The sequence below is a fragment of the Xyrauchen texanus genome, chromosome 8 (genome assembly GCF_025860055.1).
Source record: "Xyrauchen texanus isolate HMW12.3.18 chromosome 8, RBS_HiC_50CHRs, whole genome shotgun sequence".
NCBI classification, from domain to species: Eukaryota; Metazoa; Chordata; class Actinopteri; order Cypriniformes; family Catostomidae; genus Xyrauchen; species Xyrauchen texanus.
In genome coordinates this window covers 36,614,248-36,758,426 of record NC_068283.1, presented here as the reverse complement: position 1 = coordinate 36,758,426, position 144,179 = coordinate 36,614,248, and the positions used below count along the sequence as shown (strand labels likewise).

The window sequence follows — 144,179 nt, the reverse complement described above, 5'->3', positions numbered from 1 at the left end:
AAGAATGCTTGTGAAATGAGTAATGTGAGATATGATATCTTAATACATTCTTAGTCTACTACATCAGGATACATTTAGCATGCAGTTTACTATAAAATTGTTAATGTTAATTATTATGTAAACAGAAAATACAGATACATCTTTCTCCATTAAACCTTAACTTTGTAAATCAGGAAATATTTCGGCCATTATTTTAACCTGCATTATCACGCAGTGTGACTGTGAATTGATCACACTGATTTATTTCAGGTGAATGCACCTGCATGCTCTGCCACTGTGCACACAAATGACGACTGGAAGACTGATGGATGAATGGACAGTTTAGCTTTAACACACTTTCACGACGTTTGCATGAATGTAATTGTTATATAGGAAAACTCCAATGGACACGGGTATGATGACATGCAGCACGCAAGGGAAACATCTAACACATTTGTTTCACATTCAAAACGTAATACACTCTTCTGTCATGTGTTTAATTCAGTGTTCTACACATTCCCACCCCAGTCAGAGCAGAAGGAATGCATTTTAATGTCTATTTTGTTAAATACAGTACAGCTTTTACTGTGTGTGATGCATAAACACAAGAGCAATGTCACACTTATGCCTTTAAACAAATATAAAATTACCATATGATGAATTCTCAAACCTGAGCTGAAAAACACTCAAATCTGGCTGCTTCAGGACCTCCTCGAAAACCTCCTTATCAACTTCAGTGCCAGACTGCCAGTCTCATTGAAAGCCTGGCCTCGACCTGATTGCAGGTGGGAATGCCGAATTTAACCAAATTTAGATTACATTAGAACAAAATGTCACCTAAATTGTCAGGACACTACTACACATTTTTTTTTACAAGTAAAAGGACCTTAGTCGAGGAAATCAGTAAGTTTCAAATCGGAAACTTTAACATAAGTTTATCTCTGAACTTCACTTTAACCAGCGTTACCAACACACTCTCATGGCGAAATCGTCTAATCGGTCTAAATTTGGCTAATTCGTATGATATTGTGCGACTGCACTCGTTTGAATTCCTTCAACTTTCCCTATAGCTAATGACATAGCTGGACATCGTTTCCATCTAATACGCCACAATTACTTGCTTCTGTCACACACAACAGCTTCCGATCATGTTTACACACTCTACAGATTGGTTGAGTAATAATGAGGTGTTTGCCGGGAATTTGCACGTGATGAAGTCATACTACTTTATGCAAACAATATAGTGCAACAGCATACGAAATAGCCAACTTGTACGAATTTTCATGAGATGGGTTTGATCGTGTGACAGCACTCGTTTGAATATCTACGACTTTCACTACAGCCAATGACGTCGCTGGAAATCGTTTCCAACTACACCACAATTACTTGCTTCTGTCACACAACAGCTTCCTATCATGTTTTCACACAATACTGATTGGTTAAGTTTAGATAGGGGGTTGGGTAAGGGCATAATATGAAATAAGTATGTGCTTAAGGCCTTGTGCCCAGAGCAACAACATTGTGGGAGATACCAAATAGCCAACTCGTAAATTATGTACGACTTTTCATGAGATCGGGTTGATTACGTCAAAATTACTTTTTTTATGTTAGTCAACTTTAGTATGCCACAAATGTTGTCAGTTGAGCTTAACTTGTAAGAAACCCAGAATAGCCCTTTAAAATGATTAATGGCAAAAACATCAGTCTAAAAATGAACAACTGGCCTGGTGAGGATAACACCGTTATAATTTTCAAAATACATTTTCAGGTTGCACATAAGATTATGAGAAGGTCGTGCATTCACAACCTCTTAGCACAATCTTGCAGCACAGTTATGTAAAAGACACATCAAGAGGTTCTTTTTGCCCTTTGTTGAAATATTAAGTTTCAAAAGTTTTTGTTTGTTTTTTATTCTTAGAATTAGCCCACCTTAATCGGACAGAGAATCAGACAGATTAAATATATATATTCTTTAATATATCAATAATTGCTTCAGAGACCCGTCTATTTCTGATGCCTCAAGGTTCAACTACAGTTAACGATGACCTCTAGTTAAACCCCCAACTGTAAGCATTACTTTACGTTTCAATGCAAACCAGGGCCTTTGACCGCGGGGAATGGAGTTTGGATCAAAGGCCTGTTCAGGGGGTACAGGACAAACGCCAAGAACAGCGTGACGGAAATCTCCACCAACTGCAACAGCAGATGGTCAAAAGAGAATCATAGAGCAGTTATTATAGCCTTTGTTTCCTTAATAATTGTTATGTTGTGCCAAACATATATATATATATATACACACACACACAGGGGTGGGGAGTAGCAGAATACATGTAACGGGCTGTACAATAAAAATTATTAGTAACTGTATTCCACTACAGTTACAATTTAATAATTGGTAATTAGTTACATTCAAAAGGTATTTTGATTTCTGAAGAGATTACTTTGCTTTTTATTGTCATTTGTTGCATTTAATATTTAGTCCTTTCAGATGGAAAACATTTATACATATAAATGATGTGATCCAAAGTGCATTTGAACAGTGGTGAAACACTTTCTTATGATGTGTTACATTCATACGAGCAACAGAGAAGTACGTTTGAAGTAAGTTTGGAGCATAAGAATTAGAAATAAACCTTGTGTAAATTATCAGCTTTACGTTAAGCTAAAATGCTATTTCTAGCCATTTTACATGCACATGTTACCAGGCACAATCATATTTTGTATTAAAAGAAATTCATGTTGGATCAAAATTTCTTTTTTCCTAGTAAGACCTTTGATATTAGGGCAAAAATCATATTCCTTATGATAATTTTTTTATTGTTTTCCTGTAAAAATATCTAAAAATCCTTGAAACAAGATCAGTTTGATTTATCTTGTTTTAGAAGCAACACTGCATAAGATATTCAGGTTTTTCAGAGAATGTATTTTTAACATGTGTGTTTTGACAGAGTTTTTATAGCCAAAACAACTGAAAAAATCGACCAGTGCTGAAGAAGTAAAACAAAGTATTTAGAATATGTTACTGACCTTGTGTAATCTAATGGAATACCTTACAAATTACATTTAAGCATGTAATCTGTAGTGGAATACATTTCAAAAGTAACCCTCCAAACCCTGTATTATATAATGTATATATATATATATATATATATATATATATATATATATATATATAATGTTAGCAGACTTAATGAGCATTTGTGTAGGCTATATATTGTGTTGAAATGTATTTTTTTCTTAAAATGAAAATACATTTTTATGGAATAAAAACCTTTATGAACCAGCACGTTATCTGAAGCACCTGAAACTATTTTAATTCTGTGCAACTTTAAAAATTAAAATGTACAATTTTAGATGCAATTAAATAGGATTAGCATCACTTTTTGAACACTTCTGAAATTGCGTTGCAGAAAGCAGTGTGCACTGGGCAATGCTTCCGCCTTATGCATGCTTACATTAACTTGTTGCAATATGTGTTGACTTTCTTAACGCAAAAACAATGGCCTATGGTGAGAGGCGAGAGGGATGTGTTTAAGTAACCGAACCACCCAGGGAGCTGGTGTGCATGAATGCCACTGCAACAAAACACCGTGCCCCTATGAAGGCGACCTAATGCTAACACTATTCCCACAGAATCAACATATATAACACTGCGCAAGTTTACTGATTTAGCCTAATTCGACTGATTTTTATCAGTGACTTTAAAAACCAAATACTTCCCAAACTGTCAATTAACTGGCAATAGCATTTTAGCATTTTACCCACAGTCAGATTTGTAGAGCCAATGCTGTAAAGTGGTTTTTTTCCCCCTTTTGGAAGACGGAATTTGTTGTTGAGTAGGCTAATTAATGCTAATCCAAAGCCCATAGCGCAGTACTCTAAAGATTTATGGTTTGAAAGTGTTTAACAAGTCAATAAGAAATCATTTCACACCAACACTCAATAACTCAAATGCACCGCCCACAAAACTAAAGGAACCCGTTTCTTTTCCGTTTCAGTTCTTGAAAGCATAATTTGCTTTTAAGTTGTTTATAGTTAGTGCAGTTTGCCACCCTTAAGCCAATCTGTGAGGGTGTCTTTTTGTATGTTTAGATATGCCAGAAAGGCACTGAGGTAAAAAGGTCACCGCGAACCACCCCGATTGCTCAACAACATTCCGTCCTGTGCTCCGAGCATCCTAAAAGTCTGTTTGTTGACTGGTCGCTATCTCGCCCTCGTCAAGTGAAGCGAAGTTATTATTATTATTATTATTATTATTATTATTATTATTATTATTACTACTACAACAGTACAGTAGACATATACTACACCAGTTAATACGATGTTGAATAAATTAAATGAAATTAAAAAAATATTTAATATCATTAGATTGGGTCAGTAAAATATCATTTTTATTTGAGGTAGAAATATTCTGATTAAAACATTCAGTCCACGATATAATACAAACAGCAACTAATAAAACTCAGCTCGTCTGCGCATTAAAAATACCAGGCTAAAAGTTCAAATTCTGCAAATGTTTATGTATAAAAAAAAAAAATTAAAAAGATTTTAAAGGCCTACCCTGTAACCGCATAGTGCAAAGAGTCAAAAAACCCTTACTATATAGCTACAATTCAAAATGAAAAAACATTTTCATAAAACACAACACAAAGCACTAATACACATTTTGACAACTCAATATTTAAGGTAATCCCTGTAAAGTCATTTAAGTTCGTGTAGGCATTTGTAAACATGGTGAAAGTGCATTACATTAATCATCATTGTAGAAATACCCTGTATGTGTTGCCGATGGTGCAAGTATGTCCATTATTGTGCTAAAAGTGAAAAACTTTTCTCCTTTTCCTCATGTGATTCTCGAGTTGTTTCAGTTTTCTAAAAAATAATAGACCTCTAACAAATGAACACGAGAGGAGTCTTTCTGGCACATGTGGAAGGCTTAAATTAATCGATTTTAAGATAAATGTCGGATCTGTTGTTCAGTGCCCACTTAGTTATCATAGTCTGTTAGGCCTCCGGGCTTGGAGAAGCACCTGGGGATGTTGAAGTTGAGTGATCAGAGTGGTCCTCGAGCTCTCTAGACGAGGTGGACGAAACAGGAGCGAGTCCCTCCTTCTCTCGCTTCTTCTGTTTCATTCGGCGGTTCTGGAACCATATCTTAATCTGTGTCTCGTTCAGCTCGAGCGTGGCAGCAATTTCGACTCGCCGGGCTCGCGTGAGGTACTTGCTGAAGTGAAACTCTTTCTCGAGCTCTGTTAGCTGTTTGGTTGTGAAATTCGTCCGAATTGTGTTTTGCGGGCCCAGTCCGAACTCGGCCACTTTAGCTATGAGAAGGGGGGGAAAATAGAACAGTTAGAATGCTATTTATCCAACAATTAAACAACAATGAATCGCAGTCCTATTAGCTCATTTCCTAAACACACAGCAACAGCATTTATTAGTGTGCTCGTGCTGACCTTCAAGTCTCTTTATTAGATGCGACATAATTTAAACTGCAGTTGCATTCAAGGGAATTCAACAAGTTTTTCGGTATCGAAAACTTTTGTTAACCTTACCATAATCCCCATGTTTGAGTATTTTGTTAATTTTGGAAGAACTCATAGCGGGGTATGTGCCCCAGCATGATAGGCTACATGCAATTCAATACTCCCCAAAGGTGGTTTTATGACCACTCAATTTGTACAGTGAGTTAAAATAGTGGCCCCAATGAGTTAGAGGCAAACCCGGCTGGGACAGGAGCACAATGGAGGCCAGCAAAAACTAATGTTGCGCGGCCAGAACCGGGGATAAGCCAAAGATAACAATGTTGGGTAATTTCCAAAGGCGAACGAAAGCATGTCTGTTCGATGCATTGAAGCAGGGGGAGACGAGTTGAAACTAAAGTGATCGCGCACAGGCCCGTCAACAATCTCGTCTTGTCTTACCATTCTAAAATTGCCGGGATTGAAAAAGGATAAAGGTTTGCAATTAGCCTATAACGTGTTTTAAAATGAATGAAATACAATTGTATTTATTTTCTCGTTTTACAAAATTCACCTGTTTTAGGGGGGTTCCTTTTGACCTTCATCCAATCGAATGTCTTTCCAGGTGGCGACTGATCCGTGTCCCCTCTCTTGGGAGGCCGTTAAGTCGGCGTAGGTGCCATGTGAGTAGCCTCGCTGGTGGTCCTGGCCTTCGCACCCATGATGTTGATAAGGTGCAGCTGGAACTGCTCCCTGCGCCCCGCAGTACGCGCTAGCCATGGAGCCATAGTGAGGACCAACATTTGGAGTTGAAAAACCTGATGAGTGATAATACATTCCATCCTGCTCGGGGTTAATGAAATACTGCTGTTGTGTGTAGTCCGGGTTGGCACAGGTTTGGGTCCCATAGCCCGTGGTCCCTGTGCCACCGAAGGAGAGGCCAATGGCACTTTGTTGCGTTTGTTGCTGGTGATGCGCGTAGATCCCGCTCTGGTGCTGATGTTGTGAGGTTACTGGCTGGTTGCTCCCCCCTACGTAAAGTCGTCCATCAGCGTTAAAGCTGTCACTTGTGTGTGCGGTGTGGAAAGGGCCCGAGAACGCCTGGTCGAAGTGGTGGTATCCAGCTTTGGGCGAGTAGGCGTTCGTCCCACGGTTACAAATTGTGTACTCCAAAAAAGAGTTCATTCTGGTATTGTCCATGCGCAAGTAATGGCGGAGGGTCAACCTGAGAGATTGGAAGAGCCGCCAGTCCTGCAACCTCGCAAAAGTATTTCATGCGGAAGGGGAGAAATGCTTACCTCCAGAGAATGTGCTCGTGCTTCCCTATAACACATCTTTACCTCAGCTGCTGGTCACGTGAGACGTCACGGCGCCAATGGTGAGGGGACCTCCAGAAGTTTGTCAGCGCACTGCGACCATCCATCACGCGCTTGACATTTGCATGACAAAGCCACTTCAATCAAACCAACCCATCAATCTGATAACAGCTAGAATATGTCAAACCCTGCGTGAAAGACTCTCGGAACGAGACTAAGAGAAATAAAGAAAGAGCGTTTCAGGCGTTTAGCCCTTCATCTCCTCGCATCTCTCATTTACTAACCGCATTTCGTTTCTAATTTCAGTCTGTTTCCGAGTTAAGTGTAGAATGTTTTTTTTTTCTTTTCTTGATAATGTAATGGGTAGAAGTATGTGGTCTCGATTGTTAACAGTAAGCTTTCAGTGTTGCCTATAAGGCTGGCCAAACGCAGTGTTCATTGTGTTTAGGACGGAAATCTGTTTAACACTCGAATTGGAAGTGACGCCATCGGTCCGGGTTGGTTTCGGATCCGTCTAATTGAATCAATGAACTGATCTGTTACAAAAACGAAATTAGGCAGACAGCGAGCCTTCTGTTCTCATGTCCTGCTTTGCTGCCTGAAATGAAACATTTTCCCCCATTGAGACTTCATAGAAACACTCTCACTCTGTGAATTCTCCTACAGGTCAAAGTTTGGTAGATGGTATGTATTTTAACATTGTAAGATTATAAAACACCTCACACATTTTCCAACCTTGGATTATACGTCAAGTAATGAGTTTGTCTGGACATCGGATGGCTTGACAGGCGTTGGTGGACAGCAGGAGAAGAGAAAAGCTAATAATTAATTGGGATGACAATGCTGAACAAGTCTTCCTCTTCATATAAAGCCCACGCTCCAAATAGGGGGCTGAAGAATTTCAAATACATTTGCTCATTAGTACACGGTGGTACAAGGGCAGGAAACAATATAACCCTCACAGTAATGTGTTATCTGTCCACTCACGTGCCAAGTTATTGTCTAGTTGTGCAGCCAAAGATTCGAGCAACATGGAGCAGTTTTGACTATACACTCAAGAGCCTTCAAGGCTTCAAGTCACTTGGTTTTAAATGTATCCATCAGCTTAAGAAATGCAGTGCCAATATCCATCCATCAGTGCACGAGAAAGGCACACAAACCACGAAAACAGCGCAAATATCTTTAATAAATTGGAACATTGAATATCTTTAATTTCCATAAACAACCGATTGACGTCATGCAAGATTCTTCGACTCTTGTCAATGTTATATTTAACGAAACTAAGGAGGAATTTGACAGCCTTTTTTTTCTGCATCTTGCTTGACTACGTCTAATTCAACGATTCCTTAAATGACTGCACAAACCATTTCAAAATTGCAGGCAGATGTGAGCTGCAAAACAAGTTTGGCGGAGGTGTATTTGTGTGAGAGAGGTTTTCAAGCACTTATGACGCTAAGATTTTGAAATAGATTTGAGAGCCACTTTTCAGTTATATGCGATCAAATATTTATGAAGGAGATTTATTGTGGCTTTATTGTTTTAGAGATTATTTATTTAAATAAATAAACTAACCACATATCGTGGTGGTGTACTGTTACATAATAATAATAGCAATAATTGTGCACATGTAAAATGCATGTGCGGCTTGTGGTATTCCTGGTCATTTAAACAGCTGGCCAATGAACAGTTGAGAGGAAAACACTTTTTTTTATCAGTTTATGATTTTACACCAGAAAGGTATTATTTTTAGTTTTTCCATCCTGCTATTATAATTGTATTTGAGAATTTATTTGAGATAGCCTCATGAGGTTGATATCCAGTTGTGATCCGGATTTTGCCCATTGGCACAAATTGCACAGAACAGTTAATTTTGGATACTAACAAATCTGTACAAACAAAACATAATGTATAACGCACAGTGATAAATTAATTAGAATTTGTATAGTTAAAGTTATCCTTAATCTTTAGTTTTATACTTCATATTGAGCTGTAGCATAGCCAGGTTTAGCTTGGTCGAAAGGGAGTCATATCATGTCACGTGATTAAGTAGTTTCTGAACTGGGAAATCCTGTAGTTGGCTACTTCTCTGAATTATGTAACAACCCATTTTGAAAATGTTTTTGGGCTAAAATATTGGTAGGCGAATGCTTTGTATGGTCAAGACATAAAACTTGCAAACTTAAAGGATTTTTGTTCTTTAATTTCTACACTTGGCTGCTAAGCTCCTCTCCTATTTTGCTAGGCAAAACTTAAAATTCAGTTGAATGTAATGGGTCTCACAACACAACTCTGATACTTTGCATACCCAAGTCATTAACTTGCATAATGAATGGCCCTTGAAGCCATTCAAATATAGTTTTCTTTCTTCATTCCACACCTTGTGCTCAACTTTCAGCTCTTGTGCACTGAGCTGCACATGTTAAACCTTAACTCAACAGATGACATCTTGTTACTATTAATTTCCTCTTACACCTCAACCCAGGCCTCCTAATATTGTTCGTTCTGAGAGCCGGTTCATTTACTCCACTCACCACCCTTCTTCTCTGTTGTCATTGAGTAGCTGATGTGCGGTTAGCCAATTGACACACATTGGCATATCAACAAGGCAAATTATGCTTGTAGGTGGACATTGAGGTCAGTGCATTTTACATGTAAAGTGCTTGGGGTATCAGGAAAATCGCTATACATATACAAGTATTTCCTCATCTAACCATCCTTTTAGAGAGGTGAGATTTGTCAAACACACTAGTCACACCCTCGTTTTTATATGCAGCTTAGAGGTTAAATGAGCCGTCTGCTTCGTCTATTAAATTATCCAAATCATTGTATAATAAACAAACTCAGGAAATGTTGATTTCCAGTGGTACAGGCAACTAAATGGGTGATGGAGCAGTGGAAGAAATGGCCTCTGTTTGGCTCTGATTTAAGTGCTCAAATGAGATCTCAACCACAGTTCTATATGTCTCTCATGTCTTTATCAGTTGCTTCTCCTTTGCACTTTTTTATAAATTCAGTGTAAATATGTGTGCACAGTTAATTATCTAGTGCAAGCATATTGATACCTCACCATTCAGTAAATCAAATATTTAGCGAAGTCTTCCAAATTATTAATCTTAATGTAATGTACTCTCCTCTTAGACAAGCTATGCAAAGTATCTGCTAAAATGATTCTGAAATACTGTACTTCACAGGTGTATCCAAAAAGAAAACAAAAAAGGAATTATTATTCTTTGTAAGGCCGCATCTCAACACATAAAGCACATCAGGACAACAGTGAACCATGCCAGATCTGTACAGAGCACAGTGTGTAGGCTGGTGTAATGTTTGTTGATGCGGTTCAGGCTGTCACAATCTGTTGCGTACGAGTGTGGTCACATTCAGTTTATTTCAGGTTGGTGTCAAACAAACATCTCAGCTAAATCAAATTATGCCTTGTCCCTCTGAATGTCTTGTTACTTTATGCTCTTTTTCCCACCATCCCTCTCTCTCTCTCTCTCTCTCTCTCTCACAACATATTCACGACACTTCACACCCAAGTTAGACTTACTGTGCTCTTAAAATAACATCTCACTTGTCTGTAGGAAGCAGATGCAAAGCAAACTTGTATTCCCTTGCTAACAATTTCATCCTCTTTCTCTTGACCCACAGCCTACAAAACACTAACTAACTCACTGAATCGTACATCAAATAATCTACCCAAGCCATCTAAATCAACCAAACCTAAACCATCTGGTCCTGAAACAAAGCTTACTCAACATTGCATATCATAATTCATAATAGACTGGCTGCAATAACCACAATCAGAAGTACAACATGATTCATAGCAATTTTACAAATTATCAAGCTTTAAATTATAATAATCTGTCCATCTTAAACATATATACATATATACATTTTATATATAATATGTAATATTTCTCAATTCATTTCAAGCCTTACACTGTATACTCCTCACAACCACAAGATGAATCCAGACCCCTGACTAATACGTTAACATAAAATTTTAAATTACCTCCATCATCCAGATGATTACTGTGTCCATTTTTACTTGTGCATACACACATATGTAGTATTTCTCTCCATGCAACCACCCCAATCTAAAATTAACCTCCCACTGTCAGATTTCTCACAGTGTGCTCTCTCTTTGTCAACTAAATGCAAATTGGATGTAAACTTTATGGGCAGGTGTTGTCATTTTACGTGGCTGAGTAGATAAGTGGAGGTTGCCCATGCATGACTAATTCTGAAGTGCTTTTGTTAGATATGGACAGACGAATTTTCATAAAGTCACTGGCTAAAGGTTTCATGCCATTTCTCAGGGTCATAGGCTCAGGCATTTAGAATAGCATTTAACATGCATTACCAGGTTTGTGCTAATACGTTTTGCACTATGTGCAAAAATTTGAACATTGAAAAGGGACTGGGGAAGTCAAAAACTGCTTTGGTCAGTTAACTGCTTTGGGCCTGGGTAGCTCAGTGAGTATTGACACCTACTACCACCCCTGAAGTCATGAATTCAAATCCAGGGTGTGCTGAGTGACTCCAGCCAGGTCTCCTAAGCAACCAAATTGGCCCGGTTGCTAGGGAGGTTAGAGTCTCATGGGGTAACCTCCTCTTGGTCGCTATATTGTGGTTCTTGCTCTCGGTGGGGTACGTGGTGAGTTGTGCGTGGATGCCGGTGAGAATAGCGTGGGCCTCCATGATTAGAGCACATTGGGAATTGGGCATTCCAAATTGGGGAGAAAAGATTAGAAAGATTACAAAAAAATGCTTTGGTTTCCAACTTGGCATAATTATGTAAATATTATAATTTAAATTATACAGAGCAAATATTATGGTCCATCCATCCATCCATCTTCAACCGCTTATCCGAAGTCGGGTCGCGGGGGCAGCTGCTCCAGCAGGAGGCCCCAAACTTCCCTATCCCGAGCCACATTAACCAGCTCTGACTGGGGGACCCCGAGGCGTTCCCAGGCCAGTGTGGAGATGTAATCTCTCCACCTAGTCCTGGGTCTTCCCCGAGGCCTCCTCCCAGCTGGACTTGCCTGAAACACCTCCCTAGGGAGGCGGCCAGGGGGCATCCTTACCAGATGCCCAAACCACCTCAACTGACTCCTTTCAACGCAAAGGAGCAGCGGCTCTACTCTGAGCTCCTCACGGATGACTGAGCTCCTCACCCTATCTCTAAGGGAGAAGCCCGCCACCCTTCTGAGGAAGCCCATTTCGGCCGCTTGTACTCGCGACCTAGTTCTTTCGGTCATGACCCAACCTTCATGACCATAGGTGAGGGTAGGAACAAAAATTGACCGGTAGATCGAGAGCTTTGCCTTTCGGCTCAGCTCTCTTTTCGTGACAACGGTGCGATAGAGCGAGTGCACTACCGCCCCCGCTGCCCCGATTCTCCGGCCAACCTCCCACTCCATTGTCCCCTCACTCGTGAACAAGACCCCGAGGTACTTGAACTCCTTCACTTCGGGCAAAACCTCATTCCCTACCTGGAGTACGCACTCCTTCGGTTTCCTGCTGAGAACCATGGCCTCAGATTTAGAGGCGCTAATCCTCATCCCAGCTGCTTCACACTCGACTGCCAAGTGATCCAGTGAGAGCTGAAGGTCACGGACCGATGATGACATGAAGACAACATCATCTGCAAAAAGCAGCGATGAGATCCCCAGCCCACCGAACCGCACACCTTCCCCATCCCGACTACGCCTCGATATCCTGTCCGTGAATATCACAAACAGGATTGGTGACAAAGCGCAGCCATGGCGGAGACCAACCCCCACATGGAATGAACTCGACTTCGTGCCGAGGACACGGACACAGCTCTCGCTTTGGACGTACAGGGATTGGATCGCCCTAAGAAGGGATCCCCCCACCCCGTACTCCCGCAGCACCTCCCACAGTCTCTCCCGGGGTACCCGGTCATACGCCTTCTCCAGATTCACAAAACACATGTAGACCGGATGTGCATATTCCCAGGCCCCCTCCAGGATCCTTGCGAGAGTAAAGATCTGGTCCGTCGTTCCACGGCCAGGACGAAAACCGCATTGTTCCTCTTCAATCCGAGGTTCGACAATCGGCCGAACCCTCCTCTCCAGCACCTTTGAGTAAACTTTACCAGGAAGGCTGAGAAGTGTGATACCCCTGTAGTTGGCACACACTCTCTGATCCCCCTTTTTGAAGAGGGGAACCACCACCCTGTTCTGCCACTCCTTAGGCACTGTCCCAGATATGGCAGCGCACCCGACTCCTGCGGTTCCTCCAATGGGTGGTGGGCCCAAGGGATGTAGAGGGGGGTTACACGTCGGGCTCTGTGACAACCCGGCCACCAGGCGCTCGCCGACGAGCCCTCCATCTGGGCCTGGCTCCAGACGGGGGCCCCGGGCTTCCTCCGGGCAGGGTAACTCCTCCTCTTGCTGTTTTATCCATGAGTCATTGTGAACCATTCTTAGTCTGGCCCCTCACCTGAGACCACTTTGCCTTGGGAGACCCTACCAGGAGCACATGGCTCCAGACAACACAACCCTCAGGATCATAAATGCACACAAACCTCTCCACCACGATAAGGTGCTGGTTCCCGGAGAAACATTATGGTAAGGAAGATTATAGTAGTCTTTTCAACTCTGAACATTAATGGATAGATGGGATATGCACTGTTCCAAGGCATAAGATGTTTTATTGAATGTTTTGATATTCACAAATTGCATGGTTTAATTCTATTTGCATCACAGTCCTGATTTCTTGTCAGCTAAGGTTTGTGCATCAAGCATGGTGTTAGAAGGACTATGATTGGTCACAGTACCTAAAGCTTGAGTTTACCTGTTCAAGCTATTGTCAAACATTATGTAAGTGCTGATGGTACCAATACCATGGACCGTATTCACTGTAGCACCATATCTGATTTTTAAAGGGGATGAAAATGAGTCAGGAAATACTTACAGTCTCTTCAAGAGGTTGTACTGTTGTTTAAACTGTTTAAAATCAGTAGACAACTTACTCCAGAAAGTACATGTTGTGAAAAATAACATGTGATCTAGGATCTTTATGCAGCTTTATACAGTGCATGCCATTGAAGAGACTGCAAGTCTCCCACAGCCTTGTTTTCATTCATCAAATATGGTGCTACTGTGAATAGGGTCTATTATATGATGGTTTGGTATGTATGTCATCCATTTATCATTGATGGCCTTGCATGACTAATACTGTACTTCAAATGAGAACTGACCACCATTGCATTGGGGTCCAACTATGAGCATTAGTTGTTCAGTGTACTTTGTGATTACTAGGTTTGCACACATATACAGTGTCATAAAAATATTTTTTATATAAGTAGATAAGTAAATGTATTAGACATGGAAATCATGCATTATTTTGACATCATTATTTAATTTACTCCAAACCTCATCCAGAAGTTTCAAAAGATCTCAGAAAAACTTTCAAAAAACCACATGCCTTTACTGTGTCAGCTAAGTTATACAAAACTGTACTTAATGAAATAGTTGCATGGTAGGAGTTTCAGGAACAACAACGAAGCTCATCTCAAGTTTGATAAATGCACCTGAATGATCCTCAATAAATTTTGGTAATATTTGATGTACTGATGAGTCCAAATGGTACTTTTTGGATAACAAATTTCCTCCTATATGAGGGAGCAAATTTAGCGTTCCAATGTTTGAGCATCATATTGATAGTAATGCACAGTGGTGGCAGCGTTATTTTTTATTTTTTATTTTACCTTTATTTTACCAGGTGAGCACGTAGAGAACACGTTCTCAATTGAAACGGCGACCTGGCCAAGATAAAGCGAAGGTGCAAGACATACAAATAGTTACACATGAAATTATACAAATTAAACAGTAAATACACAAGAAACAAAATTTTAAGTAAAATACAAGTTATCTGGGCAATAAAATAGACAGTGTCGGTATATAAACAATTAGTGAAATATAATCTATAGTAAAGGCATCAAGTTGTTATCGAGAGAGAAATAAAAAAGGAAAAAAAAGCAACTAGAGCAGAGATAAATTTAATATTAATTTATAATAAAAGGTCAACATGTGCAACGGACCGGCAGAAACTCTGATAGTCGTTTTTTTAAAAGAAGTGAGAGAGATGGTATTGTCAAGTTTCATAGTCTTTTGTAACTCATTCCAGTTGGATGCAGCAGCAAATTGGAAGGAGTTACGGCCGAAAGAAGTATTTGCTTTTGGGGTTACTAAGGAGTGTACCTGCTAGAGCGCAGGTTATGGATAGGTAGAGCAATAACAAGGAGAGAGTTCAAGTACAGAGGGGTTTTGCGTAATATTGTTTTATATATAAAATGGTACCAGTGGGTCAGGTGTCGAGTATGTAAAGAGGGCCAGCCCACTAATGCATATAGGTCGCAATGGTGAGTATTAAAAGGGGCATTGGTGACAAAATGGATGGCACTGTTGTAGACCACATCCAACCTTTTCAAAAGGGAGGTAGAGGCAGATCTATAAATGACATCGCCAAAATCCAATATTGGTAGTAAAGTCATTTTTACCAGTGTATGTTTGGCAGCATAAGTGAAGGAGGCTTTATTTCTGAATAAAAAGCCAATTCTAGATTTAATTCTGGCTTGAAGCTCGTTAATGTGAAACTGAAAAGAAAGTGAATTATCCAACCAGGTGCCTAAGTATTTATAGTTATTCACGTAATCTAGTCTAGATCCATCCAAAGTCAAGATACTAGTCAGGTTGGCGGGTACAGACAGTGTGCGGTTAAACAGCATGCATTTAGTTTTGCTCGAGTTTAGAAGCAACTTAAGTCCCCAAAATGTATTTTGAATGGCATCGAAGCTGTCTTGGAGATTGGTTAGCACAGTGTCCAATGCAGGACCCGATGTGTATAGGATGGTGTCGTCTGCATAGAGGTGGATCTGAGAGTTACCAATAGCAAGAGCAACATCATTGATATACACAGAGAATAGTATTGGTCCTAGAATCAAACCTTGTGGCACACCCATCGAAACCTCAATAGGTCCAGACATCAGACCCTCAGATTTAACATGTTGAACCCTGCCAGAAAAGTAGTTGGTGAACCAATCGAGGCAGTTTTTCGAGAAACCAAGGCTACCAAGTCTGCCAATGAGGATGCGATGATCGACCGAATCAAAAGCCTTGGTCAGGTCAATAAATACGGCTGCACAGTAATGCCTTTTATCAATGGCGGTTGTAATGTCATTTAAGACCTTGAGTGTAGCTGAGGTGCAACCATGACCAGCTCGAAAACCTGATTGCATGGCAGAGAGTGTATTGTGGGATTCAAAATGTTTGATCATCTGCTTGTTGATCTGGCTTTCAAAAACCTTGGAGAGACAGGGCAAAATGGATATAGGTCTATAACTATATAGGATATAGGATTGTAGGGGATGTTTTGCTGCTTTGGGTGCTGGCCACTTTTTATCACTGTTTTAATACCAATTGTTAAGGAGAATGACAGACTATATGTTTGTTAGTTGAAGCTAAATTGAAGTTGGTTGATGCAGTAGGACATTGATCTAAAACATAGAAGCAAGTTCACATCTAAAATAATCAAAATTACAGTTTAGGAGTGGCCTTGTCAAAGTCCTGACCTGAATCCTGAATTTGACAGGACCTTGAAATTATAGGCATTGAGTTCGTTGTTGTCTGATGATCTATTAGGTTTAAGGAGGCATTTATCATGGAGTCAATTTGAATTATTTGTACTCAAAAACTTAAAAAAAATTACAAATTAAAATGTGGCTTAGTTCCCTTTGTGTAATATTAGATTTTGTTTGAAATTTTGCAACAATTTAGTTTTTCGAGTGTAGGCGGTGTGTGGTAGAGAAAATCATTAAGGGGGCAAATATTTTTAGGGCACTTTACACAAATAATATTACAGCTTGTATTAATGCACCATGTACAGCTCTTCACTGAGTGTCATTGGGGTTAACGCTTCTTACAAATGCAGTTGTTGCTTTTTGATTAATTAAATTTTGTATTAAAAACAATTCAAAGTCCTTGTCTCTCATTCAGCATTACTGATTTATGCTGATTTTTATGCTGAGTCACTACAAAATCACATCATATTTGTATAACATGAATAAATTGCCTAGAAAGTCTTATTTATTCTGTGTTATTGGGACTCTTACAGTGACTCACTGAGGCAAAACAGAAATTCATTTTACATGTTGTTGGCAGTTAACATAATAACCAAGTATGCTCTGTAATCACGGTAGGTTAAAGCACTCTGCTCCTGTTCAAAGTGTCACATGACATTCTGTATATTGTTCATTACCTCTTTACCGAATATGTGGGCTGCATGAGCGGAAAGGCATGGAATGTGATAGGTTCTCTGAGTGGATATTACATCACCCACATTTTAAAAGAATGTTTAATGTTTAATGTTTAATTCTACATACTTTTCGAACCCTTTGAAAAGTGTCGAAAGCACAAGCTCCATTTTAAAAAGCTCATTATGGCCATATATAAGAGATTCCTATCAGAATCATTCCTTTATTCATTCATTCATGATAGATAGATAGATAGATAGATAGATAGATAGATAGATAGATAGATAGATAGATAGATAGATAGATAGATAGATAGATAGATAGATAGATAGATAGATAGATAGATAGATAGATAGATAGATAGATAGATAGATAGATAGATAGATAGGGGGACGGACGGACAGTTGGTGGGCTGGTAGGTAGGGAGGTAAGTATGTAAGTATGTATCATGCACTGCACAACTATTTTGGCATGGGCGCTGCATTGGTACATCACATAGTCCTTGGTAGGTAAATTCCTTGTTTGGCTGACTTGAAGCAGTCATCTCATCTACTAGCAATACAAGAGAACATGAAAGCTCCAAAGTATTGTCAACACATTCCTTTGTTGGCACAGTTAAGAGTAAAGATTTGCTGTTGTTATATACTGTACAAGTGTTGGTGAATGTCCCCTCAATCACTGAGCCGATATGGACAGCTGTGAAGGGTCGACCTCAAGCCATTGTACAATATAATTTTGCCTGTTTCTGAGTGTTACAGCTGTTGATGAGGGATCAGCATAACATAGACCCCAGCAACATTATATAATGCCACTCTCCAAATGCTTGTGTCATTTTTTCCACACAAGGACTTTATTCTGTCTCCAAGTTTTCCATTTTATGTACCAAAAAACTTGACTGTAGCTTTGGCCTGATTCATCACATTACAGGTTCTGGAAAACCTCTTTAGGAATTTGCATGTTGTTGCAATAAAATTGATTGAATAGCAAATCTTATGCCTGATAAAAGAGATCGCTTGGATTCTCTGTAAAATAACTACTATATATTCTGGATCATTGGAATACAAATGATTTCAAATGATTTCAAAACCCACAAAAACATTTCTGATTAACAAAATTCCCCTGGATTGTGACAACAAGCATGTGAAGGAAGTTGTGCAAGGCCGTGAACAAACATACAGGGATTCCCGTTACTTTCGGATTGCGTCCATCTGTTGCTGTCTTCGAAAACTTTTTAAAACTATACCCTGCTTTTTAGTGGGTTTTCTTGGTGTTTTGTTAATGTTAACAAACTTATACACACTATTCTTCCTCTACCTAATGACATTAGACTTTAAAGTTATGCTGCCAAGTTTTATCCAAATATTAGCAATTTTACTAAAGGTATTGAGCTGTCACTATGCATCCAGTATTTGTTTAGATATAGTGAGAGATCAGAGTTGGGGTCCATGCAAACCATTGTCTTTTTGGATTCAAATTGATTTGTTGTATTGGCTTGTGTGCTATTCTGCAATCACTTTAGCTTTATCGGTCACTGTCAGCTTAGCTTCATACCTTTCTGTTTAACAATCTGAATATAGTTACATAGCTAATACTATAGGTTAGGTTTTTGACTGTTTTTCTTGAAAGCTTTTATTTCAGTCATTGAAAGTATGAAATTCAGTTTAATATACGTCCTCAAAACTGGTCACAATCCTTTAGGCTGTATGGAAGCTTTATCTAGTTAACCTGTTGATACGCAATTCCACGCACGCGGTGTGATGTCACTCTGCTTACATTTAATATATAATTTACTGTCTATAATTGTAATTAATGTTAACAAAAGATACATCTTTTCAAAGGTCTTAGGGTTCAATATTGATGTCCGATCTCTGTTTCACGATAGCAATGCTCCAGAAACAACAATTTAGTTATTTGTGCCAGGAGTACAAATGAAAACATGCAACATAAAAACGGGACTTCAGACCTTTATTATGAAAACACGATCGCCAGATGAATCCAGTTCGCCACACTTGGGTCAAATGTCCATGACAAGCATTCATTGAAAGACATCCAATATTTTGTCCATAAAAGTGATAAATATGAGAAATATTGATATATTCTCCGTTATTTACATGAGATCACACCTGAAAGATTTACCCTTTGTCATTGTTCTTCAACAAACTCTGCAATCTGAGCAGCATTCATGTTGTAAAACTGTATATTATCTTATATATTAGCGTCTCGTAAACAAAATTAAAATAAAATAAAAAATGTATTCATAATAGCCAAGAAGTGCAGTCAGATTTTGTGTCGTTTTGATAGGTGGAGCCTTAATTTTACTCTGTACGCTTCCAGTGATTTTACAGAGACAAAACCTTGCAGGAACCTCATTATCTGTTAGTCATCTTCAAATTTTAAACGTAACTTCTTTAGACTTGTGGCTTGAGAACATTATATTTATGAGTTGTCTTGGTACTTTTATTATAGTTTTTTCAGATTATAAAAACATGTTCAGCACAAAATATTTCCATTACTATAAACTTCAGCTTCTCTAACTTTAAAAAGCTAACAGCATATATTAATTCAGACACTTGGGAAATAAAGCCCAAAGTGTCTTCTTTCAAAAGATACTACAACTGTGTCCATACTTCAAAGGGTCCCGTAAATACAACCATTCAAGTTCAGGTAAGTCATTTTCAAGGTTTGCGCTCAAAAAGGGGGTGTGTATCAACAGGTTAAACATAAAATTTGCTTCCCTTAAGTTCTAGTCCAGTTTTTCACCATTTGTCAGTTTTTAAACTCATGTTAGAAATAAAACCAAGAGTTAAATGAATTATTAATAATGTGGGTAATTATTATGGACACTAACTCCTCCTTAACAAATAATTATCAAACATTATATAATGCTTAACCCTAAAAAAGGTTTTTATATTCGGGCAGATACAAACATTTGAGAGGCTGAGGAAAGCACCACTGAGCAAGTCCCTGCAAATACTCGTCACGTGATTTTGTATAAAAACTGGCATCAATTCATAATTTATATCTAATGTGACATGGTAGCATGTAGTGAGAAAACTGCTGAGCTTATGGTAATAATGTGTTATTTTTTTACTTAATTAACGTTTAAGTTAACTTATTTTGAGGGACATTCTCTGCTTAAAATATTGTTACTAGGAAATCAACATTATGTTCACATTGAAACTGTCTTAATTAAATGTTTATATTTTTCATAATTTGACACTGAATTTTTGGATCTCAGGAGAAACGTTGCCCTTTTAGGGGTATAAAAGGAGTTTAATGTATGAATGGAAAGTGAACGCAGAATGGTTGACTTTTTTTTACAAAAAATCAGTAGAATTCCTGGTTACTTGTCTTTGGGGGGGCTCCCCCACCCCTCACACCTATAGTGGAAAACCCCTTATACTGTGTTAAGTGACAATGGCTTTATTACAAATTAGGAAAGTTGTGTTTTGTTTGGCTAACATTATATGGCTGTAAATCAGTATGTAGCCTAGGATGTGAGAGTCCTCCTTTTGTTACATATTGACCATTTCTGACCAAGCTATTCTAAATGCACAAAAGGGGCCCAGATGATTCCTTAATCGTGTTTCATCACAGGACACTTGCAATCAGCCCATACTGTTTTCTCCGAAAGCCTGGGGACTCAATTGGTGAGCTTGTGCTGTATTTGTCAAAGGTCCTGGGGTCCCTAGTGATGAGCTCACACTGTACATGCTAAGGGTCTGGGGCCCTAGTGGCCAACTTACACTGTTTTAGCCATGGACCCTGGTGTTCACCTTCCTTTGGCAGTCCTGAGGCTTTGGATGTCCCTGGTAGTTCAAGGCCTTGGGACACTGACCCCACTCAATCTTGATCAGTACCATGGTATAGTGATGGTATATTAATACTATAACACTTTGAAAAATTGTGTGGCACTCAATAGCCATCATCATCATACACCATAGTATTTACAAGGTACTTCAAGTTACTTCAGAAGATATTATGTTTTACCAACATACAGTACATATCCTAAAAACATGGTATTACCATGGTACATGTCCAAACAACATGCAATTACAATGGTGCATGTCCAAAAACATGGAATTACTATGGTAACATGTCCAAAAGTCATGGAATTACTATGGTAACATGTCCAAAAAAAGACAGCAATAACATAATACAATTTCTAAGAAACAAGGTACGATTTGTAAGCATTATAAAAGGCTCTGACACCAAACTAATGTTTTAGAAATAGTTTTGAATGGGTAAAAATTTGGTAGCAAACTAAACATGTACTCTTTTTTTATACCTTAAAGGGGCAGCATATCCTGGGGGATACAAAGAGTAAAATTAATAAATAAAAGCAATATTTTTAGGAAAAACATTAAATTGTGATTTTGGGCCCTAAGGTGTCAGAAAATAGCAATAAATAAATTTGTATAGGTTTCTTTATGGTCTTGCCATTTTTAAGGTTAACGGAATAAAAGTTAAGGTCAATCAACAGCATTTGTGGTATAATTAATTTCAGCACGTCCAAAGCAAAAATTGAGGTTACAGCAAAGCACATAAATGGAAGTGAATGAACATTTGGAGGGTTTTAAGGCTGAAATGTGAATCTCATAATTTTATAAAAGTACTTAAAACTTGTGTATTATTTAAACTGTGAAGTTATTAAATAATAATTTTTACAGCTGGTTTTGAGTTTATGGCGTAATGTTGTAATGGTAACAAACTGGATATAACTTTACACAGAAAAGGTAAGTGATTTTATCAAACTAAAATCATGTTAATATGCATATTGTTTACATCTTGTGGCTATACTTTTAAAACAGTGTGTATTTTAATGTTTTTGTTTTTGATGCTTCTTTTTTTTTTTAAGAAATAAGAAGTCAAATCTAATATTTGTGGCAGTCAACATTATGCCACAAATGCTGTCGATTGAGCTTAACTTGTATTGAACCCAGAATATTCCTTTATCAGCTCAACAGATACAATGCAGTGTACTGTATCTATCTTTGAAATATGTATAAACAGCGGATTGCAGAAAGCCCATTAGTGAAAATGCTTCTGTTTTGCACTCTTGTATGAATTAATGTAAAGAAATTAAACTACATTACAGATGTTATTATCAGCATAACAATCAGCATTAAATGTTGAGAAAATTACCAAAATTTTAGAACTCATTGGTATTTTGTATTTGGTCTGCTTTATCAACATAATCTCATGAGATTTCATCCCAGTACTGTGAGGCCTACCAATTTGTACAACTTAATTTGTACAAAACGAATGACTTATACATCAACCAATCACATACACTTCACGAACACACATTTCATACCTGGAACTGATGCGTCCATCTTACACATCACAGCTTTTAAAATGAATATCATGGTCATGTTTACACCTCGTATGCATCTCGTGCTATTGTGACAAATTCTTCTGAGATTGGGTTTTGCTTTATTGATAGCATACCCTCAGACTTCATTTCATGTCTTAACATTTATTTGTTTAATTTGACAGTTAAGTCGTTTGTACAAAAGGTCAGATTTCTTTGCTTCCATTGAAGCACACAAGATGCTTTTTGAAACAGTCAAACCATGCTGGAATAACATGGATCATCAAGTTTTGAAAAACTTTAGATTGCTTGTGGAGTCCATGCCAGCTGGATTGCTGACATTATCAAATTCTGAAATTCATCAAAATTTTCCTTAAATTGTTATGATTACATTATATGCAAGGAAAATATTTGTATTAAATTATAAAAGATGGCAAAACAGAAAACAGACATTTTCACTTTTTAGTTAACTTCTGCATCCCACTGTGTGAAAATACCATGACATTTCAAACTATCTGAATGTACATTGGCTAATGATCTGTTAAGCATTATATAATGGCATGATGTGTGAATGCTATTATTGGTGTTATTAATAATGTCTTACCTAGCAGAATATATTTTCGGTACTGGAGCAGAGCCAGTGTAAAAAGGAAAAGACAAGCCTCTTGTTGAAAAATTAATTAGAGAAATCATAGAAGTCCTGCCATTTAGTTAAAAATCACCTTTTTGATAGCAACATCACCAGTTAATTTTAACTCTAGAACACATGGGGTGCCTCTTGAGATCTTTATTTGAACTAAAGAGTCTAAATGTATTATATCATTGTTATAAGATTGTATTTCTGATTTTGATGTAGGATTTTTATGCATAATCTTTACAAATAATTTTGGAGATTTCAGACTTGCCCCATTTAAGGAAATAGGAGCTGTACTTTTATGCCAGTACCTTCATTGAAAAAATAGTTGCCCAAGGTCGCAATCAAGATGGCTGCCGAGCAGACTGACTTGCCTTAAAAGGATGTACAGACAAAGTCTTGACTAGATTAATCTGTTGCTCTCAGTTGAAGTTTAATTGAATAATGTTCTTCTAGGATGCCTTCATGTGAGCATATTAACCAATCAGCCAAGTGCAAGTTCAAATTGAAACCTTTTATGGAGTTGATATATCTTGTTTTTCAATTAAATGTGTTAAGGTGGCATGCTGTAAAAGTTCTGTGAATTTACCAGTTTAAGCTAAGATACCCCGGGACTATTACATATCACAGGAGAGGTTCCAACTAGCTTTGTATTTTATCAGATAGTGCTAGACATCAGAGCACCAATTGGGGCATATTGTTACGCTAACATGCTTGGAGTTTATTCTATGATGCCAGTTACCATTATGGTCCATTTTTATAGTGTGATGCTTAATTTTCTTATTACATTGCCAGTAGCTGGATATTTGTCAGCATTTGATGAACAAACAAAGTTTGCTTTACATTACATAAGGAAAACTAAAAAGAGAGACTATAACAAAAATGATATATATATCGAATGCATTGTTTTTGTTCTGCTGATCCTAAAGTCTATTAGGCCTTTCTAAAATAGCATTGATAATGTTTTGTTGTTACCATTGTTATTATTGTTGTTCAACAATAATATACTTTAAAAAATACTTTCCCAACCGCTTAAACTGAGCCTTTGTTGTGGTTTGACTGAAATGGCAAGAGACATTTCCACTTAAATCTTGGCCAGTCCCACCACTGATTTAGGATTAGCATTACCCAGGATGCACCTCTGTAAACATTGGCCCATTTTCTCATGTGAGAAAATCCCTACACCACCACATCTCTTCTTATTTTAGAATTCACTGGCCCAGAGAGGAAGCCTTGCCAATGCTGTTGCTCTCTGCTCTGCAAAATATATAAACAGTTCCCTGATTTTAGTGGAGGGAGACGGAGAGAGAGGCATACTGATAAAAGTGTAAGAGCTGGCAGACCACCAAGCAAAGCTTAGACACAGAGATAAAACTTGACCCAGCAGCCACACCTCAAATGATCAGGCTGATGGGGGAAAAATCACCAGAGGGTTTTTAAGTTATTTGTCCTCCGGGCAAGGGTAGAAGTGGTTTGTCCTGTTTGGAGATATGTTGATATGTACAATCTCTGTATCACCTCTCTCAAATTAATTAAATAAAAGTAGGACAGATAGTTGGAATGAAAGAGTGAGAAGCCCTGCACATGTTGGCACCAGGAAATTAAGAAACCCCCAATCCAGGGCTTAAACAAGAAATGTCTGAACGTTGGAAATCAAATTTGATGACTTGAAATAGACACTGGGATTGAGGGATAGATGCCAGCCACCAGATGGCTAAAATCAGACTCATTTTTTACTAAAAAGAACATGAGACATCTGTCTTTATATTCATGTCTATCCATCCATTTCTCTCCCACCCTTGATACAACAGTAAATCTACGATTATGCCTGAGAGACTGTATAGCATTTAGAAAGCTTCTTTATTTTCTCAATGTCCAGTTAATTTGGAAACTTATTTTCTTATTGTAGAATATCTGGGCTGATGAATTTCTGTGAGGTGTGCATTGACTGAGTGTTTTGCTCTTGTTCACATGGATAAGGTTAAACTTGCAGCTGTCAGAGTAGCATTGCACTTAAGTTGCAAGAGTGAGTGACCAGATCCACCTTGTCAGTAATATGAGCAGAGGACCTGTTTCTCTCACTCTCTCTCTCTCTCTCTCTCTCACACACACACACACACACACACACACACACACATTAAAGAGATGCATTACCACTTTCGTAAATAAAAAATAGATCAAATCATACATACATAAAATCTATATTATTTTAGTTGATTTACTATTATGCAAAAACAAAATGTGCATAATAATAAATTACTTGCATAATACTCATGCTAAGGATCTGGTCCTGCAGACATAATATAAAATCTATATAATAATAATAATAGAATATAGTCTTACTTTAAAAAATATGAATGTGTTAAGATGTTCACAAAAAAATACTTTAGCCGTTTTTTAGTCATAATATTTTAAGTCACAGTTTCTGCTTTATAGGTTTAACAAACCAAAATCGAAATCTTGGTACCCTTGGTACGTGTACTATCCGATGATAATAATATTCAATGACTTAAGGCCCTGACTTAAAATCTTACTGATATTATTATCATCATTATTATTATTATATTATCATTTGTGTTCATTTTGCTATAGTTAAACGATAACAGTCTAGCCATTACGGTATTTCAATTGTTAAGATGATCTTCTCCTGTTTAAGTGTTTGGGGCAGATCCAGCTTTTATACAAAGTGTCCAATATTGATTTTTATGTCTAAAATAAAACAAAGTTCTCTCCCGTGCTTAAATATACTGATATATTGATGTATGAACAACTGACAACGAGCCAGCTCGGAACACCCCGCAATCAGCTGGAGCCCGAACTATCCATAATGGCTGCCGCTTTATTGTTCATATCCTTCATTGTGTTTCCAGCGCCATTTTGCATCAGTGCAACCGCTTGACCCTCTTCCAGCTCATCTCGGCCCTATTTCAACAGTCCCTGCCCGGTTAAACATCCAGTTTTCTTTAGACAGCAAAAATAAATAATATTCGCAATACAGATTTTTACGTCTCATGTCATCAAGGGGGTTGCTTTGTCTATCAAAGCCCATTTGTTTGAAATTTTTCGTTCTTGTTGCATGTCGTTTAATCAGGCTGGTCGATACCCAGTGTTTTAAATATAGATTTAGCATATTTTACTGTAAGTGTGTGATGTATACATTTTTTTCTTGAGACTATGAGATTTTCCCGTTTTTTTCCCTCAAATAACACTAATAAAATCAATGTTTAATTTTACATAATCTGTCAAAGATAATTGTCACACTCTCAGTAATTTTTTTTAAAAAAGACGTAAAAAAACATGTAACGCTGCGAATAATAATAATAATAAAATCATTGCACACTATCTACTCTTATATAGCCTAAAGTTCCTCTGAAATTCATTCAAACTGTGGATTACATAGTTCAAAGAAAATAATAGACATAATAGACAAAGAAAACACATTTTTAAAAGGAAGGTGTCTGTATTAAAATATCAAAATATCATTATTAATGAATGGATGCATTGAAGCTTATTAAATCAATCACTCTCGCTCCACCATAATATGTTTTGGGTTTTTTGATTTTATTATTTCAACTATGAAAATAACGTACAATAAATAAATTTAAAATTTACTATAAAGAATCTCAATAAATAAACTAGTTCTAAAATTATTCAACGGGGGCAACGCCCGTCTTGGGGAATTTCTAAAAGCAAACTATACCTTATGTCTGACACAATTCCTGAGTTTCAAATGATTGAGTTTCACTGTAAAAGTCCGCAACCATTCAGACTAAAATCCAAGAATCAAAAGGCAATAAAATACCTGAAACTTCGACAGGGGCCATCCCGATGTGTATTCAAAAGATTACATCATTGTGTTTTCAAAATAATGGACAATTTGTCTCCGTTTGGGCTTTGTGTCACGCCTATTTGTTTGATAGAAGAAAACCTGCTCTTTCTCTCTCTTATTTTAGGAATGTTGCGGTACATGACATTGTGATCAATTTGACTTCGATTGTTCTTGTATGCGTTTTGATATCATTATTACTGTCGTTCAGAACTGTAAATGTTGCAAATCTATGGTACAAAGGGTGCTCGTAAACAAGTCAAAATCTTCCTCGGAAAAGTCAACGGGACTGTCCAGTGAGCTCTGCAAACTCGGCGATAAAGCGTCCGAAATTTGTAGGCAGGAGTCAGTCGAAAAGAAATTCAAATCGGGTAAAGAGGTGGCATCTTGCGGCTCTGTGAACGAATGCTCCGGCCCAGCTGCACGGCCCTCGCCCATTGTGGTGGGGTTATCTGCAGTAGGCGTTGGATACGGGGGGGAGTGAACCGCTGTGTCAGGAACAGATGTAGGCTCCGGCTGGTTCGCCTGGCCCTCCTCAGGCGTGGGCTGGCTTTTGTCCGCAGTGTTCGTGTAGGAGGCAGTTGTTGGGCACGTATCACTCTCGGAAGCTGCCGTCGAACCAGAGCCAGAACCAGATACATCCAAAGATTGGCTCGAGTAAGGTGAAGCAGCCTCGGTTCCTTCAACGGGCTCAAAACCGCTGGGCTCGCCTTCTTGCCCATCACGGTGGTGCGTAGTTTGCCGTTTGTGCTTCATGCGTCGGTTTTGAAACCACACTTTGACTTGGCGCTCGGTTAGATCCAAAAGTGCTGCTATTTCAACGCGTCGTGGCCGGCAGAGGTATTTGTTAAAGTGAAACTCCTTCTCCAGTTCAAGTAGCTGCGTGTTGGTGTATGCGGTCCTCAGCCTTCGTGAACCACTACCATTATCCAGTCCACCTTGAGTTTCTGCAAGAATCAAAACACACATAAGTCCCATATAAAAGGCGATGTCATCAAACTTCATGTGAGAACTTGTCCAGACGACAATAAAATACCAGTGCACAGCAGCCCTGTTGTTTAGTTTTGCCATAGTCGCATTGACTGCAGTGGTTAGGCATGTCTTGCTGTATATGCATTATTTCAGCAAGGTCCTGTTTTTCTTTTGTTCCATAGCTTTCACAATATATAGGCTACTGGTATCCAAAATGGCTACCTCAAGCCATGAGGTATGGTTATGAATAAATATTGAGTCTCAGCTGACATCAATTGCAGTTAAATCGTTATACCAGATCAAGATCTACTTATCTGAAGGTCAGCAACTTAATCTCTCAGAGTGTGCACAGTTTTGTATACATGCCAAGAAATGATGTGCCTCTCATGTTCTAAAGACATTAAAGACATTATTTTATAGTACGGATTATACACAACATCCATGCACGCTTAATGGTGCTTGAACTTTAGGCATGAGATGAAATTACACAATTATTCCTAAATAGACAAAGCAGATGAGAAGTGAAATACTATAACCCGTGCAAATCAGGCTATACTCGTTGTATATCACTCAAAAACTGGGTGAAGACCATAATTGCGGCAGGACGATTTTAATTGCGTAAAATAATATCGAAGCATGTGAAATAACCTCATAGCCTAATAATGATGTTCCCAATAGCAGTCAATAAGTACAACATGTCATTTCAGTTCTAGCTACATAGATTGACATCCATTCGTGTCATCAGCCATTCAACGGAAAATGTCAAAAAATGAAGAAATGTAGAACAAACATGTTCTCTGCAGTGATAAACGTACCCGTCGGTGAGTCCAGTCTCGCGGTTGTGTAACCGGAGGATGCCTGAGATGGAGAGGCTGCTGCTGCTGCAGGGGCTGCGGGCTTGGGGCACTTCTTCGAGGACTTTTTCTCTTTCATCCATGGAAACTCGTGGGCCAGGGGCGCGCTGCCCGACAGCGGGGCCAGGCCTTGCTGGTGCAGCGTCGTCGGTGCTGTTTGTGTCCGGAGCTGCAGGCCATTGGAGGCTGTTCTCTTTTGGCTCCTTGGTCGCGCCTGGTTGCCTGTGCAGGGACTCAGACTAGGGATGGTGTGCTCGAAAGGAGGTGGAATTGCTGTCGAGTCCTTGATTGATGAAGTTTGAAATGACTCCAGGACAGCGGGGAAAGACGTCAGGCACTCTGCAAGGGAAGGCTGGCTGTTGATGAACCCAATCTCCCTCTCAAATTCAAAATTCATCGCTTCGCCTGGGCAAGAAGGGCGTCCAGCGACACCAACATTCGCAAAAAATAACATCCAAAAGGCTAGATTTTATTTTGCGTCCCTGCTAAGACTGCACATTTGCGGGCTAATATAATTGTGTATATTGGTGATATTACTAGCGTATGGGGACCAGGGTCTACTAAACTGAAGACTATGGGCGAAATTGCAGCCAATTCCTGGTCACATGACTCATCTCAACCAATCAAAATTCGTGGCCTGGTGGCAAAAGAAAGCAATATTTGTCTGAATTCATGAAAAAATACAGCAGGATATTATAATTCAGGTCTTATAGCAGCATGTATGAAATAATAATAAAAAACGCTCCGGGTTTCCATGTGCTCGGACAGTCCCGTTTGTCATGAGAGGTAAAGTGACAATAGACAATACCCATCCAAATGCAGTGATGTAATCCACAGGCCTTGACTGATAAGCACATCCACAATATGGGTTCTTGCATATTTACAATCAACGGTCATTAATCTTAGCATTTTTGACAAGAGTAACAGACAAGAGATGTATCTGTAGAAATATGTATTTTTATAAAGCACATAAATAAGGTTGTACAAGAGTGATGGTGAGATTATCTGACATGCTTGTGCGGTAATGGATGGGAATCTCCTATTTGGCAAATTATGATTTTTTTGTAGAAGTGTTTACCTTGAATGATAATTTTACGCAGCCTCTGAAGGATTGCTGAAACCACCGGATATTAACACGTGAATATTTGCAGTAAAATCCAGGTTTGACAATTATTATATTTGGACAAACGTTTATCTTATTTACAGGCGTTAAAGGGCTTAAGATGTAAGATAAATATTCAGTACAGTAAGAATATAAGTGTGTGTGTGGGGAGGGGGCGGGGGGTATTGGTAATTACAATTATGCTATAAATTTGGTATATGAGGACATTTCTAGTGTCCCCATCATTCAGATCGCTTAAAAAATATTAAACGATGTTTTACTTAATGTAAAATGCAGAAAGTTTTTTGTGAGGGTTAGGTTTAGGGGTAGGGTATATAATCTATATAGTTCGTACAGTATAAAAATCATTATGTCTATGGAGAGTCCTCATAATGATAGCTGCACCAACATATGTGTGTGTGTGTGTGTGGGGGGCATGTTTATGTGGTTTACAAGGACAATTTTTTAGGTTACAAACTGGTAATTACAAGGGTATTATGCTATAAATTTGGTTTATGAGGACTTTTCTAGTGTCCAAATAATTTAAATAGCTTAAAAAACATATTAAATGATGTTTTATTGAAAATGTAAAAATGCAGAAAGGTTTTTTGAGGGTTAGGTTTAGGGGTTGTGTTGGGTTTAGGGGATAGAATATGTAGTTTGTACAGTATAAAAATCATTATGTCTATGGAAAGTCCTCATAATGATAGATAGACCAACGTGTGTGTGTGTGTGTGTGTGTGTGTGTGTGTGTGTGTGTGTGTGTGTGTGTGTGTGTGTGTGTGTGTGTGTGTGTGTAACGCTTAGTTTGTTGAATGTGTGTATACAGCCAATATTTCATCGTGATTTACGATGATTCATTCGCGTTTACGAATAAAAATTCTCACCGATTGCTTTTGTGTTTTTCCACTTAGGCTATAAATGCATTTCTATTGAGGATTCGACAACGCTAGCAACGCTGTAATTTTAGTTGATGCAGTTCTGAACTAAATTTGTTGCGTCAAAGTTGAAAACGAATGGGAATAGGGGGTAGATATTTTTAGAGCAGGAGTGGAGAGGCAGCAATGGTGATCAATCTTTTCGCCGGCAAAGCGCTTGACAGCAGCCATCCTCAAGAATTCGCCTTTTCCTTCAAGATCACAACAAAGAAACCCCCCATTATTCTGCAGATTTGTGGATTTCTTTTTCCTTCAGATTTTGTTCCCCAGCTATGGATACATTGTATTGGCGCGTGGTGTTGAGGATTATGCTTGATAGTGGTTAAAACTATATTGTGTTGCAGCTAGCACGCTGTAATAAACTTCACAACATTAGTTCGGATTTGTAGCACAAAAGCTTCGTTTGCTCTTTTTTTGGCCTATAAGAACAGTGGGCACAACTATGACCATGTGTGGGTGTCTGGGTATTATTAGGGAAATACAAAGCACGCTGTAGGCCGTGGGCACTCCGGGGAAAGGTTCATCTGAAAGGCTCTCCTCTACTACTGAGTTGACTGCGAGAGACACGGACGCAATGATATTTTCTCTTTCTATTTCTTGTTTGGGTTTTATATTTATATTTCGGACAGCGGGCTACTAACATTAACAATTGTCAAGTAATTTCAGCTTTAGTTTTGCAAATAGATATTTTTCACTTGAAAAATAATGATATTCTGGACTTAACAAAGGGATTTGTATTATCCGAGGAAAGCCGTTTAAATATGTATCTCTCATCTCTCTCTCTCTCTCTCTCTCTCTCTCTCTCTCTCTCTCTCTCTCTCTATCTCTCTCTATCTATCTATCTATCTATCTATCATTTCAGGAATGCATGACAAATTGTTACAACATTAGACTACTTGATATCTCATGTTTGTACACAGCATTAGGATGTGATTAGATATTTCAGTGTATTTTGTTAGTAGGCTACTGCAAAAAAGCGAGCTTGCTTGGCCATTTCTGCCCGTGATAACAACACAGGTATTTTTCATGGGCTATTTAGAAACTTCAAGGCAGTATAGATGATATTGGTATGTTTAATTCAATACTGCTTTGTATAATAGGACGTAGGCATATTAGTGCTTAAATAGCATCGAAATAATCACATCGTTTATATGTGTGTGTGTGTATATATATATATATATATATATACACACACACACACAAATATAGCCCACATTTAGCTTCTTTGTTGTTCATAGCTAATACATTCGTTTAGAGTTATCCTGGGCATGCTAATAACCAAATCTGATGTTGAATGAGTAGTAGGCTAAGTAAGCCTACGGGAAGCAAAGCAACACAGTCGATCAAGATTTAAACAAAATACGTATACATTATATGTAAGATTGGAATTATTCTTAATAATCTCTTTTAATCTCATAACCAGTAGCCTAATGCTCAGCAATTCTATTGGACTCGCTCCACGTGACCATAGCGGGCTCAGCCATACCCCACCCCCACCACCTCGGTAAACTCATGAATGTCTAGAGTGGAAATGAATAACATAACATTTTATTAAAGAATTGTTCAACAACCAACTCTTAACAAGGAAATAAAAGTAGTTACAAAGGACAAATGAATTTCTCAAAATGTTTCGCTATAATCGCTAATCCTCGACTATGCAGGAACGGGTTGATTCCGTTCTTGCGCCCCCTGTACAAGTGAAGACATTATTCATACAAGGGTAACATAAACCTACATATCTCTAAAATACAAGAACTAAAATTAATTTGTTACAATGACAAGAACACAACGTCTTTTTATAACAGGTAGATACTAAAAAAGTACATTTTATCGATATAAATACATGGGGATAAATAATACAAAAAAGAAAGTATTTAAACTGGCTATTACAAATAAATATATATTTATGAATGTTCACTTGAACACACTTAGCGAAAGACGCTGATTGAAGGCCTTCCGATTTAAAATAAGATTTACTTTTCTTCCTCACCCATTAAATGTAAACTCTAAGTGCAACAATGGTGCCCAGACGAGAGCGCATAGCTCGGTTTCCCGGACATGCATTTTTGTTCAAATATACCCTGTTTCCACGTTAAGTCAAGACATGAGAAAATATGGGCCTTTCGTATTAGTTTAGACTAATGTAGGCAAACCCAACGATTGGGAAAGATAGAGAACTGGGGAAAGAGTTTGAGGAGCGGGAAGGGGAGGGGCAGTGAGTTGAGAATGAGGGGATGAGCTTGAATTTACTAGAATTCTCAACAATTCATTTCTTTTTACCCTGTGTCAAAAGCCATAACAAATGTATATTTACTTATAAATAATAGGGGTTGGTAGCATAGTTTAAACAGACTTCAACCCTTTAAAGCAGATAAAGAGATGAACATCTTGATCAATGTATCCTGCTAAAGACAAGGCGCAGTTTGCTGTTTTTTTGTTTTTGTTTGTTTGTTTGTTTTTTGGGGGGGAACAAATTAATTGGAAATTGACTGGTGAGTGAGACGTTTATAAAGAAGAGGTATGTGAAATAAGGGTAGTGGACGAAAACAATCCAGTGGTTTTCTTGCATCTGCAGTAACTTTAAATGTAGCCTAAACCGTACCAGCCTCCATAGAACCGGAAGTGTGAGGAATGCTGCAACAATGCTGAAGAAATACAGAAACGTTTACAATGATGTAATGAGGTCATATAGCTAGACAATCTATTCCTTGGCATAAACTAGCCATTTTTATGCACCTTTAATGAAGTTTATCACTTTAAAGGGGTATTTAGACCTATGGATACAAAATTCATGTAAAATCGGTATGTTCACATATGAATGTAAGGACAACGTTGACACAAATTGGTGCTCTAGTCATGGCAAGTAACCACTGGATCATCTTTTTCAACCTCATTGCATCGCCCCATGGGTTAGTCTGTTTTGTTTGTCTTCCTTTAATCTTTTCTTTCTTTTTCAGTTTTTTTAATGTCCAAACCTGCTACAGATGAGTCAACTTGGGTGCTTCTTGGATTCTACCCTGAGAAGGATGGTGCGCAGACAGATCCGTGTATGTTGGATGTGGGTCACACGGTCCATGGTGCTGGTTCGCAGACATCTGTGTGGCTCCATTGTAGTCCATGCTAGCCGACTGATGGTGTGGTAGGTGATTGAGACCATACATAGAAGGCCCAGTGGCAGGCATGGCATCAACATAGCTGCCTCCTACATACACAGGGCTACCCTGCATGTTTGGTGTCCCATAGGTGCCACTGTTACTCTGTAGCACATGTGGGTCATAATCCGGAGCAGTGTTTCCATACTTTTGTTGTGGTGGGCAACCCTTCATTGGGTTCTGATAGGCTGTTGACATGGCATATGCATTTTGATGGGGCTTGTTGAAAGATGGTGGGGATGGAGCATCATAACTGCCCATCGAGTGCATGGAGTTTATGAAACCAGCTGAAGACTGCATCGGGAGGGGGGGACTTCCTGTAGGGGATGGCCCCCCTGAGGAAGAGCCAATGCCTTTTGACTTTTGATCTTTCTTGTACTTCATTCGCCTGTTCTGGAACCAAATCTTGATCTGCCGCTCACTAAGATTGAGTAGATTGGCCATCTCCACACGCCGTGGCCGGCACAGGTATCGGTTGAAGTGAAATTCCTTCTCGAGTTCCACCAGCTGTGCGCTGGTGTAAGCTGTGCGTGCTCTCTTAGAAGCTGCAGAACCCGGAGGGCTTTTCTCACCACCGCTGCTCTCCGCTGGGGTGAGAATAAAATAAAACATAATTACTCCACATGGAAATTGAAAGTATCGTTGCCACTAATAAAGCCGGCCATGAAAAACTTATCCCCCTGATATTGGTTGTCAACACTTCATAACTTTGGCATTTATTAAGAGACGCATGCCCTAACACTGACCCTGTGTATGTAAATCACATTACATCTAAAGCCCAGGGCCAAAATCACACTGCGCACTAGGCAACGGTGTGTTCTCAACATGGTTTGTCTTTACAGAGTGAATAAAGAAGATAGAAGACTCTATGTGCAAATTCAGAGGCATGTAGGATAAATATTTTATTATCTGGACACAATAAGCATATATGAGAGGTGATGTGGCATTCCTCTAATCTAAAATCTACACAATAATCTGTGTGTACTTCATGTCTTATCTTCTGCCTCTTTGATGTTAGAAACATTCAGGATGTATAATCATGAAATTATAACTATTTTTAACTGTACAATCCATTGTAATGGATCCCATTTAAAGTTAATAAGTGTTGGCCAACATTTGTCTCAGTCACGCAGGGCAGCAAGAGAAGAGAAGAGAAGAGAAGAGAAGAGAAGAGAAGAGAAGAGAAGAGAAGAGAAGAGAAGAGAAGAGAAGAGAAGAGAAGAGAAGAGAAGAGAAGATGGTTTGGCAAACACACCGTTAACAGAGCTTGCACTGGGGGAGCTGTTTTTTTGCTTGGTGTTCTGACGTGACTCCTTCATCCAAGGAAAGATTTGCTTGTTGAGGGCTGGGTTTGAGGCTAGAGAAGATGACTTGGATGATGATTTGGCTGTGCCCCCATTGCCACCACCACCACCACTACTGCTACCGCCTGGCTGCTGGGTGGCATTTGAGGCAGCAATGTTTACAGGGTTCTGAGGCGGGGAAACCTGGGGGGGTGGGTGGTGTTCAGGTGGCAGGCTGGGCCGCATGCAGCTGCCGTTAAGCTCTTTCGTCTTGGCATGCTGAGGCTGTGGGGGTGCGCTGGTGCCGAGTGACTGTAGGGAGCATGCAGACCTTTGGTAGTCACCCTCAAGATGCGCTGTGCTCTGGAAGGCTGGTGCCGGAGCATCATAGCCAAAACCGTTTGCCCCCTGGTACGAATAACCTCCAAAAAGTGTTGAGTTGTCGTAGTAGGTCGTTTTCTGCATTTCCAAAAGTCGAGATACCGGCTACCAGGGTCCTGACGACCTTCTGGAAGAACATTGGCACTAGATGTCACGTGACGGTCTCTTTCCAATGGCCTCTTGGAAGCTGACCTGAAAGGTTATAAGAGGCACATAATAATAGGGGCGCGAGGTAAATCCATCTTACTGCACTGAAAGACACCATGACATGAATAGCATGTTCCCACAACACAGCCTGCAGATGCTTTCTCCAACCCCCCACACCCCCTTTCTGTTTTTCTCATTTACACATAATAACAAACAACACATACTGACCAACACTATATTTGATCAAATAATTTTTTTCTTTTGCCTGTTATTATAGTGTTATTAAACGTATATTCAATTTTCCTTTTATTTTATTTTTCTCCAAATCATTGTTCTCTTCATTGGTCATTGATCATACCCCATATGTATGTAAGTAAATGAAATAAATAAATATTTGAAGTTATCTTTACTCCTTTTTTTTTTAAATAAAGATGTTTCAAATCATTGGTTTAGGTTTTAATTCTGTGACAATAGAGCCCCATGCTAAGCTTCTGACATTGTATAGAATAAGTTAATTTGTATTTATTTTTTTACATTGAAAATAATCTATTAAAAAAATAATTGAACAAATGATCTGATGAAATATGCATAGCTAACAAATAGTTACTAAATTGGAAAAAGAAACATGAACAATACAGAGTGTGAAGTTCTGCGGACAGAGGCCATCCAGGGGGCTTTCTCCAGTTACAAACATACGTATTTGGGCAACATTAAAAACCTGAAAAACCGGCACTGTGTTTTGAACTTTTTTTGCTGTCCTCTATGAACGCGGAGAGTATTGTGGTGCCCGGAAGCTTCGGTAGGTATTATTTATAATGGTCGCTAGAGCGAAATGGACAAAATTAGCCCTGGAAAAACCTCAAGACATGAGGCTGGGGTTGCTGAGAGGACCGGGCAAAAACGATCACTCAAACATTACAAGCACCTGGCATTTATTCCCACTCGCCTGAGTAGTAAATTGTATTAAAAAGAGGGGGAGATGTTTTAGGAGGGCTAAAATGGCTTTTGCTACTGCTATAATTTGAAAAGATACTTGCAAGTTCAGTTCACAGTGGGAGAAAATATTTTTTTCAGAATGATTTTATACCCTTCCTCCAGTCGCTACAAATTTTGTATTTCAACTGTGAAATTTCTATGAATTATGTGTATAGTTTTACTCAGTATAATTACACATAAATTATACATACATGCTCTAAAATTGCATGATCAACCATAATAGTGTTTACTGCCGTATATTTCGTTGGGAGTACATGACAAATGCAGGCGAATGCATACAATGAAAGCCAGATTTCCATTGTTGTGAATTGCGTCTTATGCCATTGTGCATTCTGCCTCAGTTAAGAAAATAAAAAATAAACAAAATACATAATTTATCTAATTGATAAAGTAAAACAAAAACAAAAAAAGCATAATTTTGTTCACAGTATCAGAAAACAATTAAGTGTTCCACAAAACGTGGTCTTCAAAAATTATTAGATCATCTTGAAATGATATTGGTCTCATAAAACTAAATAAATATGTGAATGGGAGCTGACATAAACATGCCTAATTTAAATCCTGGCCCAACATCTAATCTAAGATCATCTGAGCTCGAAGGATCATATAAACATTGCTGCAGAAGCTAACACACAAATCAAGAAACAAAATCCTTTGTTAAAAATTAACTGTCTGTGAATATATCTTTCTCGGATAAAGATTATAATTGATGTAATGCATTGTCCTCCATATAAGGATGTTTCCCAAATGCTAAGATTAATATTTGGTCATTTAAAAATAAATCTGCGTTTCTGCTACATGAAAGCGTGAATGTGAGCTACATTTTTTGGACATCAACTCTCAACACGTCACAAATGTCGGTCATTTATCTTCGAAGAGGACGGCCGGAATCCTAATCATTTACTCTAAGGAATTGTCCAAGGGAGAGAACGGGGAGAGGAAGAGGGGGATATAAAAATGGGTATAATAGATATGAAATCATATCGCAGTTCCATTAAATGGAACACGTAATGTCTTGGCCCTCTTGTTACGGTAACACAATAACCAACTTTTCTGTTGATCCAACTCTAACGCAATTACGCAGTCGAAATTGGACGTAGTTGAGGGACCAACCCAAACGTAAAAAAAAAAACCCAGACAGACAGAACATTGCCAGTGCGTCTCTTGACTATTGAAAATAAGTTACCTCATATTTTTGTAAATGTCTAAATGCTAGCTATCGTAACTTTGCTTGCATATAAATTAACAACATATAACCAATGGCAATAGTACATACATATTTCCATTAGAGACACCCACACATATTTTCTCAGTCTTTGTATCAGGAGAGAATAGGCCTTGGACGTGCAAATTCAATATCAAATCAAAACACACCTTGGTGGCAATCGAAAACGTGTGTTGAAATCGTAAGAATTAATTTGCATATTTCATACTGACATTTAACCGCGGTATTAATTTGCTCAAGTGAAAAAAACATCACCTCAGTCTTAAGGCATACTTTCCTAGCAAAGCATTCATGAATACAAACACCCCGCAAAAATGATTTCCTTTGTTACGTAACAAAGCCAAAATCAGACTAGATGTCAGAATTTGTGGTGCATATATCCAGACGTAGAGAAAGAAAGCTCCAGCTTCGATGGAAGCTTAAAGCATTGTGAACTCTTCTTGAACCGCGTTTGGAGTCATACGGTCATAAATCACTAGGACACACATACCGCCATTCACAAACCGATAGCCTATTTCAGACCAGCTTACCTTAGCCTCTGACGAGAGACGCACGGGCAGGCATCATATTTTCCACATTCGGCCACGCTGCAATCAATAAAAAAGCCCAAAGCTCAAAGCAGTTTCGGTATTCCAGACAGACAGCGCGCTTCATACACCGGGTATCTCGAGCACGGCTGCCCCCGCGGAGGAGTGCGGGCGCTGCTGGACGATTCCCCTCGGTTCGCGAAAGGGGGAGACGGTCTAGCATGAAAGATCTGAGGTATGCGAGGGGGGCTGTAAATGGACAGGCAGCGCTGCTCCTGGCCGCCCTGTCACTGGTACGCCCTGCTCGCAGATAACAATGGCCTCAGATTTCGCCTTCAATCTCCCCTCGCCTCTTCTTTACGGCGCAAAATTGAACATCATAATCCGAGTTGGGCTCCCGACTCGCCGTAGCATCTCCCCGTCTCATGTCGGGGCCCGGGGTTTGCTTGCATTTGTTCGTCTTTGGCTGGCTTATTGTATAGTCAATACCAGGCCTTTCCAGCTATTGGAAATAATGGAGCTGGTTGGATGTGTGAGGCGCAAGCGTTAATCCTCATCAAACAGCGTCACCAGTGAAAACTTGTGCTAATTGCAGGCGCTCGGGACAAGATAAAGTTCCATAAAAGAAGATGAGAGGGATTTTTTTATCTCTCTCTCTCTCTCTCTCGAATCTGATTCACTTTTGTGGTTTAAGTGTCAGGCTCTGGTATTGTATAATAGCCAACTATAGAAGGAAGACCCATTTATTTCTCCCCTCTCCTACTCTACCGGTGAATATTAAATTACCAGGAAGTAGCCTACGTTCTCAGTGCCGGCTTGTTTCTAGCTCGAGGCAAAGACAACATTCTATCTTTATTGTGAATATTTCATCACATCCTTTCCTACACACCCAACTAGTATAATAACATATGCACAAAAAACAAAACAATAAAAAGCACTGAGGTGGGGGTGTAAGAACAAGAGAACAGACAACAGGCGTACTTGAAACCTGAGGGAGGGGTGTGAAAACAAATCACCAAAAAGGAAAGATATTTTTTATATTTAGCGGCTCGGTCGAGTTGTGGTCACACAAGTCCTTCGACTATAACATGGACGGCGAGAGCACGTTAAAAATACACGAGAGAGTTTCCTGTGATTTCACATCAGGCTATATGGGAATATGTCACGAAGGAGAAAAAATTATAATCAACATGTCTTTCAAGGATGGGGACCGAAGGAAACAATTGCATGAAAGACAGAAAAGAGGAAGAATATGAGCGCGAGACCAAAATGAAAAAAAAAAAAAAAAAAAAAACACTAAAGGGTTCAAGATATAGCCTACTGGTCTTTCTCTCTCTTGAAGCCAAACACCAAGTCTTCCTCTCTCTTTCTTCCTCTCTCTCTCTCTCTCTCTCTCTCTCGCTCTCTCTCTCTCTCTATTTTTATTATTCAGGACACTACCCCCGTCGTTTATGGCTGCGTAAGATTTATGACTTCCACCATACACAAGCAGCTGTAAACAGGCAACTTTAAAAAGATGCATTTCTTCTTGGTGCTTGAATAGGGAGCATCACCAACGGTGTGGGAGGAAGGCACAAGGCAAAAATGTAGGTGTCTGCAACTTTTTACTAAACGGCATTGTTCCTTATTTTGCAACCTTTGCTAAACGGATCCAATGGGGAGCCACTTAAAAGGGCACTAATTAACTAACCCGTGGGCTGAAGCGACGAAATGCAGAAAGCCCAGTTTGTGCTGTTCTGTTTTGCCATCTTTCAGCTGTGATATAAACATAAATAAACTATTATGTTTGAGATGATGTGATAGTGGTCGAATTTTGCAGTTCGGATTAAGTCATGGCAGTTTTCATGGACTGGGAATAATTTTGTTTTTAAATTAAAGGGCATATTGAGCTGCGCGGTGATGGCTGTGAATAGTTCTCTCCTTTCCTGTGGAATACAAAAAACAACAACAACAACAACAACAACAACAAAAAAAGACAACCACAACCTTGCCGCATTATTTCCATGGATGTACATCAGTCTAGAGAGCAAGAAAAAAATTCACTTCCGGATTCTCTGTCCTGCCTCAAGCGGATCCTTGGACACTCGTTTTTTTAAATTAATAATGAATAAATAATTAGTTTGTTTGAAAGGAACTGTCTATTCATGTTTGTGAAATAAGGAAATTAAAGTTATATTGAAACTGTAAATTGTACAACACAGACCATATTTTGTATGAGGATACTGATTTTGTTTGTGTTCTAACAGTTATACAAATTAAAATTGTACTATTTTCGTATTAGTAAAGATATATTAAAAAAAATGCAGTCTGGGTGGTACGTCAGATGTTGTCTGCAATAACGTCAACATTTTAATTAGGAACAATTTGTAAAAGACGGGAGAGGGGGGTTGTTTTAAAAAAGAAAACAAACAAAACCCATTTCAAGTAGCCTTTTGGCAAAACATTTAAGGAGCTGCTGCTTTGTTGTTGTTTTTATGTTTACTTACATGGAAGAAAACATGTTGTGAGTGTTTTTCTTGCGTAAGACTTTCTATGAGTTGCGAGTCACCGTTTGCAATGCGATCATTTAAGGTGTCATACGATTTCTAAAAGACTTTGCAAAATAAACCGCCCGTCATCACCATTCCAATCCCAAACTATTATATCACTGCAATGCAGATTTCTCAGACATAAACATTTTCATCACAGTGGCCTGTAGAATTTTGTGAGCTTGTTCCTGATTGTTCCCACATTCAGCAATGAATACTTGCCTAAATATATGCACATGTATGACATGATATTGAGACTGAATGGCTTGCTATTGAAATTAAAATGCTGATATTTTGTATGGTAAAAGTCAATAGGAAAAGTACATTTCTTTGCAACATAGCATATTTACAGCATATTTAAATAAAGGACGCAGATTCACAAAGCTGTGTTTGAATCAGTGAAATGAAACATTTGTAATAATAATACAAAGGGTAAAATATAGAAACTGAACAGAAAAAAATGGCTTCATCAAACACATCACCAGAGGGTATAAATCACAGTCACACACTACAGTAAAAAAAAAAAAAAGGTTGGATCACTTACCGAGATTTCGACCTTTATCACTTCTAGATATTATGCAGGGATACAGCTTCTTGCTAACGAGAAGGAACTGTAAATAGAGGAACAGAAAAGGGGAGAGATGCAATCAAAACGGGGTCGACAAAAATCCAATATGGAGTATCAGACCTTATTGAAAGTGGCCACGAAGACAATTTGATGGTTGGTCACCGTTGACCGACATGTTAACCTTAAATGATGTTTGTGAGTACAGGAGAAATTCGAGGCCAACGAAAATATTTGCGCTGTATCCCAAAGTCCCATTCTTCTATTGATTTTTACATGTATTGAATTAAGCATTAGATTTCTAATCATATTGAAGAGACTATGGCCTTCCTAAAGTGTTTACTGAGAGCAGAAATTATATTTTTTGGAGAAAAAAATCCATAAATGCACATCTTATTTCAACTCTGAAAAGAATAATAATAATAATAATAATAATTAAAAATAATAAATAAATAAAAACTTGATACTGACGGACCAGTATTTCAAATGCCTTTTTCGTCAGTAATACGCCAGGTTGCAGTTAATAGCAACAGAAGTTACCTTGGCCTTGTGATAAAGAATGGCATACTTTTCAATTTTACAGTACTTTATATATAATATCAATAATAATAATAATAATCATCATTATTTTTATTTATAAAGCACATTTAAAAACAACAGCTGTTGGCCAAAGTGCTGATAAATAAAGATAAATATAACAATAATAATATTAATGCTGCATTTTATTTAATTATTATTATTATTAATTTTATTATTATTATAGCAATAGAAACTTACAAAAACAAGCACTAAAGACAAATTACGAAACAAACATATTCATCATGCGATCAGGGTACGGCGACCACCGAGAAAGCCATGAATCTCAAGCCCCACCATTATGATACAAAATCCGCCCATAAACTTGATAAACACAGCCCTTAATCCAAACGGGAGCCCAGGAGGACCGAAAATGGATATATACAGTAGGCGAGGGCCTGAACAGAAATGGAATGAAATGGCCTTGCTGGTCTGCATAACAGCGCTTATTAAAAGTGGAATAAAAACGTTGGACGGTTTCGTTCGCCGGCTCGTGACAGCTACACCAAACACATAAATCAAAATGAGGATTCCCCCGACCTCCCCGACTCTGCGGCCTACAGCGCTATAAAGTTATTTATTGCATCCCCGCACTTACGCACGCCGTTGGCTCGATTCCATTCCCAGCACCCGGGCCCGTTTCAACCGCTGTCCGGGTTGTTTTGGGTTGATTTTTGTCCCCGGTAACACGCCAGCGACCCGCAGCCTTGCTGGACTAACCTAAAGTTACCTATAAAGTGAAGGGTGCTCGTGCCCCAGCAAGCAGGAACGCTGCTGCTCTCAGAACAAAGGGAGGAGGCAGCTCCCAGCCAGAAGAGCTGATGAGCCAATTTTAGTGAGGGAAATGGGAGAGAAAGCAACCAGAGAGCAAAGACTTTGCCGAACCAGAACCAGCCTCACTTCTAATTCACGGAAAGCAATATAGTATTATTATTGTTCAGGATATGGACGGGTCGGAACAAACAACAACCGGATTCACGTGCGTTCATTACTGCGGGCTTTGCAACAAAGGGCTCTTGCATCATTTATATAAATGCATATTAAGTGGGTGCAGAGGCATTGGGAAACTGAGTTCGTTTTTCACACCTAGAATTTAAATAGAGCTGTTCTCAAATTTCATTGTTTACACTTTGAGCACATTTGCACTAAAGTCTGTTAGTTACATTTCTAACTTTATTATCAAGTTTTCCCTCGTCCTCCGATATTCCATCACCCATCATCCATATGGTCGCACACCATATGAAATACAGTTCTTCGACTGCAGAAACCACTCACCGTGACTCAGTTTTAAAAATGTGAATGCAACACGTACATATAAGAGCATGGGAGGTGATAAAAGAGACGCGCGGTGTGGCTTTGACAGATTGGCACTATAGGTTTGCAGCTTGACCTTTCCGTGGAGGTGCGATAACTCACCAGATTAATGATCAATCAAAAGTACTTTGGAATTCCCTTGTAATGTCTTATATTTGTGTATTAATCCCCAGTCCTGTACATCCACAGGCTCTCAAAAAGCCCGTATGGCACCTTCGGGAAGTCAGCGGAAAGCAGACCTCATCCCATTTGTTGTGTAATTACCGGGTTGTGAACAGGCGAGTTAGAGGCTGGACGATACCATAAGGGACCTCTTTCCAATCCAAAATAATGCCCTTGATTCTTCGCTCAAGTGGTACGCATGCGTCAAATGTTTTTAAAACGTCTTTTTCTAGTCTAATAAATCCACAGAAAGGCAATATGCGCTTTCTGTTATAGTCCAAAGTTAATGGCAATTCTTGACTTCTGCCCCATTTTCTCGTGTGCCATCAAGCAAAAAGATTGATATCGCCTCCCATCACAGAAACGGCGTGCTTTCATCAACTCCGTTCGTTGGATTCCAAAGCTTTGAGATGAAATGAGCTCGAACGCCTAGCATACCCAAATGCCGAGAGAGGAGTCTGTTTTAAGTTGGGAGCGGCTAGATATGTCTTCTTTTCTCTTGCATTCTGGCGGATGACATGCAACTTTCAACACTACAAACTTCAGTTTGAGGCCGCTGGATACGCTATAGGCCTTCTGTGGCCAAATCTTTAAGCGATAAAGGGGGTTTCTGCTCTAAGGGAGAGTGAATGGACAGGGGGCTTGGTTTCTGACACCCACGCATATAGCCTCAACTAAACATTTCTGGATTGCAAATGTCTCATTCGTTTTAATAACCTCTTTACGATGCTCACAACAAGAACTTTCTCTCAAAGGAATTATCAGATTGTTGTGGAGTGTGGCAAAGAAGCTTTCTTTGTGATCTTTAAACTTCTACATCGCACATTCTCTCATTTTCCTCTCTTTCCTGTGAAGCTTTGACTTGGTAGAGGTGATCAGACAATACTTCCCTAAAATATTGTAATTTTACTGGTATACGACTAATTAAACACTGCCCCATAACGCTCAATGCTCAAATAATGCACATGCAAATTATCTTGTATAAAAAGTGAAACCTTCAGCTTTTCGAACACAAAGTTAATTTTTAGGGACCATCTGTGCGCATGGTGGATAATATTTAACTTGTTTTGAATGAAGACACTGACTGAGAAAGAGCCAGGGTCTTTGGGTCAACCTAGGCCCATGCCCCCAGGGTCCCCAAAACTGCCAACCTCACGAATCTGACAAATGAGCAGGAAAAATACAACTGCACCATTTCAGAGGCGGTTGAATCTGACTTTAACTTAAAGTAAATGATAGAAGTCAAATCTGGTCTTGAGTGATTATAAGGCATTTGGTCACTGTTTAATCATGTACTTTATTAAAGTTATATAAAAGACCACACTACATTTTTGGAAGCCCATGATATATATATATATTATATATATATATATATATATATATATATATATATATATATATATATATATATATATATATATATATATATATATATATATATATAAACTTTGATCTATCTGAAAGTCCGCACTGTACTTTAATTTGCCGTCACTGTAAGTTGCTATCTTGTCCTCTCTCTTTTGCCAGTGATTTATGATAAAATCAATTCAATAGCCACTTAGAGTTTGTGGTTTTATTCAGACCTGTACGCTACTCCACGGAAACCACTTGTTCACTATTTCTCTTTTGTTCGACCTAATGAACATAAATGCAACAACAAAATCAGAAATTTTACTCAGAGCAGAGATTCTTCCAAATGTGTCTGGGCGCGCAGATCTACCGAGAGGGTTGTTTCTCCGAGCTTGTACCTTTACCATTTGCTTCACGTGCCTGCAAGTGACAATGCGGTTTTTACTCGTCTGATGTCAAAACATTTGTGTCAATACATTTGTTTGAAGTTATTATGCAGTTTCTTGATATTTAATTATATAAATTCCTCATCCAAGGTGATATGACACCAAACTACTGCTTTTTTAGGATGTTGTGATATTTTTTTAAATTATTCAGTTGATTGTTGTAGTCTAATATAGATATAGGCATATATATCTTCTGACTATAGAAAATGTTATGCTGGTTTGTATATGGTCTATTGTCATTGATTAGAGATTTATTCCACGTGTATGGAATAATTCTGTCCTAAATAACGGTACGGTAAAGCCACAGTAAAAATTAACTTTAAAACTATTCATGAACATCTGATGTTAGACTCATTGGCAGAAAATTTCATTTTTCCCCTTTTTAACAGTCCACGTTTAAACACCCAAGGAGAAGGGAAACTCAGAGGAGACATTATGTTTCAATATTTTCATCCACACTGAGGCCACATTTGAATTATTAGCCGCTCCTATATTACCTTAGACAGCTTTCCTACTATAGGTTTCAGGGACTCCTGTCGTTTCAATCGCAACAAAATTGAAAAAAATAAACCGCAGTGGTCAAATGGCGTACTTTTCGAATACCTGTGGCGCACATAGGGAAAAACAAAGCACTGGTTGAAATTAAGAGCTGCTAGAGTAAGCAATCCTGTTCAGGTTATAAATCTGTCACTTATCGTCTTGTTACACCAAACTTTCGAGATTCACTATTGGCCCCTTTGTAAATCTCCACACTTACCTAACTGCCTAGGTTTTGAGAAAGGAGGAAACTTTTTATGATGTTAAATTAATGAAAGAAAAAATAGATCTACAGAGTAATAAAAGTGAGGTGCGAGGGGAACGAGCCAACATGTATCCCCCATTGGTTACCAATTTGAAGGCAAAAGTCTCCTGTTGTTTGAAAACAAAAAAAGTTTTCGAACTCGTCCACACCCAGGGATGACTTCAGGTCACACAACGGATAATTAATGACTTGTAGGCAGAAGAGCTCGGGACACAAGGAAGAGTCCAGGCATGCGGCATCAGTCGAAGCTTGCAAACCTTACCTGACATCCAGCATTCCTCCTGGTCTCATCGCCGAAAATGGGCCTTTGTTTTTTTGGAATATTTAACTGAAGCCACGGAACAGATTGACTGCCATGAAAGGATTGTTTATATAGATGTATATTTATGTTGGGAATCGCTGCGAGAAGACACCGAATTAAAGCTTCCTTATATTTTAAATGCCCATCTAAAACGATACAGTTAGGCCACTTTGTGAATCAGAACGTTCATAGGCGCGTTGGGAACAGCTAATGTGCGCACTCTCCTCTCGTGCGTCCTCAACCCAATCTTCGGAGCTCAACGTTTTTCCTTCAGCCAGACCCCGGGCTCTGAGTCTTGGCGTGTAGCTGCTCTGGAGCAACAGTCAGCAGAAGGCTAAAGAATCCACCTCTACCCTCAAGATGTCTTTCCGCCTCTCGCTGCTTGCACGGAGCAGTGTGGATTGACACTGTGAACTAGTGAACCAGTGGACTGACAGGATACAGGGTGGAGAAGCCAACGGGGTTCGTTTGTCCAATAGGGAACTACACGGCTACGGGGCCAACACATGGGCCATATTGTTATTACAACCTGCAGGCTTGGGCTAGGGCGAACACGGTCAACCTCATTCCGATACTTGTTCTCTTTCCTGTCGACATCCAGCACGTTCTTGGTCTCATATTTTTGTTTTAAGCGAACGATGACAAATTTCAATATACAGAAATTATGTTACAGCCTACTTGAGATTTTCATAGGTTTAAAATTTATGGGCGACCTCAGATTTACTTATGATAGGGTTGGATTCTTTTTTTGTTGTTGTTGTTGCTAGTTTTGCACTACTGCCTATTGACTGCATTCACTTATATTACAAACCTCCAAGTTAATACTCTGCACTTGGCTTTGGTTCTTAGAAGCTTTTGTGCGTAGGGTTGTATGTACACTACCCACGCAAAGGTAGCAGAAAGCACACTCTCTCACACACAGCACGACACGGACGGAAGTTCAATTATAACTATTTAGAGGTGTAATGATAGTATCCGTGCTATTCTTAACCGCTGGATAAAAAGGCAGACGTTGGCTCGAACATTTCCTGCTGAATTCTCTTATCGTCCTCCCCCATGCTTCTCAAATGGATGAAAATCTTCTGCGTCGCCTCTGGATAGCGTTTCACTGGTCATTTTTCATGTGCTTTCAATCGTTTCTATGTGTAGCCTAGACCGTTATGAATTAGTGAGTGGTTTGATATTGATTTATTTCCAAATGGGTAATTATTCCTGCATTACGAGACAGGGAAAACACCTGGAAAACTCACCTAAGCTAACAGAAAATAAATCGTACTTCACAATTGCTACTGCTGGCCTAATATAATGTCGAATCCAATGAAAGACAAAGAGACTGAAAGCTTTAATACTGGCCCCAAAACGTGATTTAATATAATAATAATAATAATAAAACTATGGAGAATTAAACAGTTGTTTGTATCTAACTGATGCACTGCTCGTGGTTTGATTTATTCTGACATGCTTTGTTTGGATCATGATTATGCAGCGTTGATCATTTTATATAGGCCCTATATCTTTATTTTCTGCATGAACCTAGTATTCCACAGAAAACAGCGTGGTTTATCCGACTTTGCTTTATAACCTTACGTAAATTCCTTGAAATAAAAATGATTGAGATTGAGTCAAGTACCAAGTACCGTTTGCCTGAAATTAATCAGAATATCAGAAGGTTTAAGGATTAAATAGCGAAACAGCAGCTTGGTTCATACTTTGCTTCATCTTTGTAGTGTACCTTTGTAAGCAATAAGAGGACAATATGGCCGACATCTTATCCAAGGGCTGGGGGCCAATTCCTAGTGTTGAACTACTGGAATAATTTAAGATAAACAAGGAAAGACGCTATCAAGAATGAATAACCTCTCCATATGGGTTTATTCAATGCTTACAATTATTAAAATGCACAATTAATTGATAGGCCTGTTTATACAGTTAGGCCTATATGTGCCTATTTCGGCGTTATATTTAAAATATTTCTTGTTTTCTCCACGATTTCAGTTCTCGAGAACACTAGACTTGGATTAATTGTAAGTTAAATGGGTTTGCATTGCTAACTTAATCATTTATATATTATGGTAATAACCATGATTTGTATGTGGTTACAAACCTATTATTTAATCACTATCAATGAGACTTTTGTGATAGTATTAAATGTCTAGCTATAGATGAGGGAAAATCTACATTTTATTCTGCAAAGAAATGTGGGCGCTTAATGTCTATCCAAACTGACTGGCGTTTTGAATCATTTATTCAACCTCGGCTGTCACTGAACACTTGAAATCAGATATGAGATCCGCGCCTGGCAAGTCCCTGCACGACAAAATGTACCATCTCTTCGCCCCCTGTGCATCTCTCAAAATGAGCTCGGATATTGTTTTTGACACAGTGCCCGGCAACAAGGAGCGCTGCTGGAATTATACATTTAGAAAGTGCTCGCCCATGCGGGTGTGCCCATTAATATTTGATATGAGCTATTCTAATTTTGCTACACAAAGGTTTTTGCTACACAGGTGTAGGGGAGACCAAAAAAAACATATGCAAATGGTAAGGCAAGGGGTCTCAGAATCCAATGTATTATTATTAGTAGTAATAGTAATATTATTTTCATTAATGTTGTTGTATTATTGCAACTGCTCAGTTATTACTTTTTAATTAAATTAATGCAATGTCACATTATAGTTTTTTCTTTGACCATAAGAGTATATAACACAATGTAGTATTTAATTTTTTTTTACCTGTTTTACAATGTGCTGATATCTGTTTGAAGAAAATAAACAAGAAATACTTTTTATTAAAGGAGATTAAATGTAACCTCTTTGTTTGTTGTCTTCTTCTTCTTCTTCTGCAACGGCGCATGTGCACTGCACAATTTTAACTATCTCTACGAAATAACATTAACACGTCATAAACAAGATTTACTACAGGTAAAGCCGCTCACTTGACAAACCTCCCCCTCGTGCGCAAACGACGAGGGGGGGAAATACAGTTCAAATAGCATATCAGCCAATGAGGCAGATTTCTGGGCTATTCTTCTGTTTACACACTGTTAAAATTACTTCTGTAAAAAAAAATCACTTTTGGTTATTAAACGCCTTCTATATCCAACAAGCTTGGGCTACTCTTAAATCTGGCAATATCAGTTTATGGTCAAGTTTGGTCTATATATATATATATAAAGATATTAGAATAAAAAAATGGTGTGCGAGGCTAGTCCGTGACCCTCTTTTTGCTTAAGGGCAATCAAGCTCTGTCAATTGTCTAGATACGAATAAGCCAACGCAATAGCTGCCCCATTCTGCTCAGTAAGTACTCCAATTAAGTTTTTTTACACCACAGCTGTGGTCCAGGTATGAGACCCCTGGCTATGAAATTCTTGGCGGGCGCGGACACTTTTATGAGCTTTACAAGGCGGCGAGGCGTTCACGTTTTGCCAAATTTAAACAAATCTTCCCATAATTGGTAATTGCATATTCAGTAACTCAAGACCTGCAGCTACTTAGCCTTCATAATTGCCGCTGATCCATTGTTTTAAATCGTTTGCGATAGTCAACTTGGGGGGCTTAAGTATGAGGCCAAAACAAAAGAGTTCACCGGCCGTTTAAGAATAAAAATAAAAAAAAACCCGGCGAGCTAAACGTTAATCCAGGGATTCTCTTCCTCATTCCTAAGTATCGTCGCTCACCCATCATTTTCAAAGAGAAATTATTTATCGTGCAGACGGCCATAAACAACACAACTCCCTCACAAATAGACAATGGCAGCCCGCTGCCGCTGACACACATATCACTATAAATCAAGCGAAGTGGCTGGCTGAAAAGACGGTAGAGAGAGTGAGAGAGAGAGAGGGACATGCAAAGGAAGGGAGAAAGATGGGTTATGGAACGATGAGGAAAAGAAGAGTAACACGCTACTTTTCAAAATATATATGCATTGATACGAATGGAGCACGGTGTAATGCTATGACATGTCCCATCACTCCTGTTGGCAGATGCATTCAAACGATGGAATGGGCTTGTGAAACATAAACACATGATGACAAGGGATGGCGAGGATGAGTATTTCTGGACGATATTTACCACAGCACCACAAAACAGCAAATAAATGCAAGGAGTTGGGTTAGCCCGGAACGGTGGCGGCGGACGAACTGGCGTTCCCCGTTTCCTCTATACTCACAAGCTTCACACGGTGAGATGCTCCCCCGTCCAAATTTGTTTTATTGCAGCCTCCGCAAAGGGTCTCTGCCTGCACTTTTTTTTCGCTCCGCTATAGGGCTTGTTTTTAAAAGGACAGTTGAATTTCACGTCAGACACTAGGAGACCATGTCTGCGATATTCCTGACGAATACATATCTATTCTGCAACCACTGCATTAATTATTTAATGAATCACGTGACCATGAGGGGGATGGGGGCACCAGGCTTGCACGCTCGCGGGATTACTATGACCCAACACTCCACAGATATACAACATTCAGTCTTTTTATATGTAAAATGAAATTCTCCATACTATACAAAAAAGTGCGTTTCGGTTCAAACGTATACATGGTGAATTGTTTCCTATACTAGACATAGATTATCATAATGGGCAAATAAGTTAGTGGTAGAAGTTGTTTTTCATTACTATTTTATTACGGGCATTTTTGTTAAATGTGTCTTTTGACTCATATTTGTTTTGTATTGAATTATGTTCATATGAAAAACTTTTACAATCCATGTTCGAAATGTAACATTGTTTTTATGTTATATAGTCCCACTCTGTAATGTTTGTACTTGTACTCTCTTGCGTGTTATGTTGATGCCTTAGGTGAAAGTCATCCGATTTCATTGTAACAATATTTTGACCATTAAAACAATGATACATAAGAAAATGACTCGTTATCTTCTCTCTCTGAAGAAATGATTGTGATAACAAGCACACTGATGAATGACTGTTGGCATTACAACTGATATCACATACCCAGTTTTCATCACTGATTCTTTGCCAGCTTATTTAACACTACAACCACATGCTTATGACATAATTTGATAGAAAATACGTCGATTTATTCATATTCCACGCAGAGAGCACCTCTGGAAGTTTGTAGATGTGTTAATGGTTAGTTAGCTCAAATTTACCTCAAAACTGTATTATTAAACTTGTATTAATTTATTTATTTTATTCGCTTTGAGATGTTAATAGGCTGGTATAAGACAGGTAACATGCGACAGAGAAAGGGATACATTTCGTGTGTAGACCCCGACGCGAGTCCTAACCAACAATGATGAGGATGCCCTTCTGCACAGTGCTCATGCAAAACGGAGACAATAGACCTGGGGCTGAGTCTAAAGAAACCGAGCAGTACAGACACTTTGAAGGTCAAACAATAGCCTGACTTGCTGTGTGCTTTCAAGAAGTATAGAAACGAATCTTCAGCGCTTTTTCTCTGGCTAACAGGGCTCAAAACAGCTCGAAGAAACGAATAAAATGCATAATTAAAGTGTAGCTGACTCTCCTATAAGTCTTTATCAAATCCAATTAAACTATTTGCTGAAGAAAGTACATGCAATAAAGATAAGCTTTATGTGCAATTAAGCATCTGCATTTTACTCACCAATTTGCAATTGCATTTCTGGCATGCAAGACAGTTGCGCTGGTATAACAAAATATTCAATTAACTATATGCTTATTCCACAAATGGTAACAAGAGTACTCCTTTCTATGAAGAGTAAAGCATTCACGTGGTTGTGTTCGCTTCTTTGTCAGAATGAAAGAAAATTTCGATTCTTAACTACAGCGAAAGGCAAAGGCACATGTGCAGCAATGCTTTCGAAATGAAATAGGGCTTTGTTTTGGATAAACCATGATGCATATTTCACGTTTAATATTAAAAGCAAGGTCTGCATTTTAAGGTCTGTATTCTGGTGTGACAATAAACTTGTTTTTATTGCTCAACACAAGTAATGCCTGATAATGATAATAATAATAATAATAATAATAATAAAGTCTCAAGTGCATGCCTTTAAACTAACAGTCTTTAAACAATTGTTATTTAGAGTGAACAAACTGAATCTTTCAAAAACATTTTTTAAAACGTTTTAATTTGAATGGTTAAGGAAAATTATATATGAGATGAGATAAGATAAGTTTATTACTATATTAGGGAGAGTTTTTGAATTCAAGCATGCAGAAATATACACATTTGTTTTTCTTTAATGCGTTGTAAAATTTTTAAAACATGCAGCAATACGTGCTAAAATAAAAAATAAGTGTATTAATATTATTCGTAGTATTATTATATAAAGACAACAACATTTTTTTAAATCAGTCAGTGAAAATCGCAGATTTTGAAAAGCTCTTAAGTAAACAGACGTTTGGCTAAAGGCTAAGTTTATATAGAGCGGCGGGATTGATTTACGGCAGAGCATACCCTCTTTTATTGGGGACTGTAAATCTGTCAAAAGCGGCGGAACGCACAGTGCCTTTTAAAATATATATTCTTTGACAGCGAGACACCGCAAGACAGTTGCTTGTTCATGTTTCAATTATTTTTTTAATTCTACAATCTAATAGACTAATGTAGGCCTACCCAAAAATGTTTCGCATGACATTCTTTAAAAACGTTTTTTTATTATTCCTTGTGTAGTAGTAATTTTATTATTAGTATTATTATTATATTACTATTATTAACAGCAATAATAACAACAATTATTATTATAATTAATAATAATAATAATAATAATACTATAACAATATTAACTTCTACGTGCTGTCAGTGTACTTTATTATTATCACTGTAATATTGTAAACGCGGCACCCTGTGCGAAAGCTGTTAGTTCCAAATTAAAATGAGAAGTCACGTTTTCAGAAGCACAGAGCAAGAAATAAAGCGGCTGAATATTCCTCTTTAGTGAGCTCACTCATTACTCTTCGCAATCTCGGGCTATAATGGAATCTGTATCACAGCAACCATTCAGTTAGTTAAATATTAATATCGAATGAAGAGGGCCCAGCTGGAGAGAAACTGAAAGTTAAAGAAATAAATGCACACGTTGATCTGCATTTTTCAAAACAAGAGAATAAACAAATTTACTAAATAGTTGTAGCAAGCCATGTGTAGGTAGATCTCGGTAATACTACAGTAATATTGATGTAATCGTAGATTAGTAATGCAGCAGAAAAGGGAGGGTGGAGAGTGGCGTTTTGCTGGCAATGTTAACAATGGAGCTTTGCCTTACTTAATATGTGTCTCTTTAAAACACACACGCACACACAGGCTCTCAGTCCAGACCCACAATGCTGGCGCGCGCAGGCCATATATCTCTGTGACTATGCGGCGCTGACCTCCGCTCCGTGGCTTTTCAAAATAATAATTCAGCAATGCGCGAGGGCTATTTGTTTCGCAATTAGCGACGTCAGCTAAAACAGGCACCACACCATCACATCAACGTTACCAGGCCAAGCGACCGGGCTTTCCAACAAACCTTGAAGGGTGTAGAAGAGGGAGTGTGGACACAAGAACAAGGAGAGAAAGGGAAGGAGGGGGCTTACATGATTCAATGCGAGGTGTTGGCACACAGAATTGCCGTCATATTTCTGGAACGGAAGGCCCTCTTGGCCTCCCTCGCAGAGCTAGCTACTTGTATACATGTAAAGGAAATCGCAAGGTAATATCGTGCTGTGCATGCTGCAGGTCTTGATACCAGTGGTGGGTGACTTTTCGGTTCTTTTCAAGTGCTGCAAACGGGAGATGTGTTTAAGAATGGGTCTTTGCAAGGCCACGACTGCTGTTGTTTTAAGGGCCCCGATGGTTTACTAGACTGTCTGAGGAAAGATAGCATGGTGCCCTCGGGTTATAGTGCCCCGGCCGCACTGTTATGACAAACTCGCCCTAGGGCTTTGTTCACCATGTACCACGTAGCGTTGTCCTGTCCGCGCCGGGTCAAGGGTTTCAGAAGGGTCAGTCTGAGCCTTCGCAACAGACCTAATCGGTCAGAAAAACGTGTCCTCCAGTTGAACCCACTCCTGCCATTCTGCCTGCCATCAAGGATCGATTATTTTTTTCTGTCATCCTTCAACTTCCCTCAATATCGGCTCATATATTTTTAGCGTTTGTTTCTGTTTTTTCCCCGCCACGATTCATGCCACACGTATCCACAGAGGTAGGCTAAGCCGTAAACCAGAACCACTGGCCTTTTCCCCAATAGCCACGAGAGATTGATTCGCATGGGTTAAACGGCGATGAGCCTGTATCAGAGCATCCATGCTCATCAAAGCGCACAACATGCAATTGAATCGATTTGTTACAAGTCGTTTATCTTAGGCAAATAGTTGCTCTCAAAACATTCTCTTCAGTACTTTTTATTTCTATCTGACCAGCAGAGCATCGAATAATTTATTCTGGAGACCGGCCACGTTGCACCTGTGTGCCACCCAAGTGCTCTGATGGAATAAAACTGTTTAAAGTGGGGAAACACACACACACACACACACACACACACACACACACACACACACACACACACACACACACACACACACACACACACACACACAATATGACTTACAAACAAAATAAAGTACCATTAACACCAGTAATTCCCGCTAAATGTTACCAGCAGCATGTAGTACTTGATTTGCATATCCAGATATTGCTCTTATGTATATGGCTCATGCAACTCATGCATATTCAAAGCGTTGATGCAAGACGCACCAACACACATGCGTGTCACGCGCGTAATAACGCACACAGATTTTTCCATTCTTCAACATCTACACCCTCAAATGAGCCATCTAATAGAGGTGTTACACTAAGTCAAGAGGTGAATGACAATATTCCACTGCTTTAATTGTGAAGGTACACATCAAGAAGTGATTACAAACACACAACAGCCGGTTTCCAAAAGCCACCCTTTCTGTCAAATCAGACATAAAACCGATCCATGACACACAACGACAAATGCGCCTCTGCTACCCTACTGCGAGAACAAGGCCATAAAGCAATTAAAGTGTTCTGAATTAAACAAAAGTACTGTACCTTATACGCTGCCATCCTTCGTCCTGCTAAGATTCTCACTTGCGTTAACATTTCATGAGGATTCTCCTTTATGGGACATCCCTCGCCCAAAAAAAGTTTTCTTGTGGCATGACTTGGCGAATAGAAGATGATAGAAGAGGGAGGGGGAGATGTCTTCAAGTGCCCTCCAAGATTTCACTCCCCTCCTAGCAGAAGGTCCGAGCAGTTGTGCTGCCGAATGACAATAGGAGAGAAGACTTGTTTAAAGAAAAGCGGTGATTAATGATTTTTCTGTATAATTCTCACATTTTTCTTTAGCCCTCTGTCTGCAAATAATGGCGGTGAACTTTTGAGGCCCTCAAAAGAAATCTGTTCACTCCTATTCAAACCACTGTGGCAGAAAGCTCTTTTTCTAAAATATATGTGAATGCAAGAATAGAATTCCAAGGTGCATACAGATGCCACACGAAAATTCATCCATTTAGGTCTAGAGTGGCTTTTGGGGGAGACAAATGTTTTAAAAAAATGTGTGTAACCGTTTGAACGTCACATTTGGAAGTGCGATTTGGGTTCAAACCCCCAAACACCAAGAATGCCAAATGGCTATATTTTGGTAAACAGAGAGTTTATTTAGCTGTTTTATATATTTATGAAACTGCAAATTTCGCAGTCAGATTTAGCTCTTAACAAACAGCAGATGATCTTGTAAATTATCAGTTTTAATTAAAGAATGATCTTGACATGACTCCAAAGGCTCATATTACTGCATGCTGAAGTGAAGTGACGTTATGTCCAAAGAGCGTTTCATAAATAAAAAAAGAGAAAACAGACAAATGGCTTCAGCGGTTTATGTGGCGATAGGCCCCTCTGAAATCAACGAGCAAGTAATAGAAAATCTTCTTGGTGCCACGGAATGCTACCAGACCAATTTAGGGCCATACTTTTGTGTAAAGTTCAACGCCAGCAAACGGAATGTTATTTTCTCCGGCTCTATATTTTCAATACCTGCTCTGAGAAAAGAAAATGAAAATTAATACAAGGGCTGCGCCTTCCAAAAGAAGCCATTTGTCTTCTTGATTATCTATTTGGTTGTCAGGGTTTGAGCTATGGCACCGACCCGCTCCTTTGTAATATAAAAAACACACAGCTTGTGCTGGCAAACAGTCACGAAAATGTTGTGCAAGAATTACACTCATTAAAGCATTAAAAGCCTACGAGCCGAGAAACTGTTTAACTTGTGTTTTTTTTCTAACCAGGATCCATATTTTGTGGCGCATTCACAGCGTCGGTGCACAGCGGGGTTGTGCACCGTTAAATTAAGGAGAGGGGGAGACAGAAAGAGAGAGTTTTGTGATTTAGAAAAAGATTACAAGGCGTAATGTATCAGGATTACTAACAGTGTGGCGATAAAAATCACCAGACAGATATATGCAATGATGTTCAAGACAGGCAAGCCAAGTTCAATTAAATTGTGTTTTAGCAACACAATGGACGATGGTATCCACTTTATAAGAAATGTGCATTTTTAGAACCATATCCTTTTTGTAGAAAATTAAAAAAAGAATACATGACACATGAAGAAAAATTATACTTTTCCGCAAGTTTATTACATTTCTAGAACTATTTACATGTAACAAAGGGAAACAGTGAAAGGTATAAGCAGAAAGGAAACAACGTACAAACATGTAAGAGGGTAAATTTACAACTCATCAGTTCGAAGACTGATCTTTGGAATGTACAAAAAATATATATAAAAATAATAAAAAATGTAAAATTACATATGAAAGAAAGATGTGGTAATTGCGCGTGTCTATGTACCATAAAACAAAAGTAGGGTGGTAGTAATATTATAAAGTATCAACAAAAATATAGTGTATTCACTCATGCAATATACGCATCTTTTCTCTATACAACCCTGGCCACACTTAACTTAAATTACATTTCAAATTACAAACAAATGCTGAGAGTACTTATTGCAGATATTTTCTATAATAGGTCAAATGAGTTTAAACGTATCACTTCATAAAACTAGACAAAATAAAACTGAGGTAATTCAAATAGTACTTAGCAGTGCTCCTATTAAAATGCTTTGCGTTGTACCGGTTTTGGTTATGCATATCTAGCCGCCCAGTCTCATTCAACTTTTATATTTAATCTGAATAAAGACTCATTTGTGATTTGCTGTTCTCAACCTGAAATGGACCACACACACAATAACTCCCAGTCCCACTGACACTGCATTCAAAATGCAAATAGTAAATGCAAGATAACGTAATGGCTACAAAATACAAAACTTCATATCAGATGAAAAACATTCGGCTGGTTTTTATTAACCCTGGAGAATAAAAGGGAGTTAGAAAACAGAGCTTCTTGACAAAACAGAGCGACTCATTTATTAAGCTCAACGCTAGACGTCGAGGTAATGGACAGGCCTACGGTTCATCCTTTGTACCAGAGAGTAAACATGACAAATGAGGCCGAGTTTGGCGTGATTAAAGATGAAACACGGATCCATCTTCTGCAAATCTGAAAACTATCTGCCGCCTTCTGATTTAAGGGACGAGTGAGAATGGGTGGTTCGGGATAAAATGGGAATCAGACTGGGAAGGCAACTCATCAATAGTAGTATTTGAGTTCGAGTGTTCACCCAGTTTAGTACTGAAAAGATTGACATTTTTAACCTTTTCTCCACACCTTCTTCGTGTTATATCCCTGTAATTAAAGAGATTGCATGGGATAGTAGGGAGACATGACGCAGGTAAAATCCACGCTCTACAAATCAGAGTTTTTTGTTTTTTAATGTACATGGTTTGGGCCACAGAGGAAGGCTAAAGACTTGGCGGAGGTCCGTTTGAACGGTTCTGATTGCTGCCTAAAATTAGACCGCTGCTTGAATTAGTGTTGGCAGAATTGCTGCGTATTTTTGTGTTGGGAAGCTTATGGTCCTTCTTCCACTTCATGCGCCGGTTCTGAAACCAAATTTTTATCTGTCGTTCAGATAGGCATAGTGTATGGGCAATCTCCACCCTCCGTCTTCGGGTCAGATAGCGGTTGTAATGGAACTCTTTCTCTAGCTCCAGGACTTGCTGTCGCGTGTAGGCTGTGCGTGAGCGTTTGGGTTCACCACCTGAATAGTTGGGGTTCACTGTAAGGAGACATAGAGCAACACGTTACAAAAGTTTAACACATACACACACACACACACGCACATACATACACACAGACACACACACAAACGCGGACATGTAGGCTACACTGGAACTCATGAGCAAGATACGCTCATTCACAAATTCTTTAATAACGATATCAATATAATTTTAAAACACGAACAAAGCTATATGTTCATATTTCCAAATTGACTATTTGGTTGTTCAAAGGTTCAATTATGCAAAAATGTTAAGCTCAAAAATATATAATAATAATAATAATAATAATAAAGTCTGTCTATTTTGGAAAAGCTACTGCTAATGGGAAGGGCCCATGAAATGACATTAATTTCCTATTGTAATGCCTCAAAAACATATACTAATACCAGCTATTAATAGAACATCTGGGATATTACACTGTTGCACCAGAAATAGGAACAACTACACTTTTAAGACTAACAGGAGTAAGGAACAGCTTACGTTTTAGTTGAGAATTTGGCGGCTTATGTTAACGGTGACTTTGCAAACGTTGCGTTTGCTCCCCCTTTCAGCGCTCTCCGTGGCGGTGCATGCAGTACATGCGCTAATTATTGCAGAATAATAGTGTGGGTTCATAAAAGAGTCCGACTGTTTGTATAACCATTAGTGTTTTATTATCGTCGTCATAAATATTAATATTTTAGCTGCCATAAAACGTTTTCACTAAAAATAGTGTAGTGAATCCATCCAACCACTTAAAATCCAATTAATAAAGCATAAAACCTAACTTATGGATTACATGAGAACTCATAAAATCTTCTCTGGAAGAAATTAGAACGAGAATGTGGCACATACCCCGAAAGAGCTTAAAGAAGGAGAGTAATAAAAATTTATGGAGGGTGTAATTATATTGCCCTGCAAACAGGCGATCGTAAATCTCGACCAGGGGCGACTTCATAAGGGGAGCGATAGATTTAACAACGGACATTAGGCTAAAGTTCAAAAGTGAAGTTTAGCTGCACTTACCGATGTTAACGTGGACTTTTTTCATCCAGGGGTACACCACGGGATCTTTTCTTGAGGTGGCCGTTGAAGTGTTTTGGCTAGTGGGAGTCTGACCGCAGGCAAGCGGAGGACTAGGAGTTTCGGAATCGCAGTGATGGCTTGGTTCAGGGAGAGGGGTCGAGAGTGCGGCTGTGGGCACAACGTGTCCTCGCGGAGAGATCACCGCGGCGGGCTGCCCCGGACCCTGGCACGATGAGTAGGGTGGGTCGGCGCAGCCCGACCGCTGGTGGTAGATCGGCTCATGCTGGAACGATGGGTCTTGCCTTTGGGCGCTGTAGTAGTCCGGAGAGTGATTGGGTAGATAGTCGTTCTGGGAGTATTCCTCGCAGGGAGGAAACTTGGGGTCCACATAGTTGGAGTTGATCAAATAGGAACTCATGGCCATTAATTTCTTTGAATTGCACACAAAATATACTAAAATTTCTATGTATCCCTTTACTCGTTTTCCTGTTTCGTAAAACCCTCCTACTTTCTGTCAAGTGAACAAAGTTAAGAGTCCATGTGACATCGTCAGCCAATGGCGTGGATCTTCGTGATTCCCGGATAAGGAAATGGGATTAGGCAGTTTTGACCGCGCTCATCAAGTCCTGATTGGGAATAGTCCAATTTTCCACACTTTTCTCATACATTGGTATGCGCTTGATAAGACGGCGAGAGAATCAAAACAATAACATACGAAAGCAGACACGCAGAAAAGGCATGCTGGAATCTACCAAATGTAAGCAACCACACGGAAAGTCACGCCCTAGTCCCCCTAGCCTATCGAGTACATGGCTTCACCTCTACAGAAACTGTTCCAGATTTGGTGAACTGACATACATCTACATTTTGCCCAGTGCTTATGAAAAGTGGTACCAGTGAAAGTAATGCAAGAAGCTCGTCTCGGCCAAGCTCTTAAATGCACTCGCTAATAATGGTGAGAGAATGGTCGTGGCGTGGGCAGCGTGTCAGAGATGAATCTGGGCTTGTTTAGGATCGATAGAAAATTCATCAACTAATTCAGGATAGAAAGCCTCCTAAATCACAATGGAGACCTTCTGCATTTAAACGCAGTCTGCAGTCAACCCTCTCCAAACAACGCGTTTATTCTGCATACCAAATCTACACACCTGGAATAGTAATTCACAATTAACTCCAACAGCAAACATTTGTCATATTCACTGATCAAAACTCGCAGCATTCGGATGGTCACACATCTGTGCATTTCTATATGTACAAATTAGTTGTTGTTCATTTTTAAATGTGTTTGGCATCATTAACGTCCCCTTTATACACCACGAATTACAGGTGGAAAAAGAACAAGCATTTAAAAAGGAAAATCTTGAAACTTTCGTTCCTACAGTGATATTACTACAGTACTAAACAGTCGTCGTAAATGTTAAGAAGCCAAAATGTAACAATAAACTGACATCTTCTTTGCCCGTTGAAGTTGAAATGTAGCCTATACATCAACTACATACTCCCCTAGATACGAATTTGTGACTGTGCGTCTGTTTACACAAATCCGGATCTACAGGGTATATATAGATGACAGGTATCCTCTTGACAGGTATTGAGAGAGGTTGCTCACCTTGACAGCGCCTTCCCAGTGTCAAGTCACTGCACCTGGAACAGTCTGACCCTAAAGATATCAGCAACCTGTCTCGCCAATTAATGGATCGGTGCTTCCTATAAACTTTGCTAATACTTTGTTGTAAACAATTAACTTTTCTTGAACATTTTTCCCCCTTGATAGCAACTAAACACACAGTATAAAAGGGGAAAATATTCGATAGAACCATAGAAGCAAAATGTGCATACTGTTCATGATATACTGAATGATCGAATAGCAGCACACCTTTGTCGTTAGAATCAGAATCAGCTTTATTGCCAGGTATGCTTACACATACAAATAATTTGTCTTGGTGACCGGAGCTTCAAATGCACAACAATACAATACAGCAAAAAGACAGAGATGATAATTCAAAATTATAAATAAAATAAAAAAATAGAAATTGACTAAAAATAAATAACCGGGAAAAGATTGTCTGGTAAAACGGATTGGAAAAAGTGTACAAAACACAGGACAAACAAAAACAACAAAAGAACTGGAGAGCTCCACACCGAGGCGGCCATTAAAACATTTAACTTAATGTTGAAAAAAATAAATAATAAAACATGTAAGTAGAGGTTGGGACTTCAGCAATCATATAACACCTAACCACGACGGTCATTAATTTTAAAACGAATCCTTACAGTTCACTCTTATCAGACAAAGTCCGTGCAGGTCAAAAAGTAATTGCGATCGCGACAGATCTCAAGAAAGGTCAAAGAAAGAAAGAGCGGCCACTGAAATAAAACATGTGGGTTTTATGGCAGGTCAGCTCTGTTTGCTGCCGGTAAACACCAGTCAAACGGCAAATGAATCGCGAGGTGAGAGGGTATAAAACAATAAAATATGCACGAAGGAAAATACCAATGGTTCTTTAACCCCCTATAACACCAAGCAAGGATTTTATGACTCTTTAAACAAGGTTTCTCACACCAAACACTCAGTTCATCATTTCACCCAAAACGTTCTGAAATAAAGAACTCTCGATGCACTCGAAGGAGTTTCTCTTTATTTTTGGGTAGACAATTCCAGACTATTTTAGAGGTGCAGAAAAGGTAAGGTTTCTTTTTTAATTATACAGTATTACAGAGGGAAGTGGAAAAATAGGAGACGAAATTGATTCATATCTTGTAACTACAGTTATTCAATAATGAAAGTACTACACAGAAAATGAGGAAAACGTTTTTATCTTAAGTAAATAAATAATCTTGCCATTTTACACTGCTCAGCGAAAACAAAATAGCAAAGTCGACAAGAGAAATAATCTACGCCTGAAGTAAAATATAGCGAAACACGAGATTGCTTTTGTATCCGGATTTGAATAGAACAGAATTATCCTGCTGCATGCCAAAAAAATGTCAAATTAACATGCGAAATCACACAGTAAATCGTTATATTAGAAAACACACATACCTTCTTTGTATATATAAATAGTTTATACATATTATATGATTATATATATATATATATATATATATATATATATATATATATATATATATATATATATATATATATATATATATACTTAAAAAATATATAAGGCTTCGTTTTAATTAATAATATTGTAATAATAATGTAATATTGTACATTTATTAAAATATAAAGCTAGTTTTTTTTTTTTTCGATTAGTCTTAAATGAGAACAGATAAATATATTACTCAACCGTCTTTATATCTCTTCGCAAACTTAAATCTGGAAAGCTTACGGTTTGGCTCTGCACTCTTGATGTTTAAGTGACAAAGACAAACAAAGAAAACGTGCAATTTTTTTTTATTTTAGAGTAATTTTATCGTGACGAAATAAATGGTACGGTATCGAAATAGTCTTAAGCGAAACAAAAGAATGTTCCATTCACTGATCAATTTGAATCATATCAAAGAAATCTGTAGCACCCCTAGCGTTTGGCAGTCAAAGCTCTGGCAATACATCAAATTGGCCTCCTTGGTATTTCAGCTTTTTTTTTTTTTTTTGCTCCTTTTCTCTCCATCTCTTAATTTTTTTTTTCTAAATTTCTGATTAGTACTAATCGTGCCAAGCTTCTAACTCTGAAATGATTGTCCATGTCCGAGTTAAAATATGAAAACGGCCAAAACTTTCATTGAATTTTTAAGAGACTCAACTTTCACTTCGCACATAACGGTTAGCCTGCACCTTATTTCACATTTTAGCAATGCAAAGCCATTGTAGCAGCAAGAGAGAAAGTTCATCCTTGGTGACCACTCTAACCCTTTCACCCCCTAAAGTCCCCGACCTCGCCTTCACCCCCGTGAGCCATCTCCTTCTAAAAGCCGTAGGGACCTCGAGCCATCTGCCTCATTATGGGGTTAATGTATACACCGACAGGCATTCAAAGCCGCGGTTCAGAGACTATAGCCAAGGTAAATATTCACCATATAAAACCCACACACGCAACAGCGCAGCTCCATGGGGTTCGAATTCAAAGTCATAACTCCGTTATGAAAGGAGGGGGACCCGTACTCTTGCCACAGTGTGTGCGAGCACGTGGTCCGCCCAGGGAAAGCACCTGCCGAAGAGAGCGCGGCGATATGTAAATGAAGCGCCAATATCTTTACTTACTTTTTTACTCTGATCGTTGCATTTCGCCTCTCGGTGTTCTCTCACCCATATCATCTCTCCCCGTCGTACGTGGACTTAATACCGGATTGTCGCCTCTCCAGAGGCTTTCTTTCCGTTTCAACCGTCCTACGAGCCCCTCCGTCTGCCCCCGACTCTTTTTTCCAAAGCTACAGGTTTAGCCCGTGACCTCGCCGTGATACCTTTGTGTGCTCAACTCCCTCTCATTTCCGTAGTCCCTCGAGCTCCTCTTCAACAGCACCCAGCGATAACAGACAAGCGGACATCAAAACAAGCCAAGACAATCTTCAACCAACATAATAGCTCAATTAAAAGGAGTAAAAGCAGTAATGAGCTAAACGCCAAGCAACCAACTTCGACAGGAGGAACCATCACATCGTCTTCTTTGTTTTGAAGCTTTATCTTGCTGGCAACACGAAGCGGCTTTCCCCACACAACGTTGCCTTCTCTGTCATAAAACAACAAAAAATAAAACGCACGTTAGCCTCACGCAGTTGTGAGATCTACAATACCATTGGGCGCAACAAGGCATTTTGTTGTGGACTCTCAAGTTTTCATATTAATCTCGCACTTTGGCAGTCTTTGTTAAACAGCTAGGCGTGTCACGAGTCCCAGTACATTTTAATATTTGTTAGACGCGCTGACCTCCTGTTCACCTCTTCTTTGGGGCTCTCCCACTCGCAAGTTCTATAGTAACGTATGCATAGTTTGCTAGCTCATATTGAATTGTGCCCCGGTCATTGCTTTAAAGAAAAATGGTTAGAGAAAGGGGGTCATTCAAAAAGGCTTTCGAAGCCCACAAATCAGTTCAGCCATAGAGCACTTCTTTATTACCCTAGTTGAATTCAGAACACTAAACAGGTTAGCCTGATAAACAACCGCTAATTATGTTTATTTATTTTATTGTAACCTTTATAAATCAATGTATTGCTAGTATAAACAATAAATTCCAATAGGATACAAAAATTTAAAGAAACAACTTTATTGTATCTATAAATAATGTCAGAACCAAAATGGTCCGCTTTATTTCAGCTAATGACATTAATAACAAAAAAAATAACAAAAAAAAAAAATTTCCAACGCAACCCAAATTATGAATATTTTTTCCACTTAAAATTTTAGAAATATATAGGTAAATAAATAAAGGGTCTAAATTAATTAAAATTAATTAAATAAAGGGATGAAAACATTTACAAATTGTGCAAATATTAGGATATTCACAAAATATAAAAATACAAAGGTATGGATTATTTGTCAATAGTTGAAACACCATGTGAACTCAAAAAATTATAATGTAGGTCACAACACTACCCAGCAACCGCGCATGTTAGAATGGAATGGAAATGAATTCTGTGAACTCAAGCTGAACTCCAACGGGGACGAGTTTTCTAATAGAATTATTCACCACTTACGCATGTTGTTTTTCAGAAAGCTGAGTCGTCAGCCTGACTTTCCACCATTAGTACAAATGTTCGTGCCAATAAATTAATATTCATGACCAAATTATCAATTGTCCAATTTCTCTGCACCTACGTTAACATATTCAAAAGCCGCCTTTTTAAAACCGAATTAATTTATAAAATAAACAGGAACGCCATATTTACGTAAACCCCTAATCTTATGATCTCAATAAGATGACGTTTTAAATAATAACTGGAAATGTTACCAAGTGAATGCTATTATTGCATTGGCTATATATATATATATATATATATATATATATATATATATATATATATATATATATATATATATATATATATATATATATATATATATATATATATATTATTATTATTATATATATTTTTCGGTTATCTTTCATTATTAATACTGATCAGTGTGGTCTGATGTAATCGCACTAAATACGAGCTAAGGCTGCATATGGAACTAATATTTTGTTTTTCACTTTAAGGACCAACAACTTGTCAAAGAAAATACCACAGGTGGTCATCCGTTTTGAAAATGTTCAATATGATCTACAAGCAATATAAATGTATAAATATATGTCATAATGTATTCTGTAAAGTTATAAATAGGCTACAATATAGCATAACTAAAGTAAAAGTAAGGGCATCGCTAATCCAATTTATTTTCTCTCACAATCATCAAGAACATATTTTATTGGCGAATTTTGCCTTTAACACACGTAAAAAGCGGCCAGCAGTAACGCACACATACACACGCTCAGTCACGAACACAAAATATTTTCTGTTATACATTTTACAGTAATAGTTTTGTTGTATATCCCCTTCTGTTCTTTTTTACACGTGAATGTTATGACTTCATAAGGTCGATGCCAGTCAAAATGTATAGGAAAGCAATCGTCTGTTTGTAGTGTTTGAGTTAAAGTATTATGTTAGACAGACAGGAAAAGCTATTTGAAGCTTTTACGAAATTAATGTGAATGGCTCTGGACAGATAACATGGAGGAAGTAGGCCTATGTAATAATGTTTTGCAGTCAAAGACTTAGCTACAAAACGACAACAAAAATAACAACAGCAACTAATTAACGACAACAACAACAATAATAATAATATCCTCTTTGTTCCATGAGGTATAGGTCAAATTGTCAAACTGACTCACTACTAATTGATATAAGGTTCACATAAAAATCAAATATCCTCTGACTGTCATTAATTGTCTAATAAACAAGTTGCCTCTTTTTCATGCATGAACGTATAATGTCTAGAAGATCACTACGAAAGTAATATAGAAATATTAAAAACTCGATTGCAATTAAATCTATATATTTTAAGACTCTCGCCAACCTCAAAAATCGATTCTTCTCCTTTTTTCTCAACACACCCTTTCGTTGGAACGTGCTTTGTTACAAGGTCGGTCTCTGCTCTAGCTATCATTTCTCTCATCTTTAGAAAAGAGACAGTCTGAAACCCCTCACTCCCCCGTGGCTGCTCTCTCTCTCTCTCTCTCTCTCTCTCTCTCTCTCTCTCTCTCTCTCTCTCTCTCTCTCTCTCTCTCTCCCACTTTGCCATTGACATCCAGCAATTGGTCAAGCGCAGTGAGTCGACAGCCAAAGACAGAGTCATGCGCTACGTAAACTTTTGACCCCTCAACTCTTCGACCCGCCAAGATCTCGCGCCACTCATAACGTGACTACGTTCACCTTCACACTAGCCTTCCTTGTACCTAAAGCTACAGCATACCATTGATTTACAACAAAGGCATTGAACCAAGCTGGTACGCAATGTAAGATATTACAAAGATATTACAAAATGCTTATTTAACCGATTCTAAAACTAAGTTAGCACTACGGTCTCGTATGATATAATCTGAGATATAGGGGACAGAATAAAGGACAATGCTATGCCGAAAATTTAATTTTCGTTTTTAAACGTTTCCAACCGCTTCAGTCGTTAGAACAAGCGGACATGCAGAAATCAGCATCTTCAGCAATCATGATCTTGGTCTGAAGCGGGCTCTGCTGGCGACGGAGGAGAGTTGCATCTCTGAAAATCCTTCGGAAACATAACATCAGGGGGAGGGGGGGAATCATATTTTAATTTGGGGGATTATATTACATAACCTACATAAATGAATATAAATATAAATCCCCTCTATAATAATAGTAATAATAATAAAACATTATTGGGGGAAAATATTGCAAGCATTTGACTAGATCTTGACTAGTGATAGATCTTGCGTTACACCATTCTGATTGAAATTGACCAAAATATTCTTATTTAGTAATATCTAATCAATAGTGTACCAGGTTTTGACACTGAAGATACCTATAAACTTATGGTTACATTCATCTATTTAATTGAAAATGTATTTAGAGGGCTATGACATTATGAAGCTACTTATTGTCTCTTGCCTTATATAACTTGTATATGTATGTTAATATATTGCTAAATTGATTATCAAAGCTTTTCAACAAAAACAAACAGTCTTATCTTGAGCCATATTTCTTTTAAAATGTGCACTCGAATAAATAAAGATTTATAGTTAGACACCAACAGAGATATTAGGGTGTGCTAAACCATTTCAAGCATGGTTTAAACCAGGTTATATGAATAATCCGAGATATATATATATATATATATATATATATATATATATATATATATATATATATATATATATATATTTGGAGCTGTGGCTTAGTGGTTTGTGCAGAAACTTGTACAGGTTGACTTCGTTCTCATGTGGGCGACGCGAGTTCAAATGCATCTATCCCCTTTCCCATATTCTCCCTGACATATTCTTTCCTCTCTATACTTTGTTATGCATACAATTGGCAAAAATAAAGAACAAAATATTTCTAACATTTTTGTAGTTTTTTGTGTTGGGTTTTCACATAACAGATCCCCACCTTCCACCACCTTTTTGAGGACAAATATCACGTAATGCTTGCGCCTTCGGCCGTCTGCTGACCCCTAGATGATCCCGTCCCTATACATTATGAATGAGATATGCTGGCAGATTTCCCCTATCAATATGGCTTAGGCTTAAAATTGCCATTTAAATGTTCGAAATTGCTGCGTCTAGAGGGTAAAGGACTTTCAAAATCATAGCTATAGTTTTTACTATAGTTATATACTATTTTTGTATCAGAGTCTGATATGGCAACACAACTAAATGGTCAGAGAATTACGAGGGCTTTACATTGAATTTGATTTATATCCCACGAAATCCGTTCTCTGAACCCAAACATACGAGAAAGACTGGATAAACACAACATATTTGCATCAATAGCAGTATAGCAATAGCAAATGTTTGTACATTTCTTTGGGCCAATCTTTAAAAGCACATTCAGAGACTGTAGTCTTTGATCCCCTAAGTTTGTGTCGAAATGTATCGCACACACCCAACAAATATTTCTCTGACAAACACACCTAGAATGAACGCCCAGTCACCTTAGTGACTCACAACACATATAAACACACGGGGTATAGTTTTTTTTTTTTTTTTACATATTATTTTTGTATTGCAAGCTGCAAGTATGGATATGAGATTTTCTTATTTGTGGTTTAATGGACGTTTATCTTTGTAAGTGAATTTTTAGATGTAGGGCCTATGCGTTCATTTTTGCTTGGTCTCCAATCATATCATTTTAAAAGGAAGCCGATGATAAATTACATTGTAACCTTCTTCGACTCATGCTTCTGATCAGAGTTTTGCCTTCCTGTTTACGGCCTGTGACTTCCTACCTCTGTTGGGCGGACATACCCTCACACACATGCACACAAATCTCTTCTTTACTCTCTCTCTCTCTACCTATCTCTCTCTCTCTCTTTCTTAAACACAAAAATATTATATAAAGAGTTATAAAACAAGAACGTACTGCACTCTGAAAATCGAACTTTCTTTGTTTTAGAGGTAATATAGAGGAAAAAGTTAGTAAACAAAGTATATTTTATTTTCCTATATATGTTTTAATTAAGATTCAGGTCTGGCAAATAAAATGCCTAATCGTAAAAATGAAATGTCCAACATAAGGTATTGCATTAATGCAACTTTTTGCCAGTGTAATTTTTAATGAAATAATATGCCATTTGCAATCTTGTCGTTTTATCCAATTTTTATACATAACATAATTCCTTATTCGGTTCATTAAATGATATCCGGGAAATTGTTAGGGGAGAAAAATGTGGATTAAATTGCAAGATCATTATGCTGACTGCATGGATGTTTGCGTTATTGTATTGTGCTTGTTGCCAGAATCTTAGTAAACTTACAAAATGTAACTACTTTCAATTCAAACTTTGGTGGCATTTACTAGCCATGACAATGATTGGTAGTAATATCATCGACGGTTCTCTGTTGTTATGAGAAAGAAAATAATTTTAAAAGAAGTAACTCGCAGTAACTCGCTGAGGATAACATACTCAAACTCAAACTGTATACTTGAATTGAACTCGAGCTGACCCGAGGCGAGAAAAAAAAATGCTCTGACAGAACAATCAAAAATATTTACTCAATCTGTAGCCTATTCATACTGTGCTATTCTTTTGTATTCGCGTAGCTATTTGTGTGTGGTAAATAAAAACTGATCATAGTGCTAACCAAACACTTTCCTCGAGCTGCGTATTTCAGAAAGTTCGCAGCAACTGTGTGTTCCTTCACGCTTCCTCTATGGAAAATACAGGGGCGGGGAAGAAACAAAGCATTGCTTGTAGAACCATAGGGAGGCATATTGTCGTGTGTGTGTGTGTGTGTGCGTGCGTGTGTGTGTGTGTGTGTGTGTGTGTGTGTGTGTGTGTGTGTGTGTGTGTGTGTGTAGAGAGAGAGAGAGAGAGAGAGCGAGAGAGACGAGATATTCAACTAATTCATATATTTGATTAAACCTAGCACTGTTACAATCATTTAAAATAATGTAAAACAGGAAATGAATATAAATGGCATGTTATGAAAACAAGACAGCAAAAATAAAAATGTATACAAAATAAAGATGTTAACTGATCCACTAATCAGTACAATTATAAATATGAAATGTAATTTAAGGTATACGAAGAAATATTTTCAACGACTCATCAAATATTTTACCTCATAGTAAGTGTCCATTGAATATTTTGAACATGAGATCATATTGTATGATATTTAATGGATCCGTTGTGATTATTCATTAGATTCGACTTGTGTTAAAAGTGTAAAACGTACATCGATATTTCAATTAAGACTAAAGTTAACGAAATAAACTTTGGCTAAACGTTTTCACAAATACTCATGATAAACCTGACTATTGCTGATTGCTGTAAAGTTATGTCAGTGCTTTTGCAGTTTAACACACCTGACACCTTGTTATAAAGCCTTAGCGTAGGCTATGACAGAACTTCTATCTAACATCGAAAGACATCTCATCAACATCAGAGAAAAAAAAAAAGATTGACACAACTACTTGAGTCTACCCCCTGTCCTTCCTACTTCTTCCTAGATAACCGGCCAATGTAAGCTTAAATTGAACTTACTTTGAGCGCATGCGGTGCTCTATCCATTTTTCCCCCTCCAAATGGGTAGAACCGGAGAGACATTACACTGACTATGGGCACTGTAGTGGCCTACTGGTAGGCTCTTCCTCTCACAACTGACCCTTTAGAATCCCCTCGAAGCAGTTAAACCGTCACTGCATTCTAGAATGTGAAATATATAGTACACTGTCAACTCCCCAAAACCATAAAACTAACTTTATGGACCCCACGTGACTTTTGAGAGCCAGTAAGGGGTATCTGTCTGTGGCTTGGCCGATTTTTACGATCTAACTTCAAGATAAAACGCTCATCCGTTTGACATGTAAATGTCATAGCTACTTTTTGTATAGTTTGGGCAAATGGAAAAGCAAAATTGCAAAAGCCAAGTGACCATTGGCACACTGCTGGGACCTCTGCTCGGCTCTCAAATCTCCCTTTATAGGTAGAGAAGAATTTGGCACGCATGGTGAGTTTAAAGGTTCGGTGCATGTTCTGTATGGTGTACAGTTTGTGAATTATATAATCTTTATGTGAAATACTTTATTAGCTGGAGTAAATAAATTACTAAACGGACTATATATATACTTCTAAACACTTCTTAGCTTCAATACTCTTGTAAACATGTCAGATGTCGGTGAATATTTCCCATGATGTATTTTCTCGCTCCATTTTAAGGTGGCAAACATCAATATTCAGTTCAAGGTTTTGCATTGTGGCGTTGCAAACAATTCTCTGTAATTCTAAGGACTGTACAACAATTTGAGTTTCAGAGTGTATTAAGAATGTGTAATTATAATGGTCAACCATTGACAATTGAGAATTAGTTGACTCGATTGTGCGTAAATAAAAGAGCAAACTTGTGCATTTGTGACCAAACTTAGTAAGAACGGAAGGATGCAGAAATCTCTGTATGTGTTGTATTTGAATATGAGGAACTTTATTTTTTACTCCAAGTTAAACTACAAACAAATACAAAAAGCTGTTTGGCAAAATGCTAACAGGCAGTTCGACATGACATTGCTTTTTTTTAGTTTTCCACACGTTTGCCGTTCATTCTGCCTACTACAAATAGCCAACTGGTCACAATAAAAATGTCCAATATGTACATCCTTTTGGAACATAAACATGATCCAGCAATATACAATTACATATTTCGAATACAACTATACACACATATGGACGGGTACAAGAATCTAGTGAGGACTATTTACACTTTTCCCTTTTTTTCTCAAAAATAATAGGAGAGTTTGAACACATGACAAATCGAGTGTGATTATTTAGACAATGAAAAAACAGAGGACCATGAAACATACAGAGGCTTCTGCTAAATTTACTGCATTCACCACTAAACTACAGCTTCAATTCATACTATGACAGATGCATTTCTAAACTGTAAACTTAAAAAGTATACACGTGTATAGGTAGTAAATAAGTTATAACATTTAAGAGCTCACATGCTAACTCTCAAGAAAGCATTGACATAGCACTTGACACAAACAATATTCATAACAAGAACAACAGGCGGTATATTGATAGCTTCTTTCCCCTTCAGTTTTATTTACTTGATAAAAATGAAAGTCACCATAGTATTAAAATAACAACACATAAACACGAGCTTTGTTTTCATTATAGCAGTACCACAGTAGAATTTTAAAATGCCTAGGACATCCACAACATGCCGAAAGGTGCCGCGATGTACAGTACTCTGTAAGTAATGTTTTAAAACCAATTTTCATCTGGTTTTCCTCGTGATTTTTTTTAGCACACCACGTTGTATAACTTGGGATACAGCTATTGCTGGAAAGCGCTACCTGCGGTAGCCAGGCTCATGCTCTTCAGTTTATTGTCCTTTTTCCATTTCATCCGCCGGTTTTGGAACCAAATCTTAATTTGGCGCTCTGAGAGGCAGAGAGCATGGGCTATCTCTATCCTCCTCCTCCGGGTGAGGTACCTATTGAAATGAAACTCTTTTTCCAGCTCTAGCGTCTGATAGCGGGTATATGCAGTTCGGGCCCTTTTGCCGTCTGGTCCAGTCATATCTGAATAGTGTGGACAAAACGCAAAGGGGAATAAAGATTAGCGATAATGGACCTGCACAGCATTTGAACAGCAGTTTCCAACAACTTTTGGCAATATGGACATTCACATTCAGATACACACGATTGACTGACGATTTACAACTGAATGCGTACAGTGAAATCACCAAATGGTACCGTGCACATCGATTCACTCGACACTGTAGGATTTTGGTGTTTCCTTTGTTTTTGTTTCGATGTAGCCTACTTTTCTATATCTGTTGCATATTTAATACAGCAACAAGCATCCTTAATTATCAAACGTATATATATTTTTCTTGACTACCCCCGTCTTTCTTTCCTTGTTGTTTCTCCCCATTGTATTACCGGTTCTCCAACACTAAACTAATCGCATTCCCACACACCCCATAAAGCTGAACTTTTCAAATAAACAACTTCCAAGCCTTATTGCCTCGATGCCCTCTCTTCCACCCCGCTCCCATTCTCTCCTCTACAGTTTGCGAGGCTCCATACTTGATAGATTTATGGCACTTTCAGGGAAATCTAAAATAAAGGCTGTTTCTGACGCCTCGCTTGGACTGAACCCGCAAATGAACACAATGCTTATTCGCTAACAAAGAGGCGTAAATATAATACGTGTGTACCATGGCTAATATGTAGTTTCCTCATCCATGGGAATATTTGGGGAGCTTGGCCATCGGACGTCGCCGAGGTAGTCGAGGTTGCCGTGGTCTCCTGCTTCTGCTGTGTCCGGGCTGCTGAGTTGTTCGCTCTGTGAGAGGCTTCCTCGGTCTCAGAAGAAGCGCTGACCTCGTCGATTTCTGTGAAATGTGTGTTGTTGGTGAGATTACTACCCGCAGTGGTGGTGCTTTGGTCGGAAGGGGGCGAAGAGCCTTTTGGTCCAAGGCTTTCGCTGTTGGAACACGGCAGTGGCTCCGGAGACGCGAGCGAGCAGCTTGACGGGTGCCGGAATCGCGTCTCCGGAGCTGGAGACTGGAAGCCCCGGGAGTTGTCCCCAACCGTCCCAAAGTGGCCAGCGGTGGTTGAACGATTGACGCTTAGGTCCATTCCATTGTAGTTGTAGCCGTAAGAGCCTGAATGCATGGTGCCGGAGTCCCTGTACGAGTCGTTCATAGCGCTGCTGCTAGTTCCATAATTTAGTAACTGATAGTCGGGGCCATTTGTGTAGCGCCCTGAGAACGAGTTTACAAAGTAAGAGCTCATTTAGGTTGTTTTAGAGGGCTTGATTTGTAGATATTGGTCGTTATAACGCTGTGCTTCACGATTTATGATGTATTAATGAATTATAGCAATGCACTGTACTTCGTTTTTGCTATGTATGCGGCCAAATATGGGGGTGGGGGTGCGTTTGAGAATCACGTGCTTTTGTTGACCAGTCGTAAATTCTCACTGATGACTTCAAGAGGTAATTCATGCTCTATGGTTACAAATGATGACGAGACGGGGAGTCGTTAGACTAGAGTCAACGTGTTCCTCCCTTTGCAGGGATTTGCTGCATGTGAGCGGAGAGCGTCACCTACTGGGAATAAAATAAATTGCACGCAACGAATATATTGTGAACTCTAAACCCTACGTAATTCTAATAGTGGGAATAAAAATGATTTGTTTAGCTCATAAACTTCTTTATAGCTTGATGTGATCTTATAACGTTTAGTGTATTTATTGACCCTTTATGCATTCAAAATTGCCAAGAATCTATAACCAATGTCCTTTATACGCAAAAATTAATAATGCTGAAGGTTAAATCACATATTTCCGGATTAAACAGAGTTTGATAGAAAGCTTAGAAAACAGTTATATATAAATGTTTTACTTTTTAAAGAATATTTGGAGATTTTAGTTCTTGATATTGTGGTGGTTATACATTAGCCTATAACCCTAACCCTGCCTTCACTCTGATAGTAATATAAAATTACACCTTATGCCAAGTTATAAGCACGATTATAACAAATAAAACATCAAAGAGAATGTTAGCTACATTAAATATAAACATATTTAATTAAATATAATTTAATTCCATATATATTTTCAAACTATTCAACTATGTATTCAATAAATTAAGACCTTTTTAGTATAATTATTAGTTTCTTATCGCACACTGTATGGACTGCTATAAGGAATGCAAGACCGTGCTATATGACCCAAGATGATATATGGTATGTTATGGTATGGTATGTAGAAATTGCTACTTCATGTATGTGTATGGTGAAATATATCTGTACCAAACTCACATACCCTTACATTAAAACCGGACAGTTGAAACACCTCAAATCAATATTCACACTGACATTTACATTTTAATACGAGGAAAAGCGCTGTATCTAACAATGAGTAACATGTTTACAATAAATACCCTGCGCAGAAGCGTGATCTACTGTGCTCCTGTGCTGTGTGAACACCTATGTATTCAAGTGGTTTGAATAAGGATGTAAATATAATTCAATATGTGGCGCTCAAGATGTTGGCAGTCTGTAGAAAATATCTGGATTATTTACATTATATTATGTAAAATGGGGTATCTGTTTTAGAGGTAGAATTTTGTTTACGCAATGAGGAGCCTCTACCTGGAATAAAGTGGACTATTGAGTCTTTTTGCCCTGCAGGCTTTAGAGTCTCTCAGGGTGAGTGACCAGCGCGGACAGGTCAGCTTTCTCCTTTGGTTATCTATTAAAGCCTGCTGAACCTTCTCGCCTCTCACTTTGTAGGACGTATTTTAGAACCAAGTAGGCAACTTTTGGCCTCTTAGCTTTACAAAAAAAAACGAAACCAAATCCCTGACTGACGGGTTATTTGGCTGTGTACCTATTTCATGTGGAGGCCATTGTCGCCTGCCTAATCACTGCTACAAACATATTGCATGCAGAATAATAAATATAGGCTATTAAACATATACATATTCTCCAGAAGGTACTGACATATTATACATGTTACGCAGCAGTGTGGATGTTAATTGCGTTGCCCAGTAGACCTAAATCAGGGAAATGAACAATTAAATAAAAAATCTCAATACATCACCTATGGGTTAATCATACATTTGTTTCTTGTCAAAAATAGAAAGCCAAAAGGTAAAGCATACAGGTGTTATACCGCAATGAGGATCAATCATTTCATAAAACACGGCCGTCGTCAGACACAGTTTGACAGGCGGATTGATTTGTTAGGTTTATTGAAGGGTTGAACAACAAACAGAAAGCACGTACAAAAATGTATAGAATACTGGACTATTATAGACTAATATACCTCTACCATGCTTCTCTGGAATATTTAAGTGCCCCAGCCCTTTCCAGCCAAACTCTATAAATTAACTAAAACTGTCTAAACGTCTAAAAAAAAACTTAACCAAAAAATGAAATAGCTAAACTTTTTTTATACAATGGGAAATTACCTTTAGTTTTACACAGTTTAAATATGAACACGAATATGACAGATTTAAAATAGATTCGTTCAACATTTCAGGTAAAAGAGCAAATCTAAAGACTTCGTAATAGCGCACAAAACCACATGTATAAAAAAAGAAATATAAAATCACAATAGAAAATAAAATGAGTTAGCAGGAATGAGTTGCTAACATGATGGAAAGTCTTCATTTGTGTTATTAGAGAGTGGAGTCTAATGCCCTCTCTGACAGTTTCTTTTCCATGGGATTTATCGTTCATAATTTCATTCTGTCCTCTTCTCCTCCTCCTCTTCGCCGCTGGTCTGTGAACAGTTGATCAGTTTGTTCTCTTTTTTCCATTTCATTCGCCGATTTTGGAACCAAATCTTTATCTGGCGTTCTGTCAGGCACAGTGCGTGCGCAATCTCAATTCGGCGCCTTCGGGTCAGATACCTGTTAAAGTGGAACTCTTTCTCCAATTCTAACGTCTGGTAGCGAGTGTACGTTTGACGACCTCTTCGTCCAGCGTTTCCGAATGTCCCTGTCCATAGCATAAAAAGAGGAACAGGAAAAGAGATTAGAATATTAACACTGAGACTGTTTATAAATGTATCTTGAAAAAAATAACAACTCATGACATGAAACTCAAGTCAGTGTGGAATGTTTGCGCCCAAATTTCAGTAGGCTATACAACATAAGGCATTTGTGCACTCTTATACATGTGTAAGTATTTATATGTGCAAATTTGCTTATTTTACGTGGGAACCGCCTTTATCGATATTTAGCCACAGATTTCAACAAGGCAGTCTGTTCTAATGCCTCATTACAACTTCATATAACAACATAGACGCAATGCTTCCAGTTACAGTAGCACTTGATAAATTGCTCTTTTGGATTAAACATTCACGTGTACATAGATTAATTTACATTATGTTGTAGAGTATGCAATTAGAAGAGCCATCTATCAGAGCATTCAAACAGTCAAGTTAGACGAAGTTGCGTTATCCCTTCGAGTTTCATGAAATAAATATCGCATACTCATAATCAAATCTTTCGTGTATTTTATTCCGCCATGTGCTCGTCATTATCCCTATTTCCGTGGTACGGTGTGCAGTTGTCAGTGCTGTTGCACGATTATAAATGTATTTGCCTTGTGATCTTGACGAAATCTCACATAAAGGCACTAACAGCGGGGGGACATGTCAAAACAACAAGAATGGCCATTTTGTGATTAGCCCGACGCAAATGCAGCAGCTCTTCTGTTCAAAATTAGACATAGCTCCTGCAAAACCCTATTATCCAATACTTTAAATGAGTTGCGTCTTGTGGCAATCATACTTCTATATTCCCTCCCTCAAAAGCAAGTATATGTGAGAGATTACATAAAATTTTACAGGAGTGGCTTTCGGTATGACACTATGGTGGAAAGGAACGTATTTGCAGTGTATGGGCTTCCGGCACTGTACAGTGGAGCTGTAAGTCACGTAGCACGTTCTTGTTCCGTGTGTATTAGCAATGACCCCCCCAAAAAAAAAATCAGCTGAAGAGTAAAAATGATAACATGGACTCACCATTACACGAGTTCATCCGTTGCATCCAAGGATAAACAGGCGCTGACGGTTTCTGTTCGTCGATCTCAGGGTAGATGCTTTTCCCCGTCGAACCCGTGCAGTCTGTCTTGCGATGGTCCTGGCTGAGAACGAGCGAGTGTTCCTCTATGCTGGCGAGGGCGCAAGCAGGGTCCTTTTCCCTGTAGAAGCTTGCTGTCGAGTAATCGCAGGGACCGATGGCGGTTGCCCTGCCGTAGGCACCATTCGCTTGCTGGTAAAAGGAGGATGGGTAGGTCTTGTCTTGGACACTGGTAGCTCCATAAGCAGCCCCGGGATAGTGTCGTAAAGGGTCTGTGTATCCGGAGGAATATAACGGTATCTGTCCCAAGAACGACTCCTGTCCTCCGGGCAGAGTCACTGGGAAAGTTGAGTTTACAAAATAGGAACTCATTGGGAGGGCACGGCTCTTTTGCTTGGTTTATGATTTGTTGTGTTTTATAGTCCAAGTGGTTTAGCTATTAGTAGTTTATCGGAGATTGGGTTTTAGATGGTGGTGGTAGGGAAGGAGGGGGGTGGGGGGTAGGCTGGGTGGCTATGTGCCAGTGCGGGACAGAGGGAAACCGTACCATCTGACCAGCCACTGACCAATAGCAAGCGGACTTGCCTGCAAAAGAGCACCCTTGAGGGGGGCTCTGATTGCACGCGCCGGGGGACCCCGGAGCAGAGAGCTATCTGTTTTAATCCCTTCTCCTTCCCCTCTCTTTCCAATGAAATTACACAGTAAAAAATCACAGGAATTTAAGAACGTTAAATTGAATACATGGACACTTTGTGCCCCCACATGCAGTCTGCTTTGGTCCTATCATATCGTTGAAGATAAAGCTGTTAACATGCAAGCCCTAGAGCTGGATATTTTCAGAACAAATATGATTCCTTATTACACTTTATTTTTCATCTCAACATTAGTGAGTGAAATGTATTTATACTTCACATATGTTATTTATTTGGGCATAATCGCACTAATAGGTCACAGTAGAGACAATGACATATTGATGATCGCCACTTCAACGCTTGTTTTGATCATCACTGTAATTTTATTTATTCAAAGAAAACCAATGTCTATTTGCACAAACCACGAAGTGAATAAGCCTGAACAAAACTTTAACAATTTTCCTAACAAAATTTCAGTAGGAAGCAGATATGCCGCTGTAGTTTACCTTCGATGTTTTCTATTACTTTCCATTAATGTAAATATTACAACAAGTGTGACAGATAACGGCAGTTGTTAGTATGGTTATAATATTTTTAACGTGTCTTCTGGAAAGATGACTCCTTTGCACGGGTTTTCAGATAATTTAGTTATTGCATTTATTGTTTAAGAGCATGAAAACTCACTTTTTTGACAGCATTTCGCACATTATGTTTCCCCTTCTACTTGAAGCGATGGTTTGGAAATGCCAGCAAATTGGTCAACAGTATTTCTGCTTTATCGATGTTCCACTGCACCGGTGGAGCGTGCGTGTGTATTTCATTAACCAAAAGTTGTGGTAGCTGAGTGTTCTGTCGCTATACGACCAATGAACCATTTGCGGAACAACAAGTGGATATTTTTAAAGGTAGCGCACTGGGGGTTGCGTGCGTTTTACTTTCATTTCGGCTTCCTTTGACAAGGATGCTCCGTTTCCTTTCGCATTGCATAGACTTCTGCGAACGGAAAGCATCTATTGTGTTTCCATTTGTATAAGTAAGCGAGGGGGAGAAGGGCCAGGTCAGCATTTGTTAATTATTAATTAACAGTAACATTACTCGTTCTCTTAATTCTTAATCAAAAAATATTTTATGTTTGAGTCTGTGATAGTCCAGTACATAAATGTAACAGTAGTTTTTACATAATTTTATTTATTAACATTTTCCCTTTTTTCTACAGGTAGGCCTGTTTAATTTCCTCGTTGATGGGACACGGAGACAGCTTGCAACTGAGTATCAAAGGCACTTCACAACTTTTCTGAGTTCATCGGCAGAAGTCCCTTATGTACTGATGAGGAAAATTATTATTTTCTTACTCATCTGGACATGCAATGACATTCGTTGTCGTAACCTTTTGTAAAGTGTTCCAAAACGTCCCGTTAGGCCCCTCGAGTGTGCAGCATTACATTGAGTTCATGTGAGTATGTCATATATGCATTATTTGAACATGCAATACACGCGTGTAACTTTTCTAGTCTGTTGATATATCAAAATATATATGCTATAGCCTACTTTATAATTTTTAACATTTCCGCTTTGAAAGATAAGTCGACGGTTTTATTACTTATGATTGTTTCCTTTGTCTTCAAAGTGTTGCTGTGTACTGTTTCAGTATTTTGTATTTATATGGCAATTTTAAAATCAATGAATTGATGTCCCTGTTTTAACACTGTAAACAGCGCGCCCTTTCTATTAAAATATATCAAAAGTTGTCGAGTTGTCTGTTATTACTGTTTTGAATGCTGGTGTGATGCATTTGTTATAAGTTGTAAATTCTTACGTTGGCATGAAGCGCTGTAAAAATTTACAGTTGAAAAGTTAATATGCCACACAGACCATGTTACAAATAACCATTTCAATAGCAGTGTTTTATGAGCCTTCTCTAACTGAACTTTGCGTACTGTATCTGTTTTACATTAAATATCACGCTATAAAACGTGCTTCGAGTGAAGGTGCTTTTAGGCTTTCATTTATTGAATTTACATTGACCGTAAGACTGTGGTTGCTGTGGTTAATCATATATTTACACGCTTTAAATCCATTTATCATTTCCGTGTAGTATTTGGAGGCTTTGTTTTTATGACAAAACTAATAATGCTAATAGTTTCACTGTTTATCTTTCCCCTAAATGCCCGAAGCTCGGTTAGAATTATAATATGCTTCAACATATTTTAATAGCTAATTTAATACTTTATTTTATTATTGTATACTATATTTGTATATTGTTCGAAATACATATACTCATCATTGTTGTGGGATTATTACACACATACACACACACACACTGTTCTAATGCTAAGGCTATAGGCCTACTGTATATATTTAGAATATATGTGGTTTCATTAACAAATGCGCGTGCATTTTACATTTAAAAACCAAGGGGGAAACATCCGCAAACTCGGGTACAGAATTGTGCTTTGCCCTTAAGCGCAAAAGTCAAACTAAAATGTAAATTTTAAATTTTTATAATATAACATAGCATCAATTAAAATGTAAATGTTTCCCTCAATAATGGTTATTATATCCAATTTGTTGGTCAACGTAATAAAACGTATGAATCGTATTTTAGCCTACTTTAATCACGCTTTAATCCCATGGAAATGTTAACAATACTTCAAAAGTTGAGATAAACTAGAATGATATGCTGTAGGTTGAGTAATATCATAAATCATTGAAGTTACATACGACTGCTATGCAAATAAAAACGGAGTGACACTTGACTGGAATTGCTCACAAATGATCCGACTAAATGTGGATATCGACATTCCCTCTGTGCGACATTAAACAGGAGACTCTCTCTCTCTCTCTCTCTCTCTCTCTCTCTCTCTCTCTCTCTCTCTCTCTCTCTCTCTCTGTCTGTCTGTCTCTCTGACACACACACACACACACACTCACTCACTCTCTCTCTCTCTCTCTCTCTCTCTCTCTCTCTTTGGTTACTATGCCCACTACTATTCCAGATAAACAATAACTGCTCAGATTTCTAGAAATAAATCGACGTTAGAAATTATTTGGGCTGTGTGGACAAGCCTGAGAGAAATAACACAGGTCGGCCTGTTTCGCTGTACAGTGGAATAACCTTGGATATGTCAAATGCTGATATTCTGGATGAATTTAAGATGCAAGAGTGTGGTGAAGGAATATATGCCCTTTGGGTCTGAGTTTTTCTGTGTGCCACAAATCTCCCCTAAACGCAGACACTTCAAAGAGCAGCAACAACATCTCCGAGAATTTACAACCCCAACATTCTTTTACGTTTCACTGCCACCGGGCCGAGAACCCCTCCCTGTCTTTCCTGTTATCTACCGCTACAATGTGTGCGCACTTTACTCCATACAAAATTTAAGAGCGGCATTATTAATATTTAAAAGCTATACCACTCATCTGTTGGTGAGTGGCACATGCTGATGCGAATTATAAAAGAGAAAGAAAAGACACGGCGCACACACAGTGACCAAGCACTCACAAAGCAATAAAACATGCTTTAGAAAAACATTAAACACGTTCTCTCTCTGCCATAAAACGTCACGTCTTGCGTCCATACAGGCGCGCGTGCGCGCGCACACACACACACACACACACACACAATCTCTCTCTCTTACGCTGTAAGGGGGAAAAGTACACCATGTTGTCATTATGCAAGTCTGACCACTAGATGGCACCAGATAGCGGGAAAATGAAGCCTGCGTCAAGAAAGCTGAACAACGGGCTTACCACATAAACGCTATAGGAAATTGATTAGGAACATACACATCGGCAGATCGGTACATGTTAATTTACTCCGCATATATGTATTGGAAATATACACAATATGTAAAAATAAAAAAAAAATCACAGGAATTTTATAACGTTACATTGAATACATGGACATTTTGTGTCACCACATACAGTCTGCTTTGGTCCTATCATACCGTTGAAGATAAATATGTCAACATAGAAGCCCTAGAGCAGGAGATTTTCAGAGCAAGTATGATCCCTTACTACAATTTATTTTGTGAGTGAAATATATTAATACTTCACATATGTAATTTAGTGGGCATTATCACACATAAATAGGTCACAATAGATAAAAGAAAAAAGTTGACAAACGATGTTCTCAGCTTAGGTGAATTGTTATAAGCCTAAACGTGTGTTTGAATATTTCAAAATAAATAATTATATATATATATATATATATATATATATATATATATATATATATATATATATATATATATATAACACACAAACACTTACAGAGAGAGAGAGAGAGAGAGAGAGAGAGAGACAGAGAGAGAGAGATGTGAGGAGTCAGTTCGTGATCTATTCTTGATTTGAAGATAGACAGACAGACAGACAGACAGATAGATAGATAGATATGTGACATTCAATTATGTTTCTTAAAATAGTCATTTTAATATTGTTGCCCATGTAATATCACTTGTTTTTGTAATTCAGTTGCGTGGGGTCATGACGTGTAAGAGTAGGGAAATGAGCATATGAACAAATGGACAAAAAGCTCCAGGCACGTTACAAGGAATCATTCCCTTTCTCACACACGAAACTAGCAGTCGGTAGAGTATTTGGAGTATTTGGGGTATTTTCAGTATGCAAAAAAAATGGTTTACATAAGTCTAACAATTCAACAGCGGCCTTTAAGTAGTCTGATTATTCTGATTATTTACTGTGGTATTAGCAATGTCACTTTCAGTAGAACACGTGAATGCCGCCCATCAGAGTTTCTCTTGATTAAGTATTCCACGTAAGACATGACCTGAATCTGAGACTATTGTGCGATTGGTAAGACTGCATCTCCATCAAACCTCGCCCTCTCGCTGCAGGCTTGACCGCACTCTCTATTCATGTCATTAAAACAGCAGCAGTTAAATTCGAAATCAGCACATCGAAATCTCTGTAAAGGCACATCATGCATTTTGTTTGAATATACCAGCAGAGGCATGAAGAAAACGCATGGCAAGATACCTAAAGGCGTATGTCTGCTCCACCCAAAATGGAAATGAATAACTGGATTTAGACTGTTTACTAAGAAGCCACGCGTGTACAATAGCTTAGAAGGCAAATACATTCGAGCTCTCCATCCAGTGCGCATGATTAGGTTTGGTCGAGCTCTTACCTCAGAGAAACGCTGCGGTTGCGAGACAATGACAGCCTTACCTTTGTTGATAATTCGTCACCCAGCACCAAGACAGAGAGGCAAACCTCTCGCCGTAGCTCGCTCTCGGTAAGTCCTGTTGCGCTTCTTGGACCCGCCATTATCACGAAGCAGTGACAATGACAGCGACACAATCGCTTTCATTCGTTTCACCCGCTTTAATCGACGCGAGTCAAATCCCTGTATGAAAAATTAGACGAGACCGTACTGCGTGTCCAGATCTAAATGACACTCCATCGTAGTGATATCCCAATCACAGGCGTCCACATTAGCATAGCAGATCGGTGAGGAGGCTGGTCTCTCCATGTTCAATCTGAGAACATCAGTCTGAACAAGTGTGTGTTTTCTGTTTTTGCCTAAATATACTACTAAAAAAGAGCAAGAACATTTAAGGAGTACAGTGCAGCCACATTATGTGCTGCGGCCAAAAGAATGCTGCAATATAACCACTTGGGAAATCATAAAAAGTTCATGTTCACGGTTACCCGTCCACATGACCATCCTCGGCCAATCCCAGGACCCAGGCACTCATAAACTTCTATCACAAAGTTGTAAATTTTCATAAAACAACAAGGAATGTATTGCATTTCTTCATGACTGTTTTAACAGCAGTACTTCTGCCGTCGCCATCTTTTCCCCTATACAAAAGCAAGGGACATTTCCTGTCATTTTAAGTATTTTAGTGTTTGTTTTCCATGCACGGCTATCCTTAAGGGTTTTTAGTCAACAATTGCAAGCATATCCGTTGTTTGAAGCCGAAGGAAAACACATCAGCGCGGTTTGATATTTTTCATGGTTTAAAGCTATTTGGAGAGGATGTTTACGCGTTTATATAAAATGACAAAAGCCGTGAAATATGTCAGATAAAACGTGCTATTAACTCCTGCTGTGTGACTTTATTGGGCGAGTTGTTTAGTATTCTAATGGAAGCGTCTAGGCTACCTCAAAATCTGATGTTCGGTCTTTATTTCATGCTTAAATTGAGGATTAGCTATCTTGTAAAAACCAAAGGTAAAATAACACAATAATGTGAACAAAAATATGGAAAATGTGTCTCTCGCTTCATTATTCTGGAATAACTATTACGAATCAGTCTTTATATATCGTCAAAAAGAAAATAATCTTGATTTAAAAAAGCTTCTAAAAGGCATTCTGACCAGTATTATTCTGGATTGATATTAAAAACAGTTACAATTACAAAACAATTACAAAATAAACATTTCAGAAATAGGTATTTAGGAAAATATTTTTGTCACATAATGGTAATGGTGCAACACACACAGCCCTGCAGCTCTAACCAGACACACTACATACACGAAAATTTCGCAGTGCGACAAAAACACACTGTTGAAGATCACAGTAGGCTACAGCAGATTGTATTGAGACAATTACTTCAGTCACATTTTGTGTTAAAATTTACTCGGAAGAGGTATTGTGCCGCTATAAGGGCTGCCGTCAGAAAAGACAGTCCTGCAGATTATTTTTGTCCTTTTTTATGGCATTTCCGGCTTTTTTATTGATGCACTAAACACATTAGTTTACAACCCATATATAAACGCCTTCTTTTGGTCTCACACGATACAGAACCAGTTCTCGTCTAAGAGGAGAAAAAACAAGCCACACTGCACAAAAGCTGTTATATCAGTGCTGATACTCTACATTTAAATAAAGACCGTAGACCTACAAGACTTGCTGATTTTAAGATGCTTTTGCTAAATAACTGTTCCACTGATTGTACCAAACAAGTTACATATTTGAGCAAAACTTCTCTTCTTTTTGTCAGAAACCGACGATGGCGACGATGCTGTTTTTCAATTAAATCTGTTGAAATGTATTTATTTTAATAATTTTGTCCACACCAAAATAAACGTAAGCATTAGTGTAGTAACGCTTTAACGTTTCACAAAACGAATCACTTATACGCCAATTTAACTAAGAACAGGTAATTAATGAGGAAGCAGGCAGATGGGACTTAATAATAATAATAATCATAATAACAATAAAATATAATCACAACAATAATAATAATAATAATAATAACAGTGGCACGGAGAAGCAACACGCAATGCTGAAGGCTAAAAACAGCATTAGGCCTACGTATCCAATAATTAAGCCCATCATGTGAGATATCATTTTATTACGTTTTTTTTATATATATTATTATTATTTTATTTAAAACGTTTTTATGTACCATTTTATTGGAGTTTCGAATACAAATGAGTAGAAAATAAAATTTAATTAAAAAAGGAAATTCATCGAGAGGAAAATATTTCACTGTACTCTTCACTTCGTTTATTTCAATACTTGTGCGAAATATGAACAGGAAGAAAATCACAAGACAAAATTATATACATACAGGAAAGCGGTATGTCAAAATCTTAACTATAAAAAATATATATATGTATATATATAAATGGTTCTGCTTTCTCCCTTCTGTGTTTGATCTATGTAAAAGGACCGAAAGAAATAAGCCACAAATATATGTTTTCAATAGATAGACAATATTTCATTTTACTAGTGTCTAACATTAATACAAGTTCAATACAAGTACACGGTTTCTACATTAACTTTGTTACACTGTAGTGGTAGGTAGCATCTTTTTCGTCATGCATTAAAGGAAAGTTCCAGGTTCAATACGAGTTAAGTGCAATCGACAGCAGTCCTGGCATAACGTTGATTACCACAAAAAAATATTTAGACTCGTTTTTTAAATAAAAAATAAGCAGAAATGTGAAGAAATGTGGCAGAAATGTGAAGCTTATAATTTTCAAATCACTTTGAATTCTTCTGTTAAAACTAATTTTGTATTTAAGCTGTAAAGTTTAAATAGTAATTTTAGAATTGAAGGGTTTACCTTACATCGTCATGGCAACGAAGTTGTAAAATTGGCTATACTTTTACATAGAATAAGTTAGTAAGTGATGTTACCACACTAAAATCATGTTAACACGCATATTGTTTATTTCTTGTGTCTATACTTTGAAAATGTTTGTATTTTAACATTCATAAATTGGCCGTCATTTACTTCCATTGTCAGTACCTTACTATAACCAGAGATTTGTATTATTAGTATTAGTATTATTATTTCAAAGAAAAGGAAAGGCAAGTCAAATAAATGTTTGTAGTAATCAAGAGTATGCCACAAATGCTGTCGATTGAGTTTAACTTGTATTGAACCCAGAATATTCCTTTAAAGCAGGTCGAATTCCTCTTCCAATTTTATAGCACAGTCTTGTCTCTTGCTCGTCGCTACTCATCTTCCTCTTCCTCGTCAACCCCGATTTGGTCAGTAGCAGGAGAGCAGGGGGCCGCAGATTTGTTTTCTTTCTTCCATTTCATTCTTCTGTTTTGAAACCAGATTTTGATCTGGCGTTCGGTCAAGCAAAGTGTGTGTGCGATCTCGATGCGCCGTCTCCGTGAAAGATAACGATTGAAGTGGAACTCTTTCTCCAATTCTAGTGTTTGATAGCGCGAATATGTCTGGCGACCTCTCTTCCGGTCCACACCTGTGGAAAATGTAAAAGCAGCCCTGGTTAGACCGCGAACGGAGGACCAGAAAACAGTAAAGGCCTAAGCAATATCAATAACACGTGCACTCATAGACAGACTAAAAAATATATTTTATTATGTAGGCCTATGTATTGTGAATCCACATGTTGCATGAAAGTGACGGGTTTCAAGATCGAATAACTCCTCGAATATTTAAAAAAATTAAAATTAACACATGCTTGTTGAACGGATCCAAGAACCATTCAAATTACTCAAATCACACCTGATGCGCATGTTGGACAACTGATTCCACATAGTAGCCTATTTTCAGTGATTTTAAACAGTGGGGAAAAGTGTCCTATGCTTGCTGCTTGATTCTTTCACGCTAGTGTTTTCCCATAAACAATGCTGCAAATGCGTTGTTTGCGCTGCCAAATATATGCTTTGATACTGATATTAGTGACCATATAAATACCGATATATTCGCTCATTGACTAATAGGATGAGCACAATAGAAGAGCCCGTGACAGAACTGTTGTTCTTTAAAAACAAAATGCTATGTATTAAGAAGTACCCAAGTGCAAAACTATTGTTGAGGTGGAAAAGCATGTTGAGGTCCTGTACGTTGTTTTGAATCTCTCCGAACAATATTTTGGATTTACATTGTGGTTACAACAACGACAGAAAAAAAGAAAAAGAAAAACGACATACACATGAAATACAATCAATACATGTGCATCTGTTAGCCAAACATGCATCTATTTAGTCGTAACATGCATTTGGATTAAGAAACACAATAGGCAACCAACTAGCTAAGATAGTCTAAGGCACAAAACATAGCTAAACTTTAAAAGTGCATTAGTGCAATGCAATTCAAAAGCACAGTGAAAGCCCACTGATATCCTTGATGTAAGCGCATTCTCTCACTTGCATATTCCCATGACTCTGGGGCGCTGGTCGATCAGACTTCCTCCTAAACATGCAATCAACAACAGGATCCAGTTCCTTACTCAGAAGCGCCGTATGTTGTCTGTCCTTTTTTTTAGGTAAAACAGCCATCAACATTTCTTTAAGAGGTACATTTTGAAAAGAGAAATCAAACTAGACTTTCAAAGCCTTGCTCACGGTCAGTGACTTGCTGCTGTCCCTGCGTTTCGATCTCCGGCAGACTGTCGACAAATGGAGACTGTTTTAAGTTCGTGTGCTTTTAGAACTTTTTATTGCACTCTTCAGTCGCGGCATCTTATTTCCGCGTCTGACGTCGTGTCACTTCTTGCTAATACTGACTGAGGACAAACTGTGCAAAAGCATGAAGGATTTGCGTAAAACGCAGAAGATCACGAAAGAACGGAAAAAATGTGCTTATGGTTTTTAAATACCCCATTATTTTGTTCACTGGGTAGTAGAAATGATGGCGCAGACGTGTGTCCTCCAGAAACAAGGCCGAGCATTATTTTCTAGAACTTTGCAGTGTCTGTGAAGTATAGTTTACCGAAAGATAAAATAGAAATATAATTCCATATTTTGTGTGTTGGGGGGTGTTGGTTACAAACTGGTAATTACAACGGTATTATGGTTTGTGAGGACATTTCTAGTGTCTTCATAAATCAAATCGCTCTAAAACATAATAAACGATGTTTTATTGAAAATGTAAAAATGCAGAAAGGTTTTTGTGAAGGTTAGGTAATCTATAGTTCGTACAATATAAAAATCATTATGGAGAGTCCTCATAATGATAGCTGTGTGTGTGTGTGTGTGTGTGTGTGTGTGTGTGTGTGTGTGTGTGTGTGTGTGTGTGTGTGTGTGTGTGTGTGTGTGTGTGTGTGTGTGAAAGAGTCATTTTAAATATCTGAAATCGCACTGAAATTAAATAATAAATCTATCTGTAATATCAAATAAACTCACAAAAAAAGTCAGCTTACCCCAGTGAAACAGATCAGATGGCCTCAGATGTCTCATACGTTAATATGTATAGGAACACCAAGGGATTCCCATTACCTATATATTCTTTACTCATGTTTTTTTCTGGATTATAGATGGGATTATAGTATCTCTCTACCATATTTAGAAAGACGTATTTTAAGACAAAATATGAGGCCTGTTACAACAGATATGTTATGACATCAGTGTCAACATAGACTCATCTGATCTTTAAAGTTCAAATATGTGAGTGAAAAAATCCCTTTATTTGACAGAGGCCAAGTCATGGCCCACATTACAACTGAAATAGATGCAACGGTGCCATGCATCTTTAGTGCATACATTACTCTTACAACGCATATAAGCTTACATTAATAGAAACCTCGATGCATTTTTCATAAAATGACATTGGCATTTCACACTTGAATGGACAAAGAAAAGGTATGCAATAAAAAGTTGTGCGAGGATTATCTGTTAAAAATGTCACTAGCATTGTTTATGACATATCTATTACAAAATGACTGCTGTATTTAACATTAAAGTCAACAATAGTAGCGCACCAGTTTGACCGTTGACTGATATGAACGTCGGTGCTTGAGGGGAGTGTCTTGAGAGGCTACAGAAAATCATTAAAAGAACACTTTTAAGCCTCCTGGAAAGTGGAAAGTGCTATTACGGTTTGAGAGAGAGAGAGAGAGAGAGAGAGAGAGAGAGAGAGAGAGAGAGACAGAGAGAGAGAGAGAGAGAGAGAGAGAGAGACTATTATGTTAAAACTAATAATCGAGCGAATAATTTGTCCGAGTCCTATATTCTATGAAACCTGTACAACATATACACATACAAAATACTCACACTCCCGCGCCTATGAACAGTTAAATTACTGATAGTAATTACACACCCACAAGGATTTTTAAAGCCAATGACTAAGAATAATCTCTATACTATACTTTTATTATTGTCTGTGAAAAATCGTTTATACCTGCAGAAACATTTACAACCAGCCACAAAACCTTGGCAAATAAGGTAATAGTCAGTCTGGATATTTATGCTAAAATAATATTCTTCATACATATTTATCCTCCCTTCCCTCCTTTTTCCACAAAACACGAAACGCTACAAACTAGGATGTCTTGAATTATGGTTTTATGGTCCCCAATTAGCCATAAAAGAGCTGAGGAGAGAGATACGTCAGGAAGTTCCTGAAGTTACTCTGGTCACTTTGCAGCAAAACAGTTAAAAGAACACTTTGGAATTATTTGGTCGCTCCCCTTAACCCCACTCCCCCCAAAAAAACCTCAGACATACATAGACACCCCTGTCGTCAAGAAACTGTTTTCACAGACCTGTAGTTCTCATCCATGGATAGATCCGGAGGTTGTCGTCGTTGTTTTGATTGTAGCCTCTCTGCTCTGCCTTACCACTGCTTTGCGTTTTAGAGATATCGCCAGTGCACCCCATGGGCAGATTCGGTTGATCAAACAGAGAGCTGTGCATGTTCAAAGAGACGACACCCAGTTCATACGTAGAGGGGTACATGCCTTGGCTCTGTCTGGAAAGACTAACACCGTTTGTGTACATGGTCGACAGGGAGGAAGATGAGGAGACCGGTGCACCGGTGGAAGTCGAGCCGAAGCCGCTGGCCCGCTGGGAACTGGTCGCAAAGGAGCAAGAAGTTTGATCGGGGAATGCACCAGTAGATAAGACTGAACTCGCCACTTGATATTTGGAAAACAATGCGTTCGCATAATACAATGAACTCATAATTTGAGAAATGATTTATAGGACAAGAGCTTTTAGTGTCGGGTTTACGAGGTCCAATGATATAGTTACAGTCTAGATTTACACCAAAATCACCCCTTTTCCTGAGGGGCCACGTGATGGGTAGCACGTGATAAAAAGTCACCCAATGAGTTAACGCCATCACAAAGCCTTTTCTAATGCGGAAAAAGGCTGCGCAGCTGACCATCCACATGAAACTGTTAAATTATTCACTTATAGCTACAGATGCCCACAGTCATCACAAAAGCACCGTAGAACACACAAAAATCGACTGGCTCTTGAGAAGGTTTGTGTAATAACCTGACGTCATACCCAGCAATAAATTATTGCAAGCTGCACCAATTTATAAATGAGTGCAGGATGCCTATATTTAGGAACTCGACTCTTGTTTGTGTGGCGACTACATCATTTCTGTATTTATTTTCAACACAATTTCCTCTTTCAGTCTTATATACAGTGCCAAGATCCCCTGTAGTGATGCATCATGCAAGGGCAAGATACTTCGGGGCCTTACTTACAGTTTCTACTTCAAAGCATTCCTATAGCTTGAACAATCACCAGCACCAAACCATTCCCATGGTGACGGATTTGCCCAGTGCATCCCAAACAGATGCACAGTGAACAAACACCGCTACGTATGTGCACGCGAGTGTCTATGCACGAAAAACAGTGGCGAAGCTAGTTCTATATTTTTTTACCACAGTAATTCACCTGACGTGAGCTCAAATGTTCCCCATAACTCAAATGGCCACGTTTAACAACCACAATGAAATATTGTGTGAAGAGAAAATTGATGTAGTGCTCCGATAAGAGATGGACTCTTGTTTCTGTTTACTGGCGTAACGCGTCGGGTTGCAATGTTGGTCAGACAAAATAGCTATGAGAGTTTTCAATTGTGGTTTCACGTGCCGCCTCTCTCTTCTTCATCCAAGTCATACACGTACAGCTACAAATCAAGAACTAGACCGCACTGCATGACTAATCTGTGAGACCCAATTAGGCCTATGTTGTACTATTCCATGTTTGTTCTTCTATAAATCCCATGAAACGGTTTGCTTAAAGCTAACACAACATTGTGTCTGGTGACCTGGTTTTGGTTGATGCGGTCCTCGAGACACCAGACCACTGTTTCTCGGATTCGCACATATAAGGGAAATGAGGGAGAGGACACATGATGTCATGGATTCCTGCATTTAAACTTAATTGTTTCCAATTTCTTCCTGGGCTTTTTGGTTGAGACACTAGAACACAGTTAGGCTACGAATGACTACAAAGGCATATAGTCATCCCCATAAACAAATCCACCAGTAAAATAAAGACACAATATTTATTTACAATAAGCAATGGGTCAAGTGACAATTTTTTAATTCGTTTTTATTATGTTTTATTCATTTTTAGAATCCACTGTGCGCATGCTTAGCCTACCCCAGAAAAGGAAGACAATAAAATACCATCGATTTTAGAAGAACAAAAGACGTGTAAAAAGAGATTCTACGGCATAAATAGGCAGTTTCATGTTGTTGGAAGTCATTAATCACTAAGTCAACATCATAACATGTAAGTGAGAACAGTTAAAATTGCACCATTTAACTTAAAAACTATACAGCTGCCAAGGTAATTGTTAATGACAATATCCTAACAATAGAAACATAAGTTTCACGATAATTATTCCACAAAGAAAGGAGACTAGTTTTAACACTATAGGACTCTCCGAACATCAGGTAAAAAGTAGAAATGCTACTTGACCTTCGACTTCCCGAAGTTCTGTGGTCATCACATTAGGTGTATATAGTCATGTTTTTAGTCCCAGTCATTTTTCCTACTCCTTCATTGGTTGACAGATGTTACAATTCGACTTGACTAAAATGTCTCCCATGCAAACACACTTACTCCTCATCATTGTCTGTTTTATTTTCCTTATTCATTCTTGGCCGTTTCACACACGCGCGCGCGCTCGCTCGCACACACACACACACACACACACACACATCCGTTCTATATTTGTTTTGCCTTGTCGCAGTCTTCGCCGGCTGACTGTGCCCCGGACGCCTGTTCTTTCTCCCGTTTCTCTTTTTCGATCTGTTCTTGTTCAGACTTGCTGCTTGGAAACTTGTCCTTGTTGTTTTCTTTTTTCCATTTCATGCGTCGATTTTGAAACCAGATTTTGACTTGTCGCTCGGTCAGTCCCAAAGCGTGTGATACTTCAATCCTTCGCTTTCGTGTCAGGTAGGGATTGAAGAGAAACTCTTTCTCGAGTTCGAGCGTCTGGTAGCGGCTGTAGGTCTGGCGGCCTCGCCTCCGTCCAGCAGCTACTGGCAATAAAAAGTTTACAGATGTCAGACAGGGGAGGCAATGACCCCACCATCATTTTACAATCAGGTTATTGACATGAAACCTTGTTTTCTAAAAAGGCAACTTAAACCACAAATAGTATATATATATATATATATATATATATAGTCCAAGCGAAAATATAATCTTCGATACACATACTGTAGTGCAGTTGGATGCAGTTATATTGTCAGTTTATAGGTAGGATTTTAGTGTCCCCTGGAGACGAAAACAAAGTAACAAATGTAAAAGCTGCATGGTTAAAAAATTTACTTTACTTTAAATTTAATACGCTATTAGTCACTAATGAACGATATTAAACGCAGAGTCATTAAAAAGCAGTCTTTTCTATTTCACAATTTCAAAAGATTAGGTAAAGCCATAAATGACATAACCATTGTGACACAACCACTGTAGTGAAATAAACCCAAGTCTCACTGCAAGTCGTTGAAGGCTGCAATAAAACTTTGACCTGGGTGAGAAGTGAGAGATCAGCGGTGGGACAAAGTGTCACACATGGAAACAGAAACCAGAGAAGGGGCTTTTCTCTTTCCCTCTTCTCTTCCTCTCCCACTCTTCTCTCTTTCTATGGCGGGGTCATTAAACTGTAAAGTGATTCACAAGTTTTGAACACCATAAAACAATAAAACCCGCTATTGTCCCCCCTCTTGTGCACACAGGAAATGCTCCTCTAAATCTAAATTGCACTGAGGCATTTGTGGGGCTAACTTAGGTTTGTGTCACTCTCACGCCAACAACACACAACGCGAGTTAGCAGTGTTTTCTGTGTTCCGAATCTCACCTTGAGGTCGCATCCACGGGAACAGCTGTGTGGGCGACGGACTCTGCTCTGTGTTGTCCGTCTCGTCACCGATGCCCCCAGTGGCGAGCTTGCAGTCGCTGTACTGAACTAAGTCGGCGTCTTGAGCACCGAAAAGAGTTTGCCTCTGGAGAGCATCGTAACCATAGAAGTTACCCGGCTCGCCGTGACAAGTTACCGCACATGGACTCTGCTGGTAAGGGGATGCGGAGAGCGTGGATGCGCCATGGTGGTAAAACTCCTGAATCTGAGGGGCATGCTGGAAAGTGGCCCCGCTGCCTGGACCGTACACGACGGTGGGTCTTGTCCCCAGGTCCTGAGCAAAACCGCACTCGTAATAGTTCGGTCGTAGAGCGTCTCCACTTTTGTATTTAGTGAAGAGAGAGTTGACGAAATAGGAGCTCATCTTTTGACGTTGTTGGTGTTGATTATGTTCAAGAGTTTGCTTTTTTATGTGCTTGTATCAGCGCAGTAGCTATGGTCAGTTTCGCCGTTACTGAGGTAACAAACAGTACCACAAAAAGCAGTGATCTCCAAATAACTGAATGACTTGAGTTTTTATACCTTTGTTAAAATAACTTCTCTACAGCCCAGCTATTTAGCTTCCATTGGTACGTTTCCGCTGTAGAGTTCCAGCATCACAATTCCGTTGAAGGGTGCCAGTCCCCAAGCAGTTTTCTGTGATTTACTCGACTGCAAATGAGAAGTTTCATATTTTGCCTTGAGTTTTCACTAAAATGTATATCTGCATCTACTATCAGATCCTCATCCAATTGGCTTTTTGCATCCCCACACGGAGACCGCTCTGCACGATTCTGATATGAAGAGAGTGAGAGAATGAAAAAGAGAGAAAAAACGAGCAAACACTCAGAGAGAGAGAGAGAGAGGGAGAGAGAGAGAGCAAGAGAGAGGGAGGGGGGTGCACATTAATATGTTCAAAGCGGGCAAGTTAATGAGAAATCTGCCGCTTTGCATCAGATCAAGTGCATAGCCTGTACTCCTCCCCCACTAAACTTATCCACACCAAAGCTCCCTTTGAAAGATTGGTGATGTTCATCACAGGCAACCTAAAGTAATGCACATTTTGTCGTTAATTTCCTAAATCTCTAACGAGGTCGAGTCTCGTCAGGCTCAGGCTCGAGACGCCAAATTTAAAAAGGCACACAGATTTAATTGGTATCAGTTTTAACACGTAATATAAACCTTAGCCACGTTTAAACTTGACAAAACATTTCATGCATTCGAAATATGCGATATGTGTATAATATAATCGTAGACTATAAGATTTTGCAGATATAACAATGTCGAAAATGACCTGCACGTCAGGCATAATGGGAAATGTGGTTGTAAATGGTTTAACAAACTATAAAATGCATTAAACGCCCCTACTGTTTGTTGTTGACGTCAGCATATAAAAAAAAGCTGTTTGTTTTTATGAGGTTCCACGACCATGGCTGTAAAAGCTTCACACCGAATTTTGTGCTTGCAGAAAAGTCATTTAATTTTCATTTTAGTTTTGTTTTCTATATGGTTTGCCATTGTTTAAAATGAAAATCATTATTCACATTTTCTTATAAATTCAGACGGGTTAAAGGTTATTTAATTGCCTGATGGTATAAACAAATATTGTGTGTGTCTGTGTGTGTATATATATATATATATATATATATATATATATATATATATATATATATATATATATATATATATATATATATATATATATATATATTCTACAAGATGAATTATGAAGAAAAAATAACATCAATAAATGATTTGTAACTGCTCTAAGTTTTTGTATATTTCTTATTTTAATTTCGTTCTAATTTGGGGAAATTTGGTGGAATAGTTTTTCGTACTTTCAAAAATGTTTGTATTTTTTTTTATCTTAATTTGCGTCTATATTAAATTAGTTGAATTAGTTTTGGAAAGAAAAGTCTTCTCCAAAATAACTCATATTTAAGATGCTAGGCGGAGTGTAATTTGTTTTTCAACACAAACATTTGGTTCAACGTTAATGTTTCTGTATTACGGGTTAATCTTCAGCTTGACAGTCATGCAAATCTTATCCTACACTTAATAACCTTTCTACAGTATTTATTTCTCATTACAAGGACAAAGAGTTGTCTTCTCCGATAATTTCACTCTGCGAAACGTACAAATCGGTGATAGTTAGACGTAGCATTTTTATACTACATCTGATGTTATCATAAAAACAAAATGCTATTTTGTGAACAATTTCTGTAATGTGACTTCGCATGTGATGGTGAATATGTGGGTAAACAGTGAATATAATAACGTTCTTATTTATTGTGTAATTTATAATGTTGTCACACTCTTGCAACAGCACAAGTTGCTGTTTTCATGTTTCAGTGCAGACGCCGTAGTTCAACTTGGAAACAACAGATTTGTTTTTGTTTTGTTGTCAATAAAAACATTTTCCAACCAAGTTTCCAAAGTTTTGTGTACTCATTTTATACTTTATTTAATCGCGTAATTGTCATATGATTTAAATAAATCATTAATACATCACATCTTTTAAATTTTAGGTTATATATAACAACTGATATACGTGCTCTATGAATTCCTAATAAGAGCCCTTGTCCAGTTTTAACCTAATATTTAATCGACTATTTATATCGAAGTATTTGTATCCTAAATTTAAACTGCATTAGTATGCTAACACTCTAATTTGTTATACAAAATAAAATAAAAAATAAAAAAAACTGCATTAATTAGCAACACTACTTTGTTATCCACAAATTAAATAAATAATAAATATATCCTGAGGCTATTTCTCTCCATATTTATCACATAGATTTATGAATGATCTCAAGTTATCTTATTCAGCTCCTTAAAAAGTTCCGATGTGATATGGAAACTGTGCAAGTCTTCCTTTAGTCAAGTGTAACAGCACATGTCTGCAAATGTTTTAGTTCAAGTGATTTCCGGATTGGGGGGGGTTCACCAACAGGTCTCTTTTGGATGGAACAACATTGCCATCAAGCGGCAGTTGCGTGTAACTTCAGGAGCAAATTCAGCTGTTACGAGACGGAAGTTCAAAAGCTAATGGTTCTATAAACAACAGACATAAAAGCAGAATGAGCGAAGTAATCGCTCAGTAAGTGCAAATTCAATGTTGCAAAGAACTTATTTTAATTATCTATAACAAGCATTCAATTTAAACTGATCCTTATAGGATCTGGTCTTGATTTTCGAATTATTTTTCCTTCTTTCTCTTGAAAGAAAGTCTTCCTTTAATATTTCCTTCACAAACTGCATTAGTTCAATATTTGAGGCGCAGATACAGCTAATGTATTCTGGCTGTGCATGAATCGTTTCTTTATTGGGTTTCTCTCTTTTAATTCCTTTTATGAACAACTACTAATATTACTATTAAATATGTAATACTAATACCATAGACACCACTAAAATACTACTACTACTAGGCCTACTAGTCCTTAGTAAAAACGACCTTAAGGTCTTGAAAGGCGCTATAGAAATTAAATGTATTATTATTATTATTTATTATTATGATTATTTATTATTATTATTATTATTATTATTATTATTATTATTATTATTATTATTATTATTATTACAAAGAAACAAAGAAACAAATGTAATTATAGCGCGGTTTAAAATTGAAAGTTATTTTATTTCTAATTGTTTACAATTTTAAAGTTGTTAATTGTTCGTCTTTGTTTTGTCATTTTACTTTTATAAATGTGTAATTTAGATTTCTGTTTGTCATTTCGAAACCTTTTATTATTATTATTATTATTAATGCAAGTATTAATATAGGCCTAACTAGTAATAGCAGCAGACCTGTGCGTTTCCACACATCATAATATCATTTTTTTTTTATGTTGATACGTGAACGACTCAGATCTACAATTCAGCAACTATACATTTTTTGCGTTGACAATTAAAACTGAACACCTCGCTGTGTTTTTAGGGAATGCGGTAGGAGATTTTAATGGAAAGAACCGGTATTTTGTGGAATGAAATTTTGTTTTTAGCACCCGGCCATTGTATTAGATAGCCCCAAAACACAATCGGATGTGTACCCACAGAAGGCAAAAACTGAGCCTGGTCCCAAAGGTTGTAAACAAGTTAAATCAGAAATCCTTTTTGTGTCATTTTATGGCCTGCTATAGGGGCTGTGCTGCGTTCGGAAATGGAACAAAGGGTGGGTGTCGAAAGAATTGGACTCAGGGCTCACATGTGTGGTAGTCCAGATCTCACCAATCTCGACCCCCTACTCTGTAAGGAATCTGGGCGACTAAAGAGCAAACGTTGTGCACAATAAAACGACAAACGCAAGAAAAGGGGGCAAAAAAAACATGCTAATGTGATTTACCTGATGTCAGCACAGTGCATATGCCTATGCAAAATGAAATATTGAAATATTTTTTTCTTTTCGTTTTCCATGTAGTGTTTACTTTATAACCATTTAGTTCTTAACCTTCAGAAATGTATACCATATAGTTTTATTACAGTCATATTATTTTATTGCGGCACACCACATTGAATTTCTTTCTCTTTTTTATGACAGTCGACTTCCCATTTCCTCTGGACATAGAGCGTACATCCTCTCTGCAGTTTGTTTCCTTTTAAAACACCCAAATAAAGGGAGTTAATGAGTGATGCGGCTAGACTCAAAATATCTCCTCGCCCTTAGAATTCCCAGCACATAGTTATGCTGAATTAATAAGCATAGATAGTCATTCTTGAACACATCTGTGAGCCAGGACAACTGGCAGTGTCTTCAAAACATTTTAATCGCAACAGCCTGTTGTATGCAGATCTTATGAAACAGTCTGCATTGATCTTTCAATGCCTGCGACAAATGCACAATAGCTTGGATCTTAGCTGCCTAAATCCAACGGGGGAAATCTTTTTATTTGCCTTTATGGGTTACAATGAGCCTATAGGCCTACAAAATCATTGAAAAAATTGAGGCTAGTTTGAAACAAGAAATATGACAAATCCCAATATGACTATATTTAGCCTGCCATTGTATTTCTGAATATCTGTTCTTGACTCTTTTCACAGATTTTTAGCCTGAAAGAGTTATTGAGGATGTTCGGTGCAAACAGTAGGCTTCGGGTTTTAAATCTTCTTTGAAAGTCTAAAACTTAAACCCACAGAAACACAGACCTCCCTTATCCCTTTTAGTTTGCATAATTTATCATGCATGGCCTCTGAAGGCTATATAACCTTCTTGGCTTTTTGATAAACAGTTTGCATCTGGAGAATGCGGTGGAGCCAGATATAACATAGATATAACTAATATCAAGGGGTAATCAAAAAATGCGTTAAAGCAGTCATTGTTATTACAGTAATGCTTATATCCACATATATCGGCACGTTCTTTATTTCCGATTAAACATGAATGCAGAAACGCACGATAGCATATTTACAACACGCGCCTTTCTTAATAAAATGTAGCTTATAAACATGGAACTACTGCAGCTAAAACAAAGCAACAGTGCATTAAGAGGACGATATAAAGATTATAACAGAAACATTCAGGGCATCCATTGACGAGAATGCGATTTGGGCTTTCTTGTCAACATTTTTGTAATATCTTTGAAACAACAAACTTGCTATGAAACACAAGAACACAAATAAGAAAACCAGAATATCTTCAAGACGATTTAGCATTGACCTTCATTTCAACAGATTACATGTGTGTCTTACATGTATCTTGCTAATAGTAATAATAATAATGGCATATTCAAAGATAACACCACATATAAAACGGGCTGTGCACTAATTTCGAAAGATGACAGAAGATGTTCGTATTTATTGTGTTAGTGTATCGCTCACCAACCTGCCTTGGAATTGTGTGTCCATAGAAATGACAAGACCCGAGTGTGTGGTCTTTGTAAACTTTTAATTTCAGTCCAGCATCAGCCGTGCAATTGCACAGGTTAACAACAACAAAGTAGTGTCCAAACTATTCAGATGTTTTGTTGACTCGAGTTAAAACAGGTGCATGATCATCATAATCTTGCGGTACTATTTCTTGACTTACATGAAATGTACTGAGACAATAAAACAATGAGCGTGGTGTTTTGTGTGAGTGCGTGCGTGTCTTAGAGAGAAAGAGAGCGAGCCAGAGAGAGAGAGAGAGCTAGAGAGAGAGAGAGAGGCAGGGGTATGATATGTCAAAGGTGGGAAAGAGTTAGGTTAATAGCCACTTGCAATTAAGAGTGTTTGCAATTTTAAGAGCAACGTGCTCGGCATCAGAGTAAAGTCAAACCACAGTGTTACACATTCTCTGAACAAACCAATCAATATGGAGGAACGAGACAATTCAAAAAGAAAACATCATTGACAATACAAACAACATAATGAATTCTGGACATATATGGAAAGTGAAAACAATATATGAACATTAAAAGATTACTTCTATCTCCTCTTTCAAGTGTAGTTTTGAAGTGTAAAAAATATTTGACAAAAAAACACATTACGTTTAAAGAAACAAGGCTATTAAAGTATTTACAATAAATTAAAATTACAATCCTAATACCACACATAAAACAGCTTTGAATTAATAGGCTACTATCTTTTTCAAAAACACGTTCATAAGAAAACTACACTATAACGAGGCATGCGCAAATTTATGTAAACAACTGAATTCATAATTGCGGCCGAATTAAAGGTTGTTAAACATTTAAGACCGACTGAATTCAATGGTTACTGGCACACTACAAATATAGCGGGCGACACTCCGATCCAGAAGTCTAATACAAGTTGTTGCTTTTCGTTATGTATTACTCATAGAAACAGTTTTTAACCCATATTTTAAGCAAGCGTTAAATCGAGATATTTACCATGAACGCAGTAGCCTAATGTTCAGGCAATACAACATAGTTCAGAGTTTAAATAATTCATTATTTGAAATGAATGATACAATAACTATCGAACGAATCTCCAGGCTATGGTTAAAATAAAGATAGATTTTAGAGCAGACTTTGCTTTAAAATAAAGTAAATGCCAAATACATCAAATTTTTTTACTTGACTCTTACAATAAAAACAATAACCATTATCATTTTGTAAACAGAACTCAGGTTGATACATTTCCACGTGAACGTTTGTAGGCCTACAGATAAGCAAATTATTTTATTTTATTTTGTATTAATGATGTTTGTTAAATACATCTTCTATAAGCGTTTATAAAAGGAATGATAAACAAGGAATGCAAAACCAGACAGACCAACTTTACAAAGCACAATATGTTCAATTCCTCGTAACCTTGTTGAACCAGTTCCTTATCACCAGTTTTTATCCCGGTGAAGTGTTTGTTTCTTTCACAAGTCATAAAAAGTAGCTTTCAAGGGAGATATGGCAAAACGTTTTCGCCCTCTGCGTCATCTCACCTCTCCCTTACAGTCTGTTAAATGCTGTCAGTTCATTCGCATAGTGGTGTGTGTGTGTGTGTGTGTGTGTGTGTGTGTGTGTGTGTGTGTGTGTGTGTGTGTGTGTGTGTGTGTGTGTGTGTGTGTGTGTGTGTGTCTTATTGATGCAGTAAAAACACTCTTGCATCAGCTTCCAGATTTAACAGACATATACTTGAAATCCAGGCACGAGTCTGCATTATCATTCTTTCGGCTGGTCCTTATTCATTTTCTTCATTTTCATCCTTCGGTTTTGGAACCAAATTTTTACTTGTCGCTCTGTCAAGTTCAGCAGGCGAGCTACTTCGTGTCTCCGGTCCCGGGTGAGGTACATATTGAACAAAAATTCCTTCTCAAGCTCCAGGGTCTGATATTTAGTGTATGGACATCGTTTTTTCCGGGAAGATCGAGCGTGTAACCAGTTGGCCGATGGGTCGTCTGCAAATAATGTCATAAACAAGCAATATAAATAATAACGTTAATACAGATTTTAGCTTTTAACATGAAACACATGCTCACAGTGCACTCAAAGAACCAGCCTATATGAATGCCAAAAAAATATTAGAAAAGGGCCTAAATGTGCACTCACTTCAAACTGACAGAATACCAATAAATACACAGAAAGCAATGTAATTTCAAAGCATTACCTTAAGATATCTTAAGCATAATAGTTTAAAGAGATTACCTTTAAACTATTATGCTCTTCCACGACCTTTCCAGTTAATAGTGACTTCCTGTAGTAGTATTTGTTTGTTCATATTTTTCACTTTCAAACGACTGGAGAAAAAATATTGCATTTTACAACTGAAAGAAGAGTTTAACCATACTCCAACCCAATGTAAAATGTGGTCACATTTGAAATACGATTATCTGCTTTTAAGGGATACATGCGGAGTGAATTATGGAGGATGAGCATCTCTAACGAGGCGTCTTCTCCCTTTGGTGGTTTGGTCGGGAATGCAGATGGGAATCTAAACATTTTCATTGTGCTGCTTTTGGATTATGCACAATGAGAAGTTGAATTTGAAAGCTGCTCGAGATGCATGGTGTATCATGAGGACATTGATGCCACATGTGAATATCCCCATACCTGTGTCGTGTTTAAGTGACAAACTTTTTAACGTTTGCTCATAGCTCGGCCCTATACCTCAAGGCCTCAACCCGTTAGAAGGTGAAGCATTTCCTTTAAGGACACCCGAATATCTCAAATATTTTTAATTATTGCAAATTTCACGCCCCATACGTAGACACTCTTGCTTCATGCTCCAGACATATACTTGAGTTACACATCAACTAAGATAGGCTACTAGATAGATCTTACCAAATCTAATAAATCAAGATGGCGTAACACGCATATACAATGATAAATAAGCGCATCACATCAACTATTGGCCACGTAGAAACGTCTGGAAGGAATCTATACATTGTGAGACAAGTCAGAGACATGATTCCTAACGATGAAACGTTAAGAGGATCAGGCTCTTATGATAAAAATAAGAATAAGACGTGTGCTTCCATAAGGAACATTTTATAAAAATGCCCATATTTACACAGAATTTGTACAGTCTAATTTATGGAAATTAATGTGGCCAGGTAATTTGAAAGAAATGTTTTGAAAAAAATGTGCCTCTCACACTAGGAATGTTAAGATGTCACAATGAGCTCACATGTGAGTAATGGGGATGTTGATTCCTCTGACAACTTAATAAACTTGGGAGCAGTAACTTTTTTCTTTTCATGCAATGAGCACAAAGCGGGACGTGTAACTCCCAACATGAAGTACCTTTGCCTACAGTTTATTCTGGAATGCCGCCCGGGGTACTACACAAGGGATTTCTATTGCGCACAATTCCATTAGTTCCAATTGCTTCAGCTTTACTTCGAGGATTAAAATCAATTTTCGTTTCCAATTCATTCCGGCAAGGTCGAAAACGATTGTTTGTATAGGAACGAACCACGGGCGTTTAAGATTTTAACTGAACTTGTGGCAATAGGCAAGCTGTTTTTCTCTGCATCGATGGAGAAGCACTGGCTCTGGATAGCCTGATGAATCATCCATGGTTCATACGATGGATCTCCGTTGGTTCTGAGCTCAAATTATTTTATATCATAATGCACCAACCCAAACCTACTCTCTCGCGGCAGTGTTGGAAGTGCTGAGAGAGATCGAAGGCCAGGGAACATAAAGCAAACTTCCAACCAGCCATTTATCAATTTATTTTGATTTATTTTGTAGTAGTTTAAGTTTTACCCGGCCTTAACGGTCATATTATGCCATTAGAACACATCTTTATTTCCGCATCTGTAGATAATAAAACAATAGGCTAATAAAATAGTATTTTAATAGGCTAATAAAACAATACGCCTATTAAAAACAAATTATTGACGAAAAATTCGTCCATAAAAATGATCATCTGAAAACCGATGAAACGTTAAAATACTACACCTATCCAAAATAACTCATGTTAAAGACTTAGCAGAATATTTTACCCGAAGTGTAATTAAAGGATACTTTGGGGAGCTATTGGGGAAAAAGCTATTTACTGCCGACCTAAAACTGGCGAGTGCACTAAAGTGCAATGATGCACACATAACCGACTCTTTAACGGAGAAAGAAATGGGGGGAAAAGACTAAACCAAAAGTTACGTCACCTCAAGAACAAAATAAAGAAGTAACATTGAAGGAATGGCATATTCGATAAAGTATATGAAACATATGCATGGCTCGGTAAATAGGCAAAGCATAACGTAAAAAGAGAATGGCTAAGATCAAAGGATTGCCAATATATGGAAGGAAATTGGATTCCATGGCAACACAAAGAAAAAACTAATTTTCATTTCGGAATGCAACAAGATCATACTTGGCTTTGTGAGGTGTTTGTGGCTTTCCGTTGCTTTTGTTTCAGTTTTATGACAGTATTAAACGCTTTACAGAGTGTTCACTTCCTAGTTTTATAACTTACTTTGATCCGGTCCCTCTTTGTCCTCGCTATCGCATACGTCCTTATTGTCTTCGAATCCGACGCTGTGACCAGAATTCATCTCCCGTGCTGTTGACGACTCCAAGATGTATTCATGCTGCCCACCGAGTTTCGGTGGTTCACCGAGATGTCCCAGGAGCGGCTCCATCTTGACCTGTCCTTGCCCAGGCAGTGGCTCTGCTCTCGGGGCACAGTCGAGCCATGTGCGGAGGTATCGGGTATCCGTGGAAGGCACAGGCTGCGTCGGTATGTAGGGATGGTAGACCGCTGGTAAGCCATTGGACGCGTGGGAACTGAATGGACTCCATGAAGAACTAAACACAGGAGGCTTGGGCTGGAAGCTACAAGAGGGAAACTCTGGATGCTCGACGGATCCCGGCGGTCTGGCGCTGGAGTACTGTACACTGGAGAAGCGAGACGCGTTCGGGTCTTCTCCTTCATGACTTATGATAGAATCGACAAAATAGTTGCTTAGAGTTCCAGAAATGGACATTCTCGGACATTATATAACGTACTGTTCATTGAACGGAAAACATGTATCATAAAAATGTGTTTTACTTCCCTCTTTACGGTACTTCTACGGTACTCGCTCGCCAACAAAGTAGAGCCGGGCTTCTATGGTGTGCGCTCTGAGCGAAGTGATTGGTCAGACTTTTTTCGCGAGCCTGATAAAGCGTCAATGGGGTGTAAATCAATCCGCCAACAGGCTGTACAGAGCTCTCCTCCTCTTGTGCTCTCTGTATTTCCCATAGTCTAAATAAATTGTCTTGTTTATGCAATATGCAAAATGGGATTGTGTCCATATATCTTCAGATATCTACAAGCAGTCGAGAAAATGGCAACTTTAATTATGAAACGTTTTGGCATGTATTAAAATGCATATGCGTGACAATAAGCTACAAATAAGTGAAAGAATTTTTTTCTGTGAATGTATGCATTATTCAGTGTTATATAGCATAAGTGCTGAAGGGGAGCTTGATCATATTTACTTGATAAAACAATTATTATTAAACATGACAACTATTATTATATTATCAGGACGCTTTATCGATATATTTAACAAGACTACAAATAACTTCACAAATGGAGACAGTGACGTGCGCTTGCAAAGTTCACCAAACCATAATTTATTCATTTTATTTTTGTTTGTTTTATTTTATTTTTTTCTAAATTATTTTATACTCTCATCTGTTTAAACTTCTAAACCGCCAAGCAGGCAAACATCTTCCTTCATGGAGTAAAAGGAGTACGTTGAGATAATGAACCGCTTTATTGGAAAATTAACAGTATTTATTTTTTTTCTTAACGAGGGTATTAAACACCACCGTGCGGCAATCCCCTTGTATTTATGGAAGAAACTATTTGAACTTTTTTGGTCCTTTAATACTATAATAAAATACTACATCAGGCAGCTTTGATTTTTATTGGCCTGATATACTGCCTCTGGCGAGGACCGTGAACGACTCCGCTGTAATATTCCAACCAGGCGCTTACTTCGCACTCACACATACATAAAATAAACAAGATTAGTCCTTTTTCACTCTGTTGCTTTATTAAAGTACACAATCGTCCATTATGCGTGCAGCTTATTGCGCTAGACATTTTAAATTACGATTGGAATAACGTAACATCTCAGCATTCACTGTGCATCTTGGCCATACGCAAGAAATATTTGACCCCTTCAGAATTTGAATTAAATCAGGGTTATGGTGCCGTTGTGCTTCAGCAACAGGGCCGATAACACCATATATAAACACACAACAAGTGACGTAACAGTGTTCTTGTCAACGTTATATTTTTTTTTCATAATGTTTTATTTTTTGCAAACCACACCCACTACTATAAACAGAGCTTTTGTGCAATAAATAGTGCTATAGAGGGAGATAGCTCAGGAAAACCACACCAATTAATCAGGACATCGGAACAATTACATCAAAAGGACAAAGCTTAAAGTTAATTCAACCCTAAACCTAATTCAACATTAAACTGAATTTAAGTTAACACATCGGCGGCGCAGTGCTATATATATATGTGTGTGTGTGTGTGTGTGTGTGTGTGTGTGTGTGTGTGTGTGTGTGTGTGTGTGTGTGTGTGTGTGTGTGTGTGTGCGCGTGTATAAATATATGTGTGTGTGTGTGTGTGTGTATAAATATATGTGTGTATGTGTGTGTGTGTGTATGTATGTATAAATATATGTGTGTGTGGGGGGGGGGGGCATGTTTATGTGGTTTACGAGGACAATTCTAGTGTTCCCATAATTTCAATAGAATAAAAAACCTATTAAACGATGTTTTATTGAAAATGTAAAAATTCAGAAAGGTTTTTTGAGGGTTAGGTTTAGGGGTTGTGTTGGGTTTAGAGGATATAATCTATAGTTTGTACAGTATAAAAATTATTATGTCTATTGAAAGTCCTCATAATGTTAGGTAGACCAACACTGTGTGTGTGTGTGTGTGTGTGTGTGTGTGTGTGTGTGTGTGTGTGTGTGTGTGTGTGTGTGTGTGTGTGTGTGTGTGTGTGTGTGTGTGTGTGTGTGTGTGTGTGTGCAGGAACCACAGAGATACTGAAAAATATCTCTGAAAATGTGCATTGAATGCTACATTGTAATTAATTTGGGGAAATGTTTTATAACACAACACGGGCCTGTATTCTATGCTATTCTATTCTATGCCACATACTATCAACAGCTAGTGAACGTCTATGACGTGACGTACATTTAATAAAAACAATGCGTATATTGCCTTTATATATAAGCAGTTTCATTCATTTATAAGCGTGTTGTTTGGCATCTGTGGCCACACCTGACCTCAACAAAGACATGTGTCATCTATTACAGTTTAAAGTGAAACATCAACTCACTGTTATTATTTTAGGGCCGTTCGCTTTAAATACATCTCAGCACATTAACACAGTTCTCCCTCATATTGGCAAACACCAGACTTGTCCTCTGTTGAGCAGGCTCAGTACCATCCTTGTCCACACTCTCTGTGTTTACCTTTTTTTCCTAGAATGTCTTCAGTTTCTCAACACATCAGCAACAAGGAGATTATCATATCCCTGCTCCGCTATTAGCAGCAGTAAAAATTAATCCCGTGAGGGATAGTTTACAATGTCTTAATATTCAACATTAGCACTGTTGCAAAACTCTCCGTAAGGATATGCCCAATCGTTTTATCTCATAAAATGAATGTTTAGGAGTGAACCTTAACATGATCGAGAGGGTCTCCTTGTTCATACAGAAAAATAGATAAATAAATAAATATTCTCATAGGATAAAACTTCTTAAAACTACACACTATCTGACCAGCCACATTGTAACTTGATATACCTTACAGAAATATTAAAGCCTGCTTTTCACTTTCAAATTTGGTGTTAATCACCACGGACGTGACAACTACTAAATGCCATATGATCACTTTAAGTTCATCAAAAGTGGCCCTTTCTTGAGACATAATTAATACACACGTATAGAGACAGTGCACAGTCTCACCCACTCAAACACAAAACACTGCAGGTTAACAAAAGTAGCACTACAACGCTGCAATAAATATTACTAAACTATAGAAAATATAACACAGATCACCCCAATATAATTACTGATCTTACAAAATAAGAAGAATCATAACTAGCCTGATTATTTTTTTTTTCACCATAATTTTCACAATAGTCTACCGTAAAAAGCACATGTATTCTCTTGTTTAACCTTTTTACGTTATGCAGTAAAGTTAATACATTTGACTATTTTTTACAATATTTTACAGTATGCGCCATGTATTGTTAAATACATTATCATTTACGATATATGTAGTAACTACCTCTTAACCAATTTTCCAATGTTTTACTGTAGCATTTTTACATTCTTTCACCGTTAAAATTACGGATATTTTTTTCAATTGTAGGTAAGATTTTATTGACTGGCATTAACGAGATATTGACTGTAGTTAATTGTCGTTGCCTGCTGTTTTGATCAGCCACAAGCATGCAGGCTGCAAATATTACAAAGCAACATTTGATTTAAATCAACATCAAATGCAACTTCATTAAGTATCAAAACAGCATGAAAAAGCCTATGTTTGTTCTATTAGGACGTTGCTCCTATCAGTTATTCTACAAGGTTAATGCATACTTTTGACCATGCTGTTTTGTATTACACTTCTTCTAAAATGAATATGTCTATGACAGAAAAGTCTAGTCATTAATACTGAAAGTCTTAACACCAGAGTTTAGGGAACGACTGCTTTTTCTCAAATTATCGATCTGCCATTATGTTTAACAAGAAAATCTAAACGTTAAATTTATTTATAAATGCATAGTCTGTTCCTAAATGTTAGGTGTTGCAAATAAAACATATAAGAAGGATTGTTTTCATAGGTCGACCTAGGTTATGATGTTAATTTAGCTTATTATTAATTTAATAAAAATGTTCGGCCCTGTGTATTGAAGAGGTAGATAAAAAAAAAATCCTTGGATAGTTGACATGTTGAAAACTTCACAATGCAGATTACAGTGATGTGTGGCATGTTAAAGCCTTAATGAAACTATGGAAATACATAGTTCTGGTGTGTTGATTGTACTGCACACGAGTAATGATTTTTCCACTCTGTGTTAACTGATGCACTTGGCAGGTAAACATATTTCAATAAACATTTAATGGTCAAGAAGAATCGCTTATGTGGTCAAGCGTTCATTTAAAATATCCAATTCGCAGGGAATATATATATGCTATTATTAGAACGTATTCTGTTAATATACGTGTAACAGGATGTCAAAAATGCATTTAAAACAAACAGTATTGACTAAATTGAACTAAAACATTGTCCGTACAGAATCGATGATTTTACAGGTTATCAATACTGTGAATGAAATCGCCACTGTCTCCTCAGTGCTTTTTACTGGAGCAATTCAGGCAGTTTCAGGTTCCTGTGATATTTAACCTCCAGCCCAACAACTTGAAACTACCTAAATCACACACCAGCTTGGCGGTATCCGTGTTCAAAGACAAGATCCTGAATGGCTGCCAGTAGTCGAGCGTCCAGGAGTACTGAACCGGATGAACACTCATATTTCAGTGCTGTGTCCTTTCAGATAGGAACCTTGTCATGGCGAAAATAGAATATAGTGCTGAAATATCAAGAAATCAAGTGGATCATTTTGACCCACTGTGGGGGAAAGATGTTGAAATACCGAGAATTGCTGGGCATTGTTGAAAGTAATTTAAGTTCACAAGCATATCCGCTTCTCTCCAGCCTGCCGGCAATAAAAGGCGAGTCTATTGCCCCCGTCATAAGGCCTAACCAATGACGTTGGGGATTGTCCGATCTCAATATGGCGGCTCACCAAAGCAAAGACTCGCCTCTCCTTCAGACAAAAGAGTAACCGTGTCAAGTAAGCGTGGAAAGCTCTCAGACAGTGTGTAAAAAAGTAAAACAATAAAATAAAAATGCATTTTAATGTCACTGAAATGAAACCTAATTACAGCACATCTCAGACTCATAACAGGCCTAATCTACATTTAATAATATAAACCTATTACAGTGCAGATGAGCATACTTTCCCATACTTTTGTAAGGTTCACATTTTCACAGGTTTACTTATTTAAGAATGCACTTACAAATTATGTTTATTTTTACTTCTGTCCAACTATAACGTGGAATAGTAATAATAATAAATCATAATTTAAGTATCACAAGGATATATATATATGTCTGTGCAGCTGAATGCAAAATACAAAATCTGTAGGTACATTTTACATTTACATTTACAAGAATTTAATCACAGAGACATATCATTTACATCCTTCATGCACTTTCGGTAATATTCCTGTTATTTAAAGGCTAATCATAAATTACTATGTATCATATCATAATAATTTATGGCTATATGTCTTCTTTTTATTTGAAAGAGTTTAATGTATAGTTATTCTGTTCAGGCAACCACAGTCATATTGTTTTGTAGTTCAAATTGTATCTCAAATTCCAAATATATATATCTTACTTCATACCTAACATAAACACATCTACGTCCATGTATTTGTATGTATTGAACAATATTTAGAAGATAAGTAGGTCTAATGATCCAATGCAAACTAAAAACCGTTTCGCAACCAAAACACTGCAGATCTAAGACATAATTATAGTAATTCAGGTAGTATGACAGATTTTCAATGTCGTAACGCTCTTATTATAGCGAATAAACTTGAAATTATTACGTAAAGCAATCTTTTATTGAAAATGCACACATTTTCAAATACAGTAATTAGTCAGAAAAAGTCTGTTAGTATATTAAACCATGCTTCATCAGACAATCTGTGCTTCTTCGCCAATATCAAGACCAGACAATAAACACTACCACCTAAAATTGTCTCCCCTGATTATGGATTCACTTTAAGATATTTTATTTACTTAGGGTGTTAGACTGTCAGACAAAATAATATGTTACTTATAATATAAAACTAGGCATTATGTGATAACCCCAAACCGTAGTAACACTCATGTGCTGAAAACAATCATCCTCAAATGATGAGAAAATCTGGGTCAGATATCGAAAATTACAAAAATGTTTAGTCTTTCAAAAAGGTTCGCTAGAACTTAAATTAAATAAAGTGCTCCTGGACTTGTGCGAGTATCTTACACTGAGCGACCAAACAGACGTATCTTCTTATGACGTTATTCTGTTCTTCATGCGATGTACTGACTAATTTATCTCCGTTACATTAGCATTATAAAGCATAGATTTTGAACCATCGTAGACAAATTTGACTGAATGTTTCTTCCTGTTAATCCATCAGAGGCATTATTCCACTTGCAACTGATGATGGCTGCAATGATTTGTGCGCATAGTTCGGTCTTCTATCGCCGTCTTACAGAAATGACTAGAGAGTGAAATTGTTGCCAGGGTCCCTAGAGCTATGCTCTCTCGTCATTTTTTTCCAGTTTCATCCAGCGATTCTGAAACCAGATTTTAACCTGGCGGTCGGTGAGACTTGGCTCCGGTTTATCTCCAGGCGGCGCACGCGAGTCAGGTACATGTTGAATAGGAATTCTTTTTCCAGCTCTAGGATTTGGTGTTTGATGTAAGGACATCGCTTCTTCCTCCCAACTTTCGTCAACAGCCAGCCACTTGCAGCGGTTTCTAAAGTCACGTCTTCAGACAAAAAAAAAAAAAGACAAAGAGAGACAAGGCTTTTACAGTCGCCCTTCATGGTGAGCAAATAACCAGTGAGCCAGGCGCACGCGGCCATTACCTGGTTGTGTCCGACATTTTATGACAGGAACTAATGTCATCACAGACAATCCTATGCAGTGTGTCTATGTGAGATAGGGGGGGAAGTCTGTATTGGTGGGTGAGAGAGAAAAACAAATGAGAAAGAAAATGATTAATTGAAAACACGATTTTAGAACACTAAAAAAGTATTGACCGCTACTTTCCAGTGAGTGAAGTTCACAATCTTATAACTGAAAAGCTTTTACTTTTTACGCAAACATATTCAATTTGTGATGTTCTTTTCAATCTTACATTTAAATGTCTTGGGACTGGCCTATCATTTTGTATGCTGCTTACCGGCAGGCTAAACTAAATGAATAAGGCAGTAATGCAAGATTTGTTTGCTTAAATTTAGGAGATTAAGAAAGAAAACAACTGTCAAACGAATGTAGGCCTAAGACACTCAGAAACTATACGGAGAAACACACTTTGGCTTGGCCTATATCTTTGATAGACGTTTCAGAACTCTGCAACATAGGATCCTTAAAATCCATTAATGCGTTAAATAAATAAGTAAATGACTAGCCTACTCCAAATCTTCTAAGGTCTCTCTCTCTCTCTCGTTTCCCTCGTTATTCGTAGATTCACATTATTGACACTACAATTGCTATCTTCAGTCACTGTATAGGCCAAAATAAAAGTTCAGTCACTAAAGGCAAAAATGTGTCCTTTAGACTTGAGTTTCTTCTTTTTTAAACGATAAAATAATGTTTTAAACTACACACTCTCACGGCGAAATTGTAAGGATTCATATGGCTTAGGCTAAATTTGGTATGAATTTGTACGACTTTCACTACAGCCAATGAGGACGCTGGACATGTTTCCATCTAATAATTACTTGATTTGTCACACACAACAGCTTCCTATCATGATAACACACTCTACTGATCGGTTAAGGTGTTTGAGTAAGGGCATAATATTAATAAGTATGTGCTTAACACCTTGTGCGTGAAAATCGCGCTTACTTCCGCATTAGCCAGCCGGGCATTTGCACGTGATGAAATCGTACAAATTTATACCAACGAACTGGTACGAAAACATATGAAGTAGCCAACTCATAAAATATGTACTCATTTCAATGTGACTGGGTTGTCTTAAAGACAGGGGTGTAGATTCCAGGGGGATAAGGGGGAGGTCCCCCCCTCCCCCCCCCCACACACATTTTTAAATTAAGTACAACCCCTCAATATTTATACCATGATCAATGGAAACGTGTAAATTCTTCACACTGTAAACCCCCAATGTTCAAGTCAAATCAACGCCCTTGCTTAAAGCAATACCACACCAGGCTCACTCTATGGCTTCAAGATGACAATGGAGCCTTCCGCTGCATTTGATGTTCTGAGAAACGACGTGCAATTTAGACTAGGGTAATTTCGTGCAATAAATTCATTTTCAGCCTTGGTTCCCTTTGAGTTTTGGTGGCTACGGCCTTCAATGACGTTGGGTAAGAAAAAATAAAATCTTGTCTCGGTCTTGGAGGAGCTTGCTTTTGTCCACTGCTATCTCATTTAAACTTGTCTACCCACCTTGTGTCTTCTTTCTGAAAGTTTTACCGCTACCGCTAAAGTCTTTCTGAGAATTTTTTGGCTCTGTCGTCTTTGTTTTTCTGACTGATGCTCAGTGTGGTAATGAGGCTTCTGTCGGTGCTGCTTTCACTCCACTGGCTTGGGCATTTACTGCTGTCGAGAGCCAAGTAATGTGCGAGTTGCTTATTGTCAGATTCTGAGCAGGAAGGTGTAGAAAAAGACAAGCTGTGCAAATGTTGCGAGTGCAAGATTGCAGAGGACTGTCAGGATTGCCGTCCGTGTCTGTGTTAAGTGTCAAGGGTTTGTGTCCGGGGTAAAACGATGGTTCTGAACGCTGGTTTTCAGCATTTGAACGTGTGCCTTTCAGAGAGACCATATCTATCGTGAGTCTGATGGCTGAGATTTCGAGAGACTGCCTGACTTGCCCTGAAGAGTCCAATGTAAATTAGGACGGATCTTCTTTTCCACCAGAAGCGTTGAAGGGGCACGCGTTGACCCGAGGAACCAGGAAGGATCTCAAGTGTGCTCCATCCAAGTTCATATCTCCATGAAGAAACTGGTAACGCAATAGAGCCATGGCTTCTTGGAGCGGAGATGTCTAAATCTGGTTTACTTACTGGAACGTGGCCGACTCTGCTGTGGTGGTCCAGCTATTTTGGACTTGATAGTCCAGGACAATACCTGAGCATCTGTATGCCCCACCTGTATGCCCCACCATCTGTATTGAGGAAGTTCACCGTAGACAATTTGAAAACGGATCTCTCGGAGACTGACATTACTGTAGCAAATTTTGGGCCAAGGCAAGAGTTTTCTTGCAATTGGATTTTGGCTTTTGAACAAGCAGGACCTACGTTTCCGTCCGTTTCGAACTCAGCAGCACTTGGGGTTCACGGGCAAGCTCCTCCCCTTGCAAAACTGCTTAATTCCTCTTTAAGCCTCCATTTATTAATTTGGCAGATGAATAAATGCTTCCATACCAAATCGTGTTTTTAATCAATACCGAATAAGATAATGGGAAATGTATGGGGTTGGCCTAGATATAATCTTATTGAAAAACGAAATATTATAATAAAGCCTTATCAAAATGTTCTCTCTGTTATGTCAAGTTATATGCTATTCAAATGTTAAGCTAGTTTAAAAGATGCATTTGACAAAGAATTTCAAGTTAATAAATATTTGTAAAAAATTAAATAAAATATAAGAGCATATTGCTGTGCCAAAAGTAAAAATAAAATGGCACTTGTATGTATGGACATAATGTATTATTGTTGACAGGAAACCAAAGTGAATTTCATTATTAGTTGAAGCTATATCAGAAAGAGGGAAAGTTGTTCACACACTCAAAACCTTATTGTTAGTAATGCCGTGAATAAACATTATGTCCTGTAAGATATAGTCATATTAGTCATATTAATATATATAATTAATATGACTATAGGCTGCTAGACAAGTAACTCCATAATTATTTATAGAGCTATTTATATTGTTATTAATATTATATTATTAATATTAATCAATATTATTACTATGTATCATCTTAATTTAATGTTTAGTAATTCCTGTAACATCGGCAAAGAATTACGTTTAGTTATTGTTCGTGTCTTAATTAATAAAAAGAGAAATAACTTTGTCATAATTGAGTTTGCAAACATGTTGGTAACGTATTTTCTAAAAAAATAAAAATAAATTAAACATGTCTTGTTATTGCATCTTGTTTAGTATCTTGTTTTTCTACTATAATAAAATGAACAGGAAACAATTGTGTTCAGCAACAACAAACAATTATCAAGAAGTCTGATTCTGTCCCAATGAACACATTTTTGATTATTTAGATAAATTATGAACTCTTGTTGTGGAGTAGCCCAACTAAAGTACTACTAGTACATTAGTAGTAACAAAGTTTTTGTTGAATATCGAATTAAGGCATCTATTAAATTAAATTAAAATTAATGTAAAGCCACACAATTTCTTCCATTTGCCAAAAAAAAACGTAACACTTTTAAATCGCAATCAAAATCTGTATCATAAAGACTCAATCTTCCTTAGTTTTTGTTCCGAGCTCTCACTGCACGTTTCATAACAGCACGTGGCATGTGGACCTCAGGCCCAAATTACGTACTACGTAAATTGCATGATTGGTATTTGAGACAAAATAAGCCGTTTGCTTATGGAAATGTTTTAACAATAGTCCTTATATGACAAAATAAACATTCTACAATATTTTTGGTGTGATGCAAACCGTTGGATAATATGTGTACTGCGGCTCGCCAAGTATTCAGTTTAAGCGTATTATGACTTGTTATTCTCTTAAATTTAAATCTTAAATTTAAATATCTAAAGTATACCAATATGCTCACTTATAGCTTTGTGACAAATTGTGGTAGGCCTGTAGTCCAACATTGATTCTCCAAAACATTGTGAAGGAGGCTAACCTTAAGGTATATTGGCCAACTTTTGGTATGACTCTCAAGTTGTCTAATTTATCTGAATTTAACCACAGTTTAGAACAAATATAGGTGAGCATTAGGATTTGTAATGTAATATACACTTACTTTGTTCTCTAGTAAATCCCACAGTCCCAATTGACAAACATCTGATGAAAAAGGCAATACGTTTTCTCTGTCTGTTTCTTTAATCCCAATATTCGACGGCTCCAGGCCTTTGGCCTTCGATGTCCGACGAACCGTTGCTTGGAGTAGAGGTTTGACGTTGACATCACCTGTCTCAGGCAATTGTTTACTTTTTGTCTGGCGTACAGCACTAAACCCATTAAACATTTACTGACAGTCATGCCTAACGCTTTTGAGAACATCGAGTCCCGGGAACCGCCTTCACAACTTGATTTAAATTTCTAATTCTAAAAAGCGAGTAAGATGTTGAATTCGTATATTCTTCACATTCCAGTATTACTTTCACAAACTAAATCGCTGGCCCCTTCCAAATGGTGAGAGTATTTTCGGTCAAACTCATATAACTGTAGCCATGACAACTGAGCCTCCCCATTTGCTATAAAGTTTTACTGCCAAGCTGCCCCTAAATAACGTGCCTGTGCAAAGGAGAGGGGAATGTGCCGATTCTACTTTTTCTTTTAAAACTTCAAGACTCAAGACTGTGATTGAATAACTATCATTAAGTGTCTTTCCACAGGTTAAATGTTGACCTTATGTCATTTATATATATATTTATTTTTTAAAATAAATTACATTTGTTTTAACAATAATCGAGAAAGTATGAGGATTTGATCAGATACAACCTACCAACAGCTGTCGTATTTATCTAGGGTATATACTGAGAGAAAATGTCATCCACATTCTTTTATGCCACAGATGAATTGACTAAATAATGGAGGATATCTGTTTATGTGAAACACACATCATTTCTCTCTCTACCATCTGTGCAGACTCTGCAGACAACCCGTTCACCATTCATGATTTGCATGTAATCCCTAAAATATGCATGGCGAATATCTTGGCGATGAGACAAACTAAAAAAAACTGTTCGAGGCTCAAATGGCAGTTCTGCAAACAATTAGAAGTTCAAATGCACTAGGCTACATTGCTGATTACACCAGCATGTATTCAGCTATGAACGTCAGATGTGCGTTTTAGTGTCTCAGTCAAGTCTGAAAATATCTGAACTGTGAGCTTCAACTGTAATACTATGGCCAATAGGAGGGAATTATTTTTTATATAATTTGCTCATTCTTGAATTTGAGGCACTGGATAAAAATAATAGCAAAAAAAAAAAATACGTTGAGACACGTGGGGTTGCAACGAAGCACACTAATACAAACATTTATAAATCTATTAAAATAATAGATTAATGTTATGGATGTATTTAACATGACACGGTCAAGTCCCATACTGAAGAAAATACTTAAAACCTTTCTAAAGGCATTTCAGAGGTTTAACTGTATATGTGTGCTTTGTAAACGCAAGATTGGATTGTAAAAAGCAAAAAACAAATATGGCGCTAATTATAATCAAATGGTGTTGCTGTTGATTAGTGTTCGCATATGCACTGTGGGATTAAGATTTTCCCTATAACATTGGGAATATTGTAATACAATTATTTGATTTAAGCGTTGTTCTTTTAATTCAACATTATCACAACACTACATAACTTATATCTGTGTCTCTTATACATCTTACTCCTTTCATCTGCCAATCTTTTTGACCTTTGGAATCACGAAATAAATCCTCTTACAGTTCGAGTTTACGATTCCATGCTCCAAAGCCGCCCTACTTTATTGCACGTTATCTCTCCTGTAGGAGGCAGTGTAGAACCGACAAGATTGTGCTCAAGAGTAAATGTATACGCTGTGATATGTAAAGATAATGTTAAACTAACACTTTAAATGTCTGAAGTAAACAGAATAGAGGCAGTCATATGGACTGGACCACTCCGAGCATGCTGCTGAGATTCCGAATGGTAGGCTACTAAAAGAGTTTCGTAAATGCACGCTAAGACAGTGAAGATTGTCAATTGACTTATATGGGGGGGTGCACGAGTAAACTGCCTCTGCTGGATATTAATAGATTGTTTTATTTAGGATACTGCAGGTCCACTTGACAGAAAATAATCTAAACACTTCTCCACATTTACACCACATGTGACCAGTATGCCTCACCCATCACTCATGTGCTGAACTTCTGGCCATATAAAATCTCTCTTTTTTCACTGATCCTTTCTGTCTTAATGCAATGCTCCATTTTAACTAAAACGTATTGTCTTATCCATGACTATGTCTTTGTGCTCTTGTCAAAGATCAACATGAGGCAAGTTTTGCACTCACCACAAATATGTTAGGCACCCCGATTTGGATATGAGGGGGTGGTTCTATGACCACACGTGGAGTATTAAATTCAATCTTCAAGTCAATTCATTTTTATTTGCATAGCGCTTTTCGCAATACACATAGTTTCAAAGCAGCTTTACAGAAAATTATGCTTATTATGTCTTTAAGTCTGTCTTAAAATGTTCCAAAAAGTGATTGCACTGTGTTCACACAAACAGTCACAAAATGTACTTAAATACATTCTAAACAAGTGTTTCAATGTAAGTGCGTGTACATTGCTTAATTATTTGTAAATTTGTAATAATTTGGCAAGCTATTGACATTCATATTCAATGCTTTTAACATTTATACTTTAGGAATGGGAAAGCCATTCATATTTAAGATGTTTTAAGCAATATGCATTAAACCAATTAATACCGAGTTTAGACAGGGTCCTTGGATGCGGTATACATGCAATAATTTCAACTTAATTGACAAATGCGTTGCCTAACCATGTGTAGAGGTTTCAAAGCAGACATACCGAAAAGACAAACAATGCCTCTCTATGATGATAATGACTTTCATCACTAACCAGAAAAAAGTAACGTCGATCCATACCACAAGGTGGAGTTATTGCACTGCTCAAGCTTTGGGACTTTGTGACGTTCTAACGTCCCAATATCTTATAGGGATTGGTTTAATTATTGAATTTAGAACTATCGAAGATGATGGGTGGGGGGGTGTCAACACTATAGTCTGAACTCATGAGTTAAAAAGACAAATAAAAAATGCTGTTTAAATACAACTTTTAATTTAAATGGAAACTGCAAAGGCAATCTCTGTCACTGGATATAGTTGTGTATTTCAGTGACGCTTTATAGCCACCAACAGACAATTAATTATGTCAAAGAACACACGTCCAATGTCATGGATGCCTATCAGGGCGAGAACAATTCAATAAAGTGTCTTCCTGTAAAACCCGCAGTGGGTGTCGTCACCGAGAGACTGACCGCCTTTTTTCAGAATCGTTAAAAATCCAAGTCGTGTTCAAATAAGAGCCTCCACAATGAAATCTGCTGTGACCTTGCTTGACTGTGAAGACTTACCACTTGTTGAAGAAGTGCCTTTCTCTCTTATTCTCTGGCAAAACGCCTCTTGCTAGACAAGAGTTACTTTCAAAAGAAACTGATGAACTATCATAGCATTCCACATATTATTATCAAAAGCAAAGCTAGTTCATCTCGTCCTTGGAGATGTACAAGTTGCAGTAAACGCCTATCACCAGTAGATGTCAGGAACAGACAAACAGACCCGTCAATAATGCCCTCCTGGAGTATATACCAAAAGTTATCGTAATAAATTAGAATAGCTTATATCAACCTCCGCATCTGTATCATTGGAGAAAGCTTAATGCTCGACCTTAATCACGTGAGTCTTGTAAGCCAATCAAATAATGGCCCTGACGTCAAGGGCCTTCTTTCAGAGTTTTACGACAGTAAATCCGTATTTGCGGTTGGCGTATAAATGTATGGGGAATACAACTATGTATTTCGAATATAGTGTTGTTTTTTACGTTATTCTCGTCCCTTAAATCAAGTAGTAAAACGACATACACACGCACCACATACAAGGACGTAACAACTACATTTCTAAGTGCAAGTTACTCTGAATTCAAGGCTCAAGTCATTATGCTGTTCCAACTAGAAGGATTGGAAAGCTAAAATACTAGGCTATACATTTAGCATAATTCTGTGGGTGCTAAATAAAGTAATCACAGAACACTATTTTTTAACGTGTTAATTTAAAACAAAATTTCTCTGTGGGACAGAGTAGCTTAGATCAATTTTTTTTTTGGTGAGTAAATAATGAAAAGCGCATTTCATTTGTAAAACCGCCAAAACATTGTGAACATGCTGAGCAATTATTTAAAAACTCCTTAACAAATGAAACATTTCTAAAGTGATGTAAAAAAAGAAGAAGCAATAAATCGCTCTTTAGTCATCAATCAATGTAATTCGTGAATGAATGCATTAATAGGCCTAATTAACAGTTAATCAAGCTGAATAATGATAACGTTAAAATTGTCAGCCCTTTGTTCAAACGCAACAACTTTCCTTTATTCATCGAAACGTTACTAATTGTTCGTGCTGGTTTGGTGTTTCAGTGTGAAACACTGGTTTTCATATGCAACAAACACGCCACCTTAATCATAATCAATTTACTATTATTAATTATTATTATTATTTCCATTATCATTAGTAGTATATTAGGCTAGTAGGCCTAAGAGTGGTAAGTTTTTCACATAGACCTACCAGATTTATGGAGATTCGGCTGGAGGTTCCATATTTCATCATAGCACTGGAAAGCATTTATCGCATCACGCATAATTTTGCTCTATATGGATACATATTAATGTAACTGTTCTAACATTTCTCTTCTGCAAATCTCGATCCTTAATTCTAAATACCTTAGTAATTTTCATCTGAGCATCATCTTTTATTTGTATTCGGCGTATTCATATGCAACGTGTATTTTTATTTTAAAAATGCATAATTTTTGTTACGTATTATTTTACCATTTGTTAAATTTTCACGATATTTTTGAATTGGCGTCCACTACACGAAACATCGCCGTTCATGTAACATTTGCTGCCTAGTGCGTGTAACACAACACCCACATTTTGCCAACACCCTTTTATCCTAATAATAGGTTGGACAGGGTAGTGGTCTCCGAAATTCAGAACAAAAAAAATCCAGTCGAGATCAATTTGGCACTGAGTTTCAGAGGCCACTTCTACCTTAAAGCGTGCGGCTTGTCACATCTGGATCGCATCCTCGGAGTGCCAATGGGCTCATAGCTGCTCCTAAATAACATTTGCATGCCCACAAAGCTCCGCACAATCCGTCCAGATGTTCAAAAGTTTGAAGCCCGAGCTGAGAACAGTTATATGAGGTATGTGATGTGTAGAATTAGCGTGATGAGTGTATTGGATCTCAGGTCCCCAGGCCTCACCCCAGGAATACAAGTATACTAAAATGAATCGCCCTTTCCCAGTTAATACAATACAAAAGGGACGTTTTTAAGTTGAATACACAATCAAGCATGAACGAACGAAAGTTCACTAAAGCTCTCAAAGCATTTGTTCGACATAAGCGTTTAAATGAGAGTATCGGAGAAAAACAGTTCCTTGTAAGGTTAGTATAATTGTAGTGACCCGTAAAATGTCACACATGAGTTGCATGTTGCATGGCAATACATATAGTTATTTTATTGACATAGAGTTATGTTAATGTCTGTTTAGACGGGTGGACATTTCAGGTTTTCAGTGTTTGTTACCAACAATCTCTTTACCGCTTAAAATCCCTTTCTAACCTTCACATGGAGAAGACAATCCAGAATGTTTAAACAAGCAAGTTCAATGTAATGAATAGTTATATTTCTATGTCTGGAGAATGACTGATGAACAAAAAAGCGGTTAAAAAACCATGCAAACGCATCAAGGTTCACCTGATTATTAATCAGCGTGTTTTATAGTGATATTAAAACTAAATGTAAACATAGAAAATAAATCTAACATTTAAGACATAGGGGGTGCATTTACATTATTAGGGCATCGACAGCTTCCTAGCTTCCAAGCGAGAACATACAAATAGCCTCTTGATAAAATTACCTGTCCACCATTTACTCCCGATAGAAGCAAGGCCAAGGCAGGACCGTAAGGATAGGATAGGAGAAATCCTTGAATGGTTACGTCCTCGGGTATAGGAGCACTGTGCTCCAAGTAAATATCAATTTTAACAATTGTAAAACGGAGAAGTATTTAGATATTAGATGTTATTTTCGTGAACAATCATTTTTCTTTCATTTTGTTGGGAATAAATGTCAAAGATCAGTCTCTATATCAAACTTGAAATTATGACATTTAACGAAGTTGATTATAGTGAAAGAACATTTCTTAGCAATATTTAATGCTCTAGCCTTAATTGGCTGTATGTACATCCAGCTGCATGATGACGAATGAATGGAAAATGAGGCTTGTAAATGGCTCTGTTGTTGACATCACTTCAAGACTGAGAGAATTACATATTAAATGGGAAAGTTGGCAATATTTAGGAGTGCACAATAAAGCAACCACGTATCCAATAAATTTATCTTAGTTTTGACCGATGGTTATATTTCCTTACATTGTGGAAATAAAGCATATCTGGGGACTTTAATTTGCACAGGATAATGAATGTTTTCTGTACTAGTGCCGTATTAAGGAGCATCAGTGGAATGGCTGCAGTAGATGTCGAACAGTAAGATTAACATTGACCCATGTTCGTCTGTTACTTACCATGATTTCATCAACTTCATTTTTACAGGTAATTTGACAATCTGGCATACACAACTCGTTTTCTGTTTCTAAATCATTCATCCAAATGTTTAACTCTGGCAAAGAATATTCTAACCATTCATTATCATTGAAAATCGTTAATGTGCGAATTCGGTTTATATTCTCAATAATAAATACAAAAATGTGACCATTAAATACAATTAAATACTTTTCATTAGAACTTTATTTTAAAAAAAAGCCAAGCATAGGCTCCTCACATTGTACTATAAAAAAAAAATAGGCTAACATGCAGTTGTTGACCTGAGGAAATGTGTTTGAGTAACAAAATATATTCAGTCGTACTAAATTCAAATATATTAAACACACTAAATTATAACGAACAAACCTTGCAGTGACTTGTGTGTGTGTGTGTGTGTGTGTGTGTGTGTGTGTGTGTGTGTGTGTGTGTATATATATATATATATATATATATATATATATATATATATATATATATATATATATATATATATAGTATTTAGTTTAATTTTAATTTAAAAAAACGTTAAAAGTCATATCGTTTGAGACCAAAAAAAAGGTATATGCTAAAATGTCCTTAATAACCATTCATTTGACAAATTGGGCAGCAATTCCTTTGATATAAATCCATTTTTATTCTGTTACATGGAAAATATAATATCGCATTCATTCATCATTTAATAAAAATTCAATAAAATAAAAAAGTTAATCATAAAACTTTTCCTTGTTGGTAAAGGATATAAATTTCCTTTCACAATTTTTGAACGTTAGATTATTAGGAAAACCTTTCAGTACGTTACGTTACGTTAGTGCTGCCCAACTATCATGATAACACGGTCAATACATTAATAATTTTCCAGAATGTCAACTTGGACTGTGATGTTTCTCCATCGTTGGGGGCCGTTCGTGTTAAGTCGTTTCCTCTCCCCTGTGCGGGGGCCTCACGTTCCTCTACAAGTCTATTGACAACCTCTGTCCAGACAAGGGCCAGACTACTTATTGTTTACAAGATGTCTCAAGTTCAACTGTGAAGTCTGTGCTGTTAAACAAAAAAAAAGGGGGAGGGGGGGTTTAGGGCTGGGGGCCATAGATTACGTGGGGGATGGGAGCTGGACATGAACTTGAACATTCAGTTGATCAGGTTATTCTGATTGTGCGATACAGATAAGTAAAATATTATATATTTATAATTTGGCACTTGAGAAAACTGTCTTGTTATTGAGTTGAAAATGGCAGAGTGAATTAATCACCAAACATTTATTTTTTCAGAGTGGTTTTAGGTTGCTGGAGTATTGCACACACTTGCATCTGAAGTCCAAATTTGTTTTCAAAAAGGGTCAAAAAGAACATTCTCTAGGAAACCATCAGTTTGTGTTTCTGTTGAGATGAAGGCTAATGTATATGTGTGCAGACTGCAATAATGCCTTGAAACCAAAGAAAGAAATCAAACTGGATCTAACCAGGACAGAGAGATAAGTGGACGGCCCAAATGCACAAGAATAAGAGGGCAAGAACACTTGACAGTTTGAGAAACAGACCCTCAGTGGTGCTCAAGTGGCAGCTTCAAAAGGTTTCATCTGCAAACGTGCAGAAAAGACTCATCTGAAACTAAAATATATGAGGTAAAGGGTGGAATCAGACAAAAAAAAAAACTTAAAGATTGAATGGATCTTTAAGGAAAGAGATTTATAGGTGGATGGATCAATGTTTGAGGTGTTGAGCTGTTGGTGAGTGAGAAGTGACCGACAAACCAAACTCTTTTGTGCAGCCCAGCCATGTTAAAGAAAGCATGGGATGAAATTTCACCTGAATATCTTAAAAACTGACTAGAATGCCTCTGTAAAATATAATTTGAGACAGGACAAAACTACCACATCTTAATGTTTATAAAGACACGTGTGTTAAGCTGTGTTCTGTTATTTCTTTTCAATACAATGACTATGTGTCAATCATTACCTCTCAGGGAAGGTCCAGACATTTAACTTGTTTTGCTCCGATCCATTTTCATCGACCCTATAGAGTACAAAGCTTATTTAGACCAAAGACAAGACCCAAGGAATTTTAGATCTAAACAAATGTGGCACTTTTATTGTGAAAGTGTTGAAATTGGGCAAACTCGGAGTCTGATCTGCGCATTGTGTATTTTCAAAAGAGAGAAAAGAGCCGCCATTAAATCACAATGTAAACTCAAAGCAGACGCACCGTTTGTTTGAATGCTTTTGTCAAGTTCAATGTTAACTAGACGTGGAAGGAAGAACCAGGACATTTTATGACCCCCTGTGTTGTCTGGGTCAGGTAAAAGTTACATCGACGCTTACAATTTTGTGTGTGGGGGATAAAGTTAGAATTGCTATAACGCTTTCTTACATTTGCACGATCATAATTAGCCCCTAGATCAGGAACTGATCATGGAATAAATCTCATATTAGCTCGTATGCATTAATTAGATTAGCCATGTGTCGTACAAATTAGGGGGAAAAAAGTTAGGAATGGAAAGTAATTCAAACGTACTCTATGATACACAAAAACTATGATGCACTATTTATTGGCTGATATACGGGGATTATAAATAATGTGGCCGATTTTAATTTGCTTCGTGAGTCGTGAACATAGGCGCTACTTTACCATCCTCCCATTCCAGAATTTACATTGGACCAACATCAGCAGCCAGTATTACGTGAATTGGTGCAAATCACATATACAATCTTTCAATTCTTAAAAGAGCATGCACTGAATAAATAATAAATAATAAAAAGGAGAAAGAATGAAAAGCACAACGAAAGTGAAGTGTAGCCTGGTGAAGGCAACAACGTGAAGATGCATGAGTAACGACGGACCTTTAACACTCTCACTAATCTAGAACGATATTAAGTGCAGGTTGCAAAGGCAGTAGGGATGTGGATCTGTTCACTGTCCGACAGTTAAATTGCTCGGATTTGGACAGAAACGTAAATTATGCCTATAGCACTGGAGACTATAAACGAAATCATCGTGCGTAAATCTGCTTAAGCGAAGGGTTACTTTAAGGAAATAGATGACTTTATATATCTGCGCTCAAGATTTAACCAAACCTATTGAGAGACACTGTAACACAAGACGGAACCCATATTATATTTTCATTCTTCTTTAGAAACTTGCAGGTTCGAGACAAAATTATTAGCGTTTAATTTGGTATAATTGAAATTGCTGTCAAACAAGAAGAGCTCTCCGATTGGGAGTACGAGCAGTGTTGCGTTTTGAATCGCAGTATGCTTGAATATTCACAGGTCAACTAAGACCAAAGCCATTTCTTATCTTTAAGCTTGTGACTTCCAAGGTCAAGGTTAAGGGCTGATACAGTGGATCCTCTGCAAGTCGAGCGCCCCCTCCCTCACCACCAACATCAAAACACTCCGACTCTTGCTTTATCTAACCACGAGGAGATTCGTTGTTGTAAAATGTAAGAATAGGCCTACGTGGGTATAGAAAAAGTTTTGGATGCATATATCGATGGTTAATAGCGCAAGTCGGTTATCAAAATTATCTTTTATTTTCCTCTTCTTCTTTTTTTGAATTAATATGACCTAATTCTTAGCCGAATCAAAGCTATAGTACATCTAAGAGTGTGTTTGGTTTTTTGACCCCACGCATGGCCTTAACTTACCAAAAAGTCCAAAAGGAAGCGCAAATCATTAAATCATACATCTTATGTTAATTATAAGGAATCTATGCGATTGTTATTGACCCAAAGTAGTGCAAAGCCTATGACTAATACAACGTTTTCGAAATAAAACAAAGTATAAACAGCAGCCTATTTAAGAATAATAGCTTGAAACCATTGCAAAATTAGACACTATGAACTCAATCAACAATTATCTTGATTTCTTGATTTCTATCAAATTGTCTTGTGACAGGACATTTTGTTACAGGAAACTAACAAAAGAGTACAAATACACCATGAACGCTCGATGGAAGTAATGCAAAAAAAAACTCTAAGCTATGTACGTAATAAGAAACAAATGAATGGAGTTAACACATTTATTAATTTTTTTAGATATGCATTATATAGATTTACAAGCGATAATAAACAGAGTATATACGTACGTACTGACATGTATTGAGTAATGAGCGATACGACTACTGCAACAAGACATACCTGACATTTAAATGCACTTTTTCTAAACGACTAAAACACCTTAAACGGACACAGTTACATATAAGCAGGCGCGTGCGATATTTACAAGCTATGTTGTCCTTTCCTGTTTTCTCTTTAATTCAGATAATCAGTTTTAAAGTTCATCCATTTATTAATTTTTTATGTAAATAAGCAGGAAAAGGGAGCACATTCAGATCCAGTCCAAGAAAAGTCCTCGCGACGATTGCTGCTTTCCTTCATTTGAAGTCATCCGCGCTCAAGACTGAACTATGGCGCGCTGGTCTTAACTTTGGTAATGAATTTCTTTTCCTTTACCCTTCTGTTTTGAAACCAAATAGTGATCTGCCGCTCGGATAGGTTGGTTGCCGATGAAATCTTTCTCCTCTTGTCTTTTGTGATGAATTTGTTGGCAGCATATTCTTTCTCCAGTTCCTTTAGTTGCACTTTTGTGTACGGTATCCGCTTCTTCCTACCTCGACGGAATGAGCCCCCGTCATGTTGGTGGGCCACAACATCTGGAATGAATAACAAACATGTTTATTACTGAAGGTCTCAGTAATTGTCTACCTAATGAACATTTCAACAATGTTTCCTTTCGCTCAGCACTCGTTGGCTTTCGGATCTTTCGGACTTTAAGTAAACGTGTGGTATTTGTTTACTGCATAAAATAAAATCCCACAGTTTCTCTTGCTTCTGAAAAAATACTAATGTATAAGCATTTCAAATATTACTTAAATTTCAATAAAAGAAGATATCTGAGAAGAAAAGCTAAATTACAGACAGACTAGTGCAACTTATTTCGGAGATGGTGTCGTTTTATTTTGTGCATTCTCGTTTTATTTGAGATGCGGACAGCTTGAAACTAACCTGCTAGTGCAGACTTCCAGAGATGGCCTGCCTGGCTCTGGTCCTTGGAGCAATACATCTGACTTCCCCATCCGTTAGCCAGAGCCCAAGGCTGGTAGCTGTCCATTGGCAGGAGACTCTCGTGTCGCGGCTCTCCCGTTCCAAGCGTCTGCACCACTGACACGTCCAAATAACTGGCCATGGATTGATAGGGACTGGGGTAGCCATGGTAAAAGGCAAACTCTTTAGCCCTGCTGGGATATTCTTCAGATGTGACTGGGGTGTCCATGTATTTATCTGCAGAGTAGCTGAGTGCACTCGGCTGCGTGCAGGACTTGAGGGAACCCCGCCCCATTCTACAAGGATAATAGCTGTTGCCAAAGTAGCCATAAGGTATAGGACCGGTGGATGAGGCCTGGGGAACCGTTTGGCAAGGATTGCATTGTTTGCCCGACTCTGCAGAGCTCGAAGTCGATACGTCCACAGTGGGATAGCTGGAGCCGTGAACGAGGCTAGAAGGGTGACCACTCAAAGCCGAATGGGCCATTAGATTCCTGCACTGGTTTGCCGCAAAACTGCCGCTTCCAACCAGACCCTCCATGTTCTTCAGCTCATCCAAGTTGTTTTCATACACAAACATAACCGTATCCGCCCAGCGAGGATTCAGGACCAGGGAAGTGGTCATAGCACGCTCACCATTCGGACGGAGAATTATGTTGCAAAGACTCAAGTCAGAAGCAGGACACTCATTACATTCGTACAGCTGCATTGACGCAATGGACCAGTCTGCATTGCCGTGCCTTCATTGGATAGGAGGAGTACCACGTGACGCATAAACTAAACAGTGACAGGAGAATGTCAAAGTTTTTTTTTTCTTTTTGCAAATCCCCAGATGAATGCGCTTCAAATGCTGCCTTGTTGGTGCATTGCGTTTATGCATTAATAGGTCTAATATAAGCCATGATTTCCATTAAAGCTGTTTTAAAACACTATGAATTCTGAAAGGCGCAATACAAATATATTTGATGTAGCAAATTACATCATCATTATTTTATTGCTGAATTCATCGTGTAATATTTTGCATCTTTAGTTTTAGTTTTTAGTTTTTTAGTAAAAACTAAAAGGACAGATCTTATTGGCCAACCTCTGTTTGCAAGTTTAGTGCTAATTTTTCGCAGTACTATATATGTCTTAGCTTAAGGTTTGGTTTGCCAAACCGTTAAAAGAATTTGTTAAAATAGAAAGTGTAAAATCTTTATCAATATATGTAGTTTCAATCAATAGGCATGTACGTTATGTTTTGTTTTTTTTTTTTCTTATTTCTTATTAATGTTCTTATGTCGAGCTAAATGTGTCGAGCCGCGTATTTCCTATAGCAACACGAATTAATGATTATATACTCGTGTCAGACTCAGCTCCCTTGCTGATCATCAAATGTTCTAACATTTTTTACCAACATCTCATTGCAAGTATAGAAATGTTTTAATGTGTAATTTTCATTTATTATTTGATTATATACATTGGCCATGAACACGTTGGAAAGCGCTTAAATCATTACAGTTTAAAGGCCTATAATCAGCAGCGCCAAATGTATAAATTATTTATCATCGCCATAAAAAAATGAAAATCATAACTCGTTTCATACATATATTTGAACATCGCCTCGTAGCCTTTCATAAAAAGTCCTATTAAAAGAATAAGTTAATATAAAGAGGGCGACATAATTATAAAATGGTTTTAAAATTACTTAAAAAGTTCCTATAAACTCTGAGCTTTAGTGTTAGTTCAAAAACGCGGACTGGAAATTTCAGCTGTATAATTAGCAAATTATGAACATTATTATTAATATTATTATTATTATTAAAAAAGGGAGAGATGTCAAGGGTTTATGCGACAAATTCAGAGTCAGAGTTTCAGTGGCTTGAGGCTATCACTAAAACAGTAAAAAAAAAAAAAAATGGCAGTGTTATGACCACAAACCTCAAGATTTCACTTCAAAAAAGAAATGTGCAATCGGTATTTAATTATTTGTTCATGTGATCCAGAGAACAAGATCTAACAACATCACTAAAACACTAAGACCAAATACCTCCAAAAGAGCAAGAAAGAGAGATGTAAGCATTTGTTCTAAATGTACATGGAAATAAAAATAAACTATATGTAAAAAAAAAATGCACTTGCATTTTAAACGTGTAAACTGTTTAGAGGAAATAGCAAGAGGCGTCCCATTTAATTGTCCGTCCTACACACACCTCCCCAGACAGTCGTCTTTGTATAAAGGTCAGGCAAGGCCCTCAAGGTCAAGGCCATGTTTAAAGGGACTATAGTACAGCCCTCCCTGAAGGGCTTGTTTAGGAGACAGTGATAGACGCAGTCCCTCCTTAGGCAAACTATCCAAGTTCAAGGTGTCTGAATTGAGATTGGTATCAAAAGCGCACGCATGTAAAGGATAAACCAGCCTACAGTCAAACAAAACTGCCCTTTCAGAGAAATGTCTCAAGCTGACATGTTTCGGAAGAATTAAGTCACTTTCAACAGAAATTCAAAGTCCTGAATTAAGTCAACAACTAGTGTCTGATTTTCAGGCTCTTTAAATACTATGAACCATCAATAGAGATGTGAATGAATGTATAACCATGCTGCCATTGCACAGTTGTAACTTCATTCAAGACATGCGCCATTCTATGATTGGTCAGTGCTGAGTAACAGCCTCACAACACGTTATGATTGCGCTAGGCAGCAATTGTAAATGCATGCATGACTTAATGCTTTAATTGTCAAAGGTCCTGTCCACATGTAAGAAACCACAATGGATCTTATAACAGCTGTGTGGACAGTCTTTTCAGAATAATTTATCTTCAGACACAAAATTAATATTCAAGTATGGCGCTAAGTTTACCTTGTTCTGATATAGGAATTCATAATCTCAAAATCTATTTCTAGAAAGGAAAACGGAAGGTACAAAGTGAAATGTCAAAGTTTTTAAACCCAACTATTTAAGTTTACACAAAGGAAAACATGCGCAGACTAAATTAGCTCTTTGTCCATGCACAAGAACAACAAGAACGTTCTTGTCGCACGTTTAGCAAATGCATTGGCAAGTATTACACCGTTTATTTTCTCTCTTTCTAGTAAATCGTAGTGTTTACAGAGTTCACAAAGCCCCCTTTGAGACGTTTCTCATACTATAATAAATGGTTTAGAATAAACATTATTATTGGCGATGCTATTTATGATATTTAAATTATGTGTAGCCATGTTTAATAATGAGACATTACAGCGTCATCTCATGAAAAGACCTGTAAAGCATGGGTGCATTTTGACATCATGCATTTTGTGCGTTTAATTTTATTTTCAAAAGTGAACACATAGACAACAATTAGCTTCTCTCATGATAGTTATTTATTTATTTTTTAATTTATTTATTTATGGTTTCTTAATGCTATTGGTGAGAGGGGTTTAGCATAATGAAACGGGATGGGTTTCCCGACATTTGTAATAGTAACAACTTGTACTTCATCCGTACTGCAAAAAAATACATAAAAAAATAGTACAAATGAGTGTCAGACTCAGACCACTCGTCTACTGTGTGTGACTTAAACGAATCTTCCTCATTATTTAACATTTCATAATGGACACAAAATAAACTGTAACGCACTTTGATTAGCACAAAGCCAATGTACACCCTATATGGAAAATAGTGTTGGTATCGTTTTAAACTATATTATCCATGCCACATGAGCGCATTTACATATATGTTATAACAGAAAATGAATAAACTTTAAGGCCTATGACATTGTTAAAAATGATATTTATTTCACACAAAGTGATCCCGCATTATATACAGCTCTGTAAAATAGACCACTGCAAAATGATCAGTTTCTCTGGATTTACTATTTATAAGTATGTGTTTGAGTAAAATTAACATTTTTGTTTTATTCTATATATAAGTACTGACAATATTTCTCCCAAATTTCAAATAAAAATATTGTCATTTAGAGCATTTATTTGCATAAAATGACAACTGGTCAAAATATCATAGTGTTTTCAGACCTCAATAATGCAAAGAAAACAAGTTAATATTCATTTTAAACAATACAATACCAATGTTTTAACTTAGGAAGACTTCTGTGTGGCATGGAGCATTGTCCTGCTGGAGAAAACAATCCTCAGAGTTGGGGAAAATTGTCAGCGCAGAAGGAAGCAAGTTTTCTTCCAGGATAACCTTGTACGTGGCTTGATTCATGCGTCCTTCACAAAGATGAATCTGCCCGATTCCAGCCTCACTGAAGCACCCCCAGATCTCACCAATGCTCCACCAAATTTCCCAATGGGTGCGAGACACTGTGGCTTGAAGGCATCTCCAGGTCTCCGGCTAACATTAGATGACCAGGTGGAGGATCTGTGATGATCTGGGGGTGCTTCAGCAAAGCATGAATCAAGCCACGTACAAGGTTATCCTGGAAGAAAACTGGCTTCCTTCTGCTCTGACAATGTTCCCCAACACAGCCAGGTCAATCAAGGTGTGGATGGAGGAGCACCGGATCAAGACCCTGTCATGGCAATCTCCAGACCTGAACCCCACTGAAAACCTCTGGAATGAGATCAAAAGGAAGACGGATGGCCACAAGCCATCAAACAAACCCGAGCTGCTTGAATGTGTGTGCCAAGAGTGGCATAATGTCACCCAACAGCAATGTGAAAGACTGGTAGAGAGCGAGCCAAGACACATAACATATTGATTTCAGAACTCTTCCTAAGTTAAAACATTAATATTGTGTCATTTAAAAATGAATATGCATTATTCAAAGTCTGAAAACACTGCATCTTTTTTTTATTTTGGCCAGTTGTCATTTTCTGCAAATAAATGCACAGAATGACAATATTTTTATTTGAAATTTGGGAGAAATATTGTCAGTACTTATATATAGAATAAAACAAAAATGTCATTTTACTCAAACACATAGCTATAAATAGTAGATCTAGAGAAACTGATAATTATGCAGTGGTCTCTTATACTTTTTTACAGAGCTGTATACACACACACATACTCTCTCTCTCTCTCTCTCTCTCTCTCTCTCTTATGCATACATACCCTCTGTCCCCAAGCAACCCCATTTAGGGCTGTACTGTTACTGTTCATGTATGTAATATCATCAGAGGCAATGGCATTACTTTAACCTACCTATTGCAGTTCTACAGTCGTTTGCTCTTTAAGTTGACCAGCAGATGATTGACCAGGACATTGAATCACTAATTGAATAACAAAAATAAAAATGTGTAATATTAATTGAGTGCGGCAGTTGACCACACGTAACAAATTATGACCCACACAGAATTCCACCCAGTAAAATCCCCTTCCTACTCAGGCCAGGACACCTTGAATGTTTTCCGAAGCGCCATTGTACTTAATGAGTGACCTCAAGGTCTGTCCTCCGAGGATGCGTAAGGAGTAAAGATGAAAAAGCTACAAATAAAGGTACAAACATCCATCTTTATCTTATGTGAAAGTTTGATGTATAAAGCGATGGTTAACGTGTGCCGTTTGAAAATATTTACATTCAAAAAGACAGTAAGTATATCAAGAAGGCTCGTATACATTGCACAGGGGTGGTTTAATGGACGTCAGATTACTGTATAGCAAGGGGAAAATGAGACCGATTCTAAGGTGAATATAGGCATTGGACTCTTGAATGCTTATGTGTCCATACAAAGGATGGAGGATGTCCTCTTTGGAGACATGCTGTGCCCCTCATCTCCCATAGAGAAGAACATGGATTATGCAATGGTCTTGGCAACGTCAACGACAATGATTACTCACTTAGTAATTTATTATAGTAGGCCTAACTATTACAGAGTTAGAAGTATTATAAGAGCGCACAACAGGGAGATGGAAGCTGCGCATAGGAGACATTTCCCAATTAAGCGGGGGTGTGCCCAATCAAACTTGAAATCGCATAAGTACCCCAATGCCAGCTAGGAGAAACCCAACCAAGCTCCAAGCTCCAACCTGGCTGAAGGATTTGAAGTCCTGCCATGACAAAATGGCAACCAGTGAGACAGAACCACCAAGTGGAAACGTGAAAAAAGGAAAATAACAAACATAAATGGCTAAATATAAACCCCTTTTATTTTATAAACCATTTTATTCCATGCTATTCAAGATATTGTATTTGGATTCAAATTGTGTGAATGTGTGTATACACGTGTTTGTATGTATACATATGCTTGGCAATGTAAAACTGTTTTATGGCAATAAATCAACTTGAATCGGAATCTGGTGTGCAGCTCTTTGTTCCTCTAAAGTGTTGTGCAATTGAAACGGTGACAGCAATGCTGCATAACATTGCGGTTGGACCCAGATCGCCCATGGGTGCCAGAAAGGAAGAGGATGTGATTTGAGAGGGAGTATTTCTATAGAAATATGGTGACATGGTGACGTGATGATGACATGAGCAATATATGGCCGGTTTTAAGGCTCGCCGCACGCCACACGCCAGCGCATTATTTGTTATAGGCTACAACTTATTTTTTTTCTATTTTATTCCTTAAATATAATTTTCTCCACTAACTAAGAATTATATTTGTGCAGTTATCTACAGAAATCATATCACCACTTCATACACTCGTAGTCGTCCCCAAAAATCTGTCTTTTTACTTATTTCCTTTTCTTTCTTTCTTTTTTACTTATCTATTATTTTTAATTTATGAATTCATTTAAAATAATAATAACAGTTATAACAATGCAAAATACATTTTAACATTCAGAAAAAGTCTACACACTAAAACTTCACACTATCAATGCATGTTCTCTTTAGGAAAACCCAGAAGACTAAATTCTTGCAGATTAAAGCAGGCTGTCTGTTTCGACTTGCAACACTTGGACATGTTTGCCTACTGTATTTATTACATTATGGGAAACAAATAAATCAGTTTACCAAGCAAAATACAAATTTCTGACGCTCTGGGTTCAAGAAAGAAGAGATGCGTAATGTATAGATGAGTTAAACGCTTGTTTATATATAGAAACTTTCAGAATTTTTTTATGTGCTTACGACTGTTTATGCATATATATATATATATATATATATATATATATATATATATATATATATATATATAGCATAAACAGTCGATTAAATAATGTGTTTCTGAAATGTCTCAATGAGCTGGAACAATTATGATCATCGATCTGCATTTAAATCGTGAATAGCCTAAAACAAAGGTCGGATTCATATACTGATAAGAAATTTATTAACAATGACATGCTGAAAAAAAAAACTATTCCGACTGGCATTTATTTCTTGTTTTGTACGTGCAATTAATATTTTTTTGATCCAACATACTGGCAAAAATATTTCCAAGAACTTGCGTTCAAATGTCAATGTTCAAAACATTACAGATAGGCCTATCGCAGATCTATAGCCTAACATTAACGAAACGAGACTCTATTCAATGTATCGCTGTTTGTTCTATAGGTAAAATATTGGCTTGCATGTTTTATACCAGGTTTTGTAACCTTCGAATGTTTTATATTCGTCCTATATAACTGTCATTAGTTATACCTAATTTAATACTATGACATGTGCTACATATAAAATGTTTTCTAACCCCAGATTGGTCTAAACAGTTCTTGCAACTGCTGTAGACTTCTCAATGGATTTTAGAGTAATTCTGGGGTAATTTACAATGTAAATTCCACAGAAAGTATGTGCCCCTTGAGATCCACATTACCATAGAGTTCAATTTATCTAATCAAGAGAAAACGTCTAATCAAACACACCCTAAAGACACCAGCTCTAAAACACACACACACACACACACACACACACACACACACACACACACACACACACACACACACACACACACACACACACACACACACACACACACACACACGCACGCACGCACACGCACAGACATATCCGAATTATTTAAGAAATTATAGCCGGGTGTACTGGAGCAGGGTTGGGACTAAACTCTGAGGATTGAGGAATATCCTCAGTGTATCCACGTGAGAGTTAATGTTAATGTATAAGGCTGTCTGCGTTCTGCCGACAATGAGCTTTGAAGGATATAGTACCCATTTGAAGCAGGCAGGTGAAGCTTATAAGCCCTGTTTTTAATACCAAGAACGAGCCGTTCTTCAAAAAGCATCGTTTCCAGGGTGAAACGTTAAACAATAAATTAGAACAATTGCTAAGATCGACATGCACGAGGAAAATGTACTCTGTCTTTTGAGTTATTCGCAACAACAGGCTTCCGCAACGCTCACCGTTTTTTAAACTGAGCATATTCAAGGGAGGTGGATATTGACTGAGTATCAGGCAAGACTGTAGCCTATCTGTCAAAACAATGGCTAATGTCGGCCACATCCACAGTGTAGTGGACACTTCGTTGGTGCATTCATAACTCATTTGGATGATTGAGGTCTGCCCCATTCAGAAGCCTGTTATGCAGTTTTCCAATCTGTGTAATTGGAAAATAGTGATCTTTGATATACTATATTTGTTAGTGGGGCCTTTGTGGACACAGTCATGTATTTAGATTTGTGGAGATTTGTGAAAGGTAAAGTTACACCCTTTTCTATAATGTATGGGGTAATTGTTAAATAATTCCAGGAATAAGATGTACATTTCAAACATCTTTACTATTGATTATGAGTGGAAATTAATCTCAGTTCATTGTATTGCTATTAGGACATCCCTTCAATTAAACATTTGGGGGTCTTAAAATGTATATATTCATAGGTATTTACTGTACATAATTCATAGAATAAAGTTACTTTTCAGGTGAATATCTTTGACTGTGATTGTTATTTGAGATTTGATTGTCATTATTCAGTTACTCAATTATTGTGGCAACAATATATGACCAAAAATCAATAAGAATTATGTCAGATGTATTTTATACATTCTGTTAAATCAGATGACACTGCACTGTAAAAAAGAGTCGTTGAGCAAACATAAAAATTCAATGCAACATGATGCAGTAAGATTTTTGGGTTCTCTCAATAACGTTTGAATAATTGTCCTCAGTAATATTGCTTTAGTCAATGTGAATTTGTTTGTTCACTAAATGCAATCAATTTGTTGAGAGAACTAATCATTTCTAGTTCAGGCAACTGACAACTCACATTGTGAGAACTTTTATTTTGTCATCATTTAAAGTACTTTTATATGAAATTACCAGCAATCAATGCCTCTGAAGGGAGAGGTATATCGTGAGACGGTGGTATGAACAATTGTTTGATGTAGACACAGAATAGACCTCAATCATTAACACACAAACCTCAATAACGGTGACAATCAACAAACCTCATTAAGTTAAAAGATGAGCTCCCAACATCATGCTGTGAACTCACACATCAGCAACACGGTTCAACATGAAATTGTTCATTCAGACAACTCTGTTTGACTAGTTGAGACAATATTTGAGGTACTATTGTTGATCTAATATGTGTTTTTACAAGTTTACCCTGGGGGCTTCTTGTCCCAGGTAGGTGGTCATCTCACCCCAGTAAAAATCATGGGGTATAATTTCAAATTTTTGTCCGATGACCACTTAATTAGCAAAAGTTTATATTTATTCTCTATGAAAATATATTGGATGATGCATCATCATCCTATTAAGACTAAACATATATCTACATATGTCGAAATTAAGAAATCACAATAAAGTGATTTGATTTGATTTGATTGAAAGTAAATGCACAGTGTTCTTAAGAGGGGTATTTTCATCTATTTTCCCCTGCTAACTGCATTGCAGGGCGAGGAGGAATTAAAGCATGAGGATGCACACAAGGCTTTCTTGCAGGTAAATTTAGGCACAAACGTAACATTCCAACAGAATTCTATGCTATTTTATTGGAGTGAATATGGTATTACTCATCGGTTAGAGTGGGAAAGTTAAAGCTTGATCCCCAATTGAGATGTATATTTCCATAAATAGATAAAAATCATTACAGTTTCCAAAAGTGCCCCACTTTGCCCATTTTACCCTACCTGTATTAACTGAGCTCTGCCTGCTTCTCATCTGTCACTACATGTTGATATCAGGCACAAAAAATTCCTTGGTCTTTTGACAATAAATAGCTTACACGCTGTCCGATTCTTTTTAAAACTGTGCAGTTTCAAACTGTTCATTTAGCTCATTGAAAGGCTTTTGTGTGGTCAAATGCATTTTTGCCACATCTGGAGGGTATCGAAAACACACATCAGGCTTGTAGTCTGCACACTCTCATGGGGAAACTGTAAGGATTCATATGACTTTTCTAAATTTGGCTAATTTGTATGATATTGGTCGACTGCACTCATATGAATTTGTACGGCTTTCACTAACCAGTGACATCGCTGGAAATCATTTTCATCTAATATGTGACAATTATTTGTTCTGCCACACACAACAGCTTCCTATCATGTTTACACACATTATTGATTGGTTAAGTTTAGATTAGGAGTTTGGTGAGGGTATAATTTTAAGAAGCATGTCCTTAAAGCCTTGTGCAAATGCCCAGATGTCTAATGTGGAAGTAAGCATGAGTTTTGCACACGTGATGAAATCGTACAAATTTGTACAAACGAACTCGTATGTACAAATCTGAAACAGCCAACTCGTAAAATTTGTACGAATTTTCATGCATTTGTTTGAATGCATTTGAACAGCAGTGAAGCACTGCCTAACCACTTATCAGTCAACTGCTGAGCTAAAAAAAAAGTATTTTGAGCTGTATTGGTAATGTACAGTTTAGGAAGGAAATAAACATCCAACCGGAAACGCACATATACACAAAAACTTCAGGGTACTGCTCCAGTATGACTGATATCAACATGCAGAGACATAGATGAGAAGCACGCACAGCTCAGTTAATAATCCACTAACATAACTGAGAATTCTGCCAAAAACACCACATTTGTTATAGATTGAATGTAAGTGTAACTGGATTAAACAATGCACCGATTTTTTTCATGCTGTTTCTTTAACTTTTTTGCCATTAGCAGTAGCAGTAACAAGGTGACTGCATTGCAGTCCACCATCATTAAATCAGGGACCCTACCCTCCAAATCGCAACACACCTGGTTGCATATTACAACCAGGTGTAAATGGTGATGATGTGTCCAGCCTGATCTTATTAACATTAGGTGACCATGATGACAACATTTTTTCAAAACAATTATGTTTCATAACACATTTCGCTGCAGTTTTCTAGTGAACTGTCCAGTGCCAAAAGCGAGTGAAATGCAGTAGTAATCATACTAGATGTTTAAATTGAATATTAGAGGTTTTAATAGGTAAAATGTACCTCCCTAACCTAAACCTACCAACAGTGTCCTAAAAGCAAATGAGAGGTGAACAAAACAGACATATGCTAACCTTAACAAACACACAGGCATGTACATAGACATCAAAGGGGGCTTGAGCACCTGCCCTTTTTCTTCCTCAAGAGAAAGTGCCCTTTTTCTGGGGTGGTTTTGTTATTTATTTTTTTATTTATTCCTGTTTGCGCACAGCTCCCCTGTCAAACAAATATATGTATTGAATTAAAAAGCAAAATATCAGGTCAGGAGATTATACTTTGTCAAGTTCCGATTCCCTCCCTCTCTCCCTCCGTGTCTCTGCGCAGCAGTGCAGCACTCATTGGCACATCAAATACACAGACAGACAGACGGGCTGGCAGCAGCCCCTCCCAGCTCCTATCCCAGTTGTGTTTTTCTTGGCTTGTGTGTGGAGGTGAGTGGTGATGAAAAAAAGACTAAGTTACCAGTGCCTCGACTTTACAGCTAATTAGCCAAAAGACAAATATAGTTAACTTGTGTCTTGCTAACTTGCATGACTCATGAGCTACTAGCTAATGTAATTAGTTAGCTAAAGTTTAGCTAAGGCAATATATCATAGCCACACAGGCTAATACTGTACTTAATGGAGACACTGCCAGTGCATACAGTAAAATGTGTGTCTAATAACGTCATCACAATCGCCACATTGTTATGCAAATAAATAGGTGTTAACTAATTAAAATGCGCTAATTTGCATACATTTGACAAAACATTTTTTAATAAAGAATTATAAGAAGTGTCCTTTTTTCCACTTGAGTCCCTGCCCCCCAGAATGTCTGTGCACGTCCCTGCATAACACATAAACCTAAAACGTCCTTTCTTGTTGCATCTATGACAGTGTCGTTTCCATGTCAGCTTGGGTGGTTGGCTGGGCTGGAGTCATGGTCTTCCGATTCTGAAGTCCAACACTCTCTCAGGCACAGAAGCATTGGAATAAGTGTGTACAGTAAATGTAGGTGCGTTAAAACGTATGCTGCATTTTTTCAAATACATTTTAGTAAAATTGCTTCCATACCAAAACGGTGTGTGAGTAATAGTGCGAAAAAAAATATTGTTTATAAAGTCATAATCAGCCAATGTTGTCGTGATTTGCATTGAATTAAACGCTAATGACTAACTATCAAATCAGATAGTGTGAGGTTTAGTAAAATCATCATATACCCTCAAATTCACAGCGCAGACAAAACATTTCCCGTAGTTTTTACAGTGCCTTACAGGCGACAGAAGTTGGTCTGTACATAAATGTGCAATTTCTGTCACCTATATGTGATATATGCGCCAGTCTACAGGTATATTACAGCCACGGCGGAGCCTTTCCCCAACAGACAAATGATCAAAGCAGTGATGTATAACAATACAACCATCGATCAGTTTGATATCTGGAGAGCCAGGAATGGAAGCATTTATTCTGGGATAGCCTCTTTTTTTAATATATGCTGGCAGCTGTTATATGTGACAGTCCATGGTGATATGTATTGGAAATACAGAGCGAACGACGTGCAGACTTACATATGTGGTCAAGTAAGTTTAAACACCTCTCTTCTGTTTATAAATTATGAAAGTTTACATTTAAAATGTTGTGCAGTTGAATAGTTTGTGTTTTAATGCCAGTTCATCTCACTATTCTGCAGTGACTTGGAAAGCATAAAACTGTCAAACCTTGAATGCTACTTTCCATTTCATTTGATTCAAGGTACATATAATGTAATATTTAAGGGAAAAATAAAAGGCTGAAAAAACTAATATAGGAAGTATCTTCCTATATTGCGGTCAGGCAACCATGACGAGATCATCCTGTCAATCAAACCGATTCCTCAAACAGCGACATTGTGTCTCATTTGCTTTATTAAATGGATGATGAAACCACAAATATAACTACAATAAATAACAAGCTTTTATTAACATACTTTGATTATAGATCTCTCTATAGATTATACATGTGTTCAATACTGACGGATCAATTTATACAACTCGTATCGGCTGTGAATTGGAACATTTGACATGCAAATTGGATTGCACAGTTTTTTTAGCCCCTATCCTAGCCTGAAAGTAAAAGACCAATTTGATTGTTCGTGTTTGATTGTTTGATCCTAGCCTGAAAGTAAAAGACCAATTTGATTGTTCGTGCAAGAAAGTGCAAGCAATGCCAGCATTCTGGAAACCGGATTATTTCTATAATAAATGTTCGATTTTGCTCAGGGATTTTTTATATTTTCAAAACTTAATCTCACGTGCCAACATCATAGATGACATAAGCCTTTGTACTGCTTCTGAAATGCTTTCATCTCTTTTATAAAATGTGGACCTCTGCAATTTAAAGACATTAGGATTCTAATGATTGACTTCCAAAAATACAAACATCAAACGCCACGGAACAATCAGGGTTGGCCTATCTCAACAGGGAAGCCACTGTGACAGTACGCAAAGGGAGGTCGATCTTAATACTCCATAACAAAAGTACAAAGGCCAGTCGAAGACCAAAGACAATTTGACACCTCCCTTTGTACGCGCGCCCAGGCGGCGCCTTGGCGGATAGAGCGCGCCTCTCATTAGTACAAGATGGGACGACCTGAAAGATGCAGACCGGGGAGGGGGAAGGGGTGGACAGCGGACAGCGACTACAAAAACAAGTCATCTTTCCCCTCATAAACGAACTTGGCTCTGAAGACAGGCGGTATAAAGAGATAATTCTTTCCTTTTTGGGGGCCTGGTCCTGGACCATTTCGTGGATAATGAGAAGCCTGTGAAAATCCACTTGGGAAATATTTGGATTAGGCCTACTATCGGTCATTCGTGGACGAGTGGACGTGGATATCAACTATAAAATGTGTGAGTACAAGATGCATATTTTATCAGCAGTTTTTGGGGAGTAAAGTCGATTTTTAATTTGTAGAGAAATTGAAAACGCGGCCTTCATGCCACCATCTGTCGTTTCACACCGACACCCATTTAAGTAATATTTGTCTTGGTATGGCTCACTATATAGCCAATATCAATCTGCCAATATTATCAGTGTAACATATTTGTATTAACTTAAGGTTTTGTATCATATATTAGTTTTGAATGCCTGCAAAATGTACGAATCTTGCACGAATTTTACGATGAGAGGGGACCCTGAAATATCTCTCACAGTTTCAATGGTATAGAAATCTATGCAGTCAACGAATGCCTAATGTTCACTTTTCAGTAGCAGAGGGCAGGGAGTCGCCAGTGTCTACTGTTGCTCATGCTGACAGTGACCAAGGAGAAGAAGATTGTCCTCGTGTTTCACTGCTGAACGGGATAGACCAGAGTCGCCGGCACAGGACTGCTTTCACACGGGAGCAGCTGAGTCGTCTTGAGCAAGAATACTGCAAAGAAAGTTATGTGTCTCGACCCAGACGATGTGAACTGGCGGCAGCGCTCAAGTTGCCCGAGACCACGATAAAGGTAGGCTAATTCATGATGTAGACCTTTTTAATCACGTGTAGAATTGGTCCAACAAAAGTTTCTCAAGACCACCAAGCAACATTTTAAGTGCATTTAAATATGCATTTTCCTGTAAAAGTGGCAATAAAATAATTAATATCTTAAGAGACTGACTACTACTATTATGAGTTTCTACTATCAATGAAAGACATCACTACATGTATATATTTGTGAAGGTTGTTTTTTGTGTGAGGGTTACAGACAAAACAAAGTAGGCCTACTCAACTCACTGGGTCTAAAAATCAGAGACCAGATATCTGTCCCTGCTGAAATGGAACACTACTACACACCTAAGCCCACCAACATGCATTGTCCTTCACTGAACCCCTTACCATTACATTGTAGGTCTGGTTCCAGAACCGAAGGATGAAGGACAAACGGCAGCGTCACAGTCTGCACTGGCCCAATTCACTGGATCCAAACCTATGTGCTTTCATGGTGAGTCAGGCGGCAGCGGGACTGCCCTACCCCATGCTACCCCACATACCTCTTCATCTATATTCTCATCTGGGCATGGGCAGCATCTCCAGTTTCTCAAGCCCTTACAGCGCTACTACAAGGGCAATGGACACTTTGCCACTCCCTCCCTCGACCTGGCTAGGTGGACTTCCACAGCCGGCTCTCTACTCCCCAGTCCAGACAATGCACCATACTGTAGGATGCCCCTGTCCCCACTGCTTGCACTGGAGACCGGATCAACTGTTTAAAGCTAGAGGGGGAGCCATGGGGCTAGGACAGGCACGCAGCCCAAAACCTTTGGCAGTGCTTCAGGATAATAGGGAAAAGGTGACTCTGTCTCTGTGAAGAGGATGACATGTTAAAGTCAAAATTAAATAAAAAAGGACTTTCTTAAAGCACATTCCTGGACTAACTGCAAATGGTTCATTGGTGCATGTTACTCCCAAGAAAAATATGTATGTCTTCATGATCTTCTAATCAAAATGTAATAAGTCCTCTGAAACAACCTCCCTTTTCTACTGACAACCTTGCAGGTTATTGGATAATGTTAACCAATGGCTAAATAACTACTGAATTGTTTCAGCATTCTAGTAATGTAATGCCCACTTTTCACATTCCAATCAATCCTGATGGATAAAATAAAACTCTACATTTTTTATCGTTGAGTATATCCTGTTTCAATTAGAAATACATTACATTACAAAAGTAACATAGGTCGCAAATGGCATTTTTTATTGACTTTAAGGCAACTGTATCAGTGCATCTGTATTCGTACTGTAGGAATTCAGAATCTAGATAGAGTCAATTGAGAGATGTAGGTTACCTACAATTCTGTCTGTGGTTTTGATATTTTTCTTATTGTAATATTTTATGGTTTTGCTTATTTCCTTAAAATATATATGACAAATCTGACTATTAAAATATTTATGTAAACATTTAACTTTTTATTTTTTTATTATTCTTTGGCAGATAAACTAAATATAAACAATGGGGCAATGTGGAAGGACTGAAAACAATACAAATTTCCTGCCTATTACTGGCATCATGCCTTGACAGTCTCCCAGTAATTTAAACCAAGACTTTTGTTATCCTTTTAAACCAACCTGTTGACCAGCCAGCACTGTAATCTAAAAGACCACTTATTAAATTACAGACACAAAGCTCCTGTCATTATACTCAATCCTAGACACAACCTGCTGAATTATGATCTTGAAAATCTAAAAACAAATAGCTTGTGACCAGACAAAACATCAACAGGTGGACAGAGCAGTGTCTGAGACTCCTAAGCTTCCCAGACCTTGATCAAACTCCACGGATCTCACAAAGAATGTCTAAAAGTTTGTGTAATATGTAAAAAACAAAGGCAGAGAAATACATAGCATGGCTTATGTTATACAGTATGTTGTCTTAATTCACTTGTCTCCCCTGTAGCTATTGTTTTCCATGAAATGAAGACTCATTGCACTAGAAATGAATAGCTGTTGAGAAGCCAAACTTGGTAAAGGCACTGGTTATGTGAATATGGGCACCTGCTGAGTATGCAGGTGTGGTGGCTTATCTCACCTCCAACTGCTACAGGTAATTTTTAATAATTAAAAGTTGAAAGGCTGCTGAATCTGTTTCTCAACATAAATCAACATGTCCTGTGTTGTCTTGATAACATTA

The 144,179-nt window shown here is 37.9% G+C and overlaps 11 protein-coding genes and 1 pseudogene across 21 annotated transcripts; 1 reads left to right on the top strand and 11 right to left on the bottom strand.

The window, feature by feature from the left end:
* Nucleotides 1-4,389: 4,389 nt before the first annotated feature.
* Nucleotides 4,390-6,699, bottom strand: hoxb1a (homeobox B1a). The gene is given in 3 exon segments (XM_052131335.1): nucleotides 4,390-5,300; nucleotides 6,013-6,083; nucleotides 6,085-6,699. Coding segments are annotated over 3 exon segments (942 nt in total). The 5' UTR covers nucleotides 6,639-6,699; the 3' UTR covers nucleotides 4,390-4,983.
* Nucleotides 6,700-26,539: 19,840 nt separating this feature from the next.
* Nucleotides 26,540-29,663, bottom strand: hoxb2a (homeobox B2a). Its single transcript, XM_052131334.1, has 2 exons — nucleotides 28,598-29,663; nucleotides 26,540-27,757 (listed from the first exon to the last, which is right to left on the bottom strand). The coding sequence occupies exons 1-2, from the start codon at nucleotides 29,088-29,090 to the stop codon at nucleotides 27,018-27,020; spliced, it is 1,233 nt and encodes a 410-aa protein (XP_051987294.1). The 5' UTR covers nucleotides 29,091-29,663; the 3' UTR covers nucleotides 26,540-27,017.
* Nucleotides 29,664-32,245: 2,582 nt separating this feature from the next.
* On the bottom strand, nucleotides 32,246-84,017 carry hoxb3a (homeobox B3a). 8 transcript variants are annotated; one of them, XM_052131328.1, is made up of 5 exons: nucleotides 83,616-84,017; nucleotides 55,441-55,650; nucleotides 41,460-41,526; nucleotides 35,084-35,684; nucleotides 32,246-34,415 (listed from the first exon to the last, which is right to left on the bottom strand). In XM_052131328.1, exons 4-5 carry the CDS (start codon nucleotides 35,574-35,576, stop codon nucleotides 33,655-33,657), a joined length of 1,254 nt encoding a protein of 417 aa, XP_051987288.1. In that variant the 5' UTR covers nucleotides 35,577-35,684; nucleotides 41,460-41,526; nucleotides 55,441-55,650; nucleotides 83,616-84,017; the 3' UTR covers nucleotides 32,246-33,654. The 8 variants fall into 8 exon arrangements, with proteins under 8 accessions (XP_051987288.1, XP_051987287.1, XP_051987286.1 ...); XM_052131327.1 differs by lacking the exon at nucleotides 83,616-84,017 and adding an exon at nucleotides 70,732-71,092; XM_052131326.1 differs by lacking the exon at nucleotides 83,616-84,017 and adding an exon at nucleotides 63,781-64,294.
* LOC127647210 (homeobox protein Hox-B4a-like) lies at nucleotides 56,994-60,707 on the bottom strand. Its single transcript, XM_052131337.1, has 2 exons — nucleotides 59,571-60,707; nucleotides 56,994-58,564 (listed from the first exon to the last, which is right to left on the bottom strand). The coding sequence occupies exons 1-2, from the start codon at nucleotides 59,992-59,994 to the stop codon at nucleotides 58,248-58,250; spliced, it is 741 nt and encodes a 246-aa protein (XP_051987297.1). The 5' UTR covers nucleotides 59,995-60,707; the 3' UTR covers nucleotides 56,994-58,247.
* Nucleotides 71,653-74,103, bottom strand: LOC127647209 (homeobox protein Hox-B5a-like). Its single transcript, XM_052131336.1, has 2 exons — nucleotides 73,412-74,103; nucleotides 71,653-72,770 (listed from the first exon to the last, which is right to left on the bottom strand). The coding sequence occupies exons 1-2, from the start codon at nucleotides 73,989-73,991 to the stop codon at nucleotides 72,523-72,525; spliced, it is 828 nt and encodes a 275-aa protein (XP_051987296.1). The 5' UTR covers nucleotides 73,992-74,103; the 3' UTR covers nucleotides 71,653-72,522.
* hoxb6a (homeobox B6a) lies at nucleotides 75,132-79,473 on the bottom strand. The gene is made up of 2 exons (XM_052131338.1): nucleotides 77,736-79,473; nucleotides 75,132-76,705 (listed from the first exon to the last, which is right to left on the bottom strand). Exons 1-2 carry the CDS (start codon nucleotides 78,163-78,165, stop codon nucleotides 76,449-76,451), a joined length of 687 nt encoding a protein of 228 aa, XP_051987298.1. The 5' UTR covers nucleotides 78,166-79,473; the 3' UTR covers nucleotides 75,132-76,448.
* Nucleotides 84,018-85,890: 1,873 nt separating the features above from the next.
* Nucleotides 85,891-90,861, bottom strand: hoxb7a (homeobox B7a). Of its 3 annotated transcripts, XR_007971169.1 has the most exons (3): nucleotides 88,228-88,813; nucleotides 88,030-88,137; nucleotides 86,980-87,119 (listed from the first exon to the last, which is right to left on the bottom strand). XR_007971169.1 is itself a non-coding variant. In XM_052133103.1 (2 exons), exons 1-2 carry the CDS (start codon nucleotides 90,781-90,783, stop codon nucleotides 86,863-86,865), a joined length of 675 nt encoding a protein of 224 aa, XP_051989063.1. In that variant the 5' UTR covers nucleotides 90,784-90,861; the 3' UTR covers nucleotides 85,891-86,862. The 3 variants fall into 3 exon arrangements, 1 of the variants encoding a protein (XP_051989063.1); XM_052133103.1 differs by lacking the exons at nucleotides 88,030-88,137; nucleotides 88,228-88,813 and adding an exon at nucleotides 90,366-90,861 and having other exon boundaries at nucleotides 85,891-87,119; XR_007971168.1 differs by having other exon boundaries at nucleotides 88,030-88,906.
* Nucleotides 90,862-92,176: 1,315 nt separating this feature from the next.
* hoxb8a (homeobox B8a) lies at nucleotides 92,177-94,765 on the bottom strand. Of its 2 annotated transcripts, none has more exons than XM_052131774.1 (2): nucleotides 93,935-94,765; nucleotides 92,177-93,113 (listed from the first exon to the last, which is right to left on the bottom strand). In XM_052131774.1, exons 1-2 carry the CDS (start codon nucleotides 94,356-94,358, stop codon nucleotides 92,797-92,799), a joined length of 741 nt encoding a protein of 246 aa, XP_051987734.1. In that variant the 5' UTR covers nucleotides 94,359-94,765; the 3' UTR covers nucleotides 92,177-92,796. The 2 variants fall into 2 exon arrangements, with proteins under 2 accessions (XP_051987734.1, XP_051987735.1); XM_052131775.1 differs by having other exon boundaries at nucleotides 92,177-93,110.
* Nucleotides 94,766-99,841: 5,076 nt separating this feature from the next.
* On the bottom strand, nucleotides 99,842-109,248 carry LOC127647505 (homeobox protein Hox-B9a-like). The gene is made up of 2 exons (XM_052131773.1): nucleotides 104,327-109,248; nucleotides 99,842-101,801 (listed from the first exon to the last, which is right to left on the bottom strand). Exons 1-2 carry the CDS (start codon nucleotides 104,835-104,837, stop codon nucleotides 101,566-101,568), a joined length of 747 nt encoding a protein of 248 aa, XP_051987733.1. The 5' UTR covers nucleotides 104,838-109,248; the 3' UTR covers nucleotides 99,842-101,565.
* Nucleotides 109,249-110,129: 881 nt separating this feature from the next.
* Nucleotides 110,130-114,605, bottom strand: hoxb10a (homeobox B10a). Its single transcript, XM_052131776.1, is given in 6 exon segments — nucleotides 110,130-111,272; nucleotides 111,274-111,329; nucleotides 111,332-111,487; nucleotides 113,137-113,201; nucleotides 113,203-113,383; nucleotides 113,386-114,605. Coding segments are annotated over 6 exon segments (843 nt in total). The 5' UTR covers nucleotides 113,714-114,605; the 3' UTR covers nucleotides 110,130-111,215.
* Nucleotides 114,606-126,669: 12,064 nt separating this feature from the next.
* LOC127647996 (homeobox protein Hox-B13a-like) lies at nucleotides 126,670-127,933 on the bottom strand. The gene is made up of 2 exons (XM_052132550.1): nucleotides 127,270-127,933; nucleotides 126,670-126,917 (listed from the first exon to the last, which is right to left on the bottom strand). The coding sequence occupies exons 1-2, from the start codon at nucleotides 127,931-127,933 to the stop codon at nucleotides 126,670-126,672; spliced, it is 912 nt and encodes a 303-aa protein (XP_051988510.1).
* Nucleotides 127,934-141,752: 13,819 nt separating this feature from the next.
* On the top strand, nucleotides 141,753-142,831 carry LOC127648152 (homeobox even-skipped homolog protein 1-like; annotated as a pseudogene).
* Nucleotides 142,832-144,179: the final 1,348 nt, after the last annotated feature.

What these genes read in the sequence shown, in the direction of transcription:
- LOC127647505 (XM_052131773.1), bottom strand. Translation starts at nt 104,837, where the DNA reads ATGTCCATTTCTGGAACTCTAAGCAACTATTTTGTCGATTCTATCATA. An exon ending in CAAAGAGGGACCGGATCAAA is followed by an intron (nt 101,802 to 104,326) that starts GTAAGTTATAAA and finishes CATTATTTGCAG; the next exon opens with ACGACCCATCGGCCAACTGG.
- hoxb7a (XM_052133103.1), bottom strand. Translation starts at nt 90,783, where the DNA reads ATGAGTTCATTGTATTATGCGAACGCATTGTTTTCCAAATATCAAGTG. An exon ending in TCCATGGATGAGAACTACAG is followed by an intron (nt 87,120 to 90,365) that starts GTCTGTGAAAAC and finishes CATTTTCCACAG; the next exon opens with GTGTGGACCGGAAGAGAGGT.
- hoxb8a (XM_052131774.1), bottom strand. Translation starts at nt 94,358, where the DNA reads ATGAGCTCCTATTTCGTCAACTCTCTCTTCACTAAATACAAAAGTGGA. An exon ending in CCCGTGGATGCGACCTCAAG is followed by an intron (nt 93,114 to 93,934) that starts GTGAGATTCGGA and finishes TTTTATTGCCAG; the next exon opens with TAGCTGCTGGACGGAGGCGA.
- LOC127647996 (XM_052132550.1), bottom strand. Translation starts at nt 127,933, where the DNA reads ATGACCACTTCCCTGGTCCTGAATCCTCGCTGGGCGGATACGGTTATG. An exon ending in CTGGAAGTCTGCACTAGCAG is followed by an intron (nt 126,918 to 127,269) that starts GTTAGTTTCAAG and finishes TATTCATTCCAG; the next exon opens with ATGTTGTGGCCCACCAACAT.
- LOC127647210 (XM_052131337.1), bottom strand. Translation starts at nt 59,994, where the DNA reads ATGGCCATGAGTTCCTATTTGATCAACTCCAACTATGTGGACCCCAAG. An exon ending in AAAAGTCCACGTTAACATCG is followed by an intron (nt 58,565 to 59,570) that starts GTAAGTGCAGCT and finishes GTCTCCTTACAG; the next exon opens with TGAACCCCAACTATTCAGGT.
- LOC127647209 (XM_052131336.1), bottom strand. Translation starts at nt 73,991, where the DNA reads ATGAGCTCTTACTTTGTAAACTCGTTCTCAGGGCGCTACACAAATGGC. An exon ending in GAAACTACATATTAGCCATG is followed by an intron (nt 72,771 to 73,411) that starts GTACACACGTAT and finishes CACACTATTCAG; the next exon opens with ATATGACTGGACCAGACGGC.
- hoxb6a (XM_052131338.1), bottom strand. Translation starts at nt 78,165, where the DNA reads ATGAGTTCCTATTTTGTAAACTCAACTTTCCCAGTGACTCTGCCCGGA. An exon ending in ACGGATGAACTCGTGTAATG is followed by an intron (nt 76,706 to 77,735) that starts GTGAGTCCATGT and finishes TGCTATGGACAG; the next exon opens with GGACATTCGGAAACGCTGGA.
- hoxb3a (XM_052131328.1), bottom strand. Translation starts at nt 35,576, where the DNA reads ATGCAGAAAACGACCTACTACGACAACTCAACACTTTTTGGAGGTTAT. An exon ending in CAGTGCAAGCTCTGTTAACG is followed by an intron (nt 34,416 to 35,083) that starts GTGTGTTTGCCA and finishes TTCTCACCCCAG; the next exon opens with CGGAGAGCAGCGGTGGTGAG.
- hoxb2a (XM_052131334.1), bottom strand. Translation starts at nt 29,090, where the DNA reads ATGTTATTTTTTGCGAATGTTGGTGTCGCTGGACGCCCTTCTTGCCCA. An exon ending in GAGACTGGACTCACCGACGG is followed by an intron (nt 27,758 to 28,597) that starts GTACGTTTATCA and finishes TGATTCTTGCAG; the next exon opens with AAACTCAAGGTGGACTGGAT.